At 54.8% G+C, this 121,396-nt stretch overlaps 10 protein-coding genes and 1 pseudogene across 22 annotated transcripts; 7 read left to right on the forward strand and 4 right to left on the reverse strand.

The window, feature by feature from the left end:
• Nucleotides 1-1,820: 1,820 nt before the first annotated feature.
• MUS81 (MUS81 structure-specific endonuclease subunit) lies at nt 1,821-7,730 on the forward strand. Of its 3 annotated transcripts, none has more exons than XR_009250106.1 (16): nt 1,821-2,220; nt 2,309-2,438; nt 2,679-2,764; nt 3,321-3,419; nt 3,542-3,610; nt 3,773-3,858; nt 4,369-4,509; nt 4,687-4,782; nt 4,872-4,993; nt 5,090-5,187; nt 5,762-5,878; nt 5,979-6,074; nt 6,240-6,368; nt 6,444-6,547; nt 7,069-7,204; nt 7,297-7,730. XR_009250106.1 is itself a non-coding variant. In XM_058689690.1 (16 exons), the coding sequence occupies exons 1-16, from the start codon at nt 2,086-2,088 to the stop codon at nt 7,361-7,363; spliced, it is 1,659 nt and encodes a 552-aa protein (XP_058545673.1). In that variant the 5' UTR covers nt 1,823-2,085; the 3' UTR covers nt 7,364-7,730. The 3 variants fall into 3 exon arrangements, 2 of the variants coding, with proteins under 2 accessions (XP_058545674.1, XP_058545673.1); XM_058689690.1 differs by having other exon boundaries at nt 1,823-2,220; nt 7,121-7,204; XM_058689691.1 differs by lacking the exon at nt 7,069-7,204.
• A 1-nt stretch (nt 7,731) lies between these two features.
• EFEMP2 (EGF containing fibulin extracellular matrix protein 2) lies at nt 7,732-15,585 on the reverse strand. 2 transcript variants are annotated; one of them, XM_058689697.1, is made up of 11 exons: nt 15,425-15,585; nt 14,983-15,100; nt 14,704-14,752; nt 13,850-14,056; nt 13,118-13,240; nt 12,486-12,602; nt 12,227-12,346; nt 10,438-10,557; nt 10,224-10,350; nt 9,563-9,758; nt 7,732-8,444 (listed from the first exon to the last, which is right to left on the reverse strand). In XM_058689697.1, the coding sequence occupies exons 2-11, from the start codon at nt 15,091-15,093 to the stop codon at nt 8,283-8,285; spliced, it is 1,332 nt and encodes a 443-aa protein (XP_058545680.1). In that variant the 5' UTR covers nt 15,094-15,100; nt 15,425-15,585; the 3' UTR covers nt 7,732-8,282. The 2 variants fall into 2 exon arrangements, with proteins under 2 accessions (XP_058545680.1, XP_058545679.1); XM_058689696.1 differs by lacking the exons at nt 12,227-12,346; nt 12,486-12,602 and having other exon boundaries at nt 15,425-15,533.
• A 3,335-nt stretch (nt 15,586-18,920) lies between these two features.
• On the forward strand, nt 18,921-22,383 carry CTSW (cathepsin W). 2 transcript variants are annotated; one of them, XM_058689694.1, is made up of 10 exons: nt 18,922-19,103; nt 19,371-19,455; nt 20,266-20,379; nt 20,766-20,920; nt 21,012-21,108; nt 21,200-21,280; nt 21,387-21,512; nt 21,711-21,775; nt 21,861-22,064; nt 22,147-22,383. In XM_058689694.1, the coding sequence occupies exons 1-10, from the start codon at nt 19,017-19,019 to the stop codon at nt 22,255-22,257; spliced, it is 1,125 nt and encodes a 374-aa protein (XP_058545677.1). In that variant the 5' UTR covers nt 18,922-19,016; the 3' UTR covers nt 22,258-22,383. The 2 variants fall into 2 exon arrangements, with proteins under 2 accessions (XP_058545678.1, XP_058545677.1); XM_058689695.1 differs by lacking the exon at nt 21,200-21,280 and having other exon boundaries at nt 18,921-19,103.
• A 171-nt stretch (nt 22,384-22,554) lies between these two features.
• FIBP (FGF1 intracellular binding protein) lies at nt 22,555-26,633 on the reverse strand. The gene is made up of 10 exons (XM_058689698.1): nt 26,431-26,633; nt 26,036-26,234; nt 25,753-25,879; nt 24,778-24,878; nt 24,154-24,287; nt 23,711-23,819; nt 23,571-23,634; nt 23,207-23,293; nt 23,021-23,118; nt 22,555-22,679 (listed from the first exon to the last, which is right to left on the reverse strand). Exons 1-10 carry the CDS (start codon nt 26,513-26,515, stop codon nt 22,610-22,612), a joined length of 1,074 nt encoding a protein of 357 aa, XP_058545681.1. The 5' UTR covers nt 26,516-26,633; the 3' UTR covers nt 22,555-22,609.
• A 2,042-nt stretch (nt 26,634-28,675) lies between these two features.
• On the forward strand, nt 28,676-29,713 carry CCDC85B (coiled-coil domain containing 85B). The gene has a single exon (XM_058689704.1). It carries the CDS (start codon nt 28,862-28,864, stop codon nt 29,468-29,470), a length of 609 nt encoding a protein of 202 aa, XP_058545687.1. The 5' UTR covers nt 28,676-28,861; the 3' UTR covers nt 29,471-29,713.
• A 608-nt stretch (nt 29,714-30,321) lies between these two features.
• On the reverse strand, nt 30,322-36,552 carry FOSL1 (FOS like 1, AP-1 transcription factor subunit). Its single transcript, XM_058689703.1, has 4 exons — nt 36,374-36,552; nt 33,884-34,084; nt 31,817-31,924; nt 30,322-31,394 (listed from the first exon to the last, which is right to left on the reverse strand). Exons 1-4 carry the CDS (start codon nt 36,461-36,463, stop codon nt 30,972-30,974), a joined length of 822 nt encoding a protein of 273 aa, XP_058545686.1. The 5' UTR covers nt 36,464-36,552; the 3' UTR covers nt 30,322-30,971.
• A 13,127-nt stretch (nt 36,553-49,679) lies between these two features.
• Nucleotides 49,680-51,917, reverse strand: C10H11orf68 (chromosome 10 C11orf68 homolog). 3 transcript variants are annotated; one of them, XM_058689705.1, is made up of 2 exons: nt 51,769-51,917; nt 49,680-51,077 (listed from the first exon to the last, which is right to left on the reverse strand). In XM_058689705.1, exons 1-2 carry the CDS (start codon nt 51,888-51,890, stop codon nt 50,318-50,320), a joined length of 882 nt encoding a protein of 293 aa, XP_058545688.1. In that variant the 5' UTR covers nt 51,891-51,917; the 3' UTR covers nt 49,680-50,317. The 3 variants fall into 3 exon arrangements, with proteins under 3 accessions (XP_058545688.1, XP_058545689.1, XP_058545690.1); XM_058689706.1 differs by having other exon boundaries at nt 49,680-51,074; nt 51,769-51,915; XM_058689707.1 differs by lacking the exon at nt 51,769-51,917 and adding an exon at nt 51,360-51,735.
• Nucleotides 51,918-52,095: 178 nt separating this feature from the next.
• On the forward strand, nt 52,096-54,405 carry DRAP1 (DR1 associated protein 1). 2 transcript variants are annotated; one of them, XM_058689708.1, is made up of 7 exons: nt 52,096-52,376; nt 52,625-52,697; nt 52,809-52,902; nt 53,176-53,295; nt 53,395-53,509; nt 53,724-53,812; nt 54,186-54,405. In XM_058689708.1, the coding sequence occupies exons 1-7, from the start codon at nt 52,335-52,337 to the stop codon at nt 54,289-54,291; spliced, it is 639 nt and encodes a 212-aa protein (XP_058545691.1). In that variant the 5' UTR covers nt 52,096-52,334; the 3' UTR covers nt 54,292-54,405. The 2 variants fall into 2 exon arrangements, with proteins under 2 accessions (XP_058545691.1, XP_058545693.1); XM_058689710.1 differs by having other exon boundaries at nt 52,100-52,376; nt 53,416-53,509.
• Nucleotides 54,406-56,395: 1,990 nt separating this feature from the next.
• On the forward strand, nt 56,396-62,134 carry LOC131486704 (cytochrome c oxidase subunit 6B1-like; annotated as a pseudogene).
• An 18,883-nt stretch (nt 62,135-81,017) lies between these two features.
• TSGA10IP (testis specific 10 interacting protein) lies at nt 81,018-89,653 on the forward strand. Of its 5 annotated transcripts, none has more exons than XR_009250108.1 (8): nt 81,018-81,190; nt 82,170-82,303; nt 82,408-83,087; nt 83,267-83,414; nt 85,669-85,839; nt 85,982-88,260; nt 88,365-88,464; nt 88,667-88,694. XR_009250108.1 is itself a non-coding variant. In XM_058689711.1 (8 exons), the coding sequence occupies exons 1-8, from the start codon at nt 81,044-81,046 to the stop codon at nt 89,610-89,612; spliced, it is 1,614 nt and encodes a 537-aa protein (XP_058545694.1). In that variant the 5' UTR covers nt 81,018-81,043; the 3' UTR covers nt 89,613-89,653. The 5 variants fall into 5 exon arrangements, 3 of the variants coding, with proteins under 3 accessions (XP_058545694.1, XP_058545695.1, XP_058545696.1); XM_058689711.1 differs by lacking the exon at nt 85,982-88,260 and adding an exon at nt 89,504-89,653 and having other exon boundaries at nt 88,667-88,791; XM_058689712.1 differs by lacking the exon at nt 85,982-88,260 and adding an exon at nt 89,504-89,653 and having other exon boundaries at nt 85,672-85,839; nt 88,667-88,791.
• A 704-nt stretch (nt 89,654-90,357) lies between these two features.
• SART1 (spliceosome associated factor 1, recruiter of U4/U6.U5 tri-snRNP) lies at nt 90,358-106,612 on the forward strand. Of its 2 annotated transcripts, none has more exons than XM_058689715.1 (20): nt 90,358-91,233; nt 91,986-92,043; nt 92,414-92,469; nt 93,064-93,190; nt 93,313-93,418; nt 93,668-93,745; nt 93,869-93,968; nt 94,060-94,202; nt 94,295-94,498; nt 95,203-95,327; nt 95,408-95,541; nt 95,661-95,794; nt 104,072-104,245; nt 104,417-104,527; nt 104,828-104,915; nt 105,213-105,303; nt 105,417-105,552; nt 106,088-106,177; nt 106,286-106,407; nt 106,528-106,612. In XM_058689715.1, exons 1-20 carry the CDS (start codon nt 90,921-90,923, stop codon nt 106,544-106,546), a joined length of 2,409 nt encoding a protein of 802 aa, XP_058545698.1. In that variant the 5' UTR covers nt 90,358-90,920; the 3' UTR covers nt 106,547-106,612. The 2 variants fall into 2 exon arrangements, with proteins under 2 accessions (XP_058545698.1, XP_058545697.1); XM_058689714.1 differs by having other exon boundaries at nt 90,359-91,233; nt 94,292-94,498.
• Nucleotides 106,613-121,396: the final 14,784 nt, after the last annotated feature.

Raw genomic sequence — 121,396 nt, forward strand, 5'->3', positions numbered from 1 at the left:
ATTGACCTGGAATCCAGTCCTAGAGCAAGGAGAATAGAAAGTGTAAGGCGTCTTCAATAAAAAATTTCTTGAGCACCCTTCATGTGCAAAGCCACTTGCATACTGAGAAAAGGCTATCTGCAACTTCGATTAAATTAGAACAAGAAAAAAAAAACCACCAGGGAAAGGCTACAAGGAAGTCTTTGAAAATAGAGCTTTGTCCTTTTTTTTTAAAGATGTCTGACAAATTCACGGAACAATAAAGGGAGAAGGGCACGGTTTTGTGCGATCAATTCAGTTCAAAGATTTTGTGCTAGACACAGTGAAAAGGGGAAATAGATATTAAACCAGACTTGACTCTCGTTCTCGAGTTGACAGCCAGGCTTACGTCTAACTTAATACCCGGGAGAATTAAGACACAGCTTTGTGTGGGCCTATGTTTCAAACAAAACGGATGAGGGTACGGGAGTTTTCGTTGGCCTCGAACAATGACAATGGCCATAAGCTCTACAGAAACACATAAAGAGTCGCAAACAAGGGAACTGGGGACATGGATCCCATCACTGGAATAAAGGATGTAAATGAAGGGTTGCAAGTCCGGTCTTCCCGACCGGGAGTGGGGGCCCCTCGCAGGGCATGCCGGGGATTGTAGTCAGAGACATCCTGCTGCACCGCCCACCAGCCGAGTTGCCTGGAGCCCCAGGTGGAGGCCGCCGCTCGACCCCCAGCCCCGTAAACGACCGTGCCAGAAAAGGAGGCTGGCTCCACTTTTCTCAAGCCTCGGGGAGTTTCCAAGAGCAACAAGGAGGGGGAGAGAGAGACTTCGAAGTTACCCTGGAGACGCGCTCCCGCCCGCCCCTAGCCACGGGATGCCCTAGATGTCCTTATTAGGACAAGAGACTAGAGGGGGTGGTGCCAAACCGAAAGCCCGATGGAGGCTCCTTATAAGGCAGCCTCGGGAGGGAGGCGGGAGTTCGGAGCTAGCTGCGGGGGGGAGGGAGGGAGGAGGGCGTGCAGAATCGCGGCTGGGCGGAGTCTGAAGGGGCGGGCCTGGAGCTCCGGCGCCCTCCTCTCGGCTGCTCGCAGGCCCCAGACCTGCGCCTCGATACTTCCGTAAAACAGCTGGGGAAGGCTGTAACTTCCCGGCGAGATCCTCGAGCCGAATTCGGCTGTACTCGTCTCTCAACCTGGGTTCCTTTTGCATAAGCCTAAACCTAAACCTCCTTGAGGGTCTCTCATCTCCAATGAGTCACGAAATCGACATGTTCTCCCCTTCCACCCTTGTCCGGGCTCTTACCTCCAGTCGGTTCCCCTGAATCCAACCACATGCCCATCTCAGACTCCCTCCACACACCTGCCCTGAGTTCTAGCATTTCCTATTTGTCCCTTTTCAACTTGTTCTCTGTTCCCTTCCGTCCTCCTAGCTTTGGCCTTCCTAATACGTCCCCTATTTTGCGCCCCTCCCCCACTGCTGGGTATCCACGCTCCGCTCCCTCCCAGTTCAGGACCTCCGTTTCTTCGGAGGTCCTTCAGCATCTCCTACATTACCTTTGTATCTCCATCCCTGGAGCCCTTTCTAGATGTCCCTCCTGCAAATATATCTGTATTCATTTGTTCCCCCCCCCCCCCACCTCTCCGTTTCTGAAAACCCCGTCTCCAGCCTCCTCAGCAAAGGTGAGACTGAAACTGACAGCCTCAGGTTACTCGGTGTTAAGCACCACCCCAGCCAGCCCTCCCAGCCACACGGGGGCGCTGTCCGCCTTCCTGTCTCGCACAAAGAGGACCCCACTCTTGAATCTGGGATGGAGGAAAGGGCGGGTCAAGGCTCCGAGGGTCTGGGTGGGGCCCGCCCCGAAGGCTGGTTTGGGCCGGGAGGGGCGAGGGGGTGAAAGGGTATAGAGAAAGCTCTCAGCACCAACCACTTGGAGTACTGCAGGGGCGGGGAGGGCAGCGGAAGGCTCGTCTAGTTAGTACCCCGCGTGGGACCACGTGATTGGAGAGGTTCGGCCCTAACCCTTTCGAGTCAGGTGTTCGAATCCCGTCTCCAGAACTGGCGGCGTCCCATTCCCGTCGGCGCGAGGCGCCAGAGGACCCGCCTTGGGGTTCATGGCAGCGCCGGTCCGCATGGGCCGGAAACGCCCGCTGCCGGTTTGCCCCAACCCGCTCTTCATACGCTGGCTAACCGAATGGCGGGACGAGGCAGCCAGTAGGGGGCGCCGAACGCAATTCGTGTTTCAGAAGGTGGGTCCCGGCTTAATGGGGACAGGTGCGGGCGGAACCAGACAACCAGGCCCGCCCTGACCTAGTACCGTACCCCTACCGCCGCCAGGCGCTGCGCTCCCTCCGGCGGTACCCACTGCCTCTGCGCAGCGGCAAGGAAGCAAAAATCTTACAACACTTCGGAGACAGGCTCTGCCGTATGCTGGATCAGCGGCTGCAGCAGCACAGAGCATCAGGCGGTGAGCGCTGGGGTCGGGAGTCGGTGGTCCCCGAGTCTCCCCCCGGGAGCAGTCTCCATAAGCATCTGGTATGCCTTAGCTTCAGGCACCTCACTCATGTCCAAGTTGCTGTTTAACCTCAGGCTAGTGGCTGGCTTACACATGGAGCCTCACCTGTCTCACCTACCACGTGAGCTGGCAGCGTCTCAGACCTTCCCACCTGTTGGATTCCGTGGGGTTGACTGTCTTCTGCTCCCGCAGGTGACCATGCTCCAAGTTCACCATCTGGAGAGGAGAGTCCAGCTCCAGAAGGGCCACTTGCCACAGCCCAGGACTCTTCCGTGCCAGTGAGGAGTGGGCAAGGGTAGTGAAAAGGAAAATGGGAACAGCAGGAGTAAGATTTTGTGGCTTGGGGGACTTATCAGGCCTGGGTACAGATCTCCCACCAGTGATGCCTGGCCTTGGGCAAATGATTTATCCTCATACTTCGTTTTCTCCTCTGTGGATGGAGATACCGAATGATAACAGAGTCCGTTGAGGAGTTCCACAATCAGGCTGTTTAGGGGGCCAAGCCCAGTAAGTCGTGGCCATTGCTATTGTTGGCTTTTCCTTACTACTTCTGTTGTGCAGTGGGTGATAGAACTGAGGCTGGGTCAGGCCAGTTACACCCCTGACCCCCCCCCCCCCCGCTCCCATCCCCCACTCCGACCATCCACCGTTTGGCTGCAGCTTTTACAGGCCGGCCCATCATCTGAGCCATTTTACAGATAGGGAAACAGAGGCAGCTTGCGTGACTTGTCTGGAGCCAGGCGCTGAGATAGAACCTGAACCCCAGCCCTGCCAGGGATTCAGTCTCTGATGGCTGATTGGTTTTCCTCTTCAAAGCCGCTGTGTATCTTTCAGGTTTCAGCCCAGCCCAAAGCAGGAGGCCGTGGCAGCTACCGGCCCACTCGGCACTCAGGAGCAAGGGCAGTCCTGCTTCTGCTCTACAGGGAACACCTGGTGAGCGCTTGGTAGTCCCAGGAGTCAGGGGAAGTCAGGCAGTGGGGCGTGAGGCTCCTGGAAGCGACTGGACTGGCCCCAGTGCTGAACCCGCCTCGGTTACATTTCTGCCTTGGTTCCAGAATCCTAGTGGTCATGGCTTCCTGACCAAGGAGGAGCTTCTGCGGAGGTGTGCCCAGAAAACTCCCAGGGTGAGCACTGAGATGGGAAAGGGTGGAGCTGAGTGGCTCTTGATGAGACCCCGAGTCCACCAGAGACTTCTCTTCTTGGGAGCAAGCAGTGGTTTGGGGCCCAGGGAGCTGGACGTGTGGTAGTACCAGGAGCTTTCTAAGGGTCTCCTCCCCTGTGGACAGGCGGCCCCTGGGAGTGCTCGACCCTGGCCAGCCCTCCGCTCCCTCCTCCACAGGAACCTGGTTCTCAGGACACACCAGCCAGCCAGGTAGGGTCAACTACAGGAGGTGCAGGGGGGGAGATGTGGTATGATGTTCCAAGTGGGGCCCTACAGTCACCCAGCTAATCTCAGGCCTCGTGCTGTTGAGATAGGTGGGGGAGGGAGGACTGTACTCCCAGGAGCCCCCACTGTTGGAGTCCCAGCAGGATCCGAGAGGAGAGGGTGCCACAGGTTACTGTAAGAGCAGACAGGCTTTGCTGGAGGACACGGCATTTGTCGCGTCTCAGAACGTAGTGGGGAGAGACGCAGAAAAGGCGCTCCGGAGAGAGAGAAAGTGTGTCTGAGATGTGCTTGTTGCAGACTGAGAAATATCCCTGGGCAGGTCCACAGGATGCTGATCCGGGGAGCAAGAACACAGCATGGGGGCATGGAAGCCACTGGACTTGTTTGTGCAGGGTCACCGAGGCTGGCGAGGCCAGCCTCGCTGGGGGCCGGCGGGAGAGCCTGCCAGGTGTAAGTGAAAAAGGGAGGTCTGTGTTCCTCTCCTCCATCTCCCAGGTACTCGTTGACCCCTGAGGGTCTGGAGCTGGCCCAGAAGCTGGCTGAGTCAGAGGGCCTGAGCTCACTGAATGTGGGCCTCGGACCAGAGGAGCCCCCTGGGGCGGAGCCAGAAGAGCCAGGAGCAGCCTCCGCTGAGCTGTGAGGAGGAGCGGGGAGGGGGACGACAGGGGAGAAAAAGGGGTCCCAGAAATGAGGCCAACCCTGTCTCCGTCAGCTATAGCTGAGCTGCCCACCCACTGTGGGTTGTCGGGGGGAACCTGCCTGGCACTGGTGTTCTGGCCTCAGACACACCAACACCCCCTCCCCGCCTCGTAGTGGCGCCAGCGAAGGGAGTGCCCAGCAGCTGTCACTGGAGCTCAGGCCTGGAGAGTACAGGGTGCTGTTGTGTGTGGACACCGGTGAAGCCAAGGGGTGAGTGGGGTGGGGGAAGCGAGGGGGAGGATGCTGGGAGGCGGCACGATCAGGCGTCCTGATCTAGGCCTCTTGTCTCGCAACCCCAGGGCCGGGCACAGGCAAGAGCTGCTCCTCGAGCTACAGCGGCTGCGTGTCACCCACACGGTGCGCAAGCTGCACGTTGGGGACTTCGTGTGGGTGGCGCAGGAGACCGAGCCCGGAGACCCAGGTAAGGGGCATGGACGGAAGGGCAGGTAGCAGAGGCCGGGCCCGGTTGGGGGGTGGGACACGCAAGCCAATAGAACCCTTCTTGGCTTCCTGGCAGCGAGACCTGGGGAGCTCGTCCTGGACCACATCGTGGAGCGCAAGCGGCTGGACGACCTGAACAGCAGCATCATGGATGGCCGCTTCCACGAGCAGAAGGTTCCCGTACTGGCCTCACTGTGCTCCCAGTTCCCTGTCTGCTCTAGGGCTCCTCCTCAGCCCAGGGGAGCCCGGGGCACTTCCGGGTGGCCTCAAAGCAGAGTTCCCGTTAGAGGTGCACCCAAGCAGCCCCAAGATCCGACCCGTGGAGCCCCTGCAGGCACGCGGGAGGGTCTCAGGGTGACTGGACTGGACCGGACTGAGGAGCGTATTCAAGTACCCTCGGGCGGCCGGCCCCTGCAGTCCGGGATAAATAGGACCCAAAGCTCCAGGAGCAGGACGGAAGCAGCTCAGTCTCGGTGCTGGCTGCTGGGCTAACTGCGTAGTCAGGCCATGTGTAGGCCGACAGAGGTTTGAAGAACGGGCACCATTCAGAGACGGTGGAAGGGGTGTCCGTGCAACGAGAACGGTGCGAGCAAAGGTGGAGGCCGCTCTAAGACAGGCAGAGACGCTAGGGAGGATGAGGAGGTGGGTTGGTGGGCCCAGGGTCCCGTGACGATTTTGAGCGTGACAGATAAGACAGCTGGCAGGTGGGCATCCGGGCCTGACCCTGCCCGTCTGTCTGCCTCCTCAGTTCCGGCTGAAGCGCTGTGGCCTGGGGCACCGGATATACCTAGTGGAGGAGCACTGCTCGGCGAACAACCTCAGCCTTCCGGAGAGCACGCTGCTGCAGGCTGTCACCAACACTCAGGTGAGCTGAGGGGGCAGGGCCAGGCTGGCAGGGACCCCGTGGTCCACGGCTCCCGCCAGGATCCCCTCCTTCTCTTGGGTGGGCTCCTCCTCTTCCCCAGGTCATCGACGGCTTCTTTGTGAAGCGGACGGCGGACATTAAGGAGTCGGCTGCCTACCTGGCCCTCATGACGCGGGGCTTACAGAGACTCTACCAGGTGAGCGGGTGTATTTGTCCTCGAGCCCTGGGCTTCCCCCAAGGAAGGTGAGGGCGCAAAACCTCTGTTTCTCAGGCTGGCTCACGGAGGCCTAGGATCGGGCAAGGACTGGCTGGGGGCTGTCCCCTAGAGCTCTGTCCTGGCCTCAGTTCCCTCTTCCCTCAGGGCCATACCCTACGCAGTCGCCCCTGGGGAACCTCCGGGGACCCTGAATCAAGGCCTGGGCCCTCTCCAGATCCTCTCTGCTCACTCCTCACCTTCAGTGACTTCAACGCGGGAGCCATCAAGAACAAGGTACTGCCTCTACCCAGCGCCGCCTTAGGTGGCCCGGCCCCAGACCACTCCTGATACAGTCCTCCCCCGCCCCAGGCCCAGTCAGTGCGCGAGGTGTTCGCCCGACAGCTGATGCAGGTGTGCGGTGTGAGTGGGGAGAAGGCAGCGGCCATAGTGGACCGGTACAGCACCCCTGCCAGGTAGGCCTGCAACAGAGCCCCTTAGGGGTCCTCTGCCTCTGCCCTACCTGCGTGGAATCCAGCTCAACCAGTGCTTTGCAGGGGGGTCTGGCTCTTCGAGGGCTGGACAGACCCGACTGAGTTCACGGGGAGGAGTTAGTGGACGTCAGATGGTAAGGAAAACAGAGCCAGCTAGGACCAGACAGTATCTCAGCCACTAAGAGGGAGGGAGGAGAGAGGGAAGGGAGGGAGACATTCTGCCTGGTGCAGCAGAGAAGGCTTCTGGAGGAGGGGTTGGGCCATGAAGACTGGGCCAAGAATGGCCATACTTGGAGAACATTTGCAGCAGCACGAAGGGAGTGTGAGCTGGATAGAACAGGGCCTTGAATGCCAGGCTCAGGAAGTGTAGCAGTGGTCCTGACCCCTCTACCCCGTGCTGACCTCTTCTGCCTGTCCCCCGTGATGCTGACCTCACCACTCAAAGTGGGCCAGCTGTCCGCTGTTGTCAAGCTTTAGAAACTCAAACACCACCCCCCACCCAGCCTACTGGCCGCCTATGACGCCTGTGCCCACCCCCCACCCCCTCCCCCCCAGCCTACTGGCCGCCTATGATGCCTGTGCCACCCCCAAGGAACAGGAGTTGCTGCTGAGCACCATCAAGTGCGGCCAACTGCAGAGGTGACGGCAAGGAAAAGGACCCAGAGGGAGTGGCTGGGGCTGGGTTGCTCCGGCCCGGGGCCTGAGCCTCACCTGCCTCTCTCTTTGTGCAGGAATCTGGGACCCGCTCTGAGCAGGACCTTGTCCCAGCTCTACTGCAGCCACGGCCCCCTGACCTGAGCCATGCCACGAGGCCGACTCCAGCCCCCACCTTCACAGGCTAGCCAGCCTTTTAATCAGAATCTTTTGGGCTACGATAAAAGTATAACTATTTGCAGCCTTATGTATTATGAAGGTGGTGCCAGGCCCCAGGGGCCTTGTGAAATATCCAGGCAGGAACTGGGGAGACCAGCAGGTCCAGTGATTTTTAAACTGAGCTCCTTAGGACCCTAGGGCTCCCTGGTGGAGCACTGAGACCACCCGGGAGATGGAGTAAGCAAGGCACTGCAGCTTGGAATCTAGTCCTAGGTCATCAGACTTCCCTGATCAAATAAAATTTCCTTCGATGAGAGGTTCTGTAGTTTGGAAAAGAAAAGTTTGAAAAGCACTCATAGTCTAATTGCCTCATTTTATGGATTGGAAGACAGAGGCCCGGGAAGCCACGAGGGTCGAGCCAAGTTGACAGTTTGAGGCCAAGCTGGGATTGAAACCCAAGGCTTCCATCGTCTACAGTGGGGTTTCCCAGGCCCCCTGCAGACCAGTCAAACCCCAGTTTCTGGGCTGGGTCCTGGAGTCTGCAGCCTTATTACCTCCTACCTTTTCAGAGCGATTCTAATGTGCGTGGTACCTAGACCAATCTTGGCTTGGGGCTGCAGTTCCCAGTTCTTATCCATGGGGCCCTCTCAGCCTGAACAGAGACACCCCCCCTGTGGGTGGTGGACCCTCCTCCCACAGCCTGGTCCCTTCCCCGGTCTGGGGTTCACTACAATGTGACCCACCCCCCTCAGCCACCAGGACTCCTTCTTTCTCCCTTTATTGCCTTTCTCTTTCTACTCTTCACAACAGCATCTTCCCTTTTAGCCGAACACAGTCATCCCTGAGCCCCCGGCTCTTCGGCTACAGGAAACCTCTCCCTCCCTGAGGGCTCCCCACCCACACCTCAGAAAGTGTAGGCCCCCACGAAGACGGTGAGTCTCAGTACAGAGCTGGCCCGGTAGCTCATGAGGGAGTTCATGGTGACCATCTCGAGGTCCAGCACGTACTCCCGGGGGCCTGTCACAGGCCGGGCGAGGACCAGCATGGCGCTGACATTGTTGATTTGCTGCAGGGCACAGTGGGTGGGGGGACATGCAGATTGTGTCAACCTACGTGCCAAGACCCTGCCCTGGCATCCCCTCCCTGTCCCTTTTCCTGCACCCACAACCAGTTTGCTTTGAAGTAGAAACCCCTAGCCAGGCTGGGACTCCAGGCCCTCATCTGGCTCTGTGACACCCTTGACATCTCCTCTCTCGTGCCCCCAGGCTCCTGCCCTCAGAGATCTCCCACTGGTGGGGCGCCTGGGTGGCTCGGTGGTTTAAGCGTCTGACTCTTGGTTTTGGCTCAAGTTGTGAACTCCCGGTTCGTGGGTTCGAGCCCTGCATTGGGCTTCACGAAGACAGCGCGGGGCCTGCTTGGGATTCTCTCTCTTTCCCTCTCTCTCTCTCTCTCTGTCTGCCTTTCCCCTGCTCATGCCATCTCCCTCAAAATAAACTTAAAAAAGAGAGAGAGAGCGATCCACCACTGGTATTCTTCCCACCTTTCCCATCTAGTTCTTTTGTCTAACCGGGGTCAACTGATGATTCAGGTGAGGGTGGGAGACTCTTGGGAGTGGTGGGGCCTTTGGTGACCTGGAGGAGGCCGACTTCCCTTCAGAGCATTCAGTTTGGGAAAGAGAAAACAACCGATATCCGATAAACCCTTGGACCCCTCTTGTTGTCAGTCACACCTGGACCCTTCCCTCCTAATGGTTCCACAGGCAGAGAGATGGACTCTTGTACCGCAGGCCCCCGCACCAACCCCCACTGCCTCTCTCCCCAAGGCCCAGCTTCATCGGTTTGCCTTCCTCAGACTCCGCTGCATCTGTCACCTGGGCTGGCCTCTCATGCCAGTGCCTTGTTCTAAAGGTGAAGAAATTTGAGGCCAGATATGGAAGCCGGTGCAGGGACTCAAACCCCAGCGTCCGAAGGCCCCGTTAGAACTGTATTTAACAACCTGCAGTTTGTGCCAAGGGAATTTAGAATACCCCTACCTTTCTACAGAAATTGCACCTCCCAGGGGGCGGGGCTTTGAAAGAAGAGGCGGGACATGGTGATAAAGCCGAGTCTCCCACTTAGGGTTTCCTGGAATTCAATTTCGGATTATGCATATCAGTTGAAGGGTGGAGTTAGGGGAAAGCCTTACCCTAATGTAGAAGTCCCCCTGCGAGTTTCCCGCACGGATCTGAAAGGCATTGTAGGCGCCAGGATAGACAGAGGTCGCTTGGATCTGGAACACATCGGCGGGCACGCTCCGCTCCGAGGTGATGCTCATGTAGCGGTGTACGATGGACGAGGGCTGCTCCCGGCACAGGGGGTTGGAGGCCGGACAGAGGCAGCGACTAGAGACCCGGAGATGAGGACATGAATGAGGTCCTAGCCCATACCCCAGGTTTGGCCCCACCCCTAGAAATAGGGATCCCCAGGGGCGCCTGGGTGGCTCAGCCGGTTAAGTGTCCGACTTCAGCTCAGGTCACGATCTCACGGTTTGTGAGTTCGAGCCCCGCATCGGGCTCTGTGCCGACAGCTCGGAGCCTGGATCCTGCTTCCGATTCTGTGTCTCCCTCTCTCTCTGCCCCTCCCCACTCATGCTCTCGCGCGCTCTGTCTCAAAAGTAAATATTAAAAAAATAATAATAAATAGGGATCCCCAAAGGATCCTCCCACTCCTGCTAGAACAGTATGCATGGTTTAGCCATGACGGACTACAACTCCCATCGGCCCTCGAGGCACTAGCCAGGCAGAATAGCAGAGGCCTCTGAGAGTTGCAGTTTCTGGGGTAGGGGGGAGCTGTGCGAGTGGACTCACTTGTCCGACACCTGGACGTAGGGCTCCACGCAGCGGTTGGTGTCCACGCAGCGGTAGCCCCCGTGGAAGTTGACACAGGTTTGGGCCTCAGAGCACTGGTGTGTGCCCGACTCGCACTCATCAATGTCTGTGTCAGGGGAAAGGGGCTGGAACCCAGACGTCAGGCCACCAGCCCCCGATACCACCCTGCCCGCCCCACCGGGGCAACCCGTACCTTGGCAGAGACGCGTGGCCAGAAGCTGGTAGCCCTGCGGGCAATGACAGGAGAAGCGGCCGGGTTCGTTGACACAGCGGTACTGGCAGAGGTAACTGGAGTAGCTGCACTCATCGATATCTGAGGGAGAGTGGGGAGGAGGGCTCTGGGCCAAGGGCAATCCTCTCGATCCGGTCCCACGAACGGTTACAGAGAGAGCCCCGGCCCGATGTCAGGCTCAGTGTGGAAAGACAGAGGGGGATGAGACCAGCCTAGCAAAGCTCAGTAAGGGGACAGAGGATTCAAAGAAACATCTGCCCAGACCGCCCAGCCCACAGGCCTCTCTGCCCCACCACTGCAAGGCCATACTAAACGAGAGCACTGGGAATCTTTAGGTTTGGCAACTCGCCCAATTCCTGCAACCCACAGTCAGCCCAAGCATACAGTCCCGTCCCGCCAACTGCGAGCTGCACAGGCAGGAGCCAGGTTTTCTGCTCTGGCTCTCCTCATGATGCCCAGCACCGAGCCAGGTATCAGTGGGGCCTTACACAGCGGCAAAGCAGGACATAAACAGGGTACATGGCCAGCTGACATGGAGTGAGAAGTCCGGAGCGGAACCCTGGTGCCATCTTAACCTAGCTGTATGACCCTGGGCAAGTCACGTAACCTCTCTTTGTTTGAAGGATGTTATGCTTACTTTTTTTTTTTTTTTTTTTTTTTATTTATTTATTTTTTAAATTTTTTTTCAACGTTTTTTATTTATTTTTTTGGGACAGAGAGAGACAGAGCATGAACGGGGGAGGGGCAGAGAGAGAGGGAGACACAGAATCAGAAACAGGCTCCAGGCTCCGAGCCATCAGCCCAGAGCCTGACGCGGGGCTCGAACTCACGGACCGCGAGATCGTGACCTGGCTGAAGTCGGACGCTTAACCGACTGCGCCACCCAGGCGCCCCTTTTTTTTTTTTTTTAAACAATCCTCCCACTAAAGCTCAGGGGAGATATTCCCATGCTCGTTTTGCAGAGGAAGGAAACATTCATACTTACATCAAAGGGTTGTTGGCAGGATTAAATGTGGCCAAGTATGTACAGGAAATGCACTGCACAGGCAAGGTTCTCAATAAATGGTAGTTCGCCTTAAAACGTCGTGGCCTGGGGGGCGCCTGGGGGGCTCAGTCAGTTAAGCATCCGACTCTTGGTTTCGGCTCAGGTCTTGATCTCACGGTTCGTGGGATCGAGCCCCGTGTCGGACTCTGGACTGCCAGTTCAGAGCCTGCTTGGGACTCTCTGTCTGTCTCTCTCTCTCTCCGCCCCTCCCCCAGCTCGCTCTGTCTCTGTCTCTCTCAAAATGAATAAATACACTTAAAAAAAAAAAACAAAACCACGTTGTGGCTTGGAACTTGATGAAGCCTGTCTTGTCACTCCCCACATAATCCTCAAGACAACCCCATTTTACAGAAGTAATGGGCTCAAAAGAGTGGCTTGCCCTGGTCCAGGATTCGAATGCAGGGCAACCTGACCCGCAAAGAGGGGAGGACCCACGTCCCTTGTGGGTCTCCCCGCCGAGCCTGAGCTTCCGTGCTTCCTGCTGCTCCCCTCTGGGCCTTCCCGCCCCAGCTGGGAGTCCTGGTGGGCGGGTCTGCAGGTGCCCTACGATCAGCCCCAGGGTGGAATACACAGGAGGTACACGAGGGCAGAACGGATGTGACCCGGAGGCGTCCAAAGGACCACCGACCGTGTGGCAGAAAACACGGCATGGCGCGGGACCCGGGACAGCAACAGAGGCACAGGTGGTCGATGCGGAGCTCTCACCATTGCAGGAAAAGCCATCCCGATGCAGCTCGTAGCCCTGGTGGCAGCGACACAGGAAGGTCCCATAGGAATTGAAGCAGCGCTGCTCACACGGAGCCCCCATGTCGCATTCGTTCACATCTGGAAGTGCAGGGCAAAATGGGAGGGGTGAAAGCCAGGAAGCAGCCCGCTTTACCTAGGCCGCTCAGAAAGAGAGCTCCTCTGCCCCGTACCACCCTGCCCAGGATCCAGGAGCTGGCTCGGCCCGGCCCAGCCTCACCTACACAGGAGCGGTTGTTGGGCCCCAGCTGGAATCCCGGCTCGCACTGGCAGCGAAAGGAGCCGGGCAGGTTGACACAGCGGTGCTGGCAGTAGCGGTAACGGCACTCGTCGATATCTGCGGTGGAGGAAGAGGAAAGAGCGCAGAGGGCACAAGTCATGCGGGCCTCGAGGCCTCACCACTGATGGTCTTTTTTTTTTTTTTTTTTTTTTTTTTTTTTGAGAGACAGAGTGCGCAAGTTGGGGAAGGACAGAGAGAGGGGGGCAGATGAACCCAAGTGGGCTCCGTGCTGACAGCCTGACGCGAGGCTTGATCTCACAAACCGTGAGACCGTGACCTGAGCCAGAGTTGGATGCTTAACCGACTGAGCCACCGAGGCACCCCCTCACCGCCCACAGTCTTGCCTGGGGCCGGGGGCGGGGGCTGGGTTGGGCCAGGTCAGCCAGGACTCAGACATATACCCTCACGGTCCTGTGACTGGCGACAGGAAGGCAGAGGTGGACTGGGGCAAAGGGGACTTTGTCCCCAGAGGGGACTGGGGCAAAGCCTGACGGTGGGCCAGAACAGGTGCAAGGTGAGAGCCAGGCCAAGGGCACAAGGCAGAGACTAGAGGGTCTATTCCCCGGACTCACCTACACATTCGGGCCCAATCTTTCGATAGCCATCGGGGCAGGTGCACTGGTAGGAGCCAGGTAGGTTATGGCACTCCTGGCTGGGGCGGCAGTCATGCAGGGCCTGGGCACACTCGTCCACGTCTGCAGGAGACACCATTCAGCCCCCACTTGGGAGCCCATGCACCACCCAACATGACAGATACCTCAACACGGGAAGACACAGGTCAGGTACCACTCACGGGGTGTGTGAGTAAAACCAGAACTCTCAAAAAAGGAGCTCACGGATTCGACTCAACAGTCCGTCAGCCTGGGAGCCAACAGGAAGGGCACCCCTCACCTGTGACATTCCCATGCCAGAGGGGCATTAGGAGGTAAGGCCCTGCCCATACTCCCAGGAACACTGATTCCAGGGCCTTCCTCCAAAGGCCAGTGGAAGGCCTGGGTGCCAGTGGCACCCAGAAGCGGGGTCCAGATCAGGAAGAGGGTAGAAGACAGAAGCTGAGAAGCAGAGCTCTTGCAGTGTGTGTCCAGCAATCGGGGAGGGGGCTCCAGATGCTGGCTGGAGCGGTGGGACAGGAGCAGGGGCCACGTGTGGCAGGCCCCACACAAAGCGAGGATCTGGATGGCATCCCAGTAGCCCTGAAGAGGCTTTCGAGCAAGGGAGAAACTGAGGTCTGAGTTTTTAAGATGCAGTGACAGATGCTTGGTAGGAGGACTGGAAGTCCCCGAGTCAGGGTGACCCTCACTCACCCACACAGCGCTCTTGCTCATCAGGTTCATAGCCTGGTAGGCAGGGGTTGGGATGTTCAGCAGGGGGCACTGGTGGTGGTGGTCCCTCGCCGTGAAGGTCATTGATGACAGCGGCTGAGCGGGGCAGGCACAGGTAGCCCCCATAGTGGTTGATGCATTTCATCTCCCCCTTGCAGGCCTCGGGGATGGTCAGACACTCGTTGACATCTGTAGAGAGGGGCCTGCTGGGCACAGCCAGTCTCCTGGGCTGGCCGTGGGGTGGGTGGCAGGCAGGAGCCCAGCTTGGCCTTCTATAAGCTGTGTGACCCAGGCAAGGCCTTCCCTCTCTATTCAACAAGCTAAAGGTGCTTGCCCAGGACCCTTCCCCAAGCCTGCCAGGGCTGATGGTGGGGCGGGGTGGCTGTTCCCATAGTCCCCCCACCCCCCACCCCCCATTCTCTTCCCCCAAGAGGGTCTCTATCCCTCCCCAAAGCCCTGGCCCTGGCTCAGCCCAAGAGTGATGTGCAGGCCTCCTCACCCACCCCACAGACACTGCCCTCCCAGGACGTGATGGGACAAAGCTACATAGAAGAGTGATTAGAGGTGCCAGGACCCAACTCCTCTGGGCAGTGCCCTGTTTGTTCTCCTGCCTACTGAGGGGTGGGGGCAGGGTGTCCTGAGTTTCTCTGAGAGGGAGGGGCCTGCATGGCTTCTCCACCCCTAACTGAGCTGGCCCCCAGGGAATCAGAGCTGGCCTCCGCCAAGCCAAGCTGGGCAGAGGACAGGTCATCGGGCTCCCAGTGCTGCTCTCGGAGCTGAGGCCGCAATCCCCTTCCCAGTTCCTGGGGATGGGTCCGTCCCCCAGGCGCACTCACCCCGGCAGTGCTGGCTGTCGGGGTCCCACTCATAGCCATCTGTGCATTCCTACAAAGGGACCAGAGATGGCCAGTAGTCCTTCCCAGTCCCCTTCAAACGACCAGGCCAAGATCAGGGCCTGAGCCTGGCCACCCTCCCAGCCTGCTCCAAACAATGGCCCCCCAGCCGCTTCACCAACCAGGGGAGGGGAGAATCGTCCCCAGCAGCAGCCACCCCAGGATCCTGGTCTCTGTGTCCCTACCCAGCCCATCCCAGGCCAGTGGCCCCACGGTCCCCACCGTGTAGCTGTCCGGCTCCTCCGAATCCTGGGGAGATGCTGCCCCCAAAAGCAACAGCAGCAGCGCCCAGAGCAGTAGAGAGCCGGGGAGGCAGGAGGCGAAGGGGAGCATCCTGGGGCTGGGAGGTGGTGGGCGAGGGGGTGGGGTGGGAGGTGATTAGGGAACTTCTGCCACGCACCCCCCATTCCCTGTACCGGGACTCCGAGCCCTGGCCCGAGCCGCCTCCCGCTCGGGACTGTGCTTGGGGCCCCGGAGCTTCCCAGGGCCGCGGGCCCACTCCTCCCGCAGGCCGGGGTTCGGGGCCCACCCGCCCCGGGGCCACCCCGCCCCCGCCCGGTCCCCCTGTGGCGCGGGCCGAGGAGCGCGGGCCTCTCGGCTCTGCGCTGACGCCGACTCGGCCGAGACTCCGGCTCGCGCCCTCCCCCCACGGACGGCCACTCACTTGAGCCCGCGACGCCCCCGCGGCCCGGGTCTCCGGAGGCTCGGCTGGTTCGGGCAGTGCCTGAGGGCAGACGGACGGGCGGACGCCGCAGCTCCCTGGACGCGCGGCCCCAGGAAGCGCCCCCCGCCCGCCCGCCCGCCGCGGCGCGGCCCACCCCGGCGCCTCCGCCCGCCCCTCGGCGGATTCCTGAGCCCGCGCCAGGGGGAGGGACCCCGACCCCCCGCTTCTCCGCCCCCGGCCAGCCGCAGGCCCCCACCCGGTCCCCCGCGGCGCTGCCCGGAGCCGCCTCCCGGCACAGGGCCAGGGTCCCCCTAGCGCCCGATCCTGGGGGCACGGCCTTGATGCCAGGCCCCCAGACTCAACCAGGGGAACCCCCAGGCCCTCACTTTGCGCACCCCAGAATGTCATCCTGTGCACCTGGATCCTAATCTGGGCTCCTAGAATTCCATCCTGTGCGCCCACATCTAAACGCCGGGGCCTCCACACTCTGCGCCTCCCAGAAAGTCATCCTGGGCACCTGGACCCCACCTAATCCCGGGGCTTCCGGACCCTCACTCTACGCCCTCCAGAATTTTATTCCGTGTACCCGGACAGTCACTCTGTAAACACCAAAATTTCATTCAGGGTCCCCAGACCCTCGCCTGAGGACGTTCCCAGGCCCAGAACTGTTCATGTCTGTCCCTTCTCGCCTCCATCCCTAGGGCTGTCAGCCAGGTGGTCCCTTCACTCCAGGACCGCCTCCTCCGAACAATCCATCTGGGAAACTACAACAGTTTGGAAGCGGGGGCGGCAGTTCCCTTTTGGCCCAGAATGAATGGAAGCCCCTGAGAAGGCGGGCAGGGCTGAACTTGGGCGCACAGGACGCCAGGGTCCGGGGCCAGTGCCTTACCGGCCCTCCTCCCACCCACACGCGTCCCCCGCCCTCCCCCGCCACCTCGGGGTTCGGCCTTCTCTCCCGAGCAGGGCGCGCCTTTCGGGGAGGAGTTTAGGCGGAGTTGGCTCCCAGGAAGGGGCGGGGCCTCGTCCTGCCCACGTCTCAGGGCGGGGCCAGACGGGAAAGGGCAGCGAGTGCAGGGATCTCCCGCGTGGGGCCGAAGACGTGCGGGAACTGTTGAGCCCTCCCTTCCCTTTCCCACCCTTGTTTATCCTCACGATCGCCCCCAGTGCGGCCCCGCCCAGGAAGAGGGTGTGCCGACGGGGGCACGTGGGTACCGATATCAGCCCTTGGGGTTCATTGAAGAGTGTACCCTCCACCCCCCAGACCCTTCCCAGCCACAGGGGCGAGGACGCCAACAACAATAGCTCTTTGAAACCAAAAAGACAGACAATAACAAGTGTTGGCGAAGATACGAAGGAATTGGAACCCTCATACACTGTGGTCCTCTTTGAAAAAGTTTGGAAGGACCTCAGAGTGTTACCACATGACCCGGAACTTTCACGCCCATGTATATACATACCCAAGGGAATTGGAAACCTGTGTCCATAGGAAAAGATCTATACACAACACTCAGAGCAACGCCATTCATAAAATCAAAATGTAGAAACAATCTAATGCCCATTAATTGATGAATGGATAAACAAAATGTGGTAATATGACGGAATGTTATTCAGCCACAAAAAAGAATGAAGTACTGATACGTGCTCCGAGGATAAATCTTGAAAAAATACTACACAAGGTGAAAGAAGCCAGACACAAAGGTCCTCATATCCCATATATATGACATCCAGAATGGACAAATCTGGGTGACAAATTAGGGTTTGCCAGGGGAAGGGAGGGCTAATGGACATGGGTTTCTTTTGGGGTGATGAAAATACTCTGAAACCAGATGGTGGTGATGGTTGCACAATTATGCAAATACACTAAAACCACTGAATTGTATGCTTTAAAAGGGTGAATTTTATGGCATCTGAATTATGTCTCAATAAAGCGGTAATTAAAAAATAACCAAAGTAATGGTTCATAGGGCACCTGGGTGGCTCAGTTAAGTGGCCGACTTCGGCTCAGGTCACGATCTCTTAGTTTGTGAGTTCCCGCATTGGGCTCCATGCGGATCCTGCTTGGAATTCTCTCTCTCTCCCTCCCTCTCTGCCCCTCCTGACTCTATCTAAAAAATAAATAAACTTAAAAAAATGGGGTGCCTGGGTGGCTTTCAGTTGCGTGTCCAACTTCAGCTCAGGTCACGATCTCACAGTTCATGAGTTAAGCCCTGCATAGGGCTCGTTGCTGTCAGGACCAAGCCCGCTTCAGATCCTCTGTCCCCCTCTCTCTCTCTCTGCCCCTCCTCTGTGCTCTCTCTCAAAAATAAACATTAAAAAATAAAAATAATAGTTATTACTAAGATATATAACCTTTCTGGGCACCAGCATGCATTTCATGCAATCCTCCTGCCCAGCCAGGGAAGGGGTACCGGTATCACCCTATTTCACAGATGAGAGAGGCTGAAATTTGCCGAGGCACAGCCAGAGTGGGAAGGACAGGATTTGAACTCAGGCACTCTGATTCCAAGACTCTCTGGGTTCTTTGCCCCAGAGTAGAGTATTAAGAGCCCACCGTTTTGAACACCTCTTCTGTGCCAGCCGGGGTCATAGGTGCCCCACGGTCATCCCACTCAAAGGAATTGTTGCTGCCACTGCGAGATGAGGATCCGAGGCTGGGAAGGGAATGGCTGGGTGCGCAGTTGGCCAGACTTGAGCCTCCATCTTTGTGCTTAGACCTCAGTGCACCTGCCACTCGGAGTTGCCTCCCTGCAACGCTTCTCCTGACCTCCAGGATACAGACTTCCCCTGCCCTCACCCCTTCTGCACCCCATCTGGCCCCTCAGGCCCACCCAGACCCCTCATCTCCACCCCCAGACTGTGATAAGAATGAGGACCAGAAGGCAGTAGCTGCCGCTTACTGTACCCTAGAGCCTGAACTTTCTTGTTCAAAACCCGCCAACAACCAATTGTTCGGTCTACGAACATCCATAAAGCTTGCTCTGTGCCCAGCCCTGTGCTGGGTGCTGAGGACACAGGTGTATCAGACGCTTCTTGTGTGGCTGGGAGGCAGATGCCGAGCGGGCACAGGCACAGCAGGGGCTCAAGGGGCTGCTGGTTACATCAGAGGAAGGGCAACAGGGAAGGCTTTTTGGAGGGTGACCCTTGAGCTGACTGAGCTTCCCAGGATGAGCAAGAGTACTTCTCCAGGGGGCACCGACCGCCCTCCACCCCGACCCAGGTGTCAGGAGCCTGTGGCACCCACAGCCCCCTGGATTTTCCCGTCATGACACTGATGGCCGTACACGGTCACTCCTCACTTAGGATCTGTCTATTCCTGTTTCCTTAAGGACAGATCCACCTCTGTATCCCTAGAATTGCCCAGAACAGGGTGGACAGAGGGCCTCTGCTGAATAAAGAAGAAGGGTGGAGTGGGCAACAGGCAGGCAGAGGGCTGTATAGGGCAAAAGCCTGAAGGTCTGAGGTAGCTCCTGTGTGGAGGGGTCCACCCCTCCCAACCTGGTTTCCCCTTCGTGGTTTCTCCAGCTCCGCCCCCTCGGCCCCTCCAGCCTGGTTTGCACAGCTTCCTGCTCCCAGTACTCTTGTCTGCAGCATCATGGCAATTACTGTCTACCTTCCCTGCCTCCTGGTCCTGTCTATGGGCGGCCTGGCTCAAGGCATCAAGAGCTCCCTTAGGAGCCAGGTAAGTGCCCCCCACCTGCTTCCCATACCCTTCCTCCCGCAAATCCCATGCCTGGGTCTCACCCTTTCAGAAACAACAGCCTTATTCCCATTTCTCAGGGGGGAGCAACTAAGGCTGGAAAAGTGATTGACATGCTCAGGGAGACAGAGCAGGCTAAGCTGCTGATCCCCAGCCCAATCCCTGCAAGGCTGGGGTGAGGTGGGGTCCCAGCAATGACTCCTCACCCGCTCTCCCCTCCCACTCCCCACCCCCTTGGTTCCCTGCTAGGACCCAGGACCCCAGCCACTGGAGCTGAAACAGGCCTTCACATTGTTCCAGAGCCAGTACAACCGGAGTTACTCAAACCCAGAAGGTATCATGGGGCATGTACATCTCTGGCCCAACCCCCTTCTCCCACTTAATAGATGAGGAAATCAAGATTCAGGGTGGGGAATTGGCTTGGCCAAAGGCACTCAGCAGGACAGTGGCATGGCTGGGGGTGCACTCCCTCGTTTCCTAAACGTACAATCATTCCTAATCATTCTTTGCTATGAACTTGGAGGGCAGGCAGCAGCTGTCGGGGGTCTGCCCTGGACGGAGAGGATCCCTCGCCTCCACAGCCACTTTTCCTCTGCCTCCAGGCAGCGGGCTGACTGCTGCCGTGAGTTCACTCAGAAACACCAAGCTGGGAACTCACTCTCCATGCACATGAGGTCGCAGCCCTGCCCCTGCCCTCTCTGGGTCTCATCTTCCACAGGGGAGTGGTCTGTGGACACCTCTCAGGCCAAGCTGCCCATGCCATGGGCCTGAACCCCCACTCCTTCCCCACCTTCATCATATTTCAGCTCCGAACCTACAATCAGAGGTGTGAATTGAAGGTGGAGAATGTAACCTGGCAGGAAGCCAGTCTCTGATCACCCACCTTTCCTTTCTGAGTCACTCTGCCTTTCTTCGGACCCTTCACTTATCTTCTCCGTGGGTGGGCAGAGATGTCCCCCTTGCTGCCTCTGGGGAAAACCCAACCCTAGACAGGCTGGAGAGCCACTTCCTTGGCCTGCAGCGGCCGCAAGAGAAGAGTGAACGCTCACCTGGGTGAGTGTGGGTGGTAGGATGCCCAGCCAGCGGCCACTTCCTGCCCACGGGGGCTTAGGAGGCAGCTTAAGACAACCCTCTTTTGGTCCAGAGTATGCTCGTCGCCTGGACATCTTTGCACACAACCTGGCCCAGGCTCAGCAGCTGGAGGAGGAAGACTTAGGCACAGCCGAGTTTGGGGTGACTCCATTCAGTGACCTCACAGGTAATGGACACTTCCTGGACCCTAGGTGGTGGGTGGGGAAGCAGTGACTTCTCCAGGGATACTGGCAGATGGACAGGGCAGACGTTCAGCTTTCATTTCCCAGAGAGGAACCCTGAGGGCCAGAGGCCTGGTTGCTCGCCCCAAGTCACAGAGAGCAGGGTCAGGTCTGGGCCCCAGCCCAGCTCAGGGGCAAGGCAGCAAGTGCACGGGGATGCATCCTAGGAAGAAAGCTGGCTGCTCTCCGGGCCTCGACCTCCACGCCGGTCTCCCAGGGTATCATGGGGACTCAAATAACCGAGGATGTGGATGGTTGGGAGTAGGTGAGGCAGGGTGTGGGGGAGAAGGGGTCTAAGTTGTGACCCTGGTGGTCCTGTCTATACCCCCAGAGGAGGAGTTTGGCCGGCTCTACGGGCATCGGAGGATGGATGGAGAGGTTCCCAAAGTGGGCAGAGAGGTAGGGTCTGAAGAGTGGGGGGAGTCAGTGCCCCCAACCTGTGACTGGCGGAAGTTGGATGGAGTCATCTCATCCGTCAAGAAGCAGGTACCTGCCCCAGTCCGGCCTAGTCCAGCCCTGGGGGTGGAGGGACGGCGGGGCCAGGCCCAGAAATCTCTTCTCCTGCCCCCTCGTGCAGGAAAGCTGCAGCTGTTGCTGGGCCATGGCAGCGGCAGGCAACATCGAGGCCCTGTGGGGCATCAAATACCGCCAGTCCGTAGAACTCTCCGTGCAGGGTATGGCTGACAGAGTGGGGCAAGTGACGGGGGAGAGGGAGACGCGGGGGGCCAGGGCATAGTCAACCCCCATTGTCCCTTCTTGCACCAGAGCTGCTCGACTGTGGCCGCTGTGGGGATGGCTGCAGGGGTGGCTTCGTCTGGGATGCGTTCATAACCGTCCTCAACAACAGTGAGTGCCCTGCCTCTCCGGGCAGCTGTGGTGGAGGTGGGGGGAGGGGGGAGGGGGGAGCAACATTCAGGAGCTGAGCCTCCTCCCTGGCCTTGGTTATCTCCAGGTGGGCTGGCCAGCGAAAAGGACTACCCATTCCAAGGGCAGGTCAAACCCCACCGGTGCCTGGCCAAGAAGCATAAGAAGGTGGCCTGGATCCAGGATTTCATCATGCTGCCGGACAACGAGCAGAGTGCGGGCAGAGGGGAGACAAGGGCAGGCATGGGGGGAGAATGACAGGGACAGACAGACCAGGATAGAGACAAACAGACTGGGCTACAGACAGAGATGGAGGGACAGAGAGGTGGAGGGTGGGGACGGGAGGTAGAACCACGAGCCAAGAACAAAGGGCACAGAGCAAGCAAGGCCTAATGGCACCTTCCACCCCCAGAGATCGCCTGGTACCTGGCCACCCAAGGCCCCATCACCGTGACCATCAATATGAAGCTCCTGAAGGTGGGACAGGATCTAGAATGGGGGTGGGGGTGGGGAGAGGCATCTAGGGGAGGTGGCCTCAGACTCAGCCCCTCTGCCGCTGCAGCTATACAAGAAGGGTGTGATCGAGGCCACGCCCACCTCCTGTGACCCTTTCCTCGTGGACCACTCTGTCCTGCTTGTGGGCTTTGGGAAGAGCGAGTCAGTGGCGGACAGGCGGGCAGGCGCAGCCGGAGCCCAGCCTCAATCTCGCCGCTCAATCCCGTTCTGGATCCTGAAGAACTCCTGGGGCACCAAATGGGGTGAGAAGGTGAGAAGGAGACCTACTCGGGGGACGAGGCAGGGTAGGCCTCCCCCTACCTTCTGGCCCTGAGGTCCCCTTAACTTCCTAGGGCTATTTCCGGCTGTACCGAGGGAATAACACCTGTGGCATCACCAAGTACCCGCTCACTGCCCGTGTGGACCAACCAGCGAAGAAGCGCCCAGTGTCCTGCCCTCCCTGAGCCTGCGCGACTGACCCTCAGCTCTGTCCTGCTATGCCAGCTGTCTCCTCGCCAGCCCTACCCAAGGCTTTTGCCCGTCCTCTTAATCTTGCTACGGCTTGAATAAACCAAGATAAGCTCCCTGGCTTCCAAGCGTACTCAGCTGGGGTGCGGAAATGGGTGGGGAGGGCACCGACACCGTGCGCTGACCCATCCTGGTCTCTGTGGGGCCCACGGACACGTACAGCCGTGTACACGTTCACCTGACCCTTAGAGACAGATGCGTGCACACCTACGCACACTCCCATGCACAGGCTCTTCCGAAGTCATGGCAACTTTATTGTCAGTGGGGGCAGGGTGGCGGGAGGGGACCTCAGTCATGATAGAGGCGCAGGAGGCAGCCACGGAGGGTGCCCATGTAGCGGTCCCAGAGGGCCTGGTGCCTGTAATGATAACAGTAACAGTGACGGCTGCCTTCTACTGAATCCCTACTGCTTCTGAGCACTGCTCTGAGAGCTTCCTGTGCCTAAGTGCCCCTTCACGCCTCATAATATTCTTATGATCGTTATCATCACCATCTCCAGGTTCTATGGGGGAAACGGAGACATGGAGAGCTTAAGGAACCTACCCAAGGTCAGGTCACAGCTTCTAAGAGGTGGAGCCCACAGAGAGACTTCCACCCCTAGGACAGAACAGAGAACCCTGCGTCTGCAGGAGGGCTAGGCCCTGGCAGAAGGCTGGCTACGGCAAGGACAAGCTGGAAAGGAGGCCTGGGGTCTCTCACCGGAAACCATCCAGGGAGTGGACGGATGCCGAATACTGATTCAGGAAGAGCCGCACATCATTCAGTGGCCAGTGGTCAGAACGGCAGGGTTCCACGAACTGTGGGCCCAAGGGAACATCTAGGATTGGTACAGCCCAGGGACAGGCCAGGTTAGGGAATCAGAAGACGGCAAGCAGGACAGCTCACCTTCTCCACAAGGTCCACAAACAGGTCTCTGACATCCTTATTGTGGGTCAGCTTGGCGGCCACGTTCACCAGCCCCCGGGACAGGTTCTGTGGGGCAAGGAGCCTGGGAGTTCTGCCCTCTGTCCCAGAGCCTGGAGGCTGAGCCCAGAGGCTGGAGGAGGGGTAGGGCCCTTCCCAAATCTATCCACCTCCCTCAATCAAATAACTCCCCAATGTCTAGGAGCTGACTTTCCCCTCCCAGGTGGGTGGAAGGGGCGGCCGACTACCTGCCGGTCAATGTCCGGCATGAGCAGAGTTGCCCAATGGGGACAGTGCACTGAGGCCGACGATGCCCAAAGGACAGAGGCTGGATTGGGCCACAGACCTTGAAGTTGGCTTCCATCTCAGAGAAGACACCAAGCTTTCCCCGGAGGGCAGTGCACACCAGGCTGTAGGGAGATAGGGTAAGCCCAGAGCCGCCTGGGCCCCCACTCGGGCCCCACCCTGTGGACTCCCCAGGGTCACCTCTTATGCAGGTCCAGGAGGTCTTTGTCAGCCACAAGCATCTTGAGCTCCTTCAAGTCTTGGAGAAACTCCTTGTCTAAATCCACATCCATGTCAGCCACCTGGGAGTCTGGAGGAGGCCCAGCAAGGGAGTTGGGGCAGGGGGTAAAAACCCCTCCAGGGATCTCCTGAGCCTTCCACACCCACCACCTCAGTGAACCCCACGAAGAGGAAGTGTCAGAAAGGTGGAGTGATTTGTCCCAGGCCGCAGAGAAGTAGCAGGCCCTTTGTCTGCAGACAAGGTGTGCATGGGGACACTGGACTGTGTCCAGAGGTGGCTGCGGTGGGGGCACTGAAGAGAAAGGATGCTGGAGACTGGGGCCCGCAGGAGAAACTGCTGGTGGCGAGCCAGGCCCTGAGAAGGTGGGGAGGTATCTGGGCACCAAGGTCAGTGGGGGCCTCACCAACGGCTCCGAGGGTCCAGTTCTGGATCATGAGCTCAGCACAGAAGGCAAAGTCACCAAAGCTCAGATACTGCAGTTTTTTCTTCCCCGTCTCAAAGCGGTTGTTGGCAAAGAAGACAATGGCCGCATAGTCCCTGGAGGGAGGGGAGAGGGGGCCTGTCAGGGTTTGAGATTCCTTTTTAGCAAGCAGCTCCCACCTGCAGCACTGGCTGGGCATTGGAGTTCTGGCCTATCTCTGCCCCAACTCACTATGTGACAAGTTTCAAGTCCCTTCTCCCTGGGCTTCCTCACCTGCCTAAAGAGAAAGTTTCAGCCCAGGTCTGCTAAGGGATACAGAGGGAGACCACGAGGGTGAATTGCGATTTACTGGGTACGCCCTAAGCCCCAGGGGTGGCACCATGGACTTCATATGTAGCATATCTCACAACAACCCCACTGGTAAGTGGCCAGGCTGGGATTTGAAACCAGGCCAATCTGATCCAAAGCACAGACTAAAAGTCGGATAATCATCCCCAATACAGCCAGAAGATCAAGTGAGTTGGGGTGGGAAAGGTAGAGCCGCCTCATGGCCCAAGGAGAGTGTGCAGGAAGGGGAGACGGCTGGCTCCTTGCCCAGCCCCTCACCTGGCCAACCGGTCAGAAAGGAGAAAGTGTTGCTGAATGTTGTCCACCAGGGAGCCCCGCATTTCCTCCACCACCTTGAAGACTCGCTTAAAGTTGTCAAACTGTAGGGCAGTTAGGGGAGGAGGGAGGACTGGTCAGAGGCTGGTCATACAATAAACTGATTGAACATCCCTCCCTCATCTGTCCATCTATCCAGTCAGCGGAGGCCGACACAGCCTGTGGTATTCTTCAGTAAACTATTAATTATTAATATCTGTTGTCCATTCAACCATGTTGCCTTGGATAAATGTTTCCTCACTCCTACCTCCGAATTCCTCCTATTTTAGCATCATGCTCTCCAGTTCTCCAGGAGTTGTGCTGGAACTGACCCTCTTGGCTAAGGTCCAGGAAGTAAAAAAGATGAACAAATGCTAAGCTGCACAGAGGGAGCGAACAAGAGACACAGAGAAAAGATACTAAAGGCCAGAAGAACGGTTACTTCTCCCTGTATCGCCAGAAAGGCTTGTGGAGGAGGTGGCATCTAATCCCCCTGCTTTGTACTTCAAGGGGGAGACAAGGCCAAGAATAGTACTCTGGAAGTAGGAGGAGCACGAGCAAGAAAGCCACCGGCTGGAAAAATGTAAGCCAAGAAGGGTTGGCAGGGACCAGATCGCACGAGAGTAAGAAGGTCAAGGCCGAAGAGTATGGCCACTATCCAGGATGGAGTGGGAGCCAATTAAAGTTTATGAGGAGGGGAAAGCTACGCTCAGATCTGAGCTTCTGAAAGAATAGCTCCCGCAGAGTGTAGGAGATGGTTTGGAAGTTGCAAAAAGATGCGAGAGGAGACTGGGTAGGAAGCCCTTGCCACAACCAGAGGTGGGGAAGGAGAAAGGCGCTGGGGCAGTGACCAAACAGACGGAGTGAAGGGGCAGACTGGACACGGGATGTTGTGTTAGGGAGCGGGGGGGGGGGGGGGGGGGGGGGTGCAGTGCCCACTTGTCTCCGGCAGCTCTTGAGGGTGATGCCTGTTTTGGTGCTGATGTCATCCAGGTCTTTCTTGGTGCCCTTGGACAGCTTCTTGCCCAGGACCTCCCGCACAAAGGCCTCGTCAAAGGCATAGTACCTGCGTGGAGGCAGAGGACACCACTGACTTTCCATATAGGAGGGGAAAGGGGGTCTGGCAGCGCCTAGGTGTGGCCCCTCCTGCTCACAACTTTCCATCCCGGCCCGGGCCTCAGTTGCGGCCTGCAAAGTGGGTCAGACTGGTGGGCGTCCCCACCTCTCGATGAGCAACGCCTGTCGGGACGGCGGGATCTGGAAGATGAGCTGGTGCAACAGCTTGGGCGGCGCGTGCAGCAGGCGCTCGAGCATGTGGAAAGTACGGTAGTGGTCCATGGTGTCACTCTGGAGCACCGCTGCCGTCGCGCCCGTCTGTTCCAAGATTCCCGAGCGCACCCTCAGGGACACCGCGTCGCTCACTAGGGAGTCGGAGCTAGCATTAGGACCGGCTCGGCCGAACCCACAGACCCTCCGGGGATCCCAGCTCCAACTCCTACACATCCCTTACTCTCTCCGCCCACCTCCCCATAGGACGCCCGAGTCCTGGCTCCGCCCCCTCTCCCAGCCCAAACAACCGCCCCTTCTGGGCCGCTCCGTAGACGGCCCCCCACACACCCGAGTAACCGTCCAGCCAGAGGCGATACACGTCCTCGTCGATGAGCGTCGTGTTCCCCACGAAGATATCCAGTTCGCTGGTCATGGCGACGCCCGGACCCGGGCGCGGCTGCAGCGCCCCGGCTGGAGCGAGCACTGCCCCGGGCCGGGCGCGCCGCCGGCGGGTTACTTCCGGGAACGCGGAGCTTCGTCTCCCGGCACCCGGAGCCAGAGAAGGACCACTTCCGGGACAGAGGGGGTGGGGGCAGAAGCGGCGAAGGAAGAGGAATGGCTCCTCCCCGCGGCGGGAGGGGCAATCTCAGGTCCCTTGTCCCCGCCCCCTGTCCTAACCCCGCCCCATCCTATCCTGGCCCAGTTTGCAGGAAGACGTTGGGAGTCGAGGCCAGCGGCCAGTCTCCCTTGCCCCTGTAACCTTCCCTCTCACTTCCTCCAGGCTTTTCTCCCACTTTCTCTGCCCTTTTCCGGGCCTCCCTATTTTGACCCGTATCCTAAATGTGGTGGTTTCACAGGTCTCTCTCCTAAATCTTTTCTGTGCAAAAAATAGGTCTGACCTGACTTCCAAGGGCCCTTACTGGGAGTCCCTCAGGCCAACCTGCCGATGAGCACCTCTTCCGGGCATGGGCCATTTCTTCCTATGGCTTTAAACCCCGCCCCCCCCCCCGCCCCCCGCCCTCCCCACCACTGATGACCTCTCTTACTCTGCAGCTCAGAGCTCTACCTGGAAGTCCACATCAGGAGGGCCGTCCATCCGCAGGTCTTTTCAGGCTGTCTGCCCCCTACAGGCCCCTCAAAAGCCAGACCGACCTTTTTCCAATCTGTTTCTGTCCTGCGTTCCTATCACAGTGAAGTCCCAACATTCACCCAGTTCTGATGCCACAAAACCTGAGCTTTCTCCCAGACTCATCTCTCCTCACATTTAGTTCTGCTGATTTGCCTCCTGAATATTTCTGGGATGCTTTGTCCTCTCCATCCCCACTGGCATTGTCCCAGTCCAGTCCTGCGTAGCTCTGTCTCTCCCATTGATACAGTGTTCTTACTAATCTCCCTGCCTACATACATCCTTTCCCCAGGGTCCATCCCACATAGAGCAGCCTGAATAATTTTTTTAGTGCGTATTATAGTTTAATTACTTTTTTTGAGAAGGAGGGAGTGCATGCGTGTGCAGGGGAGGGGCAGAGAGAGAGAGAGAGAGAGAGAATCTGAAGCAGGTCTCATGCTCAGCTTGTAGCCTGAGGCAAGGGTCAGTCTCATGACCCCCAGATCGTGACCTGAGCCGAAATCAAGAGTTAGATGCTTAACAGACTGAGCCACCCAGGTACCCCAATGCATACATATTTAAAATGTTAATCCCACCACCTAAAATCTTTACTGGCCTGTGGAAACACTCCAGCTAACTACCTTTGTTGCTTCTCCCCCTCACTTTATCACTTTCTCCACACACGTACCTTTCGAAAACATCGAGCTACTGTCACTGTTCCTGAAGCAGCTGGCCCCCAATGTCTTTCACCATGCTCTTCCCACTCCCTGAAGTAGCTCTATTTGGCAAAGGCCTATACTTCTTTCAAGGCCCCACAGATTATCACCTCTTTGAGAAAACCTTTTTTGGGGGGGTGGAGGTCCCTCAGACCATGCTCCTCCCCCTTTTGCTTCCTGTTTAACACAGCCTGTCTCCCCTGCTAGATTACAACCTGTTTGAGGACAGGATCAGACTCTTAGCCAAGTTTATTTCTGCACAGTTTTTGCACACAATAAAAGTTTATTGAACAAATGAATCCTTGTGTGTGCCTTCCCCCGAGGCAGGAAACCGGTCCATGAGAGGGTAGGCTGATCCGTGAGGCAGGCACATTTGGACTCAGGGTTCCCAAGAGCTGGGAGCGATGTTCAGGGAGCCAAGACTCTCGAGTATGAACTAAGCCAGGAAAGATGGAAACGAGATCCTTCTGGGTTCTGTCGGGAGGTGGACACGAGAGTCAACGGCCCATGCCGGAGTCTTGGTTCCTGAGAAGGAGCCGAGAGGCCTAGGCTAGGGCTTGAGGAGGTTTGGAAGTGGGAGGTACAAAGCGCCTAGTTTGGGGGTGACTGTCGGGGAAGGTGGTGGCGCTGGGACCCAGTGTCCACGAGGGTCAGTCGTTCCGCGGTCCGGAAGGGGCAGAGAAGGGTCTCCCTCTCTCTTTCTGTCTATTCTGCGGTCAAGTCCCGCCCCTTTCCGGGGAGGCTTCCTGGATTGGCTGTCCTTCCTTTACGTCACACGACCCCGCCCCGGCGCGCGCCCCGCCGCGTGCCCACCCCTGGGCGGCTGGTGCAGCCTACGCTTGCCCGACCACAGCCTGCCGCCCGCGGAGCCGGAGCTCAAGCCCCAGCGCGCCGGGCTGGACGTGGGGCTCCTGGGCCGCGGCGGCGGGCAGGCGATGCTCCAGAGGCCTGAGCAGCCATGGAGGCCGAGGCGGGCGGCCTGGAGGAGCTGACGGACGAGGAGATGGCGGCGCTGGGCAAAGAGGAGCTGGTGCGGCGCCTGCGACGGGAGGAGGCGGCGCGCCTGGCGGCTCTGGTGCAGCGCGGCCGCCTCATGCAGGAGGTGAATCGGCAGTTGCAGGGTCACCTGGGCGAGATCCGCGAGCTCAAGCAGCTTAACCGGCGCTTACAGGCCGAAAACCGCGAGCTGCGCGACCTCTGCTGCTTCCTGGACTCGGAGCGCCAGCGCGGGCGGCGTGCCGCGCGCCAGTGGCAGCTCTTCGGGACCCAAGCATCCCGAGCGGTGCGCGAGGACTTGGGCGGTTGTTGGCAGAAGCTGGCCGAGCTGGAGGGCCGCCAGGAGGAGCTGCTGCGGGAGAACCTGGCGCTTAAGGAGCTCTGCCTGGCTCTGGGCGAGGAGTGGGGCCCCCGGAGCGGCCCCGGCGGCGCGGGGGGCTCAAGCGCCGGGCCGACACCCGAGCTCGCTTTGCCCCCCTGCGGGCCCCGCGACCTGGGCGATGGAAGCTCCAGCACGGGCAGCGTGGGTAGTCCCGACCAATTGCCCCTGGCCTGCTCCCCAGATGACTGAGGGCTCAGCTTCCTTCTTGTCGACGCCCGACCAGATTGCTTCCCAAAGCGCAGGGACTGCGGTGGACCTCGGGACCTAGACGCCGTCCCCCCTCGCACGACGGGCCGCTGGCATGGATTTGGAAACTCTGGCACTGAGGAGGGCCCCTTGCTCTCGCTGGTGTGGCGGCAGGGGAACTGGATGCTGGAGAGAAGGGACTTGCCGGGGACGGGGTGGGGGCTAATAAACTGGAACGGAAGCAGAGCCCTTGGCCTGGGCAGCGTCTCTTTGGGACTCGCCGTGGTGGGGACGAGGGCGGGGACGTTGAGACGGGGTACCATTCCCATCCGGAGGGGCTGCAGAACTAACGTGGCCGACCCTCGCTACCTCAAGCCTGGGACGGGATGTGGGACCGTGGTAAACCACTGGCTCCCCCCATCAGGCCTCGGAACAGGCCGTATTCTGGCCCCTGAAGTGGCTCCAGCTCCCTTCCCGGCTCCTTCCTGTTCAAGACAATGGGGCAGGAAGCAGGTGTTGGGGGCCTAGAACCCACTCAGCGACCTCCCCTGAGGCTGGAAGGGGCATAAGAGCGCCCTCCTGTGGCACACGCAGGAGCGCTGTGGGCCCGCATCCGGAGGAAGATGATAATCCTTTGGCTTGCACCCAACAGCAGCACTCTGTTCCTCCTCTCAATGCTGGAGATGAGGCAGAGCAGATGTAACCTCTTTTGTCAGGTAAGACAATTGAGGTCTAGAAATATCAAATAGTTTGTCCAAAGTCATGCAGTAAGTCCGTGGAGCTGAGACTGGAGCCTAGGGCTTTTGATTTCAAATATTCTCCCTTTAGCCTCTGGGTTCAATGAGACCAGGCCAGAGCTTCAAGCCTTTTATTCCATTTTGGCAGGTTTGTATAAAAATACTCTCTGTAGGAAAATAAATAGCAGCTGCCTTCGTTGTGGAGGCTTGGATTCCCTGGAGCTAAAGTCTTCTCAGAGCTGGGGGCTGCAGGTCAGCTCATCACAGAAGCCTCTGACACCCTCCTGCCATTCAGGAGGGGCCAGCAGAATGCCCTGGTTCAATCACTTGGTGCTGCTGGCAGTGTGGGGCTAGGTGAGTTAGTGTTCTAGGCTGGTAGAGTATCACCTGTCAGAGTAGGATTGGGTGGATCACAGGAAGAGGGTGATGAAGACTGTAGGTGTGGTCTGGAGGGAGTTAGGGCTCTAGAGGACCTCTAGGGAGTCACAAAGTCCTTTTGGGCTGCCAGGAGTTCTCGCGAACAAATAGGAAATCTTTTGTCTCTGATTTAGTGCAAATTGCTAGAGAAGCCAGCTCTAGAAAAACCGTGGGCAGCGTTGGTGGCCCCAAGCTGGCTCTACTAGGAAGCAAAATATGCTCAGTCTCATCTGGAGGCATGGAGAAGAACCTGCTGGGCTTGGGCATGGGATACGGTCCAGACCAGCTGGACCAGTGGGTGGGAAGGCATTGGCTAGGGTGGCACCCGTGGGTAGGGATGCTAGTTTGCCTCATAAGGCAAGGAGGGTGGGAGAGCCCAGAGGGTCGGAGGATGGGTCCCCGCTGCTGCTGCTACTCCTGCGATGGGCTGAGGCACAGGGCTCAGGGGTGCTGGGGTAGGTGAAGACAGGGCTAGGGGTGAAAGGAGTCAGGGAGGGTGTGGTCATGAGCGTGGGGGTGTGCAATGCTTCAGGTTCAAGCACAGGCCCCGAGGAAAGAGAGATACATGGTACAGGGCGGGAGGGGGCTGGTGGTGGGCTGCTGGTGCCGCTGGTACCGCCTGTGTCGCCAGTGTCCCTCTCCGTGGCCCCCTCCGGGATTTTGCAGATGGGACGGTGGGCTTCGAGCACCAGCTCCAGACGCTCCTTCTGCTTCTGCAGCTCCTCAATCTCTCGCTGCAGACCAGATTTCTCGTCCTCCAGTTTGTCAGTCTCCTGTAGAGGGTTGGAAGAGGAGTTAGAAAAGGAGGGCGGAATACCGCGTAGCCTCGGGGAGGTGGTGGTAACTGGGGGGAGGGGGAGGTTACGGGGCTGGGTCTCCAGCGAGTCTGGACTACAACTCCCATGAGGCCTTGGGAGAAATCCGGCACGACTCCCATCAGGCCCGGGAGCATTTTTTTTTTTTTTTAGGAGATCGTTGACCGAAGCTTTAACTCTTCTGCTCTGCTGGAGTGAGACGCGCTGTAACTAATTTTTAATCGCTTTTTCGTCATTGTTGTTTCCGACGGGGTGCTGGGGGGGGGGGGGGAACTTCATACACCGGCGCCCCCTGGGGCCGGGCAGGCTCGGGGGAGCCGCGCCCCTCTGAGGTTCGGTGGGCCCGGGCCTCGACTCCCTCCGCACCAGCCAGTGCTCACCGCCTGCAGGAAGTCGGTCAGTTCCTTCCTCCGGTTCCTGCACTTGGCCGCGGCCAGCTTATTCCTCTCGCGCCTCACTCGACGGCGCTCCTCCTCCTCCGGGCTGATCTGGGGTGGGGGTGGGGTCGGGGATGGGGTAAAAGGATCAGTGAGGTAGACCCTGGGCCACTGGCTTGCCCGGCACTCGCCTCTTGAGGTGGCCCAGTGCTGGGACCCTAGCGGAGGACATAGCAGCGTGGGGCGCCCCCAGGCTGCGCTTCAGGGACCACTGCACGGCGACCCGTTCCCCGCATTCACGCTTTAGTAACTTTGAATTAATCACACTTCCTCCTCGCACCCAGCTTTTGCCTCCTCTGATTACCCTCTCAGAATGCTCCCCCCACACACGCACACACGCCACAAACCTTCAACCTCCTCCCCCATCTCTCAGGACTCCACTGAGATACCCCCGCCTCCAGGAAGCCTTCTCTCATTCCCTGGCCAGAAGTGGCCTTTCTTCCTCTGAGCCCCTGGGACCCAGCCTCTCTTTTTCGAAAGACCCTCATCCTTTTCAGTCTCTTGATAACCAAGCGTGCTCTTCCCCAGGGGCTGTAAGCACTAGGAGGGGTTAATGAGTGTTGCCGCTGAGTAAATTATTTATTGGGAGCCTATTACATACAAGCTAAGAGCTTCACACAGATTCTGAACCCAACTTCCCATGTAAGGAACTAAAGCCCAGAGACGATGAATAACTCGTTTATGGTCCCAGAGCTGAAATGAAAATCCACTCACTTTATTCAACATAAAGTTGAGAGGCCCACAGATGAAGACCACCTCCCCCAAAAGGGGAGCCTACAGCCCCAGTCTAGGAGGACTCAGGAACAAGGAGCCACCCTCAGGACCAGACTGAAGGAGGGAAGTCCAGCAGCCTGCCTCTGGGGCCCAGCACGGTCTTCTTCTCCAGTTGGTCACAAAGGGCAACCATGCTGTTTCTGGGAAAACCACCCCTGTCTAATTGCACATCTTTCCCAAGATCCTGACCTCTCTCCTCATCTTCTACCCTGCTGTCAGGGCAAGCTCTTTAATGGGCCACTCCCTTCAAAGACCCTCTGTCTCTGGGGCGCCTGGGTGACTCATTCGGTTGAGGCGTCCAGCTTTGGCTCAGGTCAGGATCTCACCAGTTCGAGCCCTCCATCCGGATCTCTGCTGTCAGCACAGAGCCCGCTTGGGATCCTCTCTTTCCCCACCCCTCTCTCTGCTCCTTACCCACTCATTCTCTCACAAATAATAAACAAACAAACAAACAAACAAATAAATAACCCTCTCTTATTTATTTTGGTAAAGACTTTCTTAGCAGTGTAAAGGCAGGAACCCTGGTTGGGGAGCCGAGAGTTCCCAGCTCACTCTGCTTCAAGCCTCTGTTAGCTCTGGATGAGACAGTGTGGCTTGATGGTTAGGATCTGACTTTAGAATTGAAAAGACCTGTCTCATTACTCACTACTTGTGGGATTTGGGGCAAGTGACTACCTCTGTTGTGCCTTCATTTCCCTAGTGATAGATTGGAGAACACCGGAGTGCATTCCCCAGAGGCTTTTTGTAAGGATTAAGTAGGATGGGGAACCTGAAACCCAGAGAGTAGCTGTAGAGAACCCTCTCTTTCCATTCTCTCCCCAGCTACACTGACTCATTAGCTCAGCCTCTCCATATACGTCAGCAGGTGGAGCCCCTCTACTGTCCACACACCTTTCCACACGTACCCCTTACACATTCTCACCTCTACCTCCATTCTTGCTCCTCCCTTCCTCTCCACCGGGAATGTCTTTTTCTTCATCTCAACCCATGCAAATTCTACCCATCCTTCTACACTACCGTACCTCCAGTTCCAGAAAGCTTTCCGTGATCTAGGGGTGACCTCTGCCCTCTGCTGGATCACCCCAGGGCCTCCTGTCGCTTTCTGCCTTGGCCAATAGTCACCAGCGGCCCTACCCACCTGCCTCCGCCTGTGTTCTTTTAAGGAGGAACTTGCCCTCTGCGCCTCAGCAGCCCGGTAGGCATCAGAGCCAGCACCACAATGCCTCTGCTACTTACCTGCTCACAGGGCCTGCGACGGACCCCTGGAGGTGGCCCTAGGGCCCTGATGACTCCCGGCCGGGGCTGGGGGGGGCTGTACTGGGGGTAGGCCAGGGGCCTGGGATAGCTGCTGCTGGGTCCCAGGAAGTGAGGCTGTACCATCCACTGCAGTTCCTGGCTGCCACTCACGGCATTGATGCTTGGCACGAGGTGGAACTTCTGAGGGGCGAGAAACGGAGGGGCCAAGGATGAGGTCTCTGTGGTCTGAGGGGCTTCCGCTGGGCAGAAACCACACTGCCATCTACCCTCGATGCAGCTGCCGGTTCTGGGAGCCCAGAAAGAGCACAACTGGGCAGCCAGAGAGACTAACTTGGCGATACATCCCTGCTCACGAGCTGTGTGACTTGGGGCAGGTCTCGTAACCTTGCTGTGCCTTCATTTCCCCATCAGAACTAATACTTATAATAAAGTACGAATTCTAGGCACAGTCCCAACCACTTTACCAATACTGAGTCATAATTTGCACAACAGCGTCTTCATTTTCAGACAGGAAAACAGTCGTCCACAGACACACAGCCGGCAAGTGGGAAGTAGAGTTTGGACCCAGGCAGTCAGGCTCTTAACTACTCCTGTACCCTGCCTGAGTCTCATCTGCACAAAGGGGATTATTCCGGCTCCTATCTCCAAGGGTGGCTGTGAGAGTCAGATGAAAGAATGTGTGTGACAGAGCCTGGTAAGTGGCAGGTAGGTGCCCAATGAACAGGGGCTGTGGTGGGCAAGAACCACTACCCTGGGTTTAGGCTGACCCAGCTAGCTCCTTAGCTCAGCCACTTACTGGCCAAGCCTCTGGGCAAGTCATGGAACTTCAATGTACATTAGTTTCCTTGTTTTGTTTTTTTTTATTTTTTTTAAAAAAACATTCATTTTTTTAAGAGTGAGAGAGACAGAGTGTGAGCGGGGGAGGGGCAGAGAAAGAGGGAGACACAGAATGCAAAGCAGGTTCCAGGCTCTGAGCTGTCAGCACAGAGCCCGACACGGGGCTCGAACTCATGAAGTGTGAGATCATGACCTGATCTGAAGTCGGCCGCCTAACCGACTGAGCCACCTAGGTGCCCCTCCTTGTCTTTTAATATTGTCCTAGGTGAGGATTATGACATCTCATTGATGCTAAGAAATGCCCTTTAGTAGCTCTGAAATCATAGTTCAATGGCAACTTTAGAAAAATTTAGTGGCACAAAATAATGGGTTTTTAAACCAATGAAATCTTAGATTCTGTGAAATACGGTAAATGAGGTAGAAACCGCTGTTCTGGCTGCACTGTTTGCTCTGCCTGTATTACCCGCCAAGATTTTCTTTCCGCCAGAAATCTGAGGAAGGGGTTGAGATGGGGGCTCAGTGTTTGGGGAGGAGAACTGGGTTCAAGCCCTGGGGCTGGGCTCTGGGTGTGGGTGCCCGGTCCTCCGGGAAGCGCGCCACAAGCCCAGGCAAGTCCAGACAGCGATGTCCCCGGCCCAGCTCTGCGGGCCCAGTGGCCCAGGGACCCCAGTTCCGGGACCGAGGTACCGCCGGCGGCATCTCTCTCTCCCGAGGTTGTCCGGGCCGGGGCCGCTCCGGGCCAGGAAGGGAGGGGCGCCCCGGGTGAGTCAGCCACCGTGACTCGGCCGCTGTGACTCGGCGGAACGGACGCCGAGCGACACGTGCGCGCTGCCCGCCGACAGGAAATGGGCACCTGCGGCCACCCATGTCCCCCCAGCCTGCAGCGGGCGCCGTTTGGTGCCGGGAGTCGAGGGGCGCGGGAGTTGTCCGCTGCATGACCCCGCGCACGTCCCGGCATCCCGCAGTCTCCATGGGGCCCCAACTTGTAAAGGGGTCAAAAACCAGTCTCCCGGAGCCCGACGGATTCCACTGCGTCAAGAAGGGGATAGGGACTTGGCGACGGGGGAGAGAGGGACAGACAAACGGACAGACACACAGACGGTCACGGACAGTGCTGAGGATTCCCAGTCTGTCGGAGTTAGCCTGCCGGCGGATCCCGCCTCCCTCCTGTGTGGGAACATCTCGGCCTCCCAGGAATTTAGTCCGAGATGGATCAGACCCTCTGATCCAGTCCGAGGTGGGACCAATCCCGGACTAAGGGGCGCCCTTCTGGCGCAGACAGGACAAAATTAAGCGTGGACGGGAGAAAAGTTGGAAGGTAACAGAGACGGAGGGACAGATAGCAGACAGCGGAGGAAAAGGGGTGAGCGACAGAGGGGACGTTCGTAGATCTTTGTTGCGCCCACCGCGCGCGTTCCCCTGGGCTTGAGGGGGGAAATGTGCCTCTAGACCGCGGAGAACGGGCAGGGCAGCATCCGCGGCCACGGCCACGGCCACAGCCACAGCCACAGCCACGGCCCCAGATCCAGTCCCTACTCCCGTTCCCGGTCCCAATCCCAGAGTGTGCAGGAGCCGACCGCAGCGTCCCAGGCGCTGTCCACCCGGGATCCCCCAGCGTCGGGTCCCTCTCACCTGCTGGCCTGAAGTGGGGGGCTGCGCCGGGCCGCCGTACGCACCGCCGGCCCCGGAGCTCGGTCCGGGTTCCCCGAAGTCTCGGAACATGCCCTGGCTGGCTGCTCTGTGGGGTCCGCGTCGGCGGCTTCGGTTCTGACTCACTTGCTCCTCGCGGAGTCTTTTCTTTTATGAATGAAAAGGGCTCGGGCTGAACCACTTCAGTTGGGAGGGGGGGGCGGGCGTTTCTCCGGCGCTGGACACCTCGGGGCTCCACCTCTCCAGACGCCCCGCCTTTTGCCAGCCCGCCCCGAACTTTTCGACGCCTCCTACCGTCCGGTGGCCGCCTTTTCGTGCGGGGAAAGGGACGGACCTGGCGTCCCCCGCGGCAGCGGCGGGCCCGCCCTCTCTGACGTAGTTGCCCATACATGGTGCGGTTTCCTCGCCGCGCCCAGGTGGAGCCGAGGATTCCCCCGCGGATTGACGCACCTGCGAGCAGCTGGGCGCCCCGCCCCCGGGGCCGCCGCCTCGGGCCCGCCGTCGCCCTCCCCGCCGCCCGCGCCGCGAAGCCCGGGCTGGCCTCAGTTTTTGCCTCCGTCAGATGGGGCGAAACCATCACGTAGCTACCTTGCAGCGCGTGGGAGGTCGGGGTGAAGAATGAGAAAGGGGCCGGGAGACAGTAAAGGGGGTTATTCATGTGATTGTTGCTACGGGTTTACTTACCGGGTGCTTATTTCATGCCAGGGACCGTTGCTACTGCCGTCCCAGGCTTCACGGTGGTGGCCCGAGGCGCTTCTGCTGGCCTTGTTTTAAGGTTCAGGCACACTAAAAAGTGGATAAACGACAGAGCAGGGTTACCGAAAGGGCGATATACTTCAAACGCTTACAACGAGCAAGTTCGTGGTTTGAGCTGCCCACAAAAACAATGCCATAGAATCGTGCCACTGGTAGGATAATTTCCGAAGTTAGAGCAAGTTTTAATTCAGAGCTTCTCTAAACGGCGAGAGGCTGCGGGGGGCCCCGGTTATCCAGTGGTCTGACAAATACCATCTTCTTTCATTTTTTAAATTTTTGTTAAAAAATGTTTAATGTTTATTTGGTTTTGAGATAGAGAGAGACAGAGCATGCGCTGGGGAGGGGAAGAGAGGGAGACACAACCGGAAGCAGGGTCCTGGCTCCAAGCTGTCCGCACAGAGCCCAATGCAGAGCTCAAACCCGTGAACCGTGAGATCATGACCTGAGCTTAAGTCGTAAGCCCAACTGACTGAGCCATCCGGGCACCCCAGTGCCATCTTGTTTAAATACTATCACTGCTTGGGGCGCCTGGGTGGCTCAGTTGCTTAAGCAGCCGACTTCAGTCAGGTCATGATCTCACGGTCCGTGAGTTCGAGCCCCACACTGGGCTCTGCGCTAACAGTGCAGAGCCTGCTTGAAATTCTCTCTCTGCCCCTCCCCCGCTCGCTCACGCACACCTCTCTCTCTCTCTCAAAAAGAAATGAACATTTAAAACAAAAAAGAAATGAAGCACTTAATATCACTGATCGAGTGGTTGACGCAGGTTGCCAAACCAGGGCTGTGGGAGCTCCAGGCTCAGACGAGCTCTCTCAAAGGCTCACGGACGCGTTTTCACGGGTGCAGAAGGTCTGTGCTGAGAGGACCACCCCAAAGCTTCTCTGTTTCCTCCCACTGTGCAGATGGGAAAACTAAGGCCTAGAGAGAGTAAGGGGCTACCAGTGTCACACAACTACAGAAAGACAGCTGGGCTCTCCTGCTGTCCACTGCTACCCCCATTTGATGCGCTCGAGTTTTGTTCTCAGGGAAGGAAGATTCCAGGGAAGCGGGTTCCCGGGCCGTCTTCCTTGGGCCAGGTGTCTGTGGGGGCACTCGGGACTCAGGGACAGAAGGCCAGCTTGGGCCTGGGCTTCCGGTGCCAGAGTTACCATTTTCTGTCTCCGTGACCCTGGGTGGGTCACTTCCCTGTGAGTCCCGGGCCCAGTGGGAACAACTGAGCCTCGTGCTGACCTCCTGGGGTTCCCGCAGGATCAAATGAGATCATAAATGTGAAAGTGCTTTGTGAGCTATAACGTGCTGTGCACTCAGCCCGCTGCCTCTCCCTTGCCTTGTTCGACTCCATGCTTGTCCTTCTCTAAAAAGAAAAGAAACCAACATCGGTTCACCAGAATTAGAACTAGAGATGTGTAGGGTGGGGGAGGGGAGAGGGAGAGAGGTTTTTGAGGCAGTGTGATCCATGGACAAGAACACGCATGCTGGAATCAGACAACTCTGGGTCCTGGAGTTTGAATCCTGGAATTCTGGGTAGGCGGCTCGCCAGCCTAGGTGAGGCACACGATGTCTCGGCGCCTCTGTGCCCTCGTCTGTAAAATGGAAACGTAATGATAATTACAGCTCAGGGTCGTTAGAGAATAGAAATGAAATAATATCACACGTGTGGCACAGCATATAGTAAGAACTTGACCAGTAGCCAAAATAAATACACATGTTAATAAAAAGCTCCGGAGGTGGGAGCCCTTGGGGTTCTGATCACACGCTAAGGCAATCGTGCAGGCGCACGCGCTGACATGCGCACTCTTGGGCTGAGCCCAAGTTGGAGGGGTCAAGGTGCCGAAGGCGGCCAGGTGGTGGCACGTTCGAGGATGACACAGGTCAGCCTTGACTGCATCCCTGCATCCGCCTGATCCAGAAACACCACCCTGTCCCACTCCCCCAGCATCCTGGGGCAGCGACTGAGCAGGGGCTCAGGTCTCAAATGTGTGCATGTGTGTGCGCGTATGTGTGTGATTACATGGTTCTGAAAGTCCCTTCCTGCTCTAACCGTTGGTGGAGCCACAAGGAGGCCCTTTCAGAGACAGGCACATTCCAAGCTCCTCAGTCACCAACTCCTGCTTCGTGGCTGCAGAAACGTTCCTGGCCCCTGACCTCACCAGCTCCCACCCAGGGAGGCCTGGCAAGAATCCCAAAGGGCCACTGTGATTGCAAGAGTCTGGGGGTCCAGAGGTCTGAGGAACCAGGGCATTGTCCCTTGGCAGCCTGTGTGAGCCTGGCTGGGTCACTTCCCTCTCTGAGCCCCGGAGAATGTCCACCTCCTGGGGCTGCAGGAAAGCAAAAAGAGGCGATCGATGGTGTGCTTTGCACCCAACACGTTCTGTCAGTGCCCCCAGGACACTGGAGGTGATGTTGATGCATTTCATTTTTTCACTCGCTTTTTTAAATCAAAGTTAATTTTTATTTATGCATTTATTCATTGATTTATTATTTATTTTTGAGAGACAGAGAGAGAGCGTGAGCGAGGGAGGGACAGTGATAGAGGGGGACACAGAATCCAAAGCAGGCTCCAGGCTCTGAGCTGTCAGCACAGAGACCGACACGGGGCTCGAACCCACAAGCTGTGACATCATGACCTGAGCCAAAGTCTGACACTGAATGGACTGAGCCACCCAGGTGCCTCAAAGTATTTATTTTTAAAATGAGGTTGAAATTTACATAACATACAGTTCACCAATTTAACTTTTTTATTTTTTAAGAGACTGTAATTTTTAAAATCAAAAAAATTTAATGTTTATTTATTTTTGAGAGAGAGAGAGAGAAAGAGAGAGAGAGAAAGAGTGGAGGAGGGGCAGAGAGAGAGGGAAACAAAGAACCTGAAGCAGGCTCCAGGCTCTGAGCTGTCAGCACAGAGCCCGACCCGGGGCTCGAACCCACAAGCCGTGAGATCATGATCTGAGCCGAAGTCACATGCTTAACTGACTGAGCCACCCAGGTGCCCCTAATTTTTAAATTTTTTATATATTTTAATTTTTGTACATATTTGAGAAAGCACTGGTTTATTTTATTTTATTATTTCTTTTAATGTTTATTTATTTTTGAGAGAGAGAGACAGAGTGCGAGCAGGGGAGGGGCAGAGAGAGACGGAGACAGAAATGTGAAGCATGTTCCAGGCACTGATCTGCCAGCACAGAGCCTGACTCGGGCTCAAACTCAGGAACTGCGAGATCATGATCTGAGCCAAAGTCCAACACTTAACCAACTGAGCCACCTAGACGCCCCAAGAATTTAATTTTTTTAAGTAATTTCTATACCCAACGTGGGTCTCTAACGCACAACCCTGAGATTCAAGGGCTGCACCCTCCACCGACTGAGCCAGCCAGGCGCCCCACAGTTAAACCATTTTAAAGTGTAGAGTTCAATAGAATTTTGTGAATTCACAATGTTGTGCAATCACTACTTCCCTCTAGTTTCCCAGACTTTTTTTCTTTTTTTTTTATTATCCCAGAAAATCACCCCATTCCCATGAAGAAATCACTCCCAGTCCCATCTCCTGGGAACCACACCTTCTTTCTGTCTCTATGGATTTTCCCATTTTGCACATTTCATATATGTGGAATCCTGCAGTCCGTGGTCTTCTGTGTCTGGTTTCTTTTCACTTACCACGATGTTTTCCAGGCTCATTTGTGTTATAGCATGTATTGATACTCAGGTCCTTTTTACTGCCGAATAATATTCTATTGTATGGATATACCACAATTTATTTATTCATCAGTTGATGGACATTGGAATGTTTCTCAGACATTTGTGTGCAAGTTTTTGTGTGGACATATATTTCTATTTATCTTGGGTATGTATCTAAGAGTAGAATTTCTGGGTGTTATAGCAAGTCTCTATTTAACCTTGTGAGAAACTACCAGACTGTTTTTACAAAGTGGTTGTGCCATTTTACGTTCCTACTAGCAGTGTATAAGGGTTATAATTTCTCCACATCCTTTCCAGTGCTTATTATTTCTGTTTTTGAAATGAAAGACATCCTAGAGAGTGTGACGTGTTTTAATTTTCACTTCCTTAATAACTGGTCATGTTCCTTAATGATCAGTAAACTCTTTTCATGTGCTTGTTGGCTATTTGTATATATTTTGGGGACAAAATTCAAGTTCTTTGCCCGTTTTAAAAAAATTTTTTTAATGTTTTACTTATTTTTCTTATTTATTTATTTATTTATTTAAAAATTTTTTTTTCAACGTTTTTTATTTATTTTTGGGACAGAGAGAGACAGAGCATGAACGGGGGAGGGGCAGAGAGAGAGGGAGACACAGAATCGGAAACAGGCTCCAGGCTCCGAGCCATCGGCCCAGAGCCTGACACGGGGCTCGAACTCACGGACCGCGAGATCGTGACCTGGCTGAAGTCGGACGCTTAACCGACTGCGCCACCCAGGCGCCCCTCTTATTTGTTTTTTTAAAGGAAAAATTTTTTAATTTTTTTTAATGTTTATTTATTTTTGAGACAGAGACAGAGCATGAATGGGGGAGGGGCAGAGAGAGAGGGAGACACAGAATCTGAAGCTGGTTCCAGGCTCCGAGCTGTCAGCACAGAGCCCGACGCAGGGCTCGAACTCACAGATCACGACACCATGACCTGAGCTGAAGTTGGACGCTCAACCGACTGAGCCACCCAGGCGCCCCATTCTTCGCCCGTTTTTAACTGAATTGATGTTTTGTGTGTGTGTGTGTGTGTGTGTGTGTGTGTGGTTGAATTATATGAGTTCTTTATATATTCTGGCTCCCAAACCCTTATCAAAGATAGGATTTGCAGATATCTTCTCCCATTCTGTAGGTTGTCGTTACCCCTTCTTCATAACGTCCTTTGATGCACAAAAGATTTAAAAATTTTTATGAAGTCCAATTTCTCGGGTTTTTTCTTTTGTTGCCCATTCTTCCAGCGTCAAATCTAAGAATCCACCGCCAAACTTCAGGTCATGGATGTTTACCCCTATGTTTTCTTCTGTTTTATAATTTTCATTCTTGTATTTAGTTTGTTGACTTAATTGAGGTTTAAGACACATCTAGTGAAGTGCATTGATCCAACATGTTCAGCTCAATGACTTGTTACATGTATGTAAACCCATGTAGCTACTGCGCTGATCCAGGACGTTTCTAGCAGCTCACAAGCTCCCTGTGTCCTTCTCAGTCACCACTCCCCACCCATGGGTGCCATTCTCCTGACTTCTTTCATCACTGATGATTTTTGTCTGTTCTTGACCTTGGTATAAATGGATATACCCTTTGGTGGCCAATTGCACTCATTTCCCCTGAATAAGCGCCCAAGTTCTGATTTTCTCCAACAGTCCTTCAAAGGAGTTGTGCCCTTTTACATGCCACCAGCAGTGGGTAAGAGTTCTGGCTGCCCCACAGCTGGAGGTGACATTTTAGTTCGCTTCAACAAACATTTCTTTCCCTCGGTCCTGGTCCCATCCTCTCTCTCCTGGACGCTGTCCACGGCCGCTGGCTTGGCTCTTTCCTGTCCATTTCCCACCTGGCAGCCTGAGGGAATCTTTTAAATTCTGAGCATTTTGGGGCACCTGAGTGGCTCAGTTGGTGAAACATCCCACCCTTGATTTTGGCTCAGGTCATGATCTCACCGTCGTGAGATGGAGCTCCGCCATCCGTGCTGACAGCACGGAGCCTGCTTGGGATTCTCTCTCTCTCTCTCTCTCTCTCTCTCTCTCTCTCTCTCTCTCTCAAAAATAAATAAACGTTAAAAAAATTTAAAACATGATCTTTATTTTTTACTTTGCCTTCTATTTTTAAATTTTTCATTGCCTTTCTTTTTCTACCAGGTAATGCATTAACATGCTTCAAGCTCCAGAAGCTGCACAAGGGTATACAGTGAAAACTACACTCCATAGTGTGACCAGTTTCTTGCGTATCTTTTTACCTAGAAGGTAGCCTGCGCTACGTCCTGTTTTCTCTTTGTTTTTTTTTTTTTTTTTTTTTTCTTATATCTTGGAGATCCTTCCACTGAGTACATGTGGCTCTGCTTCATAAGAAGAAAAATATCTGGGGTGCCTGGGTGGCTGAGTCGGTTTAAGTGTCCGACTCTTGATTTTGGCTCAGGTCATGATCTCACAGTGGTTTGTGAGTTCGAGCCCTGCATAGGGCTCTGCACTGAGCCTGCTTGGGATTCTCTCTCTCTCTCCCCGCCTCCCTTGTTTGCACTCTGTCTCAAAAGAAGTAAATAAACCTAAAACAAATACCTACTTCGTTGAGGTATATTTAACATTCAATCCAATTTATGGGCCAGGTGTTTGACCATTTCACACACCTGTGAGCGACGTTCCAATCAAGTTACAGAACATTTCCCTCCGCCCAGCAAGTTCCCTCCTGCCCTTTTGCGGTCAACCCAGGAAGTCACTCAGTCTCAGTTCTATTGCCATAGATCGGTTCTGCCCCTTCTGGAACTTCACATCAATGGAATCACACGGCGTGTGTTCTTTTGTGTCCGCCTTCTGTCTCTCACCATTATGTCTGTGAGACTCTTCCAGATGTGCGGAGCGCTAGTTCACTCCTTTTGATTGCTGAGTCCGATCCCATTGCGTGATGGACCGGTTTCTATATCCATCCTCCTGAATTAACGGAACACAAAGTGGAATGCAGCCGGCTGTGGAGAAGGTAGGATGATCAAAGACTTGCTCTTGGCCCCAAGGCGCTCAGAGAGGTCGTCAGACACTGAAGAAAGCAGTAGGTCGCCGATGCTGGGGACAGGCGCGGCACCGGGGGCGCTACAGGAGCCCCCAGGAAGGAAGGATTCTTTCCCACTGGAGGAGGGCAGCCTTCCTGGCACAGGAGTATTTGAGGTGGGGGGAGACATTCCCGGGGTTGAAGTCGGTGGGTCCAAAAGGCCTGGGGGTGGACGGAGTGAGGCCTCAGCCCGGGTCTTGCAGTGTCAGGCTGAAGAGCTTGACTTGGGCTGGGGGACAAGGGAGTGCAGAGTGGCGTTTGAACAGGGAAGTAACCTGTGCTCAGTTTGCTGAGGCTGGAGTCTAGGGAAGAGGGAGCCGGGTCCCTTGTGGGAAGGTCTTCTGGGCCCAGCCATCCAGGCTTTGGAGGTCTGGGGAGTCATATGGCGGGGCCTGGGCGAGGAAGAGGTTGAGGTGTGTGTGTGTGTGTGTGTGTGTGTGTGTGTGTGTGTGTGTGTGTGTTGGGGGGGGGGTTGCTGGGCTGCTGTTTCCAGGGCCTGGGTATCACTCTCTCCCCATTCCCCAGACGCCAATTGAGCATGCACAGGTGCCTGTCCTCTCTGCTGTCCTTTGAGGGTCATGCCACCCTGCTGCCATGGCAGTCCTGTCCCCATGAGGCAGGTGAGGACCCTGGGGCCGCAGAGAGGGAAAGGGGCTGGGTTAAGGGGGAATCGGGGACAAGGCCATCATCTCCCCGCTCTTGTCCTGGGGTTCCCTTTCCCACCAGCCACCTCTCCAGCCCAGGGCATCCTGGGGAGCCTCAGAGACATGGCCGCAACCACAGTGCATCTCTGATCTGTGATGCAACCTCAGGCCAGTCCCTTTTCCTCTGGGAGCTTCAGTTTTCTCTTCTTACAGATGAGTGATTTACATACTGCGACCCCTGAAACCAGAAATGTCAGTGGAGGTCCACCTGGGGGAGGGGCACAGGGCAGACCCCTGGGCTCCTCTCCCTGCTCCAACCAGCACAGCTTGGAGAAGCAGCAGGGGATAACAACATGAGTTTTGGAGTCAGATGGCTTGGGTTCGAGTCCCAGCTCAGCCACTTTCTGACGGTGGGACCCGGGCCGTTCTCTTAACACTTCTATGCCTCAGTCTCCTCGTTTGTCAAAATGATATAACAATTGTCCCCGCTTCCCAGGGTTGTTGGAGGAGTAAATGAGACATGGCGTGGGTGACACTTAGCGCGGGAGTGGTACAAGAAAAGCTCAGTAGGTGTTAGTGAGCATTTTCTTGCTGCGATATTTTGTGCCCTGTGGAACTTCCTCTGAATGGAGGGCATCAGGGGCTGTGCTGCCAGTGCCCCGGATGGCTCTGCCCACTCAGCCTCTCTCCTGACGTTTCTTGGAGCCGCTCCCGCTCTCTGTAGCCCGAAGCCCAGGGCAGTTAGGGCTCGTCACCCAGTTCTGGAGCCCTCCTTACCCTCCCAGACCTGAGGCTTACCCCCACCCCTGGGCTCTTGGGTGCCAGTTCCTGCTCTGGGCCAGGACGGGGATGAAACGCTCATCCTGGGATAAAAGGCTGGCGGGCCTGGGCTGGACCAGTAAGCCACCCCACCCTCGCTGGGAGGTCCTCTGGGCACCCATGTAAACTGAGTCATGGGGGGCAAGGGGGTGACTCATGTAGCCTGTGAGTGGGAGCCAGATAGGGCAGAGCTTGCCTGCGGAGGGCCGCTGGCCATGCCTCATAACGTCACAGCTCTCAGGGTCCCTCCAACACCGGCAGGACCCCAGCGTGCCTCGCCGAGGGACAGGGTCTGGAGGCTGGACTCCCAGTGAGCACGCCCGTGTGTTCCTGTGCCTGTGTGTTCCTGTTTGAATGTGTGGCGTCGGGGAGTGAGGCTGGCAGACCGGAAACAGAGGCTGTGACTCGGGAGGAAAGGATTGGGGTTTGGAAAGGAGTCAAAGCCCTAGAGAGGACAATTTTGGCGGGAATGCTTCTCTGCCCTCTTCTGGCCTCTGGGGGTTTGGCTGATTTTTTTTTTTTTTTTTTTATTCTTGCGGGACTAGCTTTCTCTTTTTAGCCTGGGAGGAGCTAGGGCCCAGTGGGTAACATGTCTGTCCCGGGAGCCAGAGCTGCTCAGGGACGAGGGACACAACTCCCTGCCACAGGGGTGTGTACAAGCACTTTGGGGAGTTGTGGAGGCTGCCAGAGCGTTTCTAGCCTTGACTGTGGCCGAGTGACTTTACCTCTTTTGGCTGCAGTTTCCTCCTCAGTAAAACAGGGGCTGCGAGGACCAAAAAGCTAATGCATGCAAACTGCTTGGAGCAGTGCCTGGTACAGAGCAGGTCTTTGTGCCCCTTTGCTCTTACTATCTGAGCCTCGGTGGCCTCATCTAAAAAATGGGTGAGGGGAGGGGGTCAGAGACATCCCTTGTCCGGCCATTGCTTTGGTTCTAGTCTCTGAGATCATTCCCACTGCCTGACTCTGTCCGTCCGTCTTTCCAGCCTGGGGGGTTTCGTGATCTGCTGGGAAGCCAATAATCAAGGGAAAATGGGTTCAGTGGGTTTCTGGGCCGGGTGCCCTCAGGTTACCCCTCAGTGTCTGGGGGATGCGCGTCAGAGAAGTGGGGAGTTTCCCTCCCAGGATGAATCAGCTGTGTCCCTGCCAGGGCCCCTCCCAGAGGGCGGGAGAGGGGTGCAGTTGCCCTGCTGGGAAAATCCCCAAAACCTCGCCAAAGCCCTGGCTGAAACTTTCTCCCAACTCAGCCATTTCCTGTCTTCCCTGGTTTAGCCCCTAGCCCCGGCTGAAATCAGGGGTCCGGTAGATATTCTCTCCATTCCCTGGCCAATCCCTCTCGAGCCTCCTCCCTGGGGTTTGGGGTTCACGGGACATGTGAATGGGAGGTGGGGAGGGGGAGTCTCCTTGTCCTCTTCTGTCATCCTTCCCATGGTTTTGTAAAAGAGAGCTGAGCACGGAGGCTTGTCCAAATTTACTCAGCCTGACCCACCCTGGGCCCGGGCTGCTTCCTTACCCCAAACAGGGCAGAATCCCCTGTCAGCCTGAGGGGGTGGGCCTTGGGGGGCCCCCGGCCTGGTAGGGAAGCAGTCCTTACCACAGGCCTGGGAGATCCTTCCTGCCCAAGTAGGCTTAGTCACTGTACTCTCTGGGCCTCAGTTTCTCTGCCAGTAAAATGGGAATCTTAGTCTTGGCCCAGTCTCTCTCTCCAGCAGTTGTGAGGCCCCGACTTGTGTGCTTTACAAATCAGATCCTAAGTCCTTGCTGGGACTTGTAGCCCCCCACCACATCAGCACTTTCTATCGTGGGGGCTCAGCAATGCATCAGGTGCTCTGGAGTTGCACGACCTGGGTTCAAATCTTGGCTCTGACACTTATGGCTTTGCAACCTGGAACCAATTACTGAACGTCTCTGGGTCTCAGTTTCCTCTTCTGAAAAATGGCAATAATGATAGAGCCAGGTGAGACTTCGATGAGACGGCGTAGGGAAACACTCAGCATGGTGCCTGGCTCTCATGATGAACAGAATGAAGAAACAGGCCCAGAGACAGAGAGTGACTTCATTCAATCGCTCGTTTATTCAATAACATTTATTTGGCACTTGTGCTAGGCCAGGTCCTATGCTGGACACTGAAGATACCCTGCGGGATCAAGTGTGGCCACTGTCCTTGAGGGGCCCCAGACATACAGATGAGAGGTGGGTGGGTGTGACGGGAGCCTGTGGTGCCGATGAATGGGGAAGAAGAAATCCAAGAGGATGAGCTGGGAGGTCTGAGGTGTGTTCAGCCAGGAAAGCAGGTGAAGTTCAGGCACACCAAATGCAGGTGACAGCGTGAGCAAGGCACAAAAATGGGAAAGGCCAGCATGGATGCAAGAAAACAACAGACAGCTCAGATTTCTGGAACAAGAAGGGTGAAGCAGAGAGTGGATGAAAGGACTCCAGAGGAACCGACAGGGGCCGCATTTGCTTTGAAATTTGGATTCGGATTTTAGTTAATTTACGGAGAGGTTGCTCTGCCCAAGCACAGTGTTAGGCTCTTGGGACAGGGCTGAGACTTAGACACTGTTTCTGCTTTCGCTAAGCCCCACACTCTGGGCCTGTGGGAGACAGACATCAAGCAATTACATAAATAACCTCTCAACCCTTGCTGAACGACAGGTGTTCAAGCAGAAGGAACGGCCTGAGGCCCAGGGCTGCATGCCAGGCGGTGAAGGACGTGCCAGTTGGTTCCAGTAGGGTAAGCACAGGCAGGAAGGGGCACCTGAGGGAAGCTGGGGCTTGGCAGGGGTCTAGGTCACGGGTGCCTCAGGAGAGCGCACTCTATATTGCAGGCCAGGGGGAACCATGGAAGGACTTTGAGTAAGGGAGGGGCTTGGGCAGCTCTGCAGGGCTCTGTAGGGGGGTAGCGGGGGTCACTGGGAGGGAGTGGAACAGAGGAGGCAAGCTGCAGTGGTGTGTGGGAGAGTGGGGGGGAAGGAGAGAGAGAGAGAGAGAGAGAGAGAGAGAGAGAGAGAGAGAGAGAGAGAGGAGAGAGAGAGAGGAGAGAGAGAGGACAGGGCGAAGGCAGGGCCAGGAGGCTGGAGGAGAGGGAGGAGCGTGTGAAATGCTTAGTTAGGAAAAAAGAATCAGGTGCTGCAGATACCAGTCGGGCATCTTTGTGAGACCCACGAGCGCCTGGCCGGGATCCCTGCAAGCCTCGGCCCAATTTGGTCAAGTGCAAAGCACCGCTTGTCTGAGGAGGGCAGGGCAGTGGGCTCTAAATCGGAGACCACCCAGCTCTGGGACTTCCCAGGGCTGGGGCTGAGGCGGGGGCGGGGGGGGGGGGGACTCAACCCTGGGGAAACTTGGGGTGAAGAGGAAGCTGGGGAGGGGGCTGAGCCAGCATCTCATGACTCACCCACTTCCACCCCGTCAGCCCAGTGGCATCTCCGCTCCCCTGCTCCAAATTCCAATTTGGTGAGGCTGCCGAAGGCTGAGTCAGCTCCGGCACGGCACGAGAGCAGCATCCCAAGGGGCCCCTTGCCAGAAACCTTGGCTTCCAACCGAGGCCGGGGCCAGGCTCCCAGGCTCCAGGAGCCTCGGCCGAGCGGGGCGGCCCGGCAAGATCATGAGAGTGAACGTGCCTCGTGGGTTGTGAAGAGCTCGCTGTGGCCGGGGCCCTGGACAAGCGTCTGAGGAAGAGGCGGGGGCCAGGGCGCAAGTCCGACTCTGCTCGACTCACCACGTGACCCCGAGAAAACCCCTTTTCCCTCTTGGCCTCAGTTTCCTTGACCACACAAGGGGACCAACATTTCCTCCTCAACGGGCTGTGAGAATTGTACAATGCGCGTGGAAGTGCTCTGCAAACTGCCCAGTGGCCCAGGACACTCAGGGCGGGAGAAGGGAGTATAAATGGGGAAGCTTCCACAGCTTACAGCTGTGCAGGTCGTTCACTGCTCAAGGATGTTCAACCGAGGCTGCTGAAATCTAGCCCTCTGTCTGCTCCCGAGACCATATGCCCTAACCTACAATTGCCAGGACCAAGAGGATACCTTTCTCTAACCGGCACAAATACACCCTGTGGGCTAGTAGCAGTCCCTCAGACTTGGCTGGGTCAAGCCCTTAGCTTTATGGGAAACCACCAAGAAACCGATTCTGACCCTTGGGACGGAGGAGAAGCAGGACTGGCTTTGCAGAGGCTCTCAGAGAGGTTCCCGGCCTTGGCAGTGAGGTGAATCTTATCACTGGGGGCAGTTAGGGGTGCCCAGTTAGGGCAGGGAGGCAATCTCTCCCGGCCTGCCTCTCTCCAGCAACCAAAGCAGGGAAACAACCAACAGAGCATTTTAAAAAACACTCAAGACACAGACCCAAACTGGGTTTTATTGAAATGCCAGGAGCAGGCACATGTCAAGGTAGCCAAGGAAGAAAGGAAGGTGGTGCAGGCTACAGGAGATGGCAGGGAGGGGCCGGCCCCGTGTCCATGGCCCTGGCATCCCCTCTCTCTGCAAAGGGCTGAGTGGATACAATCACCCTCTCCCCGCAACAAAATAGCATGCTCAGGCCTGCAGGGCCTTGGCCCCCTGGACTGCAAAGGCTCCAAGAGGGACCGGAAGCGCTAATTTTTCTCTCTTGTCAGGGAGGAGGAGGACAGAATGCAGGAGGAGACGGAGGTACAGCTGGACATGACGGTGGCCAAGGAAGGCTCTCCTCCTGGAAATCTGTACCCAGCCTGCAGTTCTGTATGACAGAGGGGGGGCAGCAGTGAACAGAGAGGCTGAGGGTCTGGCCCTCAGGGAGCCAGAGCCTCCAGCTGGTGGGGACTCGAATCAGCCCTGAACAGAGGGCAAGTGTTCAAAGGGTTCGAAGATGCAGGCAGTTCCCGGTTGACCTAGTCCTCAGAGCTGGGGGGCTCAAACTCTTTGGGACAGAGAGGAGGAAGACGGGAGGATCCATCCCGAGTGTGGGAGGGGGCAGAAGGTGGTCGTCCCCACTTGGCCACACTAGGTCAGTTCCACATTGTTGGCGCGGTCCAGCACACGGGAGCCGCGGGCACTGCCCCCCAGCTGGAAACGACTCTCATAGAGAGTGGGGCACAGGTGCCAACGGTTGGCCCGATAGATGCCCAGGTAGGTGTAGACGTCAGGCTTGTAGGTGAGCAGGCACTTAATGCCCGCCGCGCGGATGGCCGCGTCCGCCTCCAGTACACCCAAGCGGTCCGTGAAGTCATCCGTGTAAACACAGATGACCTGGCGCCCACCCTCCCTGGCCCGTGGGCTCACCTTGGCCACCTGAAGCCGGCCCTCGACCACAGCCCGAGCAATGCCAGCCCAGGCATGGTCCAGCTTGAAGCCAGGTGCCAGGTGTATCAGCCACTTGCCAGAGAGCACATGATGGGTGATGGCCAGCTGGCGCAGGGTACTCGGTGTGACGGGCCGCCCGCTGGTCTGCAGAACCTCCCAGGCTGCCTGCAGGCCCTGCACATCGCCCGAGTTGGGGACGTAGCCCTGCCCGTATGCTGCAATCCAGCCCACGGGCTCGGAGTTGGGTGAGCCAGGGTCCCCATAGCGAGTAACTTGGGATGGTGGGTACTTGGCCAGCCAGGCATCCAGCTCAGCGGCAGGTGTGGTGCGGGCATCAAACACCAGCCAGGGGTCCATGTCGGCTGCCATGGCCTCTGCGGCCAGGTGCTCGGCGGTGAAGCCATCCTCACGGCCGCCTGGAGAGTCTTCCTCCTCCATTTCTTCACCAGGCTCCATCCTGCTGTGAAGGAACCCAGTTAGGGCAGGTCCAGGACAGATCTACAACTTGCCGGACCCTAGCAGGTGCAGCCAATGAGCTAAAACTCTGTGGCCTTGGGCAAGACCTAATGTCCTCAGTTGCCTCATCGTTACAGTGGACAATAACCGTTCCGGTCTCCTAGAGCTGTTGAGAAAGTAAACACCTGAGGCGGAATCAGCGCTGCAAAAAGGTTGTTGCTAATGTCGTTACCACTCTCCCCGACTTACAGCTCAGAAAACTGGAGCTCAGAGAGAAGTGACTTACCCAAGGTCACACCTGCCGTGAGTGTCAGGGCCGAAACGTGAATTCAGGTGTGGGAGCAATCAGCCCGGCTACACCACCGGGTCCTGCCAGTAACCGGTAGGAATCCCGAGCACTGGGATCTAACGGAGGGCAGCAAAGAAGCGCGCGTTCACGCAGCATGAGGCAGGCCCAGTAGGGCCAGACCTCTCAGGCGGGCACCGTCGGGCCCACTTGAAGACGAGCACAGTGATGCTCAGAAAGGGCAGTGACCGGTCCAAGGCCAACGGGGCGGTGGCCGGACAGGAACGCAGGCTTGTTAGGGGCCTACGAGAGGGCCAGCCTCCGGCCCGCCGCGCCGGCCGCCATTAGCGCCCACAGCCCGAGCCGCGCCCCCGCCCAGCCCTGCCCCCTCCCGCAGCCCCGCCGTCACCTCCGGCCTTCGCCGCGCTCGGCGCCGCTCCAGCCCCGCGCCCGGCTCCGCTCCTGCCGGGGCTCCGCGCCGCTGCCGCCGCCGCCGCGCCCCGCCCCCGCCACGGCTGCCGCCGCCGCCATCTTAGCGCCCGCCGCCTCAACAACAACTTTATAGACAAGCGCAGCACGGGGCGGGGCCACCGGGCCGGTCGGCCGCGCCGCGGGGCGGGGCCCGAGAGGGGAGGGGTTGACCCCGGGGGCGGGGCCGTCGGGGAACCCGGGGCGGGGCGGGGCTTCGGGGGCGGGGCGGGGCTAACGTTCGCTCTCCCAGGCTTGGGGGCGGGCGGGAGTGGCGGTCGGGTCCGGGATCGACGCACTCCGCCGGGGAGGCTCCAAAGGGAGGGCACTCGGGTCCTGCGAGCGGCGTCCTGAACGGCGGCGCTAGGACCCCGTGGGGAGCGGCGGGGGCGGAGCAGGCGGCACCAGGACCCGGGGGAACCGCGGCAGGCGGGCGGCGAGCAGGCCCGGGGGCCGGGAAGCTGCGGGCGGCGGCGCTGGGCCCGGCGCGGCGAGAGAGGCCCTGAGATGCCGAGCAAGAAGAAGAAGTATAACGCGCGGTTCCCGCCGGTGAGCACGTGGCCGGGCCCGGGAGGAGCGGTCCCGGCTCTCGGGAGGCTCCGGCCCAAGTCCGGTCGTGGGGGCGGGCGCTTCGCGGTGTTCGGGGGCACGGACGCCCCGCCCCCTTCCGTGCCCTCCTCGCGTCGGTGCCCCCCGCCCCCTTTCTCCCGGGATACCCTCTCTCGTTCCCCCCCCCCACCCAGCACCCCTTTCTGGGACGGAGGCGACGGGGTCCGAGCTTTGTGCTCCCTCCCCAGGCGCGGATCAAGAAGATCATGCAAACTGACGAAGAGATTGGGAAGGTGGCGGCGGCTGTGCCTGTCATCATCTGTATCCTGTCGGGGCCTGGCCAGGCTGAGGGACGTGGGGTAGGGAGGGAGCCCGGGGTCGTCTTATTTAAGCAAGGGATCCCCCACCCGTGTTCTCCTTGACGCTTCTCAGCCCGGGCGCTTGAGCTCTTCCTGGAGTCGCTGTTGAAGAAGGCCTGCCAGGTGACCCAGTCCAGAAACGCCAAGACCATGACCACATCCCACCTGTGAGTGGTCTGGGAGCTGGGAGGGCCCAGTGGGAGTTCACACACTCAGGGGAGGTGGGAGGCTGCTGGGAGACCAGCAGAGCCTCAAGCACTGGCGTGTTTGAACTGGGGTGGGGGGGAAGGGATTGGGTGGTCTACCAAGATCGGGAAGTTTAGGTAGTGGAGATGGGGTGGAAGTTTTCCAGGTTTATTCTCCTGACATACAGAGACCCTTGCTGAGGGACCAGACATCCGGGCCCTACCTGAATGCCATGTTCCCCCCACCTCTTTCAGGAAGCAGTGCATTGAGCTGGAGCAGCAGTTTGACTTCTTGAAGGACCTGGTGGCCTCTGTGCCTGACATGCAGGGAGACGGGGAAGACAACCACATGGATGGGGACAAGGGTGCCCGCAGGTGGGGAGCCGGGGCCAGGTGTCCAGGCAGGGAAGGCCAAGGCCACCAGGGTTGGGGGTGGTTGGGGGGTGGTCAGGGAGTGGTGAGGCCTCTGGGCAGATGGACTGTGCCTTCCCGAAGGGGCCGGAAGCCAGGCAGCGGTGGCCGGAAGAATGGTGGGATGGGAAGCAAAGGCAAGGACAAGAAGCTGTCGGGGACGGACTCGGAGCAGGAGGTGAGTGAGGCCCCCAGCCCTCTGCCCTACCCCGTGGTGGGAGAGAGCAGTCTTGCATCAGCCTGAGCTGGCTGGACTCCTGGGCCCATCCTCACCTGTGGTTTTTCTGTAAACTGGGGCTCTAGGGGTCAGTCTGCTGTCCCTGCCACTCCCGGGCTCTCCGGCAATGGCCTCATGCTTTTCTTGTCCCCTCTGAACCCTGTCTTGCTCCTAGGATGAGTCTGACGACACCGACACTGATGGGGAAGAGGAGACGTCACAGGCTCCACCCCAGGCCAGCCACCCCCCTGCCCACTTTCAGAGGTGAGCCGCTCAGTGGCACCGGAGGGGGCTGACAGATTCCTCCAGGCTGACTTTGGCCTTCCTGTCCTCCGTGGCCACTTGGTTTTGTTGGCTGTGGCAGATTTGGGGGATGGGAAGGGAGGAACCAAGGAGGGCTTAAAGGCAGGAGACTGCTCTCAGAAGGTCCCTGCCCCCACCCACACCCCGCCCTGGTGAATGGGGCTTGAACTGGTGCTGTGTGACCTGCTCTGGGCCCTTCTCTTCTCTGAGCTTGGCTGCCCGTTGGTACAGGGAGCCGTGGGCTCCATGCTCACTGGGATAGGGTAGGGCTCAGTGGGCAGAAATGGGCCCTGGAGAGCGGCCTGATCTTTCTTTCCTGCTTTCTGCCCTGCAGCCCCCCGACACCCTTCATGCCCTTCACCTCGAGTCTGCCTCTGCCCCCGGCCCCCCCGGGCCCCTCAGCACCTGACGCAGAGGATGAAGAAGACTATGACTCCTAGCGCCCTCTGCCCCCCCGGGCCACACCCCCTTTTAGCTGGTTTTAGTTGCTCTGGGGGGAGGAGAGAAGGTAGAGCTGTTCTTAAATTTATTAAACAATTAATAATAAAAGGGAACACCAGTGTCTGTCCCAGCCTATGTCCAGGGCGTTGTGGCCACCTTCCCATCCACCCACCTGCATTCCCCATGCTGAGCTGAGGCCAGAAGCGGTGGTGGGCAGGGTAGCAGAGTGAAGGGAGGGGCCAGAGGCCACGATTCTGCCAGGGTAGGAGCTGGGGTGCTGACAGAAGGAAGGCGGGCAGAGCGGTGGTGTAGGGCCTAAGCCAGAGGTGCTGCTTATGCTGGGGGATGACCTGTTTCGTTGTGCTTTACGACCCCGGAAAGGTGCCTGTCTTTCTTCGAGTGGCCTCTTCGTGTCTCTCTGATGGAGGCTATTCTGCCCTCCCCGGGCTGCTGCAAAGGGACAGATTGGACAAGTAATGGGAAGAGGCCTTGCACGCTGTAGAAATTTGCGTCTGGTGCCACGAAGGGTATGTGGGAAGGAGCTGAGGGAGCAGAGGTAGGTGGGACTGTCAAGGGCCCCAAAGATCGGCTTTCGAGCAGGAACAGTGACACAGCTGGGCAGTCCGCCCCCATTTCTGAGCAGAACTTGGAACTGCGGGGTCCACGAGGCAGATGTGCGCCTTCAGGGAGCAGGGGCTCGGGGAGGCTGAGCAGGAGACGTGGAGGACGGTGGGCAGACTTGAGATGCGTGTTATCAGACTCAAGCGTGCTGAGAACTGACTGGAAGTGGGGCTGAAAGGGAGGGAACTTTAAGGATTCCCAGGTTTCTGTCTGCAGTGACTTGGGCAAGGCCCCCCCCCCCCCCCTCCCAGCTGGAGGACACAGAGAGCAAGATTAGGTGTTAGGCTGTGACGAGTTTGGGGTGCCTGTGAAGCTGCTGGGGAGAAGGCACTGGAACGTAAGGGCCTGGAGACAGATGTGCGAGCTTAGAGAGTGGATGACCTCGCCTCAGGGAGAGAGGGTGGAGCCTGGACAGGCCACCAAAGGAGACTGAAGAGCAGCCGCCCCCAGGGCCCCCAGGAGCCACTGGCAGTGCTCACGCGAGCGTGTCTGGGAGGAGGGAGAGAGGTCAGCGGTCCCAACACCTTGCAGGCTTTAGGGAAGGCTTGCTGGTTGTTGACAGGGTGGGAGCTGGAGGTGAGAAGCCGAGGTGAGGAGAAGTGATGCTCAGGGCTGAGAAGCGGAGATGAGAGCTGTGGCTCGGAACGAGGACAGAGGGGACAGTTTTGGGTTTTGTGTCCTAAGGTAGCAGAAATGTCAGCTGTAGCGAGGAAGGGGACCGGGGATGGGAGGGGCGGATGCGGTGAGGTCAGGTCGCCTGGGGCCAACCCCAGCCTGACCAGGGGGAGGTGCAAGGTGAAGAGGGGGTTTGGCAGGGGCATTGAGGTATTCGGTTTTTATCTGACAGGGTCTGGCTTTTCTGGGCAAGAGGAGGCCAGGTGACAGGCGTGGATGGGCCTGGAGCCTAGGAGCAGCTGGGTCCTGTCTGCTTCTTCTCTGCTCCCCCTCTGGTTATAACGTCCCTGCTATCTTGTGGGGACAACCCCAACCTGTAGTACGCGCAGCTGTCCCCACTCCCTGATGTCAACGGGTGGGGACATCACACTACACACTGTGGCCACAGTGCGTGGTGCGGGCCAATCAACACACCTGAGCCCTTGGGACTTTAGGTGGGACCGTCGGGGAAGGGTATTCACAAGATCGCTAGCTTTCCCGTGGCACTGGAGGCAGGAAGGAACCCACTCGGGAGCCTTGGAGAGGATGATGGTGGCCACACCGGGGTAGCAAAGCTGGCAGAATGTAGGCCGGATGCTGCTAGAAGCCTTTTCCCACCCCGAGGAGCGCTCCTGGCTGAGGATGAGGTCAGCGCAGCAGATCCAGGAGGCTCAGAGATACTGACGTCTGATGACACCTGGACCCAGTCTTGCCTGAACCCTGTATACCTTGGACTTCTGAGTCACGTGAGCCAATAAACATTTTCCCTCTTGAAGCCAGTTGGCTTTCTGTCACTCGTAACTGAAAGAACTCTGGCTGACGGGGACCATGAATGGAAGGCGGTTCCCAAAGGCCCAGGAACGGGAGCAGCTCTCCCCAGCAGTGAGTTGGGCCCATCCGGGGAAGGTGGCCACCGGGGTCCGCTGAGCTGAGGGCGTGCCAAGCAGGTGTGATGAGTCGGGGTGGGAGAGGAAGAGACCCTTGGAGCCTGTTGCTGGGCTCTGTCCAGAGGTGAGGTTCTGAACTGAGAGGGTTCGCAGCGACCAGGCTGGGGAGGATTGGGAGAGGCAAGGAGGCCAGGGTGCTGGGAGCAGTCTCCAGGCAAAAGGCTGGAGGAGGCGCAGGTGAGGTAAGATGCCAGGAGCCGCTGGCCTGCGCCTCTGCTTTCCAGGCCTGCTTTTTTAGCCCGGGCAGTGGGCTGATGGGCATAACCTCTGGAACCAGGCCCTGGGTTCAAATCCTGACCTCTCCATTTATTAGCTTTGAGCAAATCCTATAGCATGTATGTGTCTCAGTCTTCTCAGCTGTAAAATGGGGCTAGCGATTACCTATGTCAGTTATGTGTGCTGTAACATACGTACTAATTACTGGTGAGGACAAAGGGCCGATGTAACAAACTCGAAATACCCGTGACTTTGAAGGTCACCGTGGAAAGGGCAAGCTCATAGACCACGGAGGGGTTTTGGGGCCAGGGCTGGAAGTGGCCCCGTTGGCTCTTCACCTCCCGTAGGAACTGTCACAAGGCCCCACCTGAGGGAGGCTAGGTGGCCAGACCGACCTCACAGGCCTCTGGGAAGGGCCTGACCCAGTCCTTACCAAGTGTTAGGAATGTAGCCTCCTGAGTGAGGGCAGGGACCGCGGCGAGACAGCACCTCTGGCTGGGCCTGGGCTCTGGGTGCATCCTGGGAATGGGAAGGGTGGCTGGGCCCGGCAGGTGCCACTGGGCACCAGGAGCCGCAGCTTTCAGTATTCCATCTGCAGAGCCCTGTCCGGGCCCATTGATTTTCTCCCTTTGTTCTCTGTTTTCACGGGGGAGCCTTGAGCTTGGGGCCAAGTCCTATCCGAATGCCTCGGTCCAGACTTGGCTGCACCCTGGGGTGTAAGTGTGACCAGTGTGTGAAATGACCAGCAGCTTCTAGGCACCGAGGCCGCCCGGGGCTACCACCCTCGGGCGAAAGGTGTGGACCCAGCCCTCCCTGCTGAGTGGAGAGTCTCCCTCCACCGCGCCCCTGGGGATTCAGGCAGCAAACGTTCCTCGAGCACCCAGCATCCTCACTCAGCAGGGAGAGGAGGTACCACAGTCCCCCTCCCGGAGCCTGAAACAGCGTGCTCGCACCGAGTGCTGGGGAGGAGGTCACGGCCCCAGAGCTCACGCTGCTGGTGGGAATGTCAGAGGGTGCAGCCGCCTTAGAAAATGGTTTGGCACCTTCTCCCGGAGTCTGTTGACCCACACGTCCCCCCCCACCCCCCCACCCCGCCCTGGTCCGATTCCATTTCTAGGCATGTGGCCACTGACACCCACCTGTTCATAGCCCCCAGCCAGAACCAACCAGAATGCCCAGCGACAAGAGCACGAATAAATAAATGATAGAATATCGTACAATAGAACAGCACTAGAAAAGGACTGACAGCTGTTAGACGCAACATCACGGTGGATCTTGTAGACGTTATATTGAGCAAAAGAAGCCAAACGCAAGACTACACCCTGCAGTACGCATTGATCGAAGTCACTCAGATGAAGTTCAGGAACAGACAGGGGAAGTCAGTATAACGGTACCTCAGGAGGTGGGGGTTGGCCGGGAGGGGGTGCAAAGGAAGCCCCTGGAAATGTTTTACCACTTGAACTGGGTGGGGGTAGTATATAAAAATACATGAAAGCTGCACATTTAAGATGTGCATTTTTATGATAGGCTTCTAAAAATTTTACCTATCTACTGAGCACCGGTTGCACGCTAGGCGTTATTATAGGGGGTGACGATTATGTGTGTTCTCCGCGTTTATTTCTTTCTTTTTTTTAAAATTTTTTTTAACGTTTATTTTTTTTGAGACAGAGACAGAGCATGAACGGGGGAGGGGCAGAGAGAGGGAGACACAGAATCAGAAGCAGGCTCCAGGCTCTGAGCCATCAGCCCAGAGCCTGACGTGGGGCTCGAACTCACGGACCGCGAGATCGTGACCTGAGCCGAAGTCGGACGCTTAACCGACTGAGCCACCCAGGCGCCCCATCTCCGCGTTTATTTCTTTTTTTTTTTTATTTTTTTTTTTTTAATTTTTTTTTTTTTTTTTTTTTTTTTTTTTTTATTTTTGGGAGAGAGAGAGACAGAGCATGAACGGGGGAGGGGCAGAGACAGAGGGAGACACAGAATCGGAAACAGGCTCCAGGCTCCGAGCCATCAGCCCAGAGCCTGACGCGGGGCTCGAACTCACGGACCGCGAGATCGTGACCTGGCTGAAGTCGGACGCTTAACCGACTGCGCCACCCAGGCGCCCCACCGCGTTTATTTCTGATGGGGAGAGAGAGACAGTAAGGCAGATGAGCAGTATGTCAGATGGTAACGCGTGCCCTGGGGAAAATAAAGCATAATAAGGGAGCGGTAGGGAGTCCTGGGGCAGGCAGGGTGGCCCCAGCCATCCCCAACAGGGCTCAGGGGGAGACAATGATAAGGGGAGATTGGAGTAGAAAACCCCGCTCGGTGAGGAGTTATCTGAGGAGGGGGCTCCAGGCAAAGGGACAGGAAAAGCAAAGTCCTGGAGGACTGCGATTTGATTCTGTCCATTTTCCCCTGGGCTCCCCAGCTCCCACTACCTCGGCCACCACCCAGGAGCCTTACTTAGCCACTAGCCCTGTACTTGGCCTGCCTTGGCTGGGGCGTGTTTCTGTGGCCGCCTCTCAGGGCCTCGGGAGCTTCCTGAGGGGAAGAGGGTAGTGCCGTGGGCTCCTATCCACACCTGCCCTGGGTGCTACTTGACCTGGAGGCTCGAGGGTGAGGGAGGGACAGCTGAGGGATGGGGGTGAGCTTGCCCACCATCCACTGGCCTGGAGATCTGAGATCAGACGCACCGTGTGACCTGTGTGACGACCTCTTGACCTCCATCAAATGGGGCTGTTGACACCACCCCTTGTGACAGGAGGCCAAGCATGTTGCAGCCCGTCACTGTGATATGAGTCCCCGATTATCTCAGCCTGTCTCTAGGAGAAGTGTCCTCATCACCCCCACTTCACAGATGAGGAGACTGAGGCTCGCTCGCGAAGTGAGCTGAGCAGCCTAAGTTTGCTCTTCGGTTCGGAGGTGGGTTGGGGGCTCGTATACAGGCCTGGGCGGGGTCCTGGGGACCGTGTGTGGGGAAATGGAGTTAATGGCCTCCTCCTCTCACCCAAGCGCCGTCCCTTGTCAGGTGTGATAGGTTTGTCTCCAGGGCACGGACAGAACCGAGTTCCTGCTGTTCCAGGCCATGGGCACTGTGGCAGGGGAATGACACGGAACACCCAGATCTCTGCAGGGGGACTGGTCCCTCCTCTCCTTGGGCAGAGCCTTTGTGAGAATGGCCGGTGGCTCTGGACGCCCTCGGGGGACTCCTCGTAGCTGGGGAGCGGGGTAGGCGATGGGGGACCCTCACCTCCTTTCATCAGAGTGAACTGCATTCTGAAATCACATCCTTCCTGTTGTGCGTGTGTGTGTGTGTGTGTGTGTGTGTGTGTGTGTGTGTGTTCAAATGTCACTTTAAGAAAAATGGCCTAAGGACAAAGATCTCTGCCCCCCCCCCCCCCCCCCCCGTGGCAATCAGAGAGCTGCAAAGGAAAACACAAGATCCCACGTGACACCTGTCAGATGGGCAAGAATAGGAAGTCAGGTAAAAATGATAGCTGGTGGATGGGGCACCTGGGTGGCTCGGTTGGTTGAGTGTCTGTCTGACTTCGGCTCTGGTGATGATCTTTTCATTGGTGAGTTCGAGCCCCGTGTCAGGCTCTGTGCCGACAGCTCAGAGCCTGGAGCCGGCTTCATATTCTGTGTCTCCCTCTCTCTCTGCCTCCCCTCCTTGTGCTCTGTCTCTGTCTCTCTCTCTCTCTCTCTCTCAAAAATAAGTAAACATTAAAAATTAAAAAAAAAAGATAACTGGTGGAGAGTCGGTAAATGGGAGTCTGGTGCTTTTTGTGGGAGTGTAAACCATTGAGGATGTCTGAAAAGGAGGTTTGACAGCTAAGCGCCCCCTGGCAGGTCCACTCCGGGGTAAAACCTCTCGCAAATAGAAAGATGTGTCCTGGGTGTGATTTGAGGTGGCGAAGAGCCGGAGGCTAAGTATCTGTCCCTGGGGAACTGCATGGCAGATAGCAATGTGGACAAAGCTTCAACACATAGTGTTGCGTGAAAAACAGAAAAATACAGACCAACCTCTACAGCACAGCTGTGTTTATGGAAACTACAAACACAGAGGAGCACAACCATCTTGTATATTTCTGCCAATTACTCCGTGACCTTGGGCATCTGACAGAAGGTCTCTCTGCTACAGTCTTCTCATCTGTAAAGTAGGGACAGTAGTAGCAATTCCTTCAAGGACACGTGGTGTTTAAATGAGATTTGATACATGACGTGCTTAACACAGTGCCCAGCACATAGTAAACACCTAATAAATGGTGCCTCCCATCACTGATGTGAGGCATGAGCCATGAACATGGAGTTCAATGCCTGGAAAGCAGATTGGAAGGGCATGCGTCAAACGCAAGAGTGGGGAGCTATGGGAAGCTGGAATAGGACTGGGGAGAGGCTGAAAGGGAAAGTTCATTTCAAACGGAGGCTGGTGATTCATTTTTTGGGAAGCCTGTGATGCATAGAGTGTCCCAAACTAAGGAGCATGGGCTGCTCCTGTCTATGCTCCCAAGTTTATTTGAATTTATTTTTTAAAAATTTTAATGTTTATTTATTTTTGAGAGAGAGAGAAGAGAGTCAGAGCACCAGTGGGAGAGGGGCAGAGAGAGGGGGGAGACACAGAATCTGAAACAAGCTCAATCTAGGCTCTGAGCTGTCAGCACACAGCCCGATGCAGGCCTAAAACCCACGAACTGAGAGATCATGACCTGAGCTGAAGTCGGACACTTAACCGACTGAGCCACCCAGACGCCCCTATGCTCCCAAGTTTAAATAAAAACAAAAGAGATTGCCAATTGTCGTCTTCCAAAATGGGCTCAACCCACAAGGTGGCCTCAACCCACAGGAAAACAGTGGCCCTGCCGTGTTTATGGGGTCATGTATGTTTTTCTCATTCACTCACTCAACAAATATTTCTGAGCACCTGTTCCATGCCAGGCCCGTCTAGGCTCTGGGGAGGAAGGCACAAAAGAATTCACAACCTGCGGCTTCTGGTCTGACTCTGGTGTCCTCGCTGAAGGGTCACATTGACCTTCGAGCTGCTTTCAGGGGTGTTTTTAGGACTCAGCAAGCACCACGGCAGAAGACATCAAGATCATAATCAAGAACTACCAGACTGCCCCTTTGACAGCCGCTTCCCCACCAGAATCAGACCAGGAACTTCTGCCAGAACTCCCTGGACTTGTAGCGCTGTCCCAAGGGCAATGACTGTTCAAGGGGCGATGTCTCCGTGTGCAAATGGCACTGGCGTGTGTACAAGTCCCTCTGCCCCACATCCTGAGTGCCAGCCTGGCACGACTACAGGGCAGAAGGTACATTTCCTGGGAAGATCTGCACTGGCTCCTCCCACCTCTCCTCTGTCCTCCATCCAGGGTTCTGGAGGGTGACCTGGGTACATGGTGATCTGCACCCTGGGATCTGAATCATGGCTTAGCTGATAATAAATACTCGTTGGAAAAGTGGAAGACTCTGTGTGTGTGTGTGTGTGTGTGTGTGTGTGTGTGTGTAAAAGAGCCAGATGATGGGGCAAGAAGCCCGGGGGGAATTAGTACCTTGACCAGTAAGAGGGGCTTCAGGTTGATTGTCTTTCTGTTTTGTTTTGTTTTTATGTGGTTAAACTAACCACCTTCTCTATACCAAAACCAAAAACAAAGCAAAACAAACCTGAGGACCTGCTCCCAGGGGACGGGGGTTTCCATTCTAGTCGGGGTGGCGAACCGGCAGACCAAGAACAGCACCCACTGAAGGGCTGGGCGGTGGGTGTCAAGAAGGGAAAGAAAGAAGCGGGGGAGGGGAGGAGAGAGGCGGGCGTGAGTGTGCCCGCTGTGCCAGGAGCTCAGGGGAGCCCCCGGGGCCACGTGACCCTTCCCCCTTCCTTGTTCCTGTGAGGGGATGTGCTGTCTGGTCTCCAGCCACAGTCTCCGCTGTGGCCTGTGCCCCCGTGCTGGCCAGATTTCGCTTTCCCTTTCCCCTAAGTGCAAGTTCAGTTTCTGCCCCGTGGGTTCTCTGCCCCTGCTTGCCTCCTCTGCCTGGAGCCACATCTGACCTTGCAGACAAGTGGGTCAGTCGGGGGCGGGACGCTGATGATGGGGTAGGGACCTCCTTGGGAGGTCCCTCAGGATCTGCACCCCCACCACTCTCAAGAGTGGAGGACCCTGTAAGAGTCTGGGCTCTGGGGTGATGCTCCCTGTATTTCGCAGCACGGCACTTATCAGCCTTGTAGTCACAGAACTTTGTGACACATAACCTGACCTCTCGGTGCCTCAGTTGCCTTATTATAAAACAGGCACCATCATTTTCCCTACCTCATAGAGTTGTCGTAAGGATTAACTGATATCTACAGAGACCTGTTGACCACCTGCTTCGTGCCAGGCTCAGCTCTAGGCACTGGCGTCCGATAGTGAACAAACCCAGTCCCCGTGTACTTGACCTTTGGTGAAGGCAGGGGTGTCACCCTCGTTACACTTGGAATCGCAGGGGAGCTCTGAAGGCGATTGGCCTTCGGCCCATCTCTGGAGATTCTGATTTAACCGGCCGGGAGGCCCGGGCCTTGGTACATTTTTCAAAGCTTCCCAGGTGGTTCTAACACACAGCCGGGGTTGAGAACCGCTAGCCTAACAGAATCCACAACACAACCCGGAACAGTGCCCGGCTCCTGAGCCTTCAGTAAACCGTGCTGTTCTGTCTCCTGTGGTGCCATCATCTCTCGCCTGAATTATCCCAACATACTGCTCACGGGCCACCCTGCCTCCAGCGTCCCCAGTGCCGAGTCCTTCTCCAATGTGGGGCCAGATTCAACTTTGTAAGCTCAGATTTCATCAGATTAAATCCTGTGGCTGCCCCTGTCTCCTTGGATTTGAATCCCATTGCATTCGTGACCGGGAAATTCCTCATTTCCTCCCAAAGTAGTTATCTAACTGCACCTAAACTATGAAACTCAACTTACCTCCCTCTACCAGTGTGGTAATTAACTCCTTGTATACCCCTCATCACACACACACACACACACACACACACACACACACGCCACGTTCTGACTCAATGCCTTTGCCACATGGGCTTTCTCAGTCTTCACAGTCCCTAATCCTACACGGCCTTTAAAACTCAGCTCAGGGGTGGGGCACCTGGGTGGCTCAGTCAGTTAAGGCTCCGACTCTTGACCTCAGCTCAGGTGGGAGGGAGCCCCACATTGGGCTTTGTGCTGATAGTGAGGGGCCTGCTTGGGATTCTCTCTCTCTCTCTTTCTCTCTCTCTCTCTCGCCCCTCCCCTGCTTGTGCTCTCTCCCCCTCTCTCAAACAAAACAAAACAAAACAACTCAGCTCAAGTGTCACATCTTCCAGGAGGCCTTCCTGGATGCCTGGCTGACAGTGCCTTCTGCTTCCTTTCGGTCGTGGGTTAGTGTTTGCATGATATACCTTCTTCCATTCTTTTCCATTTAAACCTGTCTGTGTCTTTACATTTAGAGTGGGTTTCTTGTAGGCAGAATGTGATTTGAGTCTTGCATTTTTAATGCGACCTGACAGTCTCTTCTTTTTCATTGGCGTGTTTATACCATTTACATTTTTTTTTACTGTTCCAAAATACACATGCAATTTACCATCTTAACCACTTTTTTTTTTAATTTTTTAAGGTGTTTTATTTATTTTTGAGACAGGGAGAGACAGAGCATGAACAGGGGAGGGTCAGAGAGAGGGAGACACAGAATCTGAAACAGGCTCCAGGCTCTGAGCTGTCAGCACAGAGCCCGACGCGGGGCTTGAACTCACGGACCGAGAGATCATGACCTGAGCCGAAGTTGGCCGCTTAACCAACTGAGCCACCCAGGCGCCCCCCATCTTAACCACTTTTAAGTGTACTGTTCAGTGGCATTAAGTACTTTCACATGGTTGTGCGGCCATCACCAGCATCCGTCTCCAGAACCTTTTCCTCTTTCCGAATTGAAACCCTGTCCCCATTAAACACCAACTCCCCATTTCTCCCTCACCCCCAGCCCCTGGTAACCATGGTTCTGCTTTCTGTCTGTCTTTGACTATTCCAGGTATCTTATGGAAGTGGGAACATACAATGTGTATATTTACAGGCCTGGCTTATTTCACTTACCATCACGTCTTTAAGGTTTATCCATATTGTGGCATGGGTCAGAATTTCCTTTTTAAAAATGTTTATTTATTTATTTTGGAAGAGGGGAGGGGCAGAGAGAGAGAGAGAATCCCAAGCGGACTGCATATCGTCAGAGCAGAGCCCAACGTGGGGCTCGATCTCACGAGCCATGAGATCAGGACCTGAGCCGAAATCAAGAGTCAGGCGCTTAACCAACTGAGCCACCCAGGTGCCCCAGAATTTCCTTTTTTAAAAGGCTGAATAATAGCCCATTAATGTATATACCACATTTTGTTCATCCATTCATTCATCGAGGGACATTTGGGTTGTTTCCCGTTCTCGGTTACCGTGAATACTGCTGTCATGAATGTGGATACGCAAATATCTCTTCCAGTCCCTGCTTTCAATTCTTTTGGATACATATGCAGAAGGGGAATTTCTGGATCCTTTGGCAATGGTACGTTTAAGTTTCTGAGGAACCCCTGCACTGCGTTCCATAGGGGCACCATTTTTGTTCCTACCAGCAAAGCACAAGGTGCCCATTTCTCCAAATCCCCACTGATACTTGTTATTTTTTATTTTTTATTTTGTTTTTGTTTTTGGGTTTGTTGTTTTTGTTTGTTTGTTTTTTGCATTTTTCTTGTAGCTCAGCATCATTCGCTATTTTCTTGTTCCAAATTCTTCAATGGCTTTCCCGTTGCACTTAAAGCAAAAATCTGACTTCCTTACTGAAGTGTCATAAAAGGCTCTGTGATTGGGCCCTGCTAGCTTTCTGACTCCTAGATCACCATCCCCCTATTCACACTGCCTTCTCTTTCCTGGAAAACACTGAACTTGACCTCCTTACTTGCCATTCATGTGCTTATGGGCTATTTGAATGCATTCTTTGGAGAAATGTCAATTCAAATCGTTTGCCCATTTTTTAACGTCTTTTTCTCCCCCTTGAGGTATAGTTGACATACAATGTTATATTAGTTGCAGGTTTACGTTACTTTACAACATAGTGAATTAATTGACAGTTCTATACGTGACGCAATGCTCACCGTGGTAAGTGTAGTGACCATCTGTCGCCATACAATATTATTACAATATTGCTGATTATATTCCCTGTGCTATACTTTTCATGTCTGTGACTTATTTATTTTGTACCTGGAACTTTGTACCTCTTAATCCCCTTTGTCTATGTTGTTCATCCCTCTCCTCCCTCCTCTCTGGCAACGACCAGTATGTTCTCTGTATTCATGAGTCTGTTTCTGTTTCTCGTTGGTTGGTTTGTGTGCACACTTTGCCCATTTCTATATTGGGTTATTTGCCTTTTATTGTTGAATATTAAGACTCCTCTATATATGTTGTATACAAGTCCTTTATCAAATCAATGATTTCCAAGTATTTTCTCCCATCTTGTGGGTCGCTTCTTCACTTCCTTGATGGTGTCCTTTGAAGCACAGAAGTTTTTTTTATAATTTTTTAAATATTTATTTATTATTTACCCTTTAGAGAGAGAGCGAGAGAGAGAGAGAGAGCAAGCAGGGGAGGGGCAGAGAAAGAGGGAGACACAGAATCCAAAGTGGGCTCCAGGCTCTGAGCTGTCAGCACAGAGCCCCAGGCGGGGCTTGAACTCACCAATCATGACCTGAGCCTAAGTCGGACACTCAACCGACTGAGCCACCCAGGCGCCCCAAAGCACAGACGTTTTTAATTTTCATGAAACCTAATTTATTTATTTTTTATTACTTGTGCTTTTAATGTAACTTATAAACCATTGCCTAATCCAAGATCATTTCTAGGTTTTTTCCCTGTGAGTTTTATAGTTTTGGCTCTTACACTTAAGTCTATAATTCACTTTGAGTTAATTTTCATATATGGTATGAGGAAGGGGTCCAACTTCACTCTTCTGCATGTAAAAATCCAGTGGTCGTAGCATCATCTATTGAAAAGACTATTCTTTTCCCATCCAATGGTCTTGGCACCCTTGTCTAAAATCAATTGACCATAAACATAAGAGCTCTCTTTTCTGAACTCCCAGTTCTATTCCATTGATGTCCACATCTGTCCCAATGCTAGTACCACACTGTCTTGATTATAGTAGTTTTGAAATTGGAGAAATCAGAGTCTTGCAACTTTGTTCTTCTTTTTCAAGATTGTTTAGCAAGGCTCCTTGACTTTCCACGTAAACTTCAGGATCTGCTTGTCAATATTTGCAAAAGGCAGCAGAGATTTTGACAGGGATTGGGTTGAATCGGTTTGGATAGTATTGCCATCTTCTGGGTTTGTTTTCATGGGCAGATTTTCTGCTGGTTATTCATCACATTTCCCTCCTTCTTTGTATGTATACTAATTTTTTATTGGATGCCAAACATTGTGAATTTTACACTATTAATCTGAATTTGATTGAATTCTTTTAGAGAGTATTGGACTTTCCCTGGTAATTTAGTACTTGTGGGTTAGGTTTGATCATTGCAAGATTTGTTTCAAGCTCTTTTATGGTGGGTCTAGAGTGGCTTTCACTAAGGGCTGATTTCGGCCCACCTCTAAGACATGGTCTGTCTGGTTCTCTACTGAATTTTCTACGTACTTAGTGAGATTTTTCTACTCTGACTGGAGAGAATCTTCTTCTTTTAATATTTTACTTTTGAGACAAAGAGAACAGGTTGGGGAGGTGCAGAGAGACAGGAGGGTAGAGGATCCAAAGTGGGCCCCACGTTGACAACAGAGAGCCCAACATGGGCCTCGAACCCACGAACCGTGAGATCATGACCTGAGCCAAAGTAGACGCTCAACCAACTGAGCCACCCAGGCGCCCCTGGAGAGAATCTTCTTACAAAGTCTTGTATGAGCTCTGGGAATTACCTGTCTTCCGCTCTGCAGTAATTGTTCTCTTGAAATGTGTTTTTGTCCAGCTTTGTGGGGCTTCACCTTACACCGTGTGCAGGTTAGTATTCTTCCTAAAGTAGCTTCCTAAAAGCTTACAGCCCCTCTACTGGGTTTGGGGATCTTTCTCTACATAGGCTCCTCCTCTTAAATGTTCTACCTCCCAAATTCTAGCTGCCTTTTGCCTGTCCAAAATGGTCTCTGCTCGTTACTCAGTGAGACTGAAGGACGCTGTTTGGGTTCCCCTCCCTGCACGAAGTAGGGGATTTGCCTTTAGGCAGATCTCAGATGTTAATGGCCTGGATGATGGTAGGGCTCACCTTGTCTGCTTCCTTTTCCTCAGGGATTACAGTCCGTGCTACCAGTTTTCTAATATCTGAACGCAGTTGTTTCTTATGCTTTGTCCAGTTTCTTAGTTATCCATGGGGAAAGAATTGTTTCAGTTCAACTTACTTCCTTGTGGCCAGAATCGGCAGTCCCTCGCTCTCCTTGGAATACCCCGACTCCTTCGCCTGTTCCTCTTCCAAGACTCTTCCCATGTTCTGATTCCAGCATAATTGTCAGTGCACGTTTTACCTCCCCCATTGGACTGCTCAAGGCACCTGAGGTAGCTTCCAGCAAGAACCAAGAAGACAAACTAAAAATAGAAATGGAAAACCAAAAATGTGATAATTTAAGAGAGAACATGGACACCAGGATCAAGAACATAATAATAAATAAATATGTAGCCCATAAAGTGTTCTCAGCTCTATTAACTGAGTATCACATTCATCTCTGAGCTTCCTGGCAGCCAAAGCAAAAAGGGAGATATAGTAACTTAGCTCCTCCCCCCTCCCCCTCCCCCCGAAGATAGCACCTATAATTTCTTCGGAGGAAAAAAACCACATTTTTCCTAGGCTAAAGGAAAAGTTTCATATGGAACTCCATGAGGAGATACTGTGTGGTGTGATAGAGGCCATCTCCAGCCACATTCCAACAGCCAAAATCTGTAAGGACCTCATGTGTCCTTGAATTGGGGCCTAGGGAACAAGTGAGGTTGCCAAATTTTGTTGTTAATTCTGTCAGCCTTGCCTTGAACTTTCAGTGGCTCTTGTCACAGTCGGTCACTCCCTCCTCTTTGAAACACTTTCTTCACTTGGCTGGGAGCCCTTGCTCTCTCCACTTCCTCTTTACTGGCTGCTCTTGTCTGGTCTTCATGGCCATGTCTCCCTGACCTCTCCTGACCTCTAAATGGTGGTGGGCCCAGGTCTAGTCTCCAGGCCTCTCCTCTTCTCCCCTCTGCCTGTCTCTCCTGGCCCAAGTCTTCCGGTGTCTCTCCTAGATGACAGCCCCTCATTTCCCTGCCCTCCGGTCTATCTCTCTACAGTCAGAGGGGCCTTTTAAAAACATAAATCAGCTCACATCACTCCCCCTCTCAAAGTCCTCTACTTGATGGCTCCTTTCACCAAAGTTCATGGGATATAATTAAAGATTATTTTTGTCTCCCAGTGTCCCTCTAAAACTCGCAAGGGAACTCTTCTCTCTGCCCACAAATGAAGTCATGACCTTCTGTGCCAACTTTGCTTACAGCCCTGTGATCACTTGAAGTCATTAAATAAGTTCCGTCAGAATGCCCAGTTTTGTGTAGTAGCCAGATCTCTACACTTGATGAGATCGTTTCCATCTCCCCAGCCATTTTGGCCCCTGCCGATGAGGGATGCAGGGGAAGTCAGGTCTGCCTCTCTGCCTTCCCTCCTGCTCCCCCAGCTTCAGAACCCTCTGCTGTTGGAGGGCAGGGACGAAGGAGGGAAGTGGGTGCAGAGGGTTTTTCCTTGATTGGCTCTGAGTAAGATGGTGAGTCATTCTATGGGTGGCAGCTGTTTCAAGTGGGCTCTTGGGGGAGCGCGTGGCTCTTGATCTCAGGGTTGTGGGTTCAAACCCCATGTTGGGTGTAGAGATTACTTAACATAAAATCATTTAAAAAAATAATAAAGTGGGCTCTTGCTCTGTGGGGGCTTTCACAGCTCCTTTATGGGCCACTTGCTTGACTGTAACTCCTGGAAAGTGGGGAGGGACTCTTTCGGCTGGCTCTGGTTTTCTTTTGACTGGCAAACACTCACCTAAATATAACAGAATCCCTCTGGACAGGACCTCTTGCTACCTTGCCACAGGCCAGTTCCCACTGTGGTGCCACAGTCTCCCCTGAAGTCTCGTGGACCACTGACCCACCAGGCGGCCATGGCTTCCGGGAGCCCCTCCCCAGCTCTCCGGGGGCGGAGACTGACTTGGAGATTAGCGGGCAGTCCCCAGTCCCACCCCCGGAAGGCAGTGTCGGGGCTCCTCTTTCAGGGTCCACCGTCCTCCATCTCTTTATACTCTTGAGGTGGGACCAGGGTTTGCAAGAGTGGCTAAATGGGCTTTTCCAATATTGTCACATTTTCCACCGTACTTAACGACAAATTTACAGTCGTTCCCATGGCCACCAGGCCCCATATGATCTGACCGCTGAGACCCCCCCACAAAAGTTTAAAATATCAAATATCAGGGTAGGAGCACCTGGGTGGCTCAGTCGGTTAAGCATCCAACTTGGGCTCAGGTCATGATCTCAGGGTTCATGGGTTCAAGCCCCGCATCCGGCTTCAGATCCTCTCTCTCCTTCTCTCTCTGCCTTTTCCCTGCTCGTGCTCTCTCTCTCTCCCTCTTTCAAAAATAAAATAGCAAATATCAGGGAAGCACAGTCGGAAGTGCATGCATCTCAGAGTCATGATTTCAAGCCCTACGTTTGGGTATAGCGATTACTCAAATGAACAAATAAATAAAAAAATAACTTAAAAAATAATAAAATATCAAATGTCAAAGGACGTTACAGGGGTGCCTGGGTGGCTCAGTCAGTTGAGCATCTGATTCTTGATTTCAGCTCAGGTCATGATCCCAGGGTCATGGGATCGAGCCCCCAGTTGGACTCTGCTTACTTGGGATTCTCTCTCTCTCTCTCTCTCTCTGTGCCCCTCTCCCCTATTCATACTCTCTCTCAAATTAAAAAAAAAATACATAGTTCAAAGATGAGATCGATAGCATAACACCATTTATATAAGCCAAACCTACAAATGCATAAACATGATATTAGATATTTCCCAAGGACCCATTCATATTTTTTTTCAATATATGAAATTTATTGTCAGATTGGTTTCCATACAACACCCAGTGCTCATCCCAAAAGGTGCCCTCCTCAATACCCATCACCCACCCTCCCCTCCCTCCCACCCCCCATCAACCCTCAGTTTGTTCTCAGTTTTTAACGGTCTCTTATGCTTTGGCTCTCTCCCACTCTAACCTCTTTTTTTTTTTTTTTTTCCTTCCCCTCCCCCATGGGCTTCTGTTACGTTTCTCAGGATCCACATAAGAGTGAAACCATATGGTATCTGTCTTTCTCTGTATGGCTTATTTCACTTAGCATCACACTCTCCAGTTCCATCCACGTTGCTACAAAGGGCCATATTTCGTTCTTTCTCATTGCCACGTAGCATTCCATTGTGTATATAAACCACAATGTCTTTATCCATTCATCAGTTGATGGACATTTAGGCTCTTTCCATCATTTGGCTATTGTTGAGAGTGCTGCTACAAACATTGGGGTACAAGTGCCCCTATGCATCAGTACTCCTGTATCTGTTGGGACCCATTCATATTTAAGTGGGATGGGAATGGGGATTGAGGATAAAGGAGAACAGAAATGAAATCAAAACAATGAAGTGGCCTTATATCCATTGATGATTCTTGCTCATTGTAAAATGGGAAACATCATAAACTCAGCTCTCTGTTCCTGAGGACGGGACAAAGAGAAATGTGCAAAGATCCCAAGCAGACAGTTCACAGAGTAAGCACAAATGGCTCATAAAGAAAGGAAAATAGGGGCGCCTGGGTGGCGCAGTCGGTTAAGCGTCCGACTTCAGCCAGGTCACGATCTCGCGGTCCGTGAGTTCGAGCCCCGCGTCAGGCTCTGGGCTGATGGCTCGGAGCCTGGAGCCTGTTTCCGATTCTGTGTCTCCCTCTCTCTCTGCCCCTCCCCCGTTCATGCTCTGTCTCTCTCTGTCCCAAAAATAAATAAAAAACGTTGAAAAAAAAAAAAAAGAAAGGAAAATACATGGGGCGCCTGGGTGGCTCAGTCAGTTAAGTGTCTGACTTTAGCTCAGGTCATGATCTTGCAGCTTGTGAGTTTGAGCCCCAAACTGGGCTCTGTGCTGACAGCTCAGAGCCTGGAGCCTGCTTTGGATTCTGTGTCTTCCTCTCTCTCTGTCCCTCCCCTGCTCACGCTCCATCTCTCTCTCTCTCTCAAAATGAAATAAATGGTTTTTTTTTCAACATTTTTTTTTTTTTTTATTTTTGGGACAGAGAGAGACAGAGCATGAACGGGGGAGGGGCAGAGAGAGAGGGAGACACAGAATCGGAAATAGGCTCCAGGCTCCGAGCCATCAGCCCAGAGCCTGACGCGGGGCTCAAACTCACGGACCGCGAGATCGTGACCTGGCTGAAGTCGGACGCTTAACCGACTGCGCCACCCAGGCGCCCCTCAAAATGAAATAAATGTTAAAAAAAAAAAGAAATGGAAATACACTACTAGTCTTACAGATAATAAAGGGAATGCAAGTTTTAGCAACAATGAGATCCCATTTTTTTCATCACATTAATGATTTTTAAAAATTATGATATACTTTGCTGGGGAGAATTTAAACACTGTTGGTGGAAATCCACATTGACTGAGCATTTGGCGGGAGTGACTGGGCGTTATCAAAATGTAAGTTTCTTAGAGCCAGCAAGTTTGCTTATAGGAATTTATCTTGCAGAAATATCCAATGTGCAATGGTGCATTTACATGGATGTCACTGCTGCAATGTCTGTAGTAGGGAAGCTAGTGGGAGCCACATGTGTCTTTGACAGAAGGGGGGACAAGTTAGGGTTAGGGTTACATTATGTCGGTCGTGCTGTGATGCCCAATGACTGTGGTGACACTGAGGTGGCTTTGCATGTACTGACCCAAAACAATGAGTATAACATACTATTTTTTTAATATTTATTTATTTATTTTGAGAGAGAGAGAGACAGGGAGAGCACGCACGCTGGCAGGTGGGGGAGAGGCAGAGAGAGAAAGAGAATCCCAAGCAGGCTCCACGCTGTTCGTGCATAGCCCAATGTAGGACTCAGTCTGAACTGTGAGATCATGACCTGAGCCGAAATCAAGAGTCAGATACTTAACTGAGCCAGGTGCCCCAAGCATAACATACTATTTTTTAAATTTAATTTATTTTTTAAATTTACATCCGACTTAGCATATAGTGGAACAACAATTTCAGGAGTAGATTCCTTAGTGCCCCTGACCCATTTAGCCCATCCCCCCTTCCACAACCCCTCCAGTAACCCTCTGTTTGTTCTCCATATTTAAGTGTCTCTTATGTTTTGTCCCCCCTCCCTTTTTAAATATTATCTTGGCTTCCCTTCCCTTATGTTCATCTGTTTCATAACATACTATTAAGTAAGAAAAGTAGATCTTGTTTTGTTGAAAAATTATATATACACACACGCACAATCAGAAGATATTATAATGACCCACTGACATGGGTCTCAGGTTTTCTTTTAATGTTTATTATTTTTGAGAAAGAGAGAGACAGAGCATGAGCAGGGGAGAGGGAGAAAAAGAGGGAGACGCAGAATCCAAAGCAAGCCCCAGGCTCCGAGCTGTCAGCACAGAGCTTGATGTGGGGCTTGAACCCACAAACTGCAAGATCATGATCTGAGTCAAAGTCAGATGCTTAACTGACTGAGCCACCTAGGCACCCCTTGGGTCTCAGTTTTTTGCATTGAAAGCCAAGCATAAAGCTATAGTTCAAGGGTTCCCACATTGCTAGGGTCCAGACCCCCTTGCAGGCAGAACGGGAGGGGAACAGAGCAGGTAACACCAACCCAGTACCCACCTCAACCCCGGGTGATATACAAGAGTGGGCAAGGAAGAGAAACCTGGGGTGATGGGCTGGACTTCCTCTCTCCTCAGACTTTGAGAGGGGCTCAGAGAACTGTGTTCCTAGAAATTTGGAAATATCTAAGCGTTGGAGTCTGACCCAAGGAAATGGAAATGGCAAGGGGACAGGCTGGACAGCCGCTGCCTTCCTAGTGACAGGCGAAGGGGCTGGTTAAGGAGTGGACTGCCTGTGATCCAAGAGTGAAGCAAGCCTCCAACCTCAAAGGGCAGAAGACGCGGTGGGTAGGGATCCAGGTCAGGACTAGCTTGACAGGAAGTGTGTCCGAGGGAGCACCCGATGGTGATGGGGGTGATGGGGACTTTTCAGAGAAAGAAATCCTGGGTGCAGAGCAGGGGCAGCTTCTGGTGCCAGGGGTTGTGGCTGAATGTTCACAGAAGGGTCTCTGGAGCACCCATAAATTGCCCCAAAATGAAAGCCTCAAGACGGGTCCTGCCAGTCCAGAGTGCCTTCCATGCCCTCTGCTCCTCCTTCCTTTCTGAGTTCCACCTCAGGGGAGATATAATTTATTCCTGTGAAGTATGTATATATTTAAAAAGATGTTGGGGGACTTCTGTCTGGCTCAGTCAGTGGAAAGTGCAACTCTTGATCTTGGGTTCATGAGTTCGGGCCCCATGTTGGGCACAGAACCTACTCTAAAATTTAATTTAATTTAATTTTTAATGTTTTTACTTATTTTTGAAGGAGAGAGAGAGACAGAGCATGAGTGGCAGAGGAGCAGAGAGAGAGGGAGACACAGAATCCGAAGCAGGCTCCAGGTTCTGAGATGTCAGCACAGAGCCTGACACGGGGCTCGAACCCACAAACTGTGAGACCATGACCTGAGCCGAAGTCAGATGCTTAACTGACTGAGTGACCCAGGCACCTTAATTTGATTTTAAAAGTAAGGGAAATGTTTCGGGCACCTGGCTGGCTCGGTCAGAAGAGCATGCGACTCTTGATCTCAGGGTCATGAGTTCGAGCCCCACATTGGGTGTAGAGATTATATAAACATAAATAAAAGTTTTAAAAAATTAAAAAAAGAAGATGCTCGTGTATGTGCCCATCAGCTATTGAAAGAAGGTGTTGTGTTCACGTCACCTTGCTAACCACTATTGGGTCCCAATCTGGAAGCCGAAGGAAGGTTAATGAGAGGCAAAAACCTGAAAACATCTGAAACTGGGTTTCGGCCTAAGATGACAGCAATCTACAGTGTATTCTTTTTTTTTTTTAATTTTTAAATGTTTATTTTTTAGAAAGAGAGGGAGAGAGAGAGAGAGAAATAGAATGTGAGTGGGAGAGGGGCAGAGAGAGAGAGAGGGAGACACAGAATCCAAAGGAAGCTCCAGGCTCTGAGCTGTCAGCACAGAGTCTGACGCGGGGCTCGAACTCCTGAACTGCGAGATGATGACCTGAGCTGAAGCTGGATGCTTAACCGACTGAACCACCCAGGTGCCCCTGCGGTGTATCCTTGTTCGTCCATTGGCTCACAGACTAGTTATTGAGGGTCCACGATGGGCAGGCTCTGTCCTTGGTGCTGAGGATACAGCTGTGAACACGAATGAAGGCCCTGCTCTCCCTGAGCTGAGAGCTAACTGGGAAGGACAATCAAGCGGACCACATAAGTGGATTCAGTAGAAGCTGTATTCATTTGCTGAGGCCGCCGTGACAAGGTACTACAGACAGCAGAAATTTCCACCACAAGAATTTATTTTCTCACAGATCTAGAGGCCAGAAGTCTAAGATCAAGATGTTGGCAGGTTTGGGGGCGCCTGGGGGGCTCAGTCGGTTGAGTGTCCCACTTCGGCTCAGGTCATGATCTCACAGTCTGTGAGTTTGAGTCCCGTGTTGGGCTCTGTGCTGACAGCTCAGAGCCTGGAGCCTGCTTCGGATTCTGTCTCCCTCTCTCTCTGTCCCTCCCCTGCTCATGCTCTGTCTCTCTCTGTCTCAAAAATAAAAAATTAAAAAAAAAGATGTTGGCAGGTTTGGCCTCTTCTAAGGCCTCTCTCCTTGGCTGGTAGATGGCCATTTTCTTCTGGTATCCTCACATGGGCTTCCCTCTGTGTATGTCTGTGTCCTGATCTCCTCTTTAGGGAGAGGGCCACCCCTGTGACCTCATTTTAACTTAATCACTTCTTTTTAAAAATATTTATTTGCTTTATGAGAGAGAGTGAGTGTGGGAGGGGCAGAGAGAGGGGGAGAGAGAGAATCCCAAGCAGGCTCCATGCTGGCAGCACAAGCCCGATTCGGGGCTCAATCTCATAAATCTTGAGATCATGACCTGAGCTGAAATCAGGAGTCAGATGCTTAACTGACTGAGCCACCCAGGCATCCCCTTAATCACCTCTTTAAAAGCCCTATTCCCAAATACAGTCACATTCTGAGCTACCGAGGGTTAGAATGTCAACGTCTGAATTTAAGGGTGAAAGGATGTCAGCCCATAGCAAACGGTGAAGGTTAGAAAGTGACACGTGCTGGGGCACCTGGGTGGCTCGGTCGGTTCAGCATCTGACTCTTGGTTTCGGCTCAGGTCACGATCCCAGGGTTGTGGGATTGAGCCCTGGGTTGGGCTCCACTCTGAGTGTGGAACCTGCTTAAGATTCTCTTTCTCTGTCCCTCTGCCCTTCTTCCCTGCTTGTGTGTGCGCTCTCTCTAAAAATAAAATAAATTTGGGGCGCCTGAGTGGCTCAGTCGGTTAAGCGGCCGACTTCGGCTCAGGTCATGATCTCACAGTCTGTGAGTTCGAGCCCCGCGTCGGGCTCTGTGCTGACAGCTCAGAGCCTGGAGCCTGTTTCAGATTCTGTGTCTCCCTCTCTCTGACCCTCCCCCGTTCATGTTCTGACTCTCTCTGTCTCAAAAATAAATAAACGTTAAAAAAATTTTAAAAAAAAAAAAAATAAAAAAAAAAAAATAAAATAAATTAAAAAAAATAGAAAGTGACATGTGCAATGGGAAAAATCAGAATAAGAGGGGTTGAATGCGTGTTTTTGGTGCAGGTTGTAGTTCTAAATAGGGTGGTCAGGGTGGGGGTCTCTGTAAAGTAGACATTTGAGCACTACCTTGGAAGCAGTTGAAGGCCTGAGCCACACAGACATCTGGGGACAGAGCGTCCAGGTAGGGGGAAGGGCCAGGGCAGAAGTGAGACCCTGTCTGATGTATCCCAAAGAAGAGCTAGAAGCAAAGGGTTGGAGGTGGGATAAGCAGCTGAGGACGAAGTGGGAGAGCCAGTGGAGTTGGGGGCCGGGTGACCATAGGCCATTGTAGGACTTTGACTTTGAGTTTTCAAGACCATTGCAGGTCACATCTGCAAGGAGGCTACTATCAAAACAAAGTAAAATGCAGAAGCAAAACAAAAACAAACAAACAAAAAACCCCAGAACATAGCAAGTATTGCAAGGATATAGACAAATTGGTACCTTGTGCGTTGTTGTTGAGAGCGTAACATGGTGCAACCAACTATGGAAAACAGTGTGACGATTGCTCAAGAGATTAAACATAGAATTACCATCTAACCTGGTGCTCCCACTTCTGAGGACACACCCGAGAGAATGGAAAGCAGGGACTGGAACAGAGAGCTGCGCGTCCACGTTCACAGCAGCGTGGTTTATAGTGGCCGAAAGCTGGAAACAACCCAAGTGTCCATCAACAGGTAAATGGGTAAATGCAATGTGTTAGATGCAGTCATGGAATAGTACTCGGCCTGAAAAAGAAAGGACATTCTGACACATGGTGCAACATGGATGAATCTTGAGGACATCACACTGAGTGAAACAAGCCAGTTACCAAAGGACCAATATGATAGGATTCTACTTACATGAGGCCCCTAGGATAATCAAACACGGAGGGACAGAAAATAGAATGGTAATTGCCAGGGACTGGGGAGATGGGGAGTTATTATTTAATTAATGGGGACAGAGTTTCAGTTTAGGAGGATAAAAAATGTTCCGGAGATTGATAACGGTGATGGTTGCACAACATTTTATAAGTATACTAATGCCACTGAATTGTCCACTTAAAAGTGGTTAAAATGGTAAAGTTAGGTGAGTGTTGACAGTGGTTTGAGCTCAGGTGGTGGAAAGTGTTCCAACTCTGAATACACTTTGACATGAGGATTAACTGTCAGATAGGACGGAGAAGAGAAAGGGGAGTCCAGGATTTGCTCAAGGAACTCGAAGGATAAGGGTGCCTGGGGGGGGGGGGGGCTCAGTCGGTTAGGGTCTGACTTAGCTCAGGTCATGATCTCACAGTTCGTGGGTTCGAGCCCTGCATCAGACTCTGTGCAGACAGCTCAGAGCCTGGAGCCTGCTTCAAATTCTGTTTCCCTCTCTCTCTGCCCTCCCCAGCTCGGCTCTGTCTGTCTGTCTCTCAAAAATAGATAAACATTAAAAAAATTTTTTTTTTAAGAAACTGGAAGGATAGATAACCACTCCTCCAAGATGGGGAGGCCTGTGGGGAAGATAGAGAGCTCAGTTTGGGACCCAGTACACTTGAGATGCCTAGTAGACATCCAGGCAGAGGAGTGGAGTAGAAATTTGGCACTTGGGAGAAAGGAATCGAGTTCCAAGTGTGAGAGAGACGCCAGGAGTACTGATGACTTTGAGACTCATTTGCAGATAGATGGTATTTCAAAGACGAGCCTGGATGAGACCACCAGGTGCGTGAATGTGGACACAAAGGACCACGGGCTGAGCCGGCTCCTGGGAGGGGAGGAGGGGCCAGCAAAGTCGCTGGGAAGGAGTGACCAGAGAGGTAGGAGGATCCAGGGCATCTTGGGTTAACAACAGGTCAGGTGGCTGGTGACTGAAGCAGGAGCAGGTGGGCGGCCCGATGGGAGAGGGTCCGAGAGAGAACAGGAGGGGGAGATTCATGTTGGCAATTGAGACTGAGTTGACAGATCAGCTCTGTCAGGAGGTTCTGTTGCCAAGGGGAATTGAGAAATAGGGCAGTACTGGGGAAGGAGAAGTGAGGTCAAGAGAGAAATCACAGCACGTTTGCGTTGATGGAAATGATTCCAAAGACAGTGAAAAGTTGCCCAGGAGAGAGGGGGCCGATTACCGGAGCCATGCCCTTGAGCAGGCAACAAATGAATATATATGAGGTGTATATGTAAGTAAAGTAGAGTAAGGGCACAGTGGCACTTCAGGAGACATTTTAGGGGAACATTTTAGCAGAAACCTGAAGGAAATGGGAGAGTGAGCCATAGGGATTCTGGAAAGAGAGCATTTCAGGAAGAGGCAGCAGCAAGTGCAAAGGCCCTGAGGTGGGACTGACTGGTATCCTGAAGGAGCCGTGTGGTTGTACCAGAGTGAGTGAAGGGGGACAGTGATGGGACCTGCAGAATCATGCGGCAGACAGACCAAACAGGACCTCGGAGGCCATGGTGGGGACTTTGGCTTTTGCTATATGAGAGATGGGGTCCGTCGGAGAGTTTTGAACAGGATCTGGCCTTAACGGGATCATTCTGGCTGCTGAGTACAGAACAGGGTCGGGCAAGAGCAAAAGCCAGGAAGAGGCCAAGTGATCCAGCGGAGAGGCAGTGGTGGTGGTTTGGGGTGGGGGGGAGCGTATTCACAGTGGAGGTGGGGAGAAGTGGCTGGATTCTCTATGAATCCTGAAGGCGGCACCAGCAGGGTTTGCTAGGGCGTGGGGCGTGGAGTGTGGGAGAGAGGAACCCAGGATGCTGCCAGGGTTTTGGTCTGAACAGGAAGGATGGATGTGGCCTTGACCGAGATGGGGAGAGTCTTACTTTCAACACGTCAAGTTAAGATGCTCACGCGTCATCCAAGTGGGGTGTCACGTGGCTGTCAGATAGCAGTCTGGAGTTTTGGGGAGAAGTCAGGGCTGAGACATGTAAACTTGGGGGCGGGTGGAAGGCGGAGGATGGCTTGTGTCGGACCGGATGAGCTCCCCTGAGAAGTGAGCGTGGCTAGAGAAGGAAAGAGTCTGCCCACACCTCGTGAAAATACAGACCCGAGAGGCTCAGACCTGCCCTCTGCCGCGGAAGGAAGTGGCCCAGAGTTCGTCCAGGAAATCAACTGGGCGGGGTCTGGAGAGGGCTTGCCCTCTACCTGGGCGCTTCTACGTGACATTTGGGAGCCGAGGCAGTTGGGTGGGCATGGCAGCCGCCAGAAGAAGCGGAGTTGGCCTTTTTTTAGGGCCCAAAGATCTCCACCTGAATCATTATTGGGGCTGGGTGTGCTCCTTGTAGAGGTGCTGCTGGGATGGAGCCTGAGAGCAGATGAGGGTCCCCGGAATCGATGCTCCGGGAGAGACACGCCCGGAGGGCGTCTGCTGGGATGTACTTCCTTGACCTGCGTCACCGGGGCCGCACCGTTGGCTGAGTAGCCACAGCTCTTACACAGCAGTTAGGATGAGCTGTGGGAATGTTCTATGTGCGCCTGTGTATATTAACTGACTTAATCCTCACTACGACCCCAGGAGGTAGATGCCATTATTACAGCCCCAACCGTTATCTGCTGCTGCCTCCCAATAACGATTGGTTGTCATTAGCGGTCTAATAAGGACAAACCTTTGCCGAGCGCGCTGCCTTTATGATTCCATTGGATCCTTGAAACACACCTATGGGATGGCCTGTGAGTTCCAGGTTCTCAGAGGGGAGAGGTGAGTTGCCCAAAGTCACAGAGCCGGTGCGAGGCCAAGCCAGGCCTCCGGCCAGACCGCTCGGTCTCTAGGGCCTCAGCTTGGCGCCACATCCCTGCACTGGTGCTGGTGGTGTCCCATGGGGATTCGCCACCACAGGGCCTTTTGGCGATGCTTAGAAGTTTGGGATAAGATTTAAAGGCTCTACATCCCTCCGGAGCCTCCTCTGGGCCCGGGTCTGCCTGCTGCCTCCCTCCTGGGCCTGGTGTGCAACTTCCTGGCCTTTCTTATCCTGCCAGGACCTGGGGGGCCACGTGGTTCGAAGGAGATCTTGTTGTGAGAGTTCAGCTTGGCTCCCATAAAGCCTCATTTGAGCTGGGAGACAACCCAGGAGGCAGGAGGAGGGAGAGGGCCCACCTCAGGCGCCCCCTGGCCATCTTCATAGGATGTGAGCACCCTCCCAAATGGTCTTGAGGTCCTTTTCACAGACAGATGGGAAAACACAGGCTGAGTGAGGGCAGGGGACTTACAGCAGGTCAACAAAGAGTCCCACAGGGGCAGGGCTTGGCCCTGGGTCCCAGGACCCCCAGCCCCGGATCATTCCTCAGCATTCTCCTATACTTTCCCCCCTGGAAGGAAGTTGGCCTCACATACCCTGACTGACCCTTCCTGGCCTGCTTTTTGCCGGAGCCCTTGAGACTGGCTGAGGACTGGTTGCCATAGAGATGGTGGGGAGGGCAGTTCCAAGGCTGGCAGATGGGGGTGGGGGATGGGGCAGGACACCAACATGCGAAACACCCACCAACAGCTGATCAGGACTACTTCGGGGAGACCAGGGCGGGACACGCGGCTCCAGGCTCCAGTGACGACCACAGGGCTGCTCAAGTTTCTGTCGGACATCCCCCAGGCTGAGCAGGTGAGGGAGGCCCTGTGGGAGGACTTCCAACTGCCTGGAGGCAGGCTGGCTGCCTGGGGTCCACATAGGCCAGGGCTGAGGGAGGCCCTGGAGAAGCCATGAGATTGAGCTGAGGCCCAGGTGAGAGACGGGAGGTGGGGGTGGGTGGGAAGGGGACAGGGACCCTAGGGAGGCCTAAGTCGTCCAGGGCAAAGATGAGGAAGACACCCAGAGATGACTCCCAGCCTTCTGGTGGAGTGATTTGGGGAACACCGCAGGAGGAGGAGGGTTTTGGGAAAGATCATGAGTTTCCTCCACCTTGACTCAGCAAGTCCGGGACCCCATGGGGCCATTCAGAAGAGCTGCCCCGGGGCCCAGAGGCAGCACTGCACGTGGTGACAGATCTGGGCTCTGGGGACAGACTCAACATGATCAGGTCCTGGCTCCGCTTACCCGCTGGGTGACCTAAGTCAAGTGATTTCCCCTCTCTGAGGCTGAGTGTTCTCATCTGCAGGATTGGAGTAATAGTGGAATATAGGGTCCTCGGGAAGGTTAAATGAGTTACTGAGAGAAAATCCTGAGCAGCTGGCAGGTACTCAGTGAGGAGCAGTGGTTGCTATTTAAATACTAAACACTGAGATGGTGATCAGTCGGTTATACTGGTAACAAGAGTCCAGGGGGGTGCCTGGGTGGCTCCGTCGTTTAAGCGTCCAACTTCGGCTCAGGTCATGATCTCGTGGTTCGTGGGTTCGAGCCCCACGTCAGGCTCTGTGCTGACGGCTCAGTGCCTGAAGCCTGCTTCGGATTCTGTGCGTCTCTCTCTCTTTCTGCCCCTCCCCCACTCGCAGTCTGTTTCTTTCTCTCTCAAAAATAGACATTAAAAAAAAAAAAAGTCCAGGGGGCCACTTGGGGTGCACAGAAGAGGGAGATCCCCTGAGGGAGGTGTGAGGTGGTCCAGGAGCCTGCTTGGAGCTGGGCCTCCTCTCCTGTCTTCACTCAGGGGAGGCTTGGGAGCGGTGATGGTGTAATTCAGGGCCAGCAGCCGAGGTCTCGGAGTGCTGGGCAGACGGCAAAGAAGGACCGGAGACCCAAGGTCCGGAACAAGAAAGGGCATAGCCCTGCTGAGGCTGAAGAGTAAGCAGCTGTGCGACCGGCCGGGTGGGATGTTGGGTGTCAGGCCCCATGGGGGGGCCGGCATCCTGACCTTGACCCCTGCTCCCTGTCCTTTCCTTCCTCAGTCTCATCCCTTCTGCTCCTCGGAAACCCTCCTTTCCCTTCCAGTGGGCCTGGGAGAGCTTCCTCACTGATGGTCGGGCCCTGCTTCAGCCTGGCCACCAAGCCCTGCCCTTGCCCCGAGCCGTCACCCAGCACAAGGCCAGGCTCAAGTCCACAGCCACCCTCCCAGATGCCCACGGCTTCTGCTGGAAGACAGAGGTGCCAAACCTGGAGAGGAGCCAGCAGCTCAGGGCCTGGGATGGCATCCCTACCCCTTCTGGCAAAGGGGGGAGCCAGGAACTGGAGGCTCCCAGTGAGTGTGACCTCCAGCCACCTGGGAAGAGGTCAGGCTCAGGATCAGAGTCTGAGGAGGGCGCTGAGCCGGAAGCCCTGGGTGCTGAGGAGGTCGAGAGGGGTATGAGCCCTGGAGAAATGTCCCAGCTCCTCAAGAGGGGGTCGATCTGGGAAGAGGAGCGGTTTGCAGGGGTGACAGAGGAAGCTGAGGAGGGGGAGCACAGGGCCCCCCATAGAAGGAGGGCTGGTTCGCAGAGAAAAGGGAAGAACTCTGGCAAGGAGGCCTTGGATGAGGGTGACCTACAGTGCAAGGCGAGCAGCTCCAACCTTCGAGGGCCGCAGACGAGGAAGTCAAGGGCCAAGGAGCTGGAGAAGCTGCAGAGGCAGTTACAGCAAGAGTTGGACTGCGGTGAGTGTGGACTTCAACGTTTGGGTCCCCCAGGAAACTACACAGCGGGGAGACAGGTTGGGGAGCCAGCACCCTGGGCCAGGAGTTCAGACAGGGCTGTGCTGTGCTCCACATACTAGGCAGGATCACCCGATGGGCTGGGAGGGGGGCTACTCTCTAACTTATCCCGTTGTGGACAGGCGCTGAAAAGCAGCCCTGGAAGGCTTTGCGGGCTGCTGTGCAGGCCTCCAACCGGAGTGGGAAGACCTATGCCTTGGGAGATGAAGAGACTTTCCAGTTTACCAACTTTCCTAACCGTACCTTCCACAAACGACAGGAGGCCACCAGGTAAGGTGGAAGAAAAAGGAGGATGGGAAGAAAGGACAGGAAGTAGAGAAGGAGCCAGTTCTCTAGAGACATTGAATCGTTCATCATCTCATTCATTCCTTCATTTATCCATTCTCCAATCTTCTGATCATCCAATCTTCTATGGATCTATCCACCCACCCACCTGTCCTCCCTCCCATCCATCCATCCACCCACCCATCCACCCACTCATCCTCTCTCCCATCCATCCATCCATCCACCCCCCACCCGTCCTCCCTCCCATCCATCCCACCCATCCATCCATCTCTGTCTTCTTGGCCAGCTATCTATCGATACAAGCTACTTTTCATTCATTTCCCATCTTCTATCCATCAATTAATCTATTAACTAAGTGATTAATGCAACATATATTGAGTATCTACTCATGGGTCCTCAGGATGTAAAGATAAAAAGACTTGGTCCTAGCCCTAAGAAGCTCAAGGTCTGTTGGAAAAGGAGACGGATGGGCAAGACAGCAATGAGGGCAGTAGAGTTAGACAATCGCTATACTTGGGGCTTAAACAAAAGACACTGGGAACAGAGGGGGAAAGCCTGGAAAGGGGGCACCTTTGCATTGTCTAGGTGAGGGATGATAAGGGCATAAACCAGGTGGTCATGTGAATGGAGACAGGGGGGATCCATTTAAGAGATATTTGGGGGCTGGCTCAGCAGGTCTTGGTGACTGGTTAGAAGTGGCAGGTGAGGGGCGCCTGGGTGGCGCCGTCGGTTGGGCATCCGACTTCGGCCAGGTCACGATCTCGCGGTCCGTGGGTTCGAGCCCCGCGTCGGGCTCTGGGCCGACGGCTCGGAGCCTGGAGCCTGCTTCCGATTCTGCGTCTCCCTCTCTCTCTGCCCCTCCCCCGTTCATGCTCTGTCTCTCTCTGTCCCAAAAATAAATAAAAAACGGTGAAAAAAAAGAAAAAAAAAAAAAAAGAAGTGGCAGGTGAGAATCCACTCAGCACTCTAATAGCACCGTCCAATTCTTACTGTCATCCCCTGCTTGCTTCCCATGCTTCCCAGTTTGCTTAGGACAAAGCCCAGATTTCTTGGTAAGGAGCCTCCTGTCTCCCATGCCAGCCAGTCAGAGTGCTAGAATGCCCCGTGCTTTCCCTCCCTTCTCTACCGGGACTGCCCCTCTTCCTCATTCACCTAGGTAACTCGGATGCATCTTTCAACTTCCAAGTCAGGCGCCCTCTAGGAAGCTCTCCCCTGTGCTTGCCTCCACCATAGCTTTTGCCACGCGGCATTGCATTGGGGTCCTGGGGTACCTGTCTATCCCCGTGTACAGAGCTCCCTGAGGACAGGTACCAGATCTTATTGATCATGGCCTCTCTGGCGCCCCTACACAGGACCTGGCACCAGCTGGTGCTCAATAAATACGTGCTGAGTGAGTGACCGCATCTTCCCTTTTATTAGTCCAACCATGATTGAATTATGCATGAAGTCACCAACACTGAGTTTCTAGTTAGGTTAAGAACTGTCCTAGGTGCTGGGGAGACACTGGTGGTGAAGAGGAGAGATAAGGAACCCTGCTCTCATGAGGCTTACATTCTCCTTGGGAAGAAGGATAATTAATAAAGAAATGAACAAGATGTATAGCTAGAGGCAGAAGGGGTGCTCAGGGACTCTCCTTCTCTCTCACTTTTGAACAAGGACCCAACTGACAAGAAGGAACTGGCCATAAGAGCTAGGGGAAGAATGTTCCACATGGATCTCGATGTTGTCTATTCAACCGTCCACACCATTCATCCATCCGGTCATCCACCCATTGATCCCATCGCCAGTTTGTTTCTGTTTCCCATCCATTCATCTATCTGTCTGTCCCTCAAACCCAAAGGCATCAACCTAGTTCCTGCCAGAGATGGGGGTCAGAGAGAACAAGAGCTGGCCCCTGCCCTCAAGGAGAGCTGCGCTGCAAGGGGAGGTTAGCAATACACGTGGGGTCACAGGTGCACCAAGCCCCACAGGGCTGAGGATGTCCACCGTTGGGGCATACAGCTGGCTGGAGCGGGACGAGGCCTCCAGGAAGAGTAGCGAAAGGCCCCGAGGCGGGCCAGATGCGGCCCTCATCACGGCACACTTCCATGACGAACGCCATTCCCCGGGCCTTTGGCTCTCTGGGCTCCTGCGATCCCTCCCTCAGGCCCCCACACCCCTCTGCCTGCTCCTGGTCTCCGTGAGACTGCTGCTCCCCCCAGACTTCTCCCACCTTCTTCTTTCCCTCCCCCCTCCCAAGAAGCCTGTTGCAGGCCTGGGAGCGGCAGCAGCAGGAGGAGTCGCAGCGGGCCGAGCTGCGGAGGGCCCGGGAGCAGCGGGTACAGCAGCAGGTGGCTCGCTGCCTGGCGGCCTATGCGCCCGGAGGGAGCCGGGGGCCGGGCGCCACCCAGTGCAAGCTGGAGGAGCTGAGGTAGGACGCCTGGCGCCGGGGAGGGGCTGGTGGGGAGAGGGCAGGGGGAGGCAGCGCGAGAGATGTCAGCTGTCAGACGAAGGACAGAGGAGATGCAGACCTCCCCTCCCCTCAGGGCTGAGTCTCCACAACCATCTTCCAGGCCACTCGGCCGCGCTTTACCCATGAAGACACTGAGGCACTGGCGGAGGAGGAGCTGAGGCGAGGTCACCGGCTAATAAGACCGATCCCTGCAGCTGGCAAAAGTTCACGGTTAAAATGTTCTGCCCGCATTCCCACTCGTTCTGATCTTTTCCGATTGCAAAAGCCAGGGATGCTTCTTGCAAAAAAAACTCCGACATTACCGGAATAGTTAACATGGCACTTTGTAAAGCGAGCCTGGGATCTCACTCCTGGGGACAACCGTTCTTTGCCATCAGGTGAAGAGTCATCTGTTTCACTCTCTCCCTATATTTTCACGCTTAAAAAGAAACGGGCAAATGTGTATTTAAAAGTTTTTTAGACTCACAACAGGACCATGAAGTGGGCATTAGCATCAGAACGATAATTCGACAGAGGAGGAAACTGAGCTCAGAGAGCTTAAATAATTGGCCAAAGGTCACAAGTGAGCTGCGAAGCTGGGATTCCAACGTGGGCAGCCATTGAGTCGCGCTGCTACGTGGTCCCGGAGGGCTCGGATACCCAATCTGCGGATAAACGGCGCCAGGATGGTCCCCCCAAAGCCCTACCTAGTGAAACAGACATCACAAATAAATATGGCCACCAGGGCCATTGACATTGAGCACCTACTGGGTGCACCTGGCAGCAGGGTAGATCTTTCCACAACTCATCTCCTTTCATCCTGGGAGAAGGGCTAGGTCAAGGTTGAGTGGAGTGCTGCGGAGAGACCCGAAGGTCTCTGTCCTGCAGCGGCCCACCAAGGATTCAGTGGGGTTCTGATCACGTACTCTTTGAGGCTCAGTCTTATCATCCCCAGTTTCGAAGATGAGGAAACCAGGACTCTAAGAAGTCAAGGGTGTTTTAAAGGAATCCTTGGCCAGTGATGGAGGAGATGCCTTCTCCACGCCAGACCTCAAGTTCATTGTTTTTTAAATAAGGCAGGAAGCCTAAAGTTCAGAACTCCAAGGGACGGATGTCAGTGAGAGGAGTGTTTCCCACACACCTTTTATTTTCTACTTGAGAGCAGATATGTGCCACGGGCTCTCTCAGCCCTTATAGCCCGTGAAGTTTGCTCTCTCCGAGCCGCAAAGACTCTGCCCTGCGCAGGAGACGCTGGCTCAACTAAGGTCACCCAGTGGTAGGGAGGCTATGTGACTTCCTTTCCTTCCCAGATGCTGGACAGGGCTGACATCCACTCACAGGCTTCCTTTCTGCCTGGGGCTCCGAGATGTGGACTGCCTCTCCATTCTAACGAACAGCCTCAAGAATCAAGCAGGAAAAACATGCAAGACCTCATAGGCGACACAGAGACCAAACGCAAGCTGGCGCTCCCCACCCCCGCCTTCTGTAGCTGCTGAAATGACCTCTTGAATGCCGAAGACTCCATCTTGCAATAACTCCTGTTCCTGGCCAAGGGTTTTCAAATTCATCTCTTCTTCTCGAATGGAGGAAGCTTCCTTCCCTGGCACATAGCCAAAGATCCTGGCCGGCACATTTGCTAGAGGTCCCGAATGGGTCCTGGGGTCTTGTCTGCTTCTCCCCTCCCGTCCTGTGTGTGGGTGCTGCCACCAATTCCCGAGACCTCTCCTGCGTGCTTCGCAGGATTCCTGGTCTCGGGTGTTAGTACAGCCAGGGGGCCCCTCCTGCTGCCAGGATACCCGGCTTGAAGAGCAGACACATTTCAGACAAGTGCACAGACTGGGTTTTTGTAAGTGGATTTGTGCTTCCCCAGTGCAATCCTGATATTTTCGGGATGCAGTCTGTCATCTGCAACATGTTTCTTTTGTTCCTCCCTCCCATTTTCCAAGCCGCGTGCTTATAAAAACCACAGAGAATGGGGGCAAGCTTGTGTAATCCCTGCCATAGCACAGAGGAAACTGAACCCAGAGCCCAGACTGGGGCCTTGCCCAAAGCCACAGCCAACAGCCACCGCTTCTTCCTCACAGGTGCAGTGTGAAGGGGCGCAGAGGTGTAAACGCAGGGAGGGGAGAGGCCCTGCAAGCTGATGCCCAGTTGCTCCGAAGCCGGAGCTGGTCCCTCCGCCTGGGGGTGGCTGGGATGCTAGATGAGCTCCCGGCTGCGCAGCCTGCAGACTTGGGCTCGGGGCTCGGTCTCTCACTTCCCAGCTGTGCGACCTTGGACAAGTCCCTCAACCCCCCCTGGGCCTCGGGCTCATCATGGGTAAAATGGAGCAAATAATTTCCACCCCACTGACCTCAGGAGGAACCCGGGGCGAGGCTGGGAATGAAATGGCTTTGCAAGGTAAGGGCGGGGAGGACGTCACGCCCCTAGCGAGGAGGAGTGGACTCAGGACCGGGGACGGGTTGTGCTCGCGGCTGGCTGCCCACGGGTCCATCTCCCTGCAGGCGCCAAGAGCGACAGCGCTTTGCTCAGTACCAGGCAGAGCTGCAGGGCATTCAGCACAGGGTGCAGGCCCGGCCCTACCTGTTCCAGCAGGCCATGCAGGTGAGGCCCAGCCCCTGGACGAGCATCAGCCTCCCCGAGAGCAGCGCTTCTCATTGGCTGAATGCGTAGGGATGTAAGTGAGAGTGGGCTCCCTTAGACAGGACCCCAGGGCCACCGCCCATCCGGAAGCCCTTGGGACCTTCACACGCGGCGCCACCCGTCCCCGGCAGCCTGCAGAGCGGGAACGCTTCTCTTTCCTCAGGCCAATGCCCGGCTCACGGTGACCCGGCGCTTCTCCCAGGTGCTGTCGGCACTGGGACTGGATGAGCAGCAGCTACTGGCTGAAACAGGAAAGGGGAACACAGAGGGCGCCTCCGGGAAACCCAGGTGAGGCCGTCTAGCTAGCCAAGGAACTGGCTCTGCCCAGCTACAGGGAGAAGGGAAGTGGGGGGCCCACCGCCAGTACTCTGGGCCCTACAGGGCCTCCCCTAGCTGTGGCCCTGCCCATCTCCAGCCTGGGCTGGACCATCTGGGAAGAAGCTGAGAAAACTCACCAGCAGCCATGTTGATCCGCCCTGGATCTACGTCCTGGTGGCCCAACCCCTCGGCCTGAAGGACACTGCCTAGCTCTAGCAGTCAATCGGCCCTTCCCTAGGCCCTGTCCCCCAGGTCACCCGAGGAAGGCAGGACCGGGGTGATGTTCTCCAGATCCCAGTAAAGAAACTAAGGACCTGAGGGGCAGGGTCCTGTCCAAAGACCCAGGAGCAAATAAGCTGCAGAGCCGGGCTGGGAATCTGTGGCCAAATGAGTCGCCACACACCAAGACCCCATTGTGGGGTGGGGCCCCACAAGTCACCCCCTGTATACTGTCCCTTGTGCTTTAGAACAAGGTGACGCACAGCAGGGATGATGAGGCCCATGCATAAGGACACTGAGGCTTCAGGAGGGGAAATCACTCGCTCAGGGTCTCACAGCATAGGAGCCGGATTTGAACCCACACGTCAATAACGGCCTTTCCCCTCCTACAGCCCAGGTCTCCTTGGGCATGGGGGTGGGGAGCTAGAAACCCATGGTCTCTACCTATGTCTTCACCTTTAAGGAGCCACAGGTCAATGGGGGTAAGGATGGAGCACTCTTCTGAAAGCCCCCCAAAGGCAGAACCCACTGGAAGCCAGCCCAACAGGCACTCCACTCCAAGCCCAGACTGAGCCCAGCTCCTAAGATACTGATTAAAGGCTTTATGGAAACACACTGTGTAATTTCTGGTGGTGCTGGGAAGAGGCTGCAGGTTGGGAGTAGGAGGTGGCAAGTGGGTAGGCAGCAGGCTTAGCTTGTCCCATCACCCAGGAGCTCTGGCTGCCGGAGCTGCTCCCGCCCAGCACACACAGCCCTGCCTCTGCTCCCGAGTGGGTCGTCGCACAGGGCAACAGCTGCGGCCCCTCCACCCCCATTTCCGTCTATGCTGGGTCTTAGGAACTCGAGTGAATAGGATCTGGCTTTTGAGAACTCCTGGTGCGTGTGTGGGGTGGGGGTGGGGGGTAGGGGTTGGACCTTTAATGGGGTACATCACACCATAACAGGCCAGACGGAGCAACTGTGGGGTGGGAGTGTGAGGAGGGATTATGTGAATTGAGCCTTTTTTTTTTTTTTTTTTTTTTTTTTTTTTTTAATTGAGAGAGAGGGGACATGCGCGAGCAGGGTAGCGGCAGAGAGAGAATCCCAAGCAGGCTCTGCACTGCCAGTGCAGGAACTCAGGAACCTTGAGATCATGACCCCAGCCGAAGCCAAGGGTCGGAGACTCAGACGCTCAACCGACTGAGCCACTCAGGCGCCCCAATTGGGCTTTTAACTTAATTTCAAGAGAGACGCCCTCCAAGGGGGGGGGGGGGGGGGGAGGGGGCTCACATACACAGATGTGCCGAAATTCTACACTCAGTTTTAGGGGATTCCAGAGTACAGGTTAAAAAGCCCAATCCAAGGCTCGTGGGAAGGCGGCGTCTGCTGACCATACTGGTTGCAGGGACTTGGAGGCTGGACTGTGGAGCCACGGGTGTCAGGAGACCATGCTGCGCTGTCCGACACCCGACGGAGCCAGGACCCTGGGGAGTCCACTAGGAGGACGCCCAAGGAGCGCCGGGCGCCGTCCACACCAAGTCCGTGAGACACGGAGCGTCCGGTGCCGGGCGGGCGCTTCCAGCTCCCAGGTGGCTGGCGTAGAGCGCTTACAGCGGAGAGACCCGTAACCAGTACATCCGGTCGACGCCATCCCCGGAGCGCATGCGCAGTCAGGCTATCAGCTTAAAGACCACCACCCCCACCGACGCGGCCGCTCTGGCGCCGCTGGGCTCCGATCCCGACCTTCCCATGAACCTTTGGGGCAGGCTCCGGCGCGAACGACGGAAGCGGCCGCTCTTGGTTTCCGGCAACACGACTGCGGCTGCCGGGCGACCCGGAAGTGTTCCCATTTTGCATCGTCGGGCCTCGGCGGCGGCCGGGCTCGGGGCGGACGTGCCACCATGGGGTCGTCGAAGAAGCATCGCGGGGAGAAGGAGGCGGCCGGGACGACGGCGGCGGCCAGCACCGGAGGCGCCACCGAGCAGCCGCCGCGGCACCGGGAGCACAAAAAACACAAGCACCGGAGCGGCGGCGGCGGCAGTAGCGGCGGCGAACGACGGAAGCGGAGCCGGGAGCGTGGGGGCGAGCGCGGGAGCGGGCGGCGCGGGGCCGAGGCCGAGGCCCGCAGCGGCGCGCACGGGCGGGAGCGCAGCCAGGCAGAGCCCTCCGAGCGGCGGGTGAAGCGGGAGAAGCGCGATGACGGCTACGAGGCCGGTGAGGGGCGTGGCCTGTGGGGGCGGGGCGTACCCGGGGCCCCGGAGCGGAGGGGCCTGGGTGGGTGCAGGCCGAGTACTCTGGGCCTGGGCACCCCCAGGCTGTCTTCGTCGGCACTCATTAAAGGGTCTTCTGTGGTTATTTGGGGTTGAGGGTTGTCTCCCTCCACTGCGCTCCGCGAGGGCAGAGATTTTGTTTTCCTTGCAATTGGCAAGTCCCAGGCCCTCAGTAAATGTGTTGAGTGAACGGATGAATGAAGTAGTCCCAGCGTGTGTAGAGACAGGAAGAAATCTGGTATTGAGCAGATCGTGCAGGGCTCATCGCAGGGATAAGAAACGGGTCTGAACGCAAAGGACCCTGTAGAAATTTGAGCTTTGTCTCGAGGGTGGTCGGGAGCCGTAGATTTGAGCCGAGGAGTGAGTTGATCATGTTGTTAGTGTCACCGCATTGAGAACTGGCTCAAGAGTAGTCAAGAGTGGAGGCCACGTGAGGGCTGATAGTGGTCTGCACCGAGGCAGTAGGAGGATGGAGAGACCCGAAACAGATCGAAATCGTGTTTTGCGGAAGAAATTTAAGACATCTTAGCACTTGGATGAGGGTGGGAAGAGGAAGGAAATGAAGATGACTCCTTGAATTTTGGTTGGAGCAGCTAGGTGGGTAGTTGTGTCGTCTCCTGAAATGGAGGAGTTTGGAAGAGGCCCTCATCTTTGGGCCTGTGTTCGGCACCTGAGCCAGGCTTCTTCTTCTTCTAGCCGCCGGCTCCAAAACGAGCTCAGGAGATGCCTCGTCACTCAGCATCGAGGAGACCAAGTAAGTTCTGTCTCCCGTATGTTTCTGCTTTTATTTTCTGGGACAGCTTCTTGGGGGTGGGCTTCCCCACACTAAAGCATTCTCATTGAAATCAGAAGTGCCGTATGACCATCCGAGTTACAGAAGAGGACACTAAGATCTGAGAGGAAGGATGGCCCGCTGGTTAAGGGGCAGGCCAGGCCTGGTGCCTGTGTTCCCCATATTGGAGGCCAGTGTCCTTCCCAGTGTCCTAGGCTGCCTGGGTCAGGTCCTGTTTTGGGGACCCTCGTGATCTCTCCGTCTCATCCTGTTTTCACCCCGTCTGTCCTGAAATGTCTTTCGTGCACCTATTTCGTTGACGGCTCCTAACAGTTGTATCTCTTGCCCTCAGTAAACTCCGGGCAAAGTTGGGGCTGAAACCCTTGGAGGTCAACGCTGTCAAGAAGGGTGAGTGTGGGGCTGAGAATGGGGGTGAGGGAGGGCATTTTGGTGGAAGAAAAGGACCATCTGAAGGGTCTCTGAGGAGGATGGGGTTATGGCACAGGTTCAGCTCCATTTAGTGGCGCTGTCCGTGTGTGTGTGTGTGTGTGTGTGTGTGTGTGTGTGTGTATGTATGTGTGTACATAGTCGCCTACAGACATGAGGCTTCTCCCTACAGTGGTCATGGGGGTTTGGGAATCAGCTTATTCTTTAAGTTCAAATGGCCAGCACCGCGTGCTAGCCTTGTGCTGTGAGGCAGCATTAACCAGGCTGAGACACACGCGTAGCTGCTACAAACTGACCTGAGCTGTGCACGTGTCAGGTGTGTTTGTCTTTTAAAGCATGACTTGGGGGGCTTGTAAGGCGTGGAGGGTCCCATCATGCTGTGCGGGGTGACACGGAAGTGTGGGGATGTAGTGGGAGGAGGCAGGTGAAGGGTTCGATCCCCCCTCTCCTGGCCCCTTCTGGCCCCCTGAGCTGGAAGGGGGCAGGGTGAGTGGCTCCCTCCTCTCCCCACCAGCCACGGGCAGGCATAGCCTCACGTCTGGGCCCCCCTTCCAGAGGCGGGCACCAAGGAGGAGCCCGTGGCGGCCGATGTCATCAATCCCATGGCCTTGAGACAGCGAGAGGAGCTACGGGAGAAGCTGGCAGCCGCCAAAGAAAAGCGCCTCCTGAACCAGAAGCTGGGGTGAGGGGGTCCCTGCCGGGGTGGACAAGGGAAGGACCTGAGGAGGCTGCCAGGGAGCTCTTGAGTCAGGTGGGGGGAGCAGGAAAGGGGTTCTCCAGAAGGCCACTTTCTTTCCTCTTCAGGAAGATAAAGACACTGGGGGAGGATGACCCGTGGCTGGACGACACCGCGGCCTGGATTGAGCGGAGCCGGCAGCTTCAGAAGGAGAAGGACTTGGCGGAGAAGAGGGTGAGCGCCCGGGGAAGCTGGGGGCGGTCACTCAGGGCCTCTGGCAGCCCGACCGGCTGGTGAGGCAGGAGGCTTGTTCTTGGGAGGTGACCGAGCTCAGAGAGGTAGGAGGCCCACGGTCAATGCTGTCTGCTCTGGATTCCCTGCAATGGTCTGCTTTTTCTGCACTCCCACCTGGTAAAGTCCCACGTGTCTTCCAGTGATGCCGAATGGCGTGAGGTCATAGGTCACCCCCCTCCCATCCCATAGGCCAAACTGCTGGAGGAGATGGACCAAGAGTTTGGTGTCAGCACTCTGGTGGAGGAGGAGTTTGGGCAGAGGCGGCAGGTAAGGCTGCTGCAGCGGCCGAGGGCAGGGAGGGGTGGACGCACCACTGTCCTTAGTGCTGGGGTCCCAGGGCTCGGGGAGTCCGGGCTCCTGACTTGTCTGGACGTTCCCTCTGCCTTGTAGGACCTGTACAGTGCCCGGGACCTCCAGGGCCTCACCGTGGAGCACGCTATCGATTCCTTCCGAGAGGGGGAGACTGTGATCCTCACCCTCAAGGACAAAGGTGGGTTGAGCTCAGGTGCTCTGGTCGGGGACGTAGGCACTGCTGAGTTGAGGGCAGCTGTGAGTGGCTGCTGCTCCTGCCCTGTCCGCAGGTGTGCTGCAGGAGGAGGAGGATGTCCTGGTGAACGTGAACCTAGTAGATAAGGAGCGGGCAGAGAAAAACGTGGAGCTGCGGAAGAAGAAGCCCGACTACCTGCCGTATGCGGAGGATGAGAGCGTGGACGGCTTGGCCCAGGCAGGCCGGGCAGCACGGGGCTGTGAGATGGGGGCTCTGGGGCTTTTCAGGAACAGGCTGGATCCCGACCTGTCCCCCTTGTCCTGCAGCAGAAACCCCGCTCCATCCTGTCCAAGTACGACGAGGAGCTCGAGGGCGAGCGGCCGCACTCCTTCCGCTTGGAGCAGGGCGGCACGGCCGACGGCTTGCGGGAACGGGAGCTGGAGGAGATCCGGGCCAAGCTGCGGCTACAGGCTCAGTCCCTGAGCACGGTCGGGCCCCGGCTCGCCTCCGAGTACCTCACACCCGAGGAGATGGTGAGCCCCGAGCCCTCCAGCCACGGCTTGTGATGGGGTGGGGCTTCCTCCCCCTCCTCCCGGGTCCTGTGCGGCCAGATGAGCTGTGGGGGATCGAGTGTGAGGGTCTTGGCCCTCATGGGTAAGCAGGGAGGTGTTGCAGGGAGCCAGTGGCTGTCAACAGAACGGGGACCGTTGAGACAGATGGCCCTGAGTTCGTGTTCAGGTTCTGCCATCTAGCCAGCTCGTGCTTTGGGTGAGTCATTTCACCGTGAGGCCGAGGCTCCCCGTTTGGAATGGGAATGGCAGGAGCCCCCGTCTTGAGGGCCGTTGCGAGGGTTAGTGACAGCGTGGGTGAGTGTAAGTGTACAGCTCTGTGTGGAGTTTGTGTTTGGGAGGATTGTGAACGCAGAGGTAGACGCCGCGCTCGGTGAACTGCTTGGCCACGTGATTAAGAGCAGGATCCCCTGAGCCCCAAAAACAAGATTCGCGATCCTGGCTGTCCCTCTCAGCTGGGCAACCTGAGGCAAGGAACGTAGACTCTCTGTCCTCAGTTTTCGTCATCTCACAGGTGGGATGAAGTCCCACCTCCCTCACGTGTTGTCTGTGCGCGGGAAGCGCTTAGGACAGAGGCTGGCACGGAGGAGCTCTAAGGAAGTGTTCGTTCTCGGGGGCTCGTGGCCGCCCGCCTTCCCCGTCTCAGGTGTCGCCTCTCCTCCCCTTAGGTGACCTTTAAAAAGACCAAACGGAGGGTGAAGAAGATCCGCAAGAAAGAGAAGGAGGTGGTCATGCGGGCCGATGACTTATTGCCTCTTGGGGACCAGACTCAAGACGGGGACTTTGGTTCCAGGTGCGCTTGCAAAGAGGGGTGCGGGGTGGGGGTGGCCTGGCCCAGGGGCCCGTGCTCACCCGAGAGGCCTCTCCCCCCAGACTGCGGGGCCGGGGACGGCGCCGAGTGCCTGAGGCAGGCGAGGAGGCCCCGGAGGAGGAGGAGAAGGAGCCGGCGCCTCAGCCCTCGCAGTCGGATGACACCCGCGTGGAGAACATGGACATCAGCGATGACGGTGAGGCGCCCTGCCGGCCGGGGGCTGGTTGGGTGGGGGGGGGAGCGGTCAAGGGCGGGGACGAGCACCCTGGGGCAAGGGGATGATTCGAGCAGAGGCCCCCCGCGTTTCCCCGCCAGAGGAGGCTGGAGGCGTGCAGGCCGGGTCCCCAGAGGCGCCGGAGGAGGACGAGGCGGAGCTGGAGCTACAGAAGCAGCTGGAAAAGGGGCGCCGCCTGCGGCGGCTGCAACAGCTGCGGGACAGCGGCGAGAAGGTAGGGGGCCCTGGGGCTGGGCGGGAGCGGGTGGGTGTTGGCCTCTCCGGGGCTGGGGTCTCCGGGGACGGGTGTGCCGTGGCGCCCAGTCCCCGCGAGCACGGCGCCTGCGCTCTGGCCAGGGTCCTCTTTTTAACATCACGGCGTCAGCAGATCCCTAGGTTTGAGCGGCGTTTTTGCTCTAAGGTGGCGTAGGGCTGGAGCCTTCCCTGCCTCCCTCCCTTCTGTGGCTGGGCGCTGCGTGCCTGCCGCGAGTAAGGCATCGTCCCGAGGGCTGGGGGGTCATAGGTGAGCGGGACCGCGAGGGGCCCCGTGCTCACGGAGCTGCGTTCCTAGCTGGGGGTGGAGGCCGGCACGCGTGCACGAACACACTCTGGTGGTGCCTCGAGCCGGGCAGACGGAACCCAGGAAGACAGAGCCGACGGCTGGGGGGGCTGGCGTCTTGCATCAGCTGTTTGAGGGAGATCTCGCGGTGGGGCGGCATCTGAGCTGAGACTTCTTAACACCAGGAGCCAGCCTCGCAGGGATTGGCCTAGGACTCTTGAGGACCCGGTGGTGTGAGCTGAGCAGAGGGGCCGGCGGTCCGTATGGCCTCGGTCATTGCTGACCCTCAGCGGGCACTAGCGTGTCTGGGCACCGCTTGGGTGCTCTGTCGACTCACTTAGGCAAGTTGCCCAGGGTTCCGTGACTGGTACGTGGGTTTGAACAGCCTGACTCCGAAGTCTGCGCTTTTAATCCTACCCCTCCCACTTCTGGAGCGAGAGAGAGAGAGAGAGAGAGAGGCCGGGACGGGGAGCCCTGCGTGCCCAGCCGGTGGGGCACAGCAGTGGGAGCTCCTGCGGGGGGATCCAAGAAGCAGCAGCCCCTGAGGTCGAGGAGAGCCGCGGGAGTGGGGCTCACAGAAGCCAAGAAGGACTTTCAAGGAGGGACAGGCGGGTCAGGTGCGGCACAGTGTGTCAACAAGACTGAGGAGACACGGAAGCGAGGGCGGCAACTTGGGACAGTTGGAGCGGGAGCAGGTGGACCGCACGAACACTGGAGCGCAGGGGCTCAGGCGCTCGGCCGTTGCAGCGGGGCATGGCCGCGACCCAGTAAAACTTTATGTGTGGCAGCAGGTGGTGGCCGGTCCTTTGTCCACCGCTGCCCTAAAGAGGGTCAGAGAAATGGGCAGTAGCTGAAGGGGGCGTGATGGAGAGAAGGGTTTGTTTTTTTTTTTTTGTACTTAATGGTTAATAGTGTTAATGTTTACAGACCGGATCTAAGAATCGTAGAGTTTGTGGCTGGAAGGACTGTGCAGAGGTCACGTGGCCCGATGGTTCTCAGCCTGGGCTGAGCCCGAGTCACCTGGGGGTGTTTGTAAACATGCCTGGGCCGCACCCTGCAGCAGTTAGGTGCAGGGCAATTGAAAGAGTATCATAATGAACTTAATTTTAAATTACTTTTAATGTTTATTTATCTTTGAGAGAGAGAGAACGGGGGAGGGGCAGAGAGAGAGGGCGACAGAATTTGAAGCAGGCTCCAGGCTCTGTGCTGTCAGCACAGAGCCCGACGTGGGGCTCAAACTTGAGAACCACGGGATTGTGACCTGAGCTGAAGTTGGACACTTAACTAAGACTGGGCCCCCGAGGCGCCCCCATGATGAGCTTTTTTATACGTCCTCTTGATTCAGTCTTTTTAAACATTTTGTCACAGTGCTCTCGCCTCGCTTTCTCTTTTCCGTTTTTCTGAATCCCTGAAAGTAAGTTGCGGACTCTGTGACTCTTTCCCCCGGGGGCACTTCGGCAGGCGTCTCTAAAAATAAGGACATTGCCCTACGTAGCTGTGTTCCCTTAAAAATCCCATACGGTACTTGCTGAACCCCAGGCTCAGGGGACCCCACCTTCCTTGGAGGAAAAATCCCATAAATCCTCTGATAGCGGTCCATGACAAAACTTCCCAGTTATGCCCCAACGCCTTTTGGGTTTGAACCAATGTCTAATCCAGTTTTAAATTCTCAGAAGGTTTTCTTAAGTGACGGCGATTCACGAGTGTGCTCGCTGCCGATCCAAGGGAGCCAGAGAAGTGAAGAGAAGGGAGGAGCTATTTTCAGGAGCAAACCCTTAAGGAGCAAGGCAGGGGTGGGGCCTGGAGTGCTGGTCGGGGTGGCCTTTGAGTGGAGCCAGGTCACGTCGTGGTTTGTCTCGGGGAGGGCAGGAGCGGGCACAGCAGGTGCAGGTGGCTGGTGGGGGGAAGAAGTTAAGGGAGCCCCGTCTGGTTGTCTGTTTTCCAGCGAGGAGGTGGAGGGTGGGGGTGGACGCGGGGTCTTGGGGAGGTGGGGCGCTGTGTGGGAGCCCGGAGTCAGGTACGGGGCGAAAAGCAGGTCTGCTGGGCAGATGAGCGGAGACTCCGCGTTTGCAATAAGGGGTCGCGAGTCGGAAGTGGGTCTGCGCGTTTAAGGGTTTCTGCAGCCCGTCCGGTGCTCCGTGTTGTCAGCCAAGTGGGTGATGTCTGGGATGAATCCGGGTTGGGTGTGTCGAGGGGAGAGACAAGGTAAAGTGTTTGCAGAGGAGGGACCCCGCTGACGCACAGAATGCACGCTGGGTGGTACGGACGCACCAGGAGGGGCGACGGGTGGGAGGACGGGACTGGAGTCCTGGTGAGGTGGGGGAGTTGCTGGATTGAGGTTTACAGGGTAAGTGAGCTGGGAAGATGGGAGGCAGCGGATGGAGAGGAGACGGGGTGGGGCTGTGGATGTCGGTGATGATAAGCCAGGGCTGGGAGGACGGGCCCTGGCGGGGGAGGGTAGGGGAGGAGAGGCTGGGGAAACGGCTGTTAGCGGTCAGGAGTTCAGCAAACCTCTGGGGTAGTGGTTGGATGGGTCCTTTGGAGGCAGAGGTCCCCGAGAGTGCAGACGAGAGTAGGAGCAGAGGGAAGGCAGGAGGCTGGGTGCTGGAATCCACAGTGAAAGTGAGGAGGTCGGGAGGTGATGGGAGTCCGGGAGCAGCAGGCGCCCCCCACATGCCAGGGCCTGCGCCCCGCAGGACGTCAGGAATGAGGCGGAGCTGCTCTCGGCGCCTTCACAGAGTTCACGGTGCCGCGGGATGTTAGTGTCATTCCGCGGCGAGTAACTTGCCAAGCGCCCAGCGTCCAGCAGGGAACACGGCAGCTGAAAGCACAGGAGTGTCTGTCCTCGTGAAACTTTTGTTCTGGTGAGAGGAGATGAGAGAGGGCAGAACAACATCTGGCGGTGAGAACCGCTGTGAGGAGAGGAGAGAGAGGAAAAGGCGAGGCGGTGGGGAGATCAGGAGTAAAGGAGCGCTCCCGTTTTCAGTTGGCTGGTCAGGGAGGGCCTCCCCGAGGAGGTGACGGTTGAGACGAGATGAAGTGAGCCTCAGTGACATCCTAGGGCACGGTTCCGAGGTGAGGGAGCACCCGGTACCTGAGGCGCTGAGGCAGGAGCGACTGGGCCCGCTCAGGAAGTTGGGTGAGGCCCGTGTGGCGTGAGCCACGGGGAGAGTGGCAGGGAAGGGGGTGGGCAGAGGCCACATCAGGCGGGGGCTTGCTCTCGCGGTAGGTTTAGCCAGTGCGGTTCTGTCGGAGGAAGACCAGGTGGGATGGTGGCCCGCTGGGGACCGTGGAGACCAGGAGAAGCCGCTGTGTGTGGAGTGCATCTTGAGGGTGGAATTGACAGTGTTGGCTGATGGACCGATTGCATGCGAGATCGCGAGTGGGTATGAGAGGTTAAGGACGACCCCTAGGAACCTTGACTTGAACAGCTGGCCGTTGACTGAGTTAAGGAGCAGGGAGGGCTGTTCCTGAGATGGGAAGGGCTAGGGGAGGACAGGTTTGGGGGAGACGACCCAAGGGTTCGGTTTTGGCTGTGTTTGAGGTGCCTTTTTATTAGACGTGTTGGACACCGAACGGGCAGTTGGATGCAAGAACTTGAACGTCAAGGGAGAGGCTGAGGCTGGAGGCATAGATGCAGAAGTCAGTAAGTATGTAGACGCGAGTCAAAAGCCACAGGAGTGGGTAGAGTCCCCAGGACGGTGAGTGTGGATAAAGGAGGGGAGCCCGAGGAGGAGAGCGCGCGAGGAAGACCGGGAGGACGGGGTGTTGTCCTGGAAGCCACGTGCCGAGAGGTTCTTGACAGGAGGCATCTGTGACAAACGCTATGGAGAATCAGGGTATCCGGGATGAGCGCTGACCTCTGGATTGGGCAGCACGGAGGTCATCCGTGCTGTTGCCCAAGGTGGCCTCGGTGGGAAATGCGGGCAGATCAGGCAGGCTGTAGTGAGGTTGGTGATACGAGATTACCAGAGGAAAGCCGGTCGTGTTTCTGTACCCCAGCGAGAGATAGAAGATATGTTAAAAAAAAGATACTGTTTATGAAGGCGTTACAGGTGGTGAAGTAATACGGGCAAGCAATAGGCAGCTTGCTAAACAGATGTTTTCTATCTTTTCTAAACGGGTAACAGATAAGGAAGACAGCAACAAAATAAAAAGGAGTAAATGATGCGTAAGATTTGGAGGGGAGGGGCGCCTGGGGGGCTCAGTCGGTTAAGTGTCCCGACTTCGGCTCAGGTCACGATCTCGAGGTCCATGAGTTCGAGCCCCGCGTCGGGCTCTGGGCTGACAGCTCGGAGCCTGGATCCTGCTTCGGATTCTGTGTCTCCCTCTCTCTCTGCCCCTCCCCGGCTTGCACTCCGTCTCCCTCAAAAATAAACATTAGAAAAGAAGAAAAGATCTGTACGGGGAAGATCCTAGTCTGTTTTCAAAAGACATTAAAGAAGACAGGCACACTGTTGTTTCAGGCAACCAGAGCTGCCCTGACAAAATGCCACAGACAAGGTAGTTTAAGCAACAGAAATTTATTTCTCAAAGTCCTGGAGTCTGAAATTTCGGGAGGGTGTTCAGGAGTTTGGGCTGCTCCTGAGGCTTGTCGGTGGCCGTCTTCTCACCGTGGCCCCTCGTGGCCTTTTCCCTGTGTGCCTGTATCCTTGGGGTGTCGTTCTCTCTCCACAAGGATACCAACCTGCTGGATTAGGGCCTCACCCTTATGACCTCTGACCATGACCATCTCCTTAAAGGCCCTGTCTCCAAACACAGTCATACTGGGGGTAGGGTTTCAACATAGGAATTTGGGGGGGACGCAGCACAGTCCATAACAGCTGCATTAATGGATAGGACATTTCAGAACAAAGTTAAGGAAATTATGTTTGTGACTTTGTAGCAGAGAAAAATGTTTTTCCTTTTTTTAATTGCATTAAAATACATAGAACATAAAATTTGCCACTTGGGCCTTAACATATATACATCTTAGAGAGAGAGTGCGCGGGGGAGAGGGGCAGCGGGAGAGAGAGCATCCCAAGCAGGCTCCACTCGGCACCGAGCCCGACCTGGGGCTTCATCCCACGACCCTGGATGGTGACCCAAGTCAAAATTGAGAGTCGGACGCTCAACTGACTGAGCCACCCAGGCGCCCCTTAACCATTTTTAAATGTTCAGTTCAGTGATGTTAAATCCCTTCACGTGGTTGTGCAGCCAGCCGTCTCCTTCATCTATCCCTAGAACTCTTCCTGTCTTGGAACCCTGAAACTCCGTTCCCATTAAACACTCTCATCTCTCGGCCCCGGGCAGCCACGCCCTACTTCCTGTCCCTGTGATTTTGACCTTCTCTAGGGACCTCCTGTGGGGGGGGGGGGGGGGGCATCACAGGTTTTTTTTTTTTTTCTTTTTGTTTTTTTGTGATTGGATGATTTTAGAAGAAAGATTTTTTAAACGATAAAAATGTAGAGCGTAAACCATGAGGGGAGGAAAAAAACCCCTAATATTTACTTAGAAATTAAGAACCGGTAGTTATTTGAAAAAGGTGTCATGAGGAGTACGAGATGGGCCAGGAGAAGATCTCTGCCCACGTGCATGTAACCGTCCCAGAAGGGTTGGTGTCGAGAATATCCGGACAACAAAAACGGGCAAAACGGGGAAACAGGCAGAAGACCCCAGCAGGCAGTTCACAGAAGCGGAAGGGGAAATAGCCAGTAGGATACCCAGGGGGGCCCAGCTTTGTTCGTGGTCAAGGGAAGGCGAGCCACGAGGACATCGATCGGGTCCCGCCCGCACCGTCTGGCAGAAATGTCCGAGTCTGACGGGATCAAGTGTCAGGGTTTGGAGCAGCCAGAATCCTCACACGCACTTGCCCGCGCGCTCCGGGGCCCGGGCGTCACGTCGCTGGTCGCTGCGTCCTGTGTGGAAAGACAGAAGGGCCGTCCGCCGCGCCAGGTGCCTAGGTTAAGTACGTTCACATCGTGGAACACGATTCTGTAGCGAAAAGCTAACGAAGTACAGCCGCTCGTGTCAGGATGAATCTTAAAACGTATTAAAAAAAAAAAAAAAGGCAAATCACGGAGGAATCTACAGCACGGTTCAGATTGTGTGATGTTTTAAAAACGTGCAGCTGGGGGCACCTGGGTGGCTCAGTAGGTTGAGGGTCCGACATCGGCTCAGGCCATGATCTTGTAGTTCGTGAGTTCGAGCCCCACTCGGGCTTGCTGCTGTCAGCACGGAGCCTGCTTCGGAACCTCTGTCCCCCTCTTGCTGCCCCTCCCCCGCTTGTGCTTTCTCAAAAATAAAGCATTTAAAAAAAAATACACAACCAGGGCACCTGGGTGGCTCAGTCGTTAGGCATCTGACTTCGGCTCAGGTCACGATCTCACAGTTCGTGAGTTCGAGTTCCATATCGGGTGAGCTTAAGCCCTGCTTCGGGTAAAACATGAGCCCCCCACTTAGGTAAAACACAATCCCTGCTTCAGGTGAGCCCTGCTTCTCTTTCTGTCTCTCTCTCTGCCCCTTGCTCACTTGCGCCCTCTGTCTCTGTCTCTCTCTCTCTCTCAAAAAAAAAAAAAACAAAAAAACAAAAAAACCACACAACCAGGGGTGCCTGGGTGGCTCAGTCAGTTAAGTGTCTGACTCTTGATTTTGGCTCGGATCACGATCTCACACCATGAGATCAAGTCCTGTGTCAGGCTCTGTGCTGGCCACATGGAGCCTGCTTGGGATTCTCTGTCTCCCTCTCTCTATGCCCTCCCCCTACTATGCGCTCTTTCTCTCTCAGAATAAACTTAAAAAAAAAAAAAAAGTACAACAAAATAATACCCTGTTTGTGGATGGGTCTTTGTGTGGTAAAACCGTAAAGAAAAGCTAGTGAGGGGCGCCTGGGTGGCTCAGTTGGTTAAGCGTCCGACTTCGGCTCAGGTCATGATCTTGTGGTTTATGAGTTGGAGCCCCCCATTGGGCTCTGCACTAATAGAGCCTGCTTGGGATTCTCTCTCTTTCTCTCTCTCTGCCCCTGTCCTGGTAGCTCTCTCCATCTCTCTCCCTCTCTCTCAAAATAAGTAAATAAACTTTATTAAAAAAGGAGAGTAAAGCCAGTGAATCACGAGCCCAAAAAGGGGCGAGGAGACAGTCAGGCTTGAAAGGATATTAATGATATATCTGCGAGGGGGCCATGGGTGCCTGGGTGTGTGTTTAGTTATTACTATTTTTAAACGTGCACGTGCCAGGACCCTTTTATGTTTATGGTGATATTCGTTAAAAAAAAATAAACGTAGTAAAACAGGATGGAAGGAAGGGGTGTGGAAGTGGGTGTGGTGACTGGAAACTTCTCTGAGGAGCTTGCTGTCGGGGCAGAGCACGCAAGTGTGGGGTGGAAGGAGGGGAGATCCTAGACGGTCCTGGGTGCTTATGGGAGTGCTGCGTGGAGGGGACCGGAGGGTGGCATCGGGAGCAGAGTTGTGAGGGGCCTTGGGGCCATGCTGGGCCAGAGGGTGGCCTGAGGGAGGAGCAAGGCAGGCGGCGGGGGGGGGGGCGGGGGGGGGGCGGTGGGTGCCAGAAGTGTGTGGGAGTTCCACAGGCGTCTCCCCACCCTGTGGGCTCAGGGAAGGGTTCTGGAAGAGGTGTTTGAAACTGGAGTTTGTGGGGTGAAGTGTGGGTGGCGGTGGAGTGGCCGAGAGGCCCTGGGTGCCCCGGTCCCAGAGGAAGACGTGAGGCTGTGGGGCTTTGGAGAACGGCCGTGTGGAATTCTGGATGTTAATTTGAAGGGCAGAAGGGAGCCATCGATGGCTTTGCGGCAGAGGAGTGACCTAGCGAGATGGGTGTAGGTGCAGAGTGGGGGAGCGGACGGGGAGCCAGGGAGGAAGCAGAGACCAGCCAGGTCCGCTGTGGCCATAGGAGCGGCCTCTGGGTCTCGACGGCACCTCCCCAGAAACTTCTGGGTTTGCCCACAGCTGCTCCCTCCCCCAGGTGGTGGAGATTGTGAAGAAGCTGGAAGCCCGCCAGCGGGGCTGGGAGGAAGACGAGGACCCCGAGCGGAAGGGGGCCATCGTGTTCAACGCCACGTCGGAGTTCTGCCGCACGCTGGGGGAGATCCCCACCTACGGGCTGGCGGGCAACCGGGAGGAGCAGGAAGAGCTCATGGTGGGTCCTCGGGCGGCCTGCCCCTTCCCCCTGCTCCCCTCAGCTCCGGCTTGGGCCCCCCCACTCTGGTCAGGTCCCCAGTAACGAGCCTCAGGGCCCCGGTGGGTTAGGAGGCTGGGGGCGGGGAGGGGCTGGGGCTCCCTGGGCTGACCCTGGCCTCCTGACCCCCAGGACTTTGAACGAGACGAGGAACGCTCGGCCAACGGCGGCTCTGAGTCCGACGGGGAGGAGAACATCGGCTGGAGCACCGTCAACCTGGACGAGGAGAAGCAGCAGCAGGATGTGAGGGGCGCGGAGCGAGGCGGGGGTGGGGTGGGGGAGGAGCAGGGGCCCACGGCGCAGCGGGGTTGGGGGCCAGGGGACCTGGAGCAGTGGCCCGTTGTCTCAGAGCCCCGCCGTCCCCCTCTGCGATGGGGCCTGTGATGCTCACAGGGTCGTGGTGAGGATTCAGCGAGGCGTCTGGCGTGGGGCCGGTCACCGGAAGGACCGCGGTTGTGTGCCGTGGGGGGAGGGTGGTGGGTGAGGGGTGAGAAGAGTCCGCGCGGCCCGCTCACCACCTTCGTCCCGTGTGCCGCCCCCCAGTTCTCTGCCTCCTCCACCACCATCCTGGACGAGGAGCCCATCGTGAATAGAGGGCTGGCAGCTGCCCTGCTGCTGTGTCAGAACAAAGGTGAGGGCTGTGAGCCCTGCGGGGGCGGCAGGGTGAGCCACTCCCCGGGCCCTGCGAGCTGCCCCCCTGCCCCCAGGTCTGGGGCGGTCATAGCAGCATCTGGCCTTTCTGCGCCGTGTCACCCCATTTTTGACGGCTTTGCCCACCCCCCCCCCCCACAAAGCCACCACTCGCTCCTGAAGTCTTGGCATCTCTGGGGAGAACCGGGGCAGTGGAAGTGGTCAGGCCGTGGCCTTGAGAGACCCTGGCTTGAGGACCCGGCGGGCCTCCTGGAGTCTGACCACCGCCTCTCCCCAGGGCTGCTGGAGACCACGGTGCAGAAGGTGGCCCGGGTGAAGGCGCCCAACAAGTCTCTGCCGTCGGCCGTGTACTGCATCGAAGACAAGATGTGAGTGGGACGGTTGGGCAGCGGGTCACGGGGGTGTCACCGGCCGGAGGCTGTGGGGAACTCAGGCGGGGTGGGCGGTGCTGGCCCTGAGGCCCCCCCTGTCTCTCACCCAGGGCCATCGACGACAAGTACAGCCGGCGGGAGGAGTACCGAGGCTTTACCCAGGACTTCAAGGAGAAGGACGGCTACAAACCCGACGTTAAGATTGAGTATGTGGACGAGACGGGCCGGAAACTCACGCCCAAGGAGGTGAGCAGGGCTGTGGGCGACTGAGTCATGGAGAGGTGGGGCCCCTGCCCTTCCCAGAGGAGGCAGAGCTGCACTGCGGGGTCTTGGCTGGAGTGCTGGTGAAGTGTCAGAGCCCCTGTGCCTCAGTTTCCATCTCTGGGGGGCACAGCAGGCTCCATCATGGGCCCGTTGCCGGCCTGCCCCCTTGTGGCTTGACCTACCCTGGGGGCTGCCTTTCTGGTGGCTGGTGTCCTGGCCCCCGCCCCACTGGCGCTCTTCCCCACGTGCTCCCAGCCAAGCCTCGGGGTGCACCGTCAGTCTGGATGGCCCACCCAGCCCCAGCCCCTGGCCGGCTCAGCCTCCGCACGCAGGTCTCACTGAGGATCCTCAGTGTCCCTGTCGCAGCACCTCCGGCCCCCGAGTCCGTCTCTGTGACTCTGCGGAGCCCCTGGGGGGCGCCAGGTCGCTGCCTTCCTCCCAGCCCCGTCCCAACCACCCCTCCCCTGCCCTCTGGGGCACAGGCGGCTCTCACACGGTTCCTGCCCCGTGTCCCCAGGCTTTCCGGCAGCTGTCCCACCGCTTCCACGGGAAAGGCTCAGGCAAGATGAAGACTGAGCGGCGGATGAAGAAGCTGGATGAAGAGGCGGTGGGTGGCCCGTGGAGACGTGGGGTGGCTTCGGCACCTGCCGGCGCTGGGGTGATGGGTGTTCTGGGGCCCACTCCTGCCCTGTGCTGACTGGCCCCTGTCCTGCAGCTCCTGAAGAAGATGAGCTCCAGCGACACGCCCCTGGGCACAGTGGCTTTGCTCCAGGAGAAGCAAAAGGCCCAGAAGACCCCGTATATCGTGCTCAGTGGCAGCGGCAAGAGCATGAACGCGTGAGTGGGGAAGCACGGCCGGCAGGGCCGGGGCGGGGGCGGGGGCCGTGGCAGGGGCCACCTGACCAGGTGGGAAGGCCCAAGCCGGTGTCCAGCCTCATGCTTCTCTTCTCTCCGCAGGAACACCATCACCAAGTGAATCCGATCTCCCTTCCGATCCCCTCCCTGACTTTAATATTAAATAAAGTTCCCTCCTTATTTTTTCCTCCTGCGTCATGGTGCAGATTCCAGGGTTAGACCTGGGAGGAGGGGCAGGCAGTGCTGGGCGGGGCATCCGCTGCCCTCAGGCGGGCTCTGGTTGCTGTGTGACCTCAGGACGGTCCCTGAATCTCTCTGAGCCTTAGTTCTGCCATTTGTACAATCAAAGCACCTCTGCTTCATAGACTGTCTTGTGAGGATTAAATGAGTTCATCCATCCATCCATCCATCCATCCATCCATCCATCCATCCATCCATCCATCCATGTACCCACCCACCCACCTGGCATTTAGAGGTGAGCAGGACCCCTCAGAGATGCCTCAGAGTCTGACATCTGCTAGGTATGACCCAGTGACACAGATAAAGAGACGAGGGAGAGACTGTCCAGATCCTCTAGGACAGTCCTCCACCCCCGCCCCCGGCGTGGTGGTTCAGGTCGTGGCTGATTGTCAAAGGTCGCACCTTACCCTCACCAGGGATGGCTGTCGGGTGAGAAGTGGAGGTGGTTTTAGAGCCTCGGTCACCCTGGTCTCTCCAGCCTCTGATGGCACATGATCACTGCCCTCGGGGGCCCGGGACCGCGTGGGCCAGTGGGCCGGGCTCCACGCCGCGTTCCTCGAGCCCCTGTGCCGCCCCCGTCTGCTTGGGGACGTGTCCCGCGTGCGGTTCCCCAGGGAGGTGAGCTCTGAAGGAGGCTTGGACGTGCCACGACGGGACGCACCAGAGCCCTGAATCGAGGCTCCTGCTGGAGAGCTGGTGTCCTACTGCCGCCGACGCCCAAACACATTCCAGGTGGTTCACGGATTTTTTTTTTGAGGCCAACAAACACGAAGTAGAAGAGAAGGATGGTTTCAAACGGTCTCGCGGGAAGTGTAAGCTCGGGCGACACGCAGTTGCCCTGATTGCTCTTGGGGACGGTTTTGCCGGACAAACCCAGCAAGCGGTCACATCACGCTTTCTTTGAGCTCGTGGTCTCCCTCGTGTGAGGTCTCGCCCGGGTTGAATTTCCACGTCGGCCGCCCCTCCGGTCCCTGGGGAAGGCCGCCCGCGGGCTCGGGGCGCCAACGCTGGCTCTAGCGTTTGGAACTCAGGACATTTCTCCCAGAAGCTCGTGAGACCCGGCTGGCGGTGTGCACGGTCACCGTGCCTCGTGCGGCTCCCGCCCTGGCCGGGCCCGTGCCGACCTCAGTCCTCACTCCATAGGCAGCGGTCCCTCAGGAGGCTGTCACTGTCGGAGCCGGAAACAGCTCAGGCAGGGCCGGCCCAGGCATCCTGATGCAACCGGTAAGAGGTGCCAGTCTGGGCTGCTGGCAGTAGGTCCTCGGAGCATAGGCTGGTGAGCTGAATGCTTTCCTGTCTGCCCCCGAGGTGCCATCCTGGGCGCCCCTCAGCGCCAAGCCCATGACTGCCCCCTGGAGCTATGCTCCCTGCCCCACCTTTCCCAGCTGGTCCCACATCGTCCCTTGGCATCCTCAGGAAGGAGCCAGGTGGCTTAAGGAGCCTACTGAGCAGGGCTCTGGGTTGTCAAGCCTCTGAGGCTTCAATGTCAAGTGCCCAGAAGGGGCTGTTCCCCAGAGGAGGGGGTGCAACAGCGGGAGGAACAAATTCCCTTTCCCTCCTTGGTCACTAGGCCAGGTCTCGCCCAGCTCATCATCTACACGACCCTGGGGACCCTGGGTGCATTCCGTGCCCCTGCTGAGCCCCGCCTCCTTGGCTCCCAGATAGAGACAAAAGCTCCCACCTCAAATTGTCCCAAGTTTTACCAGTGGGAGCCCCTGGAAGCTGGTTTTGGTGTCTAACAGAGCAAAAGCTTGAAGAATTGAGACTGCTCAAGCTAGACAGACCTCTGAACTTTTGAGCAAAGTGGAGGGATGTTAATACACGCAAATAATCTTATTTTCTCTAAAACAATGGAAGAAAAAAAATTGAGTGGAAACTCGGAAGAAGTCTGGACTTCTCTGATGTGTCTTGTTTTCTCATTTTGACTTTGGAAACCAGGTAAGTTTTTTACATTATTTTTTAAATGTAAGTCAATATAAAAGCAATCCCTAAAAGCCTAAATAAACAAGTGAACCGAATTTTATATCAAGTTGATTGCATAGCAACATAGCAAAAAATTCTTTTGAATGACACAAAAAATACATTTTGACTTTACACCCCCTACTGGGGTATCAACTAAGGATAAAAAGAGCCATTAAGAAATGAATAAACAATTGGGCGCCTGGGTGGCTCAGTCAGTTGAGCGCCGACTTCGGCTCAGGTCACGATCTCGCGGTCCGTGAGTTCGAGCCCCGCGTCGGGCCCTGTGCTGACAGCTCAGAGCCCAGAGCCTGTTTCAGATTCTGTGTCTCCCTCTCTCTGACCCTCCCCCATTCATGCTCTGTCTCTCTCTGTCTCAAAAATAAATAAACGTTAAAAAAAAAAAAAAAAGAAATGAATAAACAATTAAGAAATCACGGGGCTCTGGGGTGTCTCAGTCAGTTGAACATCCGGCTCTTGATTTCACCTCAGGTCATGATCTCATAGTTCGTGAGATCGAGCCCAGGGTCGGGCTCTGCACTGGCAGTGTGGAGCCTGCTTGAGATTCTCTCTTCCTCTCTCTCTGCCCCTCCTCTGCTCATTCTCTCTCTCTCTCAAAAACAAAAACAAAACCACTTACCACTAAAAGGAAGCAGGTATCTTTAGAGAAGGTGGACTCTGGGTCTGGGGCAGGAAATACACAAGCTGAGTCTGAAATATCTTGTCACGCTGGATAGCAAGGAACCTAGGACGGGGATTGTCAGATTGACACAGGAGCCACCTGTAAGGGACCACCGCCAGCCAGAGATAGGACGATTTAAGCATCAAAAATATTAATGACTTGGGTTCAAACACACTCAAATACATTTAAAAAAATCATGAGTTCATAATACTCTCAGAAGTTGCTCGCTTTTATTTTTTTTACATTTATTTTTTGAGAGGCAGAGACAGAGCACAAGTGGGGGAGGGGCAGAGAGAGAATGAGGCACAGAACCCAAGGCGGCCTCCAGGCTCTGAGCTGTCGGCACAGAGCAGGACGTGGGGCTCGAACCCACAGACCGCGAGATCATGACCTGAGCCGAAGTCGGAACCGACTGAGCCACCCAGGCGCCTCCTGCTTTCTCAGTTCTTAAAGACTTTGCTGAATGGTTCTTTAGACAACATTCTCACCGTTGAAGTGGCCCCTTCTATCTCCTTGCTGGGCTCTGGCTGGTACAGGCGCCAGATAATGCTGAAATTAATGTTAAAAAAAGAAAAAACAAGACACTTCTTGTTTCTCCTCTACGTATTATATTTGAGGGTAACCAAATAGCTAATAATGAAAAGCTTTTCCTTTTAGAAAAATTCCAGCTGAGAATACAGAACTAATGACAAAATCACCCTTTTGCAATGCCTGGTTAATGAAGGTTGATCAACAGGATCATGATGAACTCGACCAACAGCTGCTGAAGCCATCACGTGAAGGTCGATAGGAGACTTTATAACAGATGCGTCTTGCCAACAATTCCTGAACACGCGGGTCAATTTTCACATCTAAAATCACAATGTTCACATTTAAAAGCAGAACGTGCCTCCTGATGTGATGCAGAAGCATCACCTGTGAAGTGTTCTTTCCAAAACAATAGCTTCTAAATTTACCTACCAGTCTACACGAAAAACGGGCAACGGCAGAGCACATTAAGACATCACCACTAGGGGGCGCCAGGTGGGGAGGGGTGCTCAGTAGGTAAAGTGCTCCACTTCCGCTCAGGGCGTGATTTCACGGTTTGTGAGTTCCAGCCCCGCGTCGGGCTCTGTGCTGACAGCTTGGAGCCTGCTTTGGATTCTGTGCCTCCCTTTGTCTTTGCTCCTCCCCTGCTCATGCTTTCTCTCTCCTACAAAAATAAACATTAAAAAAAAAAAAAAAAAAGGGGCGCCTGGGTGGCGCAGTCGGTTAAGCGTCCGACTTCAGCCAGGTCACCATCTCGCGGTCCGTGAGTTCGAGCCCCGCGTCAGGCTCTGGGCTGATGGCTCAGAGCCTGGAGCCTGTTTCCGATTCTGTGTCTCCCTCTCTCTCTGCCCCTCCCCCGTTCATGCTCTGTCTCTCCCTGTCCCAAAAATAAAAAACGTTGAGAAAAAAAATTTAAAAAAAAATTAAAAAAAAAAAAAGACATCACCACTAGGACACAGCCAAATCACGCATGGACAGTCCACAGGCAAGTGAACCTGTTTCACCAAAAATAAAAGGCATAAGAAAAGGTGAGAGGTGAATGTGGTGGATGAAAAAGACACAGATGGGGTGCCTGGGTGACTTAGTTGAACATCTGACTCTTGGTTTTGGCTCAGGTCACAATCTCACAGTTTGTGCGTTCAAGCCCCGTGTTGGGCTCTGAGCGGACAGCACAGAGCCTCCTTGGGATTCCCTCTCTCTCTCTCTCTCTCTGCTCCTCCCCCACTCACTCTCTTTCAAAGAAAAAAAAAAAACTTGACAAAAAAAGACATCCACAGGAAAGCACAATGTAGACCCTGTCTGCCCTCATTCAAACAGGATTAGAAAAACATTTTAAAGATTATCAGAGCAATTTGAATGCAGACTGGGTATTAGATGATACTATCAAGGCAACTATTAATTTTGTTGGGCATGATACCATCAGATGGTTATGCTAAGAGAAAAATCCTTATCTGCTAGAGAAACATGTAATATACATGTGTATATATTATATATATGATATGTGTGTTATAACATATACAACCACCAGGAGTATGCATTGAGATCTGGGATTTGCTTTAAGTTACTCCAAAATTAAAAAATAAATAAATAAAAATATGGGGAGTGGGGATATATGAGGCAGGGGTAGCGAGGTGATTGCTATCGAACCTGGGTGATGGGCACAAGGGGGTTCATTATTCCATTCCATCTACTTTTGAATATATTTGAAAACTTCTATTGTAAAGCTTTGTTTAAAAAGAGAGAACATGGGGCGCCTGGGTGGCTCAGTTGGTTAAACGTCCTACTCTTGATTTGGCTCAGGTCACGATCTCATAGTTTGTGGGTTTGAGCCCCGCACTGGGCTCTGTGCTGACAGTGCGGAGCCTGCTTGGGACTCTCTCTCTCCCTTTCTCTGCCCCCCCCCCCCCCCCGCTCTCTCTCTTTCCCTCTCTCAAAAAATAAACTAAAAAAAAATTTTTTTTTTAAAGAGAGAACAAAGGGGAGCCTGGGTAGTTCACTCGGTTGAGCGTCCTACTCTTGATTTGGGCTCAGGTCATAATCCCAGGGTTGTGTGATCGATCCCTGCACTGGCAGCATGGAGCCTGCTTGGGATTTTCTCTCTCTCTCTCTCTCTCTCTCTCTCTCTCTCTCTCTCTCCTCCCCCTCCATCCCTCTCCCGCTTGCACTCTCTCTCTCTCAAAAAAAAAAAAAAAAAAATTAAGAAAAACAAAAGCAAAAATGTTGGCTTAGCAACAGAAAAATGTACATATGTTCAGCCAAAAACATGAACAAGAATGTTCAGAACAGCACTATTTATAACCATCCCAAACTGGAAACAAGCCAAATGTCCATCAACAGTAAAATGGATAAATAATAGTGGATATTCATATAATGGAATGAATAACATGGATGGCTCTCAAGACATAGTAGAGAAGTAAAGAAGTAAAACATAAAATCATACACACTGCTTCCGCTTTACAAAAACAGGAAAATTAATTTATGCCCTTAGAAGTCAGTATATTGTTTCTGGGGGTAGAGACTGACAAGGAGCGGCCACTAGGGGAGCTGGGCTGGACACGTTTTATTTATTCTTCTGGGTGCTGGATACAGGAGTGTTTGCTCACTTTGTGGAAATATACTGAGCTCTATGCTTATTATTTTTTTACTTTATTGTATGAATATTCTTCAATAAAAAACTTAAGGATATACAGGCTTAGAAAGAGGAAGGATACATTATTGCAGATCCAGAAGAAATCAAAATAATCACCAGGGAATGCTTTTGAGAAAAAGTACAACAACCAGCTGGAAAATTCAAAGGAAATTAATCATTTCCTAGGATAATGTAAAATACCACGATTGACCTTGAAACCATTAGAATTCAGGAATAGATTAATGACCAAACAAGAGATTGGAAAGATGATTAAAGATAGTAAAGGCAAAAAAAAAAAAAAAATATATATATATATATATATATATATATATATATATATATAAGGCCCTTTGTTGTGAAGGAGCAAAAAGTCAGAAATATTGGCTCCCTTTATAAGATTGTAAATTGCTTCACTAGCTAAATTTGTTAAGCTAAAATTCCTGTTGCTTGTCGTATTATTTTCTAAGTTGGCTCTTACATTCCGGGAAGTTCATCTTTTTCTCTTATGAAATAAAAAGTTCATGGTCATTAAGTTCATTAAGTTCATTAAGATATGTCAAGCATTGGGGGCACTGGGTGGCTCAGTAGGTTGAGCGTCCAACTTCAGCTCAGGTCATGATCTCACAGTTTGTGAGTTCGAGCCCTGCGTCGGGCTCTGTGCTGTCAGCGCGGAACAGGCTTCAGATCCTCTGTCCCCCTATCTCTGCCCCACCCCCATAGTGCTCGCTCGCTCGCTCTCTCTTGCAAAAATAAAAAAATAAACATTAAAAAAAAGATATGTCAAGCACTGTTTTCAATAATTGCATAAGTAACAAAAATGTCCAGCTTGAGAACTGAGGAAAGTCCATGAGTTCTTCCATTCACTTGAAGAAAGCTCACTTTTCTCCTTTTTCTCTTAAGGGTCTATCATTTCCCAGGCCTGTAACTTCCTGTCTTCCTGCTACAGTGTTTCAAAGGGCCACTATTAATTTTCCAAATCTAAACACAGTGTAAATCTTTGTTGTGGTTATTCTTTGAACTATCAAAAAAGGCACCAGACCCAGATGGTTCTGTCTCACCTTTAAATAGCAGATGATTCCAGGGTGCCTGGGTGGCTCAGTCGGTTAAACATCTGACTTTGGCTCAGGTCATGATCTCGCGGTTCGTGGGTTTGAGCCCTGCGTCAGGCTCTGTGCTGACTGCTTGGAGCCTGGAGTCTGCTTCAGATTCTGTGTGTCCTTCTCTCTCTGCGCCTCCCCTGCTCATGCTCTGTCTCTCTCAAAAATAGATAACCATCAAAAAATTTAAAAAAAAATAAATAGCAGATGATTCATATGCTATTTACACTGTTCCAGACCCCAGGGAAAGATGGCAACACTCTAGCATACTTTATGACGTTGATAAAATGGGAATAGCCAACTCTGAGGAATACGCTGCAAAAAACAAATGTTGCTTATAAATCATATAGATGCAAACTCTCTAAATAAAATACCAAATCTCATCCGGGAGTGTATCAAGAGAATAATACACCATGAGGTTTATTTCAGAAGAGTAAGGGTGATTCTCCATGGAGAATCTATTGACATCATTCATTACATGCACAATTAAATAAGAAAACCATGCAATTGTATTCATTCTGTTTGATAAAAAAACATCATCTATTTCAAATAAAAAAGCTCTTGGGGGTGCGCCTGGGTGGCTCAGTCGGTTGAGCGTCCGACTTCGGCTCAGATCATGATATCACGGTTCGTGGGTTCAAGCCCCACGTCAGGCTCTGTGCTGACAGCTCAGAGCCTGGAGCCTGCTTCAGATTCTGTGTCTCCCTCTCTCTCTCTGTCCCTCCCCGACTCACACTCTGTCTCTCTGTCTATCTCTCAAAAATAAATAAACATCAAATAAAAGCTCTAAGTCAACTAGTGGCAATGATGCTGAAAGCAGTTCTGATGTTTATTGACTTCCAGAAGAAAGAGTGGTGGGGTATGGATGCTGAGGTCCCGGGCCAGCCCCGTGAGACACCTCCAGGGCCAACACTTCCCCAGTTGGGGCCACTGGACGCTTCGAAGTGGTGTTTCTCCTGGCCATGGAACCTCTGAGTCTCTGAGCTTCCTGAGATTCCATGAGTGGATGAGAGAAACAGAATGAACACGATATACCCATATGTCAGAGGTTTATTATAGGAATTGGCTCGCATAATTATGGAGGCCGAGAAGTCCCACAGTCTGCCGTCTGTGGACTGAACTGGGAAAGCCAGTGGTATAAGTCAGTCCAAGTCTGAAGCCCAAGAACCAGGGGAACCGACAGCGTGAGTCCCAGTCCAGAAGGGCAGGAGAAGGTGGCGGTCCCAGCTCAGAGAGCAGGTTCACCCTCCCTCGCCGGTTTTCTCTTCGGGCCCTCAACGGACTGGATGGTGCCCACCAGCACTGGGGCGGGGGACCTTCTTTACTCCGCCTGCTGATCTAAATGCTAGTCTTTTCCAGAAACAGCCCCACAGACACACCCAGAAATAAAACCTCTCTGGGCATCCCTTAGCCCAGTCAAGCTGACACAGAAAATTAACATCAAAACGTGTCATCTAAAACAGTCTCCAAAATTCTTTTTCTGCTTAAACAAAAACAGAGTCGTTTTTATTCTACACAACCTTTATATGTTCGGTTTGTCCTGCTTTCTATTGTTTTTCTGCTTCCTTGCTTTCTTTTCTAATGATTGGGTTTTAAATATCTTTTCTTTTTTTTAATTAATTCGTTAATTAATTAATTTGTTTTTGAGAGTGTGTGAGTGAAAGAGAGAGAATCCCACGAGGTGCAGGGAGAGAGAGAGAGAAGGTGCAGAGTCTGGAGCCGGGCTTGAGCTCACAAACCATGAGATCATGACCTGAGCCAAAGTCGACACTTAACCAGGCGCCCCAGTACGTTTTCTTTCTATTGACTCAGAAGGTATACACTCATTTCTTCTTTCTTTCTTTCTTTCTTTCTTTCTTTCTTTCTTTCTTTCTTTCTTTCTTTCTTTCTTTCTTTCTTTCTTTCTTTCTTTCTTTCTTCTTTCTTTCTTTCTTTCTTTCTTTCTTTCTTTCTTTCTTTCTTTCTTTCTTTCTTTCTTTCTTTCTGGGTGAGTGAGCGCAAGGGAGAGGCAGAGAGAGAGAGGGAGAGAAGCTTGAACAAGATCCGTGCTTGATCCCATGACTGTGAGCTCATGACCTGAGCCGAAATCAAGAGTTGGACGCTTAACCGACGAAGCCACCCAGGCGCCCTACAATTTCTATTCTTTTGGAGAGTACTCTTACATTTCAACAAGTGTATTGACAAAAGTCTAAACTTAGTCAATGGATCTATCTCCCTTCAACCTATACAAAGCCTTTAGAACACTTTATTATTATCGCTCTCTGTTCTTATGGGTTTTTGTTCTCCAGTACTTAATTTTGACTTTTTAAGAACCACCCCCAAATTGGACATCATCCTCAGTCACTTATTTGCTCTTCATTCCTTCTTCCCTCTCTGATCTCTTCTCTCTGATCTCTTTTCATTCTGGTCTCTTCCCTCTCTGATCTCTTTTCATTCTTTCTGAAGTTCATCTTCTAGAAGTTCCTCCTGTCTGTTGGTGATAAACTCCTATATTCAGTTGGTCTGAATGCCCCCACCTTGGTATAAGATAGGGATGGCCGTCCTTGCTCACGGGACTGGGGCGAGTCAAAGTCTCTCCTCCTCAGCCATTTCTCTGAAGCCCCAACACCTTGGGAAGTCAGAGTCCCTTCACTCAGGGTCTGCACACGGGCTGGGCTGGCTTCTAGCCATCCGTCTCTCCTTCCCAGACTCGATGTACCAGATCTTGCCACCTCAAGCAGTTCTGGTCAAAGCCCCTTAGCCTGGCATTCCAAGCCCCGTAACTTCCAGACTTACCATGCCCCTGCCCGGCACAGACACACGACGTTACCTGCCCTTCCTCAGACCCCTGGCCTTTCCTTCCTCTGTGCACCTGCTCTGGGAGACACTGAGAGAAGTAAAATAGTTCTCTGTGCCAAGATATGCTCTGCCTTGGGGAGTGGGGAGGAGACAGCTGGCGGGGAGGTAGGGGGCCCAAAAAGTGTCTGGACAGAGAACCAAGAAAGGGGAGGTTCTCCCTGCAAAGGCCCCCTCTCGCAAAGCTATGTGTGGCCATGGACGGTTTAATAAGGCACAACTTGACTATCAAAATGCTAGATTATGGAAGACATAAGGTGACAGGGGACCCATATGAAGGAGGAAAGCACTTGGAGGGTTTAGAGACAAGGCAAATGAAGGGAGCAAGGAAAGTAAGAGTCTGAAAGTTCCAGCAATTTCTAGAAGGGAAACACTCAAAATAGGGGGGTGAGGAGGCCTCTGGGGAGAATACCCCTGTAGGGTTCTGAGGTCTCACCCCCTCCTCGGCCTCTCATGGTTTCCTGGATTCCATGCCATTTTCTGAAAAATCTGGGGGGGGGGGCAGATACTGCTGAGTCCCCGGCACCCTGATTTGGATACTTTCAAACTGAAAGACGAAGGCAGCTCCCCACCTCTCTCCAAGCATGTCTTCTGTTTTAAATACGCTGGAGGGGAGGGGACTGATAGCTCCTTGTAAGTGAGTTCCCCGTGGGGCATGGGACTTGTGTTGCAGTTGCTGTTGAGACACTTGGAGCCCCCGGTTGGACTTGGCCTGCTGTGGCTGGTCTTGGATCCCACAATCAGGACGGATGGTGCGGCTGCTGCCGAACAGGGGTGGGTGCTGACTTGCCGCTTGGACGTGCTCATCGTGACCTCTGCTGGTAGCTTCTAGAAATGTGGGCGGAATACGGAGCCAGCAACCTCATGTGGGCCCTGGGCCCGGGTCACACAGTTGGAACCAGAGTGCATACCACAGGGAGGAAAAGAGAGTGCTGGTCTCAAACAAAAACCACTGAGGCATTGTGGTACCCACGACCACCTCCATGGCTAACAACCGGGACTGGTTGGGAACGAAGGTTTCTGGCCCTTGGCACCTCACTGCGAACCAGTGAGGGTTACTGAACACACACACTTTAGTAGTTAGCATCATCGGACTCTATCGCAACAGCAGCTGAAAAGTTGCTGTCACTGCTGACGCGCAGCGGACAGCCTCGGCCAGTGCTTTTATTCCTCTGCGTCACCAGGCAAGGTGTGCAAAGTGCCTTTACGCCTTCCGTAGGGGCTGTGGAGTCTCTTGCAGGTGTCATCAGTGGATCAGGCCGGAGCACGATATGAGCTACTGCTGTTGTCCTGACTTTCCACTACGTCGATGACACGGACCCTGGTTCCTACTGAGCCAACTGTCCATGTTGCCTCACACGCCGCTCAGATACAGATAAGCAGAGATGGTTGGGCTTTGGGTGAGGGCAAAATCCGGGGTCCTGCAACCCAGGTAACTTCCTTCAGGGACGTCTGGGCACCTACTGAGGATAAATTGCCGGCCTTATGCCTCCAACTACAAAGAAAGAAGCCCTATGCCAGTTTAGCTTCTTTGTATTTTGAAGGCAGCAGACTCCACATTTCAGAACCTTACTGAAGCCCGTGCACCAGGCCAGCAGGTGAGAGACCGTGCCTGAAGGGCCTCTGGAACGGGAAGTTTTGGAAGATCAAGAAGCTGCGAACCCGGCGCTGCCACTGAGCCCCGTCTCCTGCACACCCCACAGAACGACGGTCTCAGCTTCGGAAATTCCATTCCACCAGTTCTCAGGATCTTCTCCCTGCCATTGAGATGTGCCTTCTGTAGAACCCCACACGCATCCCCTCAGCACATGACAGATACGTGCGTACTGGCCAGATTTCCATGGCCATCACATGCAACTCTCTGCCTGAGGACTTTCCCTGGCCACCGAAGTCTGTGTACCCACACAGGGGCAGGGTGGAAGCCAACCCCCCAGGAGCAGCCCTCTTCCACCAATGACGGGTGTGAGTTGATGGGGAAGTGCCCTCGCTGCCTTGCCCTCGGGCTATTGCTGAAGGGTTAGATGCTGGCTCCCAGAGTTCTCTAGGAAGGAAATTTCTAGTATGGTCAGCTGCAGTTTCAACCTGCTGGAAAAGTCAACCTGAGTTGAAGTAAAGAACACAACAGACGGAGGGCACCTGGGTGGCTCCGTCGGTTAGGTGTCCAACTTCAGCTCAGGTCAGGATCTCATAGTCCATGAGTTTGAGCCCCGTGTTGGGCTCTGTGCTGGCAGCTCAGAGCCTGGATCCTGCTTCAGATTCTGTGTCTCCCTCTCTCTCTGCCCCTCCCCCCTCTCAAAAATAAATAAACATTAAAAAAAAAAAAAAGAACATAATAGACGGGATGTCTAACAGAAGGGATACCTCTTAGGCATGAAACAGGGAAATCAGAATACCAGACTGAGAAGATCTAAGAGGAAGGACTAAAGAAAACAGCTGCACAAGAAAAGCTAAGATATGGAAGGTAGAAATAAAGATGTTAAAATCTGAAAAACAGGGATTCTGGAGAGAAATCTAAACATGGAGGGAGAAGATGTTTGAAGAAATAATGGAGACAAACTTCCTGGAATCATATAAACATAAAGCACCTTGGATCACAAAATGCCCAAAGAGTGCCAGGAGAAGAAAAAGGAATAATTCACATCTACACACACCATCTAGAACTTTACGAATAGCGCAGATAACACAGATAGGAAAGAGCATACCACATGCAAAGCAATGAGAACGAGACCAACGTCAGGGTTTTCCATCGCAACGCTGAAAACAAGAAGACAATCAAGTAATATTTTCAAAGTATTGAAGGAAAAGATTTAGGATCTAGAAATTTATATCCATCCAAACTGCCAAATAGGACAGATGGGTCCCCTATACCAATTATTAAAAGAAGTTAAATGAGCTGAGTGTATCATTTAAAGGAAAAATAGTGATGCGTGATTCAACTTTTATGATGTAGAGATGGGTGGAGCATCTGAAAGCAAGAGTATGGAAAAGCATTTACCAGGCAGAAAGAAAAATACTAAGCAGAAGAAACTGGGATTTGGAAACGAATTTGACAATACATTTCATATTAAAAAAAAAAAAAGAAACTGGGGGGAGCTATGCTAACATCACATAAACAAGGATGAAAAGCATCTGGAGGGATGGAAAGCATCACTCCGTAAGAAAAGGGTTCAATTCACAAAAGGAGACAGCAGTTTTGAATGTGTTGTACTTAATACCATAAACTCAAAATCGATTAAGCAAAAGGTGACAGACTACAGGAAGAAATCCTTCAGTCCCCTCAGGGATCCACAGCTGATGAACGTCCATCGACGGAGCCACTTTGGAAAACATTTGGTGGCATCGCCTAAAATTCTGACAAATTCCGTGCCCGAGAAATGTCCTAAGAGGAACTTTCACACCGGCACAGATTACCTACCAGAATATTTACAACTGGGGGAGGGGGAGGCGGGGAGGAAGAACCCCAAGGGCCACCAGCAGAAGAGTGAATGGATAAATTGTGAGAGAGTCCCACAAGGAAATATTACTGGCAGTCAAAACAAATGAACTACAGCAGCTAGGAGAATCAAAGTAATATATTAAATGAAACATCAGCCTCTAAATATGACATTTGGCATGTCATCCTTTTCATAAGGTTAAAAACTACCTTTTTAAAAAGTTTATTTAGAGAAAGAGAGACTGAGCAGGGGAGGGGCAGAGAGGGAGAAAGAGAATCCCAAGCAGTCTCCGCACTGTCACGGAGCCTGATGTGGAGCTCGAACTCACAAACTGAGATCATGAGCCAAAATCAAGAGCCAGATGCTTCCCGACTGAACCACCCAGGTACCCCTAAAAAAACCTTTTAGAGGGGCGCCTGGGTGGCGCAGTCGGTTAAGCGTCCGACTTCAGCCAGGTCACGATCTCGCGGTCCGTGAGTTTGAGCCCTGCGTCAGGCTCTGGGCTGATGGCTCTGGGTTGATGGCTCGGAGCCTGGAGCCTGTTTCCGATTCTGTGTCTCCCTCTCTCTCTGCCCCTCCCCCGTTCATGCTCTGTCTCTCTCTGTCTCAAAAATAAATAAAAAACGTTGAAAAAAAAAAAAAACCTTTTAGAAAACGCACGTAGATAGAAGAAAATGACATGGGAAGAAGACAGGGCATACAGAGTCCAAGTTGGTTGCCTTGGGTGGAGGAACGGAAGATGGGACGGACAGGGTTTAGGATGGGAGGGTGGAGGCAAATGTTAGCTTGGGTTGTTGTAGAGTCAGTTGGAGTCTTTGTTTTGTGGTGGTGAGTTTGAAGGTGCTTACATTATTAAAAATAATCAACTAGGGGCGCCTGGGTGGCTTAGTCAGTTAAGCGTCCAACTTCAGCTCAGGTCATGATCTCACGGTTTGTGAGTTCGAGCCCTGCGTCAGGCTCTGTGCTGACAGCTCGGAGCCTGGAGCCTGCTTTGGATTCTGTGTCTCCCTCCCTCTCTGCCCCTCCCCTGCTCATGCTTTGTCTCTCTCACTCTCAAAAATGAATAAATGTTAAAAATTTTTTTTAATTTTTTTTTTTTTTCAACGTTTTTTATTTATTTTTGGGACAGAGAGAGACAGAGCATGAACGGGGGAGGGGCAGAGAGAGAGGGAGACACAGAATCGGAAACAGGCTCCAGGCTCCGAGCCATCAGCCCAGAGCCTGACGCGGGGCTCGAACTCACGGACCGCGAGATCGTGACCTGGCTGAAGTCGGACGCTCAACCGACTGCGCCACCCAGGCGCCCCTAAAAATTTTTTTTAATCAAATATTTAAATATAATAATTTATGGACCAAAAATGGAATCATATGGAAATTAGAAAACACTCAAAACTAAACTATAATAAAACACTAGACACTTCATACCTACCAGGATAGCTACTATTAAAAAAAAACAAACAAACCCATAATGTGTTGGCAAAGATATGAAGAAATTGGAAAACTTATGCACTGTTGGTGGGCATGTAAAATAATGCTACCACTATGAAAAACAGTATGCTGATGGTTC

This window comes from Neofelis nebulosa, chromosome 10 (assembly GCF_028018385.1).
Source record: "Neofelis nebulosa isolate mNeoNeb1 chromosome 10, mNeoNeb1.pri, whole genome shotgun sequence".
NCBI lineage: Eukaryota > Metazoa > Chordata > Mammalia > Carnivora > Felidae > Neofelis > Neofelis nebulosa.

What these genes read in the sequence shown, in the direction of transcription:
- EFEMP2 (XM_058689697.1), bottom strand. Translation starts at nt 15,093, where the DNA reads ATGCTCCCCTTCGCCTCCTGCCTCCCCGGCTCTCTACTGCTCTGGGCG. An exon ending in GATTGGGCCCGAATGTGTAG is followed by an intron (nt 12,603 to 13,117) that starts GTGAGTCCGGGG and finishes CCTCCACCGCAG; the next exon opens with ATATCGACGAGTGCCGTTAC. An exon ending in GGCCACGCGTCTCTGCCAAG is followed by an intron (nt 10,351 to 10,437) that starts GTACGGGTTGCC and finishes CCCCTGACACAG; the next exon opens with ACATTGATGAGTGCGAGTCG.
- TSGA10IP (XM_058689711.1), top strand. Translation starts at nt 81,044, where the DNA reads ATGGGGCAGGACACCAACATGCGAAACACCCACCAACAGCTGATCAGG. An exon ending in AGCCCTGCTGAGGCTGAAGA is followed by an intron (nt 82,304 to 82,407) that starts GTAAGCAGCTGT and finishes TTCCTTCCTCAG; the next exon opens with TCTCATCCCTTCTGCTCCTC. An exon ending in TGCAAGCTGGAGGAGCTGAG is followed by an intron (nt 85,840 to 88,364) that starts GTAGGACGCCTG and finishes ATCTCCCTGCAG; the next exon opens with GCGCCAAGAGCGACAGCGCT.
- DRAP1 (XM_058689708.1), top strand. Translation starts at nt 52,335, where the DNA reads ATGCCGAGCAAGAAGAAGAAGTATAACGCGCGGTTCCCGCCG. An exon ending in GGGGACAAGGGTGCCCGCAG is followed by an intron (nt 53,296 to 53,394) that starts GTGGGGAGCCGG and finishes GCCTCTGGGCAG; the next exon opens with ATGGACTGTGCCTTCCCGAA. An exon ending in CCCCCTGCCCACTTTCAGAG is followed by an intron (nt 53,813 to 54,185) that starts GTGAGCCGCTCA and finishes TCTGCCCTGCAG; the next exon opens with CCCCCCGACACCCTTCATGC.
- FIBP (XM_058689698.1), bottom strand. Translation starts at nt 26,515, where the DNA reads ATGACCAGCGAACTGGATATCTTCGTGGGGAACACGACGCTCATCGAC. An exon ending in CTGGCTGGACGGTTACTCGG is followed by an intron (nt 26,235 to 26,430) that starts GTGTGTGGGGGG and finishes CCGACTCCCTAG; the next exon opens with TGAGCGACGCGGTGTCCCTG. An exon ending in CAGGCGTTGCTCATCGAGAG is followed by an intron (nt 25,880 to 26,035) that starts GTGGGGACGCCC and finishes GCCTCCACGCAG; the next exon opens with GTACTATGCCTTTGACGAGG.
- MUS81 (XM_058689690.1), top strand. Translation starts at nt 2,086, where the DNA reads ATGGCAGCGCCGGTCCGCATGGGCCGGAAACGCCCGCTGCCGGTTTGC. An exon ending in TGCTCTACAGGGAACACCTG is followed by an intron (nt 3,420 to 3,541) that starts GTGAGCGCTTGG and finishes CCTTGGTTCCAG; the next exon opens with AATCCTAGTGGTCATGGCTT. An exon ending in CGGTACAGCACCCCTGCCAG is followed by an intron (nt 6,548 to 7,120) that starts GTAGGCCTGCAA and finishes CCTCCCCCCCAG; the next exon opens with CCTACTGGCCGCCTATGATG.
- CCDC85B (XM_058689704.1), top strand. Translation starts at nt 28,862, where the DNA reads ATGGAGGCCGAGGCGGGCGGCCTGGAGGAGCTGACGGACGAGGAGATG.
- SART1 (XM_058689714.1), top strand. Translation starts at nt 90,921, where the DNA reads ATGGGGTCGTCGAAGAAGCATCGCGGGGAGAAGGAGGCGGCCGGGACG. An exon ending in GGTCAACGCTGTCAAGAAGG is followed by an intron (nt 92,470 to 93,063) that starts GTGAGTGTGGGG and finishes CCCCCCTTCCAG; the next exon opens with AGGCGGGCACCAAGGAGGAG. An exon ending in AGAAGCTGGATGAAGAGGCG is followed by an intron (nt 106,178 to 106,285) that starts GTGGGTGGCCCG and finishes CCTGTCCTGCAG; the next exon opens with CTCCTGAAGAAGATGAGCTC.
- FOSL1 (XM_058689703.1), bottom strand. Translation starts at nt 36,463, where the DNA reads ATGTTCCGAGACTTCGGGGAACCCGGACCGAGCTCCGGGGCCGGCGGT. An exon ending in CCCCCACTTCAGGCCAGCAG is followed by an intron (nt 34,085 to 36,373) that starts GTGAGAGGGACC and finishes CTCGCCCCTCAG; the next exon opens with AAGTTCCACCTCGTGCCAAG. An exon ending in TGACCGACTTCCTGCAGGCG is followed by an intron (nt 31,395 to 31,816) that starts GTGAGCACTGGC and finishes AACCCTCTACAG; the next exon opens with GAGACTGACAAACTGGAGGA.
- C10H11orf68 (XM_058689705.1), bottom strand. Translation starts at nt 51,890, where the DNA reads ATGGCGGCGGCGGCAGCCGTGGCGGGGGCGGGGCGCGGCGGCGGCGGC. An exon ending in GAGCGCGGCGAAGGCCGGAG is followed by an intron (nt 51,078 to 51,768) that starts GTGACGGCGGGG and finishes GTTCCTTCACAG; the next exon opens with CAGGATGGAGCCTGGTGAAG.
- CTSW (XM_058689694.1), top strand. Translation starts at nt 19,017, where the DNA reads ATGGCAATTACTGTCTACCTTCCCTGCCTCCTGGTCCTGTCTATGGGC. An exon ending in CGTAGAACTCTCCGTGCAGG is followed by an intron (nt 21,109 to 21,199) that starts GTATGGCTGACA and finishes TTCTTGCACCAG; the next exon opens with AGCTGCTCGACTGTGGCCGC. An exon ending in TCAATATGAAGCTCCTGAAG is followed by an intron (nt 21,776 to 21,860) that starts GTGGGACAGGAT and finishes CTGCCGCTGCAG; the next exon opens with CTATACAAGAAGGGTGTGAT.